Consider the following 123,420-nt stretch of genomic DNA (forward strand, 5'->3'; position numbering starts at 1 on the left):
AATCCCAGACGCATTGCTAAAGGATTGCCAATCAGCATTGGCCTATGAGAGGCAGATATCAGCTCAGATACCTTTAAATATGTGAATAATCTCTAATTCAGCATTCCTTTGATGCATTAAATTCTGGCAACTACTTGGGAAAAACCTCTGTGCAATGATTTGAGGTGTTTCAAGACTTCCAGGAGTGAAACCTAAGGAGACTTAGACTCTTAAATCATGTTGTGGCTTCTGAAGACATCACAGCCATGCTGGGAACCAGCACTACAAAATTAGTGGGAAATCACTACATCACTTTTTGTGGTGTACAAAGACTGAGCCTTGTGGCTGCACACCAGCAATTCCTGCCATTTGCTGAACCTGTCCTTCAGATATGGGTCTGTGCTGTTCCAGTGGGGATCAGGATTTTGGCCTTCTGTCCACAGGTACATATGGGTTAAAAGGCAACCATGGAATACAAATCTGTTGCCAACAGGCTGAAATCCACTGTGCAAGGATTGGCATCTCAGCTGGAGGTCATCAGCATGTACCTTGCTACCCATAATCAGTGCCTTCATAGACTCACAAAGGCATTGTATCAGAGAACATCTGCATGAAACCTTGGCACTGCTAAAGCCAACAAGAGCTTTGACTGTGATTTTCAGCGTCTTTATCTGAAATACTGCTTCATTTTTTGAAGGTCAGCTGAAAGGGCTGGGTAGTTTTATGCTTACATGGTAACATGAAAAGAATGACAGGGCTGAAAAGCTTAATGATAGTTAATTTAGGGGCACTATTAAGGCTGAGTAAAAGTCAGTATTTAGAGATAAAAGTGGATGAATTCATTTCTTAAAAAAGGTAGAATTACTGTAGTATCAGAATAAGTGTACTTTATAATAGTTTTTCAGAAAATGTCAGTTCTGGGACTGAAAGAAAATTCCTATGTTGTTTTTAAGCTTTCACATATATTATAAAACTGCTCTCCACATTAATTTTCTTGCAATTACATTTAGCAGCTTCTCTTTTTTTTTATCATTCAAAATAAACCCTGCCAATACTCTTCATACTTTCCCTGGACATAAGGACACAGTTTTGCTGTCTGTGGCTGAGTAAATAGTTTTTTCAATGCCCCTTGCTTGGTGACTGGTGTCCCGTTTTACAAAAGGATTGCGAGCTAGGATTTATCATCCCAGGCATTTCCTTTGCAGAGCAAATGGAAATTACTGAGTTTTCTGGCATTCAGCAGGGACTGCAGAGATGTGTATGCATGTATGACCTACTTTTGTGTGCACAACCTGCATTTAAGGAGAGGAGATGCACAAGTTGCCAGCTCTGGTGAAGCTGTGAAAAGGGCACCACCAGAGTCAGACTGTAAGTCCTGAGTCTTCAGACTTTATGTAACAACTACAATATAACCAGCCCCTAGCCATGGACTGTATTTCTCTGGACAGATGTAGCAATTTGAAATAATTACATGAAGTGTCTAAAGACCACAATCATGTCGGGTTAAACAGAGACAAATGCAGACTCACTTTGTTGGGAGGACTCTGTGTCTGTGCTACTGGAGGATACTTCTCTCACAGCATTGCACCTTTTGCTGAGATACAGCTCCTGAATCGATTCAGCTGAGTGTTATATATAAAAAGACATGTGATTTTGGCTTAGCTTGCTAGCTGCAAGAACAGTGTCACCAACCATAATAAACAAACTGTCTTGCCCAGCTTAGAGATGCCATTGTATTCTGCTGTTGAGAGCAGAAGGAAAGAGGAAGGCCTGAAGTCTGGAAAGGCACAGAGGCAGCAAGAAGAATAAGTCTCTAGAGGTAAATGAGCAGTGTAAATTACACCTTTTCAGTTTATTAAGTACTAATTAAGGCTTGCAAGCCTGGTATTCTTTTACCAGACGTGCGGTGCCAGGAAAGCAGCCACCCGTGTGTTCGGAGGTCGACTGCTATCCTGTGATTATACAGAATCCAAGCGTGGCTTTTGCTTTTTTGGGCATTGCAGCCATTTGAATAATATATCCCCAGCATGCCTGGCTGGGGTGATCCATTATTCACAGGCAGTTATTGTCCAAGAGGGCTGTGACTGCTTCAGGGAGCTCATGTGATGCCCAGGCAGCCTGTCCGTACGCTGGGAGCCTCCTGAAGGTCTGAGCGACCTCAGGAGATGGAAGAAAGATTCCCTGGACATCCCTCAGAAGCAGTGAGAATGAGCTGATCCCTGGTATCTTCAGGCAGGGCATTCATGACTCTGAATGGAGCCATTGCTACTAAATATACTATAAATCTCCATGTAGCTCCAGGTAAAAAATACATGTTCCCTGAAGCCCTTCTCTGTGAGGAATGTTTCATTTGCAGAAGGTTTGTTCTGGCTTTTTTCCGCAGAGAGGTGAGGAACCCCAGAACATTTGCAACATGGCTGCCACCAAGTCTGCTGCTGCTATCAAAGCCAGGCAGAGGGTGAAGGAAGGGACCACAAAAGGATGACAAGGTAGATCCAGGGGAGGTTATAGGGAACATCCTTCAAGCAGGAAAATGCACACAAAGAGCCTGGTTTGAAAATTAGTGGCAAAGGTTAAGAGGAAACAGAGGATCCCCTCCTGATACCTAAGGGGAAAGGAAAATTTGTCAGGGAGTGAAGGAGCGGTAGAGTAGGGAAGTGGAATAACCACTGGGAAGCTACACCAGGGAGCGCAAGACCCTGTGCTGTAGGAGAGGGAGGAAAGGGAGGTGCTGTTGAGGAGAGCAGCAAGGAGAGTGCTGTGTGCAGCCCTGCTCTGCCAAGGCCAAACAGGAGCCTTCCATGAAACCTCAGGGTCAGGGTACCAGTCATTGGTTTCTCTGGGTCTGCACTGAAGGCACTTGAGACGGTAGTTCATGTTCAGACTCAGGTGTTTATTGTTTCTTATCAGTAAAACAGTCTCACTATTGAGAGTTTGGCAGCTTTTCATTAGAAGGCACAAAATGGCTAACAGTCTCTTCTTACAAGGTCTTTTAAACCTAAACTATCCAATTAAGAACTGACACCTAGATTATTTTCCCTTTTAACCCAATAACTGATTCCAAAGAGCTGCAATGTGGACTTTTCTGCCCAAATACAAAATGCCACCCAAACCCATGAAGAAGAAGGAAGAAGAAGCATGAAGAAGAAACCCAGGACGACACCCTGTGCCCTCCATCTTGCTTCAATCCACAACATACTAAAAATCCCAAAACCTAAATTTCTCACCAAGTGATACACCTACACTGCTCTCTGTAATCCATTTCAAACTTTTGCGGATTCCAGTCTGTCTTGAAGTCTAGGAAACTTTCTCCATGAATGAGGGTCAAAGTCAGTGCTCCCCTGGGGGTCAGGGCATCCCAGAGCAGACAGAGAAATATTCCCAGTTCTCTAGGTTTCCACACCTCAGCTTTGAGATGATGAGAACCCAAACAGGACCTTCGTCCAAGAGTCCAGCTTAGCTGTCTGGAGCTAGTTTAATCATGCCCTAAAGTGGTTTTTTCCCACATTCCAGAAGCAAACAATAGTAACTCACCAAAGACTTTTAGTGGCAGTGAAGCCAATGTGAGATCAAGGGTGGCTAGTTTGGTCATGCACAACATGATCTGCCGGCTTTAAACAAGGAGCTCACTTACTCTGGGCTGTTCTCACCTGCCTTTCTTTGTACAGTGGCTTTGCGTTGCTCTACAAAGGCATCTCAGTCTAAGCTATATTTTGCCCATACTTTGTGAATGTTTACAGTGAGCTTCTCCCAGACAGGAAACAAAGCATGATGGATGTTCCTGCTAAATCCCATACCAGCTAAACCCCAGCTCTCTGAACATCTTCAGCATAATTCCAAATAATCCACTTGGTGAATACAGATAAATAGAAGAAGGGTTAGGCGAGATTAGGTTACTGGTTTTCTTTCAATGTTTTAGATGTTTTGCTTTCCTTCCCTTAAGTTGCACTGCTAAAATTATTTCTTCTTTCATGACTTAAGGCAACTGTGATATGACAGGTTTTTCAGTTTACTGACAAAACTATTCAAAAAAATACAGGAACTCCCCCAATCCTGTTCGTTTTAAAGATGTTTTTAATACTGTTTTTCCTTTCTTACAAAGCTGAAAGCATTTGGAAAAAAAAAGTTTGAGGACAGATGAAACTGGATTTTAGTTTAATGCTTGCATAGTAATAACAGAACAGTTAGGCTGAAAAGCTTAACAACAGTTAATTTAGGATAATTATTTAGTCAAAATAGAAGATAGTATTTAGAGATAAAAGAAGATAGAAGTTTTCCAAAAAAGTATGTTCTGGGAAAAAAAAAAACTAGGAAATGCAAAACCTCAGCATGCACTTCCCTTGACAGTTGAATGACAAAAATTCATCTCAGGACATTGCAGACCCCAAGGCAGCACGTGCATGCCCCTATTTTGGCTTCATACTTAACCAAGAATTAGTGGGGGATATCAGCATAAAACTGTTATTTGGGTTGACTACATGTAAGCTATTGTGAGTAAAACTGTATTGTGAGGCAGAAACAGGAGAGAGTGCAAGTTCAGAGCAATCCCTCCCCAGGTGGCATTTCTTAATATTGCAACCACTTTGCTTAATTATGCAAATGCCACTGAGAGTATTAAAGGAAAAGGCTGGAATCTTTAATTGTGTGGACCTCCTTGTCTATATTTTGGATACATCCAACTGTTAAGCTGCAATACTTTTAGGACTGTTTGTAGTAATGACTTTGTGCTAACTGTATTCTGCACAGAGGAATTACTGAGATTTTTCTAATTTTGGAAGAGACTCCTCCATTTTTGGCAATCATACTTTGAATTATAAAGTAATTAGTTGATAGAAATGTTTTACTCTAATGAGACATTAGTTCTACAATGATTTCTGGTAAAATGTATCAAAACAAGACTTCAAATTTTGACTTAAAAATAGTAGAAATGAAATGAACACATGGACCAAATAAATTTTTTTCATAGATTTCCACCTCAGTTTACAAAAATGCAGCCAAATAAATAATGTCAAGGTAACAATTCCCAGTCTTACATTCTTGTTAGGATAGCTATAATTGTAAAGAACACCAAACATTGTAAAAGTTGTCTTTGCATCTCACACCTGTGGGGTAGATGGCTTACCTGGAATACAACAATACATAAGCAACATCAGTTTAAGTCTGGATTATTTTAAGCTGTTCAAGAGGAGAAGTTGATCCAAATCCACCTTCCATCATCACACATGATTGAATGTAAGAAAGATTTACTCATCTAAGTGAAAACAGGGAGAAAGTCACTCCATAGGATTTTCAAAGGCTCCTCTTGTGATGTGTCTGCATTGTTCATATTTTTGTCTAATGTATCAACATACCATGAGATACAGAAACTAATTACATCATCTCTAAACAGACTTTTATCAACTGGATGATTATATATTTACCTTATTCAATAAGGGATTATTCTGGGATAGTATTTGAACCTCCACTGTCTTTTGCACCTTGCATCAGAAGGAGAAAAAGATGAGATCAGGAGAAAGCCCCAGAGAAGCTGCTGAGGGCAGCAAAAGTGGCTGGAGAAATTTGAGTTAAATTGCAGTGAATCAGTTCCTCAGCAAGAAAGGGGATTAATTACTGTGCACATGTATGCAGTCAGTAATGGCGGATAATTTGGAATGAAGATTAATTGTTTCCTTAATATGTGATGTTTGCTAGCCAGACTCTGCTTGCCCACTGCCACAGCCTTGTGGGAGCCCTGCCAAAGAGTCTCTTAGGAGCATATGAAAAGAAGGAGGGATTATCCCTTCATGTGCCCTTTATGGTGATTTCCAAATATTTCAGTTTAGACTGTGCTCATGTCACTGCATCAAGCTAAAATTGCCCCTGAGGCTGACTCATGCTGTGAAGCTCTCCATTTCCCCAGGCAGAAAGCCTTCAGATTGGAGAGGTCTGGGAAAATGGAAGAGCTGGCAAAAAAAAAAGAAAAAAAGAAAATAAATATGATGTCTAGAGAAGACCAGTATTCATTCTGTAAGGATCACTTCTCTTTAAGGAGACATGCCTCCACCTCAGCAGGGTCCTGACCTGAGCCTACTGGAGGATGTGTGGCATCAGGGAGGCAACTTTCAGGCTCACATTTGTCACAATGAACACTAAAAATTACTCCTCTGCAGGGCCTTGGCTTCTGTGCTTACTTACAGCTGTCCTGCACTTACAGCTCTCTTCTAACTCCAGAGAAGCTACTTGCCATCTTTATGGTGAGCCTAGAGGAAAGGAGAATGAGGCCATGTGTCTATCCTATAAAAACATTGTTATCCTGCAGCTAGTGGCACTTGCTATGGTGGAAATTGCCATTACAGGACTAGGAGCTGACTTTTAGAAAAATGAAGAGTCTTCTCAAAGGTGTATCAGAGCCTGAAGCATCCGTTAGACAGATCACCAATGATAGTTTCTATTTAAAGTACCACAGCAAGAAAGTTGAAATTCCACAATATTAAGCACTTGGAAACTTTTCATTAATATATGAAGAGGGTTTCTCACAATCTGGATGTCTTGAGGATCTCAGGTATTTACAGACTCATTCAGCTCTCTGCAGGCAGTAGACTGAAATTCACCCAGGTCTTTATTAATTGGTGCTTGCAAGTGACTCTGCTCCTGGCAGCATAATTCCCCAGGAACATTTCGACGCATCACAAAAATGACCAAGAACTACAACCTTGTCTGTAATCCCAGTTATAGGACTAAGTAGTAAATGGATGTGTAGCCTGAATTATCCCTGTCCTTTTGGAGGCAGTTCTTGCAGTTAAGGAACACCTTGGAGGAAGAGGGCTTGAGATCCCTGTTCAGGTGTCAAATTTACATGCAATAAGCACTGCATTATTTTTCACAGCACAAGAGTTGAAATCCTGCTCTTGCACTGAAAATGTAAATACCAAAGCAAAACAAAAAGTGGCAGTGAAGATGGCCTTGAAAGGATGGAGCTCCATAAACACTCGTGTTGCTTTATAGGCCCTTGGTAATCCAGTATTTCTGTGTTTCACTGGACTACAGGAATGTATGAAGAATTACTGAATTAATGCATGATATCCATAAAAATAGGAATTTTTATGAATGCCATGTATTAATCCCTCTGATCTAGTCGCACGGTTGAAGCATATAATTAGCAGCTCTATCAGCAGGAGTCAACATTTGTCAAATTATCATTACATTAAAATATGCTTTACATGCACCTCTTGTGCAATCACAGAAGCCAAGTTCTTGCATATTCTCAAACAAAAAACCCAGCCTTCCTGTAGAGTGGTCCCACTGACTCCATTAACATGCTCCAAGAGTTAAGGTGATATAGACCACCTGGTTAGGGTTACATAAGCATCTGGCCCTAAGCACTCTGTAGTGCTCTCAGTTGCCTAGATAAAATGGAAGAGAGTGAAAGCACATTGATGAAATGCTGATGTAAAGCCCTTCTTAGCCCAAATTGGGCTAAAGGTCTCCTCAGAAGATCTAGGAGAGAAAACTGTAAGGGTAAGGGGGCTAGAATGAGAAAGGAGCCACATGGCACTGGAGGTAAGTAATCTATAGTTCTTAGAGCTTTTTCAGGTACATAAAATATTATTTTAATTTTAAGCAAGGAATAGACAAATTGTGGATAAGGATTGGTTTTAATTATGACTTCCTGTGAATTAGGACTTGTAAACTGGAGCTTCTAACTGTGCTACTTGCAGAGCTGTTTGATCTGTATCCAAATGTACTGCTGCTGCACCAAGACATGGCCTTTCACTGCAGCGAGTGGTCTAATAGCTTCACTAAGTGCAATGTTGCAACAAAAGCTCACTGCTTTTTAGTCTCATTTGTTACTCATGATTATTAATGAATCCTATATTAGTAAGACTATCTATACTTAGCAGTCCTTGTACAACAATATCATAAACCTTTCCCTTGCAGTGGTAAAGATATTTGACTTCAACATGTAATTTAATTAGCATTTTAAGTACTGTGAGGTTTCCTGCTGCATGAATTTGGGTGCCTTTCTCATGGTTTGATACCATACCCATGCAGAGCCAAGCCCTGCTCTCGTGTGTATGACTGCAGGCTCACTGGTGCAAACTGCATCTTGTTGCAATGAGACATCTGCTGAAGTGAAGCATGTATTCACCTTGATTTCCTTAACAGCTGGTGCAGAAATTTTCAGTGGACTAATAAGCCAACAGGAAGATGCCTATGTCCCTTACTGATGATTGAACATGCCCAGACACTGAAATAGGTGAGATGAATCTGAGCCACTGAACTAAGAGATCCTTAATATTTTGAACTGTTCACTGAAGAATATGCAGATAATCAACAAATTAGTTTACAGAATTGTCAAAAAACCAGTCTCTTTCTTGAGGAAAAAAACCCCCAATTATGAAAGTTAGCATTTATTTTTTCTCATATTACTCTCCACACTGGTAGTGTATACAGATACATCTTTCTTCTTTTTACTTACTTCTTATGAATTTAAATTACAAATTAAAATAATTTGTGGAGTCTTAATCTCATTTGAGGAGAATGGGAAGTATTTTATCTCAGAAAGCAATGTCAGGAACTAGGTCTTAATGTAGAAAACTTGAGTGTGGTCCTTCAAGGCCACACCACATCAAAGGTCACTTAATACTGCATCTAAAAGTAACATTTTAGACCTAAGTCTGATGGACAGGAAAATCAATAAACTCAGCTAGTGTTGAAATCTTGCATCAAAAGCAAGCACTACATAAAGGATGATATTGCAGGCAAAAATATTAGTCTTTAACTGATTGGCAAACAGGACTTAGACACTGCATGGATGTAGCACTGTGGTGCTCTCTGCTTCTTGTCCTCTCTTGTGACTGATAGGATATCAATTAATCCATCACGAGGTTTGTGTGTTCTGTGGTGAAGAGTCAGACTGAAGTTGCCAGCAGGAACTTCAGTTACCATTTTCCAAGTGTCTTTTCTACATTTCATCTCTGGGGGATGCTATGTTTGGTAGCCAGGAGTGAACAGAACTACAATAGCCTAAAATCTCTAAATAAATTACTCTCAGGTTTTCAGTGAAGTTGGCTCCTATGGCTGAGCCTCTGTTAAGAATTTCCTAACTTGCAGTGATTCATTGCAAAGCCCTCAAAAGTTTCTGAGTATTGAATGCCGTATTTCTCTCACTTAAAGCATAGGTGAAATTAAAAAAATTTACAGTGCCATTTGCAGAGGTCAGCTCCCTCTTCTCCTCACAAAAGAAATACATGCAAAAATCTCCAAATATGAAAATCAGTGAAAATAGCATCAATAAAACATGTATCCCAAAACCTCTTGGTAAATTCAAACAAGGAAAGCAGAGTTTACTCTAAGCTAAATTTAAAAAGCCACTATTTGATTTTCAAAGTTACATGAAAAAGAAGAAGTCAGTTTCTGTGGGTATACAGAAAATACATTCACTAAATATTTCTTATTTTCAAGAAGTCTCCTAACAGCATTGAGTAACATGTGAGAAGAATCTTTATCTTTGTTTTTAACTTTGTATTTTTGTTGTTATATATCCCTATCTCAAATAATTTCAAAGGTGTTTTACAAACAGGTAGAAAAAGCAAAGTGTTGGGAAAATGGTTTAAAAGTTGGAGGATACATATGTGCAGATGAAAAGGTAATATTTTTTCTTTCCATGGTACTTGTCTATCCAGCTACATTGAAAATACTGCCATGTGTATCTACTGTTACTAGAGAATGACAAGAATAAAAAAATTAAGATACTGGAGATGGCAGAAGGAAATAGAAATTGCCTCGTTAAAATACCAACTTACACCTGGACCACTCTCATGTTTTTGTCTTTTAACCAAAAGTATTTTCTTTCCTTCTGACCATATTAATGGTATATGTGGATCTGTTACATTTACAAAAAAACCCCAAAACCATCTATATTTTTGCTGGCATGCATACACACATTTTCATGCTTTTTAATGGAACAGTCTGCTATATGGAAATGTATTGATTGCTGTCAATATGAGCTACATTTATAGATCCTAAAAAATGTAACATCTTCACCTTCAGAATACATAAAAGTAAGGCTCACTTCCTTTACCAAAGTTGAGAGACCACAGCATTCTCCTGGACAAATGAATCACAATGGACTGACTCATAAATGCATAAGCAAGCAAAAGTTTGTCCTAGAAGGAAGATGCATGCACACAGCTGATGCAGAAGGACAGGGCAGTACTTCTCCTAATATGGACTTCCAGCATCTGGCAGCATCTGCATTTTTCTTGGAGCAGCTCCTCGCCATGACGTATCGGGTTACTTGCAACAGCTGGAATCAACTAGCATACATGGCATGTTAACCAGCACTTAAAATGCCATATATGTTGGCCAGTGTTATGAAAAGTTTTACAGCAGGAACTGCTGCATTCTTTTCCTGTAGCATTAAATTTCTATTTCAGGCACTAGCGTGAAGGCGATCAGATAATGTCTTTGTACAGGCTGGACTTTGATCCTGGGAACTCCCTGCAACAACACAGCATTCCAAGAAGATAAACTGGTGTACAGGCGTCACAACATAGAAACTATTATATTTATTAATGGTGTCAGGATAGTTTCAATTATAATAATAAACCTCTATATATAAACTTGAGAAATAATTCTGTATGCGAACTTTCTCTCCTTTTTAAAAGGGAGATTTGTGAAGACAAACTCACAGGAGATGAGGTAGTTTCTTACAATAGGAAAAATCAACATAGAGCATGTCAGAGATTAAAACTCTGAAATGCAAAGCTTATATTTGTTTTTGGCTTATGACAATGATGCAAAGAAGTAGGTGTAAAGAAGCTGTTGGACATGTGTGATCTGTACATTGCCTGGGCTAGTCTAGGATAGGCTTTGCCTTATCCATTTTAAAGTTTGCAACAAGATGCTGGAAAACATACCTCTCTTTAGCCTCCAGCTGTTCCTGTAGCTCTGCTCCCTGACTTCCCCCTTGCACCCCCTGCACCCAGCTTCCTACCACTGCCTGCATCCACCCTGCTCCCTGGCAGGTCTCCCAGTCCTTGTGCCACCATGGCTCCACTGCAGGCTCACCATGAAGTGCGTGGAAACTTCCACACCTCCTCCTCGAGGCAAATGGCAGCACAACAGGCTTTGGGCAGGCTGCCAGGGCAGCACCCTTGCACTCCTCACACAGGGTGTATTGATGGGCAAAGCTGGCTGTCAGAGCCTCAAACTGGCCATGAGAACAAAATGTCATTTGGAAAAGTGTATGTGTTGATCAAACTGCTTGTAGAGACAAACTCTCAGGGTTGAACACAACTCTTTCCCCTGTGCTTAGTTCTTAGGCTGGCCTGCAGAAGTCAGGGATCCTGGCATCCTTTACTCATTAATACTCAATTAATGCTGGAGCCTGGAGAAGCACAGCTTCAGTCTTGCCCAGGCACGTCTGCAGGCTGGAGCTAAGTTAACCCATGCACATGACAGAAAGTTCATGTTTCCAGCCTGGCTGTGGGAACACAAGCATTACCTGACCTGATAGAAACTAAAAGTAGCAAAGAGAGACAATGCATGATCAAACATAAATGCTGTTGATGCAAAGTCTAATCACTACTATTTTTGAGAAAAGTTGAATAATGAGTGTGTAATGGAGGATACATACTGTTGCTCAGTGTGGTTTTGATCTGGCCCCAGGAGCCTGACCAGCACCCTTATTGCACAGTCCAGCATGAGATTTGCTTGCAAAGGTTGCCCATCCCAAAGATCAGGCAGCTCAGAAAGGGAGAGCAGCCAAAATATAGGAACACTGAATAGTCTCAGAAACAGTCACACTTTAAATCTGCTCGATGTTCCTGCTGTCAGTTATACAAAGCAGCATTAGTGTGGTGGGATAGACTATTTTCAGACAGACAGAGTCAGATTTCAACATTCACTTAGATTCTTAGTTTTGCCATTGCATGTGTTAGGGGTTTTTTGTTGGTTTGGTTTTTCACCCCCGCCTGAAATGGCTCAATTAGACCTAATGCCTAGCACATATTCCCTGGGGTGAGCTGTCAAGCTGAACTGTGACTTATGCTTATTATTTAAGGCTCTTCTACTGTTACTTGGAGTGATTTTGGTTACACCAGTACTGCTCATGCTCTTCCAAAACAAATTAATCAGATGAGGTCTGTGATCCTCCACAATTTTTAAGAGTCATGCTGCAGAGATGTGGGTAAAGGAAACTATGATCACCTGCTCAAAATCTTTTCAGCTGTTCAATTTATTTAAGATCCCTCCTTGGTAAAATAGGGGAACCAAGGAAAAAACCTTTGATAAAGCAAGTTAAAGTCCATGGACAAAAGTACCAGAGAAAAATGTTTAGGTGTTGTAAGACTTAACTCTTAATGAAGAATTTTCTTCCTTCCCAGAGAGATTGCTGTGCCACCCCACTTAGATTGCAATCATTATTTTTCTCTCCAGTACTTTCTTGCATTTGACATGTTTTTTACTATTTCTGAGAGTAGAAAAGACCTTACAGTGACCTCTTTACAAGGATATTAATAATTTAAACTCCCTGAGAATGAAACTCCTTTTGTCACTTATCCTCAGCTCACATAAAGGACTTTCTTAGGATATGCAATTTGATCTCCCATTAGTCTCTTCTTGTGGCCTGAATTTCCTCTTTCATGTCCTCTCTTGCATTTTAACACTGTGGAGATTGTTTGAAGCCAGCAGCAAGCTACAGAAGTTTTTCACTGCTAGAATTTCTTTTTCAAAGAAGCCTTGCTATGGCCACTGCAGTCTCCATTAGCAGAGAAGGCCTTTGAAATGCATGAGGCTCCACAGCATGGTCATAGTAATGATGAGCACACACACACACACACATAAAACCCCAAACAAAAACCAAACACACACTTAAAAAAGGAGCTGTTTGTTTTCACTGTTGGTAGCCACCATATAATTAAGGTGATGAGAAGGTCTGGAGTCTGTTTGTCTTTTAAAGGAAGGTTACTCACATACTGGTTTCTGCTTTGCTACAGGTTGGGTAAACTACAGCCCTGCGACTCATGCTGTGACTGCCTTGTTATTTATGGTTTCCCAGATGGATTTGGTTCCTGCATCTTGTCACAGCCTCAGTGTTTCCCTGCTAAGCTGTGACTGTCTCCTGCACTGTAAAGGTGAGGGTATCCATGCAGGGCAATACCTGCCAGAGCAGCTGCAGGATGTCTGCACTGGGGGCTGCTCACTGACCTGAGGGTGTGACAGACACAGGACACACCCAGAGATGGCCTGGCCCTGGCCCCAAGGGGGTTTCTGTCCTTCAGCAAAGCAGGTGCAAGCTGCAAATACCCCTTGGGAGCTCAGAAGGCACGCAATGGGCCCACAGTGAGGAGGGCAAGGGCCCCAGTGTGTGGGCAAGGTCCTGGAGAAGTGTTTCTCTTCTTGGCCCGGTATCCTGCCAGTGCCCACTGCACCCTGTGCTGGTGCTGGCAGCAAGGGGCTGGCTGGAGATGTAGCTAGGACGTGTTTGTTTGCTTGTTTTGATGAGCCTTCAGCTACTGGACCTGGCTGGCAAACCCCTCCAGGGTGAGACCTCACCACAGCCTCAAGCCAACAGTGAAGACCGTAGGTGTAAGCCCTGTGAGAAGTAATTCCTGACAAAGTAATGCAAGGAGAGCAAAGAAGACAGTCAATCTGTTTCATCCTATCTGTAAGCACACAAAAGTACTCAGTGACTCTGCCAGGTAATCCTGGCCTGCATAGAATTGTTAGTCCCTTTGGTGAAGCAGCATTAGCTAAAATGAGAGCGCATTATATTCAATCTATCAAGCTAATCTGCTGTGCTAATGCAATAATCTTGAAAAGACAATTTGTGGGAGACCTCTAGGAAGCTGGGGGTTACTTTTGTTTTTCTTTTTGCCATTTCTGTGAGAGTTCAAAGCTAAATCAATGAAACATCCAACTACTGAGAAGGTATTGGAGCTAAAAAGGATTAGTAGAAAACAATATAGCTCCATCCATGTAAGGATAAATTACTTCATCATTGCAAAATAAGCATTTTGTTACCACCACCACTTCTTTATAATCCATTTCAGATTGTAGCCATGAAGGATTAGACAAATATACTAATAAGAGAGCAAAACATGACATTTTACATTACTGTAGAAGAAAAAAAGCAATGTGGATTAAACAAACACCCCATTGCTTGCTGATGCAGGTTAGCCTCTCCACAGCATCTGCTCTGTCCTGCCATTCCTATGAACCTTAACAGAAGAGGGCAAAGCTCACATTTGGAGGTGTCAGGCTTTTAACTTTGTGGAGTTAGGATCAGGAGGGTCACAGGGCACAAAATGACCTTAACAGAACACTGAGGCATTCTAGAGTTTAATGATATCTGGAGAGAATCCCTTCCATGACAAAATAAGCCAAGGTGACATGGGTACCTCACTGATCAGTCTTTGTCACACACAGGCAAACACTGTGATTCACTTGGCAAACTCAATGTCTCACCAATTTCCTCTCATGACTGGGTGACCTGCAGCTAACACCCACAGCAGTGTCACCCCTGTTAGCCTGCCCCTTAATTCTTACCCATAAGCTCTTGACTCATTCTTCATCCACACCTAGGCAGTGCTCCACACATTCCATTTGCTCTCTCACATAAGGAATAGCTCCACCATTCTGTCTTGCTGTCCTGTCTCACCCACAAATTCTGTAGCCATCCGTGACAGCACTCCCATGCTGGGAGCTGTGCTACCATGTCCCTGTAACTGCAGTGAGGTCGTGGCACTGCAAGCACATGGAGGTCTCTATTCCTGCTTATTCCCTGGGCTGTGTGTGTTGGTGGACAGGCATTTCAGAGAGGGAATCAAGCATCCAGACTTGCCAGGAGGGGGGCAAGAGGGTCCACCACAGCTATATACACCCCTGAGGTGGTTCACCTTCTGGCTCTCCTCTGAGGAGATAGCTAAGGAATGTTTGTTCCTGCTCTGGCTGGCCTGGTTATTCCTCAGAAGTCACTTTGGGTTATTCCCCAGAAATTCCTCAAAGCCATTTTGGTAATGTTGGGCCTCTGTCAGACCACTTAAGCTGGTGTATCCCTATTGAAAGGGGCATCTCCAGTATAACATGCTGGGCATTGTATGTGGGGGGCTGGAAGACCTGTCAGTGCTGTAATCACCTGGAATTCAACAACAGTGTACCTGCAGGTGCTCTGTACATGTAGCTTATGGCTTTCATGAATCCAGCTAGATGGATATGTGAAAATACTTGTATTTTATTCACCAGTGGTATCTGGAACTTGTTGAAATTTTTATTTTCATTAAACATGCAAGACCACTATGTACTGTGGTGTGATTTGAATGTATAATTTAGAGGGAAAATTATTTCTTTATATTTTATGAGGGTTGTTTGCTGCTGTTTCTGCCTAGAGTTTATTAAATCAGATTTCTTTTGTAAAACCAGTTACATATAAGGTAATAGAGGACGCAGCACTGCATCTACAGAGTCTTTTGCCAAAAGCAATACTAATTATATACTTAAAAACTTTAAAAATTATTTTTGTCAGTCCTTATGAACTAGATAAAATCTGTGTTTTTTAATGAAAATAATCTACAGAGTATGAAATGTTGACAAGTAATTCCCTGTATAATGCATTCACCAGGTCAAAGTAATTATAATAAAAACTGATTGATTGGCCAGGTTTCAGAAGACAAAATCTATGAGTCACTTCTGTCTTTAAAACTGCAAAGGTTATTTGGTTGGATCCCACACTTTTAGTCTCCCCATTAATCTGAACTTGGAGCACTGTTCCATTGCTATTTTCTACTATGAAATCCAGCAGAAAATTTCCTAGGCTTTTATTGGTTTTGATACAATCCCATCAGCTGCACTCAATCACATATTACTCCAGACATTCTAGAAAGCCTATACTCCTGTACACAAATTTTATCAGGTCACTCATAGTAAAGTTTACTTTAAGATGAACATGTTCACCATGGAGATACCAGATTATGAATATTAATTTTACTGTATATAATTGCAGTGTTTAGTGTGAAATTCAAATACAGATACAGATTTGCACCATAAAGCTCTTGCTTCCACAAAGTCCACTGAAGGAGAAAATAATTTTGAAGCTGAGCAAGACATGATCAAATAAAATCCCTTGATTGATACTCTGGAAGCTTGAGTTTTATGTGCCTTAGTCAAGTAATTTTCTACAGTTTACAAAATACTAACAACAACACAGCTGAAAAATGTGATCCAGTATTTTAAAGGTCTTTCAGATTTTCAGGAAAATACATTACCATGTCATATCTGTTACAATGCATAAACATTGCTGACTACTTTGTTTTTTTTGTGGGATGAACTACTTTATCTGAACTACATTACAATAGCAGAATTGCTACTCTCTTCATGGAGAACTTCAGAAACATTTAGAGGTTGGTTAAATATTGATTGCAAAAATTTTTACTAGGAAAAAATAGGACTTAAGTTGGAGAGGAGGGGAAAAATACCCCTCTATTTTCTTTCAAATTCTGCTTGATAAAGATAGAAAAAGACAGAATAAAGTGAAAGTAGTGGGAAGGCAAAAAGCTTAGTTATATATATTTGCTGGAAATGCTAAGTGTATCAGCATGAAGTGCTTGAAGCATTTGCTTTTACAAACCTTAATGGGAAAAAAACTTCTCTGTTTAGTGTGCAGAGCTGCAGAGGCAATGCACAGCTTGACTTGGCCTGCGCCATGCAAGTGATTAACTGTGGATGTTTTTTTCTCTTGGAGGACCAGGGAGGGTATCCTAGGCCAGAGGTGGATGGACGTTTTGTCCCAGGACTCAGCACAGTATGCTCAGCACAAGCACCTGGACCTAGTGTGGTCAGGCAGCAGCAGGCAGGGAAGGCAGTGTCCATGAATATCCTCTGGTGTCCTCCCAGGATGTCATACTCAGTCAGCCATGCTCCATGTTCTCACTTGGCAATTAGACCCTTAAATCTGACATGACAGATGACATTTTCCATTTTCAAATTTTTAAACTCTGCTCCGTCTTTGTTGAACCTTCACTGATGCCCTGAATGTGGGCTCATTAAAGGTTTTCTGTGATATCACCAAGGTGTTGCCACCAAGCTCTATTGTGCCTATCTATTGTGCCAGGGACAATAGATTGTCCCTGTCTATCTATTGGGCCAGGGACAGCCAAATTTAGCCATGTTTATCAAGTGATGCATGATGAGGTGTGTGCATTTGTCATTCCCATGCTTTAACATGTGCTCTCATGGCATTAGCAGAACGAAGATTTATTTTGTAGTAACTTCCATGAGGAGGCACTGTAAGTGATCCATGTGATGGGATGCAAAGTGCTGGCAGCATGCCTGAAATTATCTCACTAATACATCCCATTATAATGTGGTAGTCACAGGGGACCAGGATTATTTATAAACAATTGGGTAGGGAGTCTCAGAAATTGTTTTACACACATGGGGAAAAGTATTCAGGCAGTTTCTAGATTCAGGATGCCCAAGGAACAGGAAAAAGAGCCAATCATTTGGCCAGAAATGATTAAGGACAGACAAATGAGTAGTTTTGAGGCAGTTGACATGATTCAGCAGGTAGAAGCCGTAGTCATGTTGGTTCAAACTTAGAACCAAGCTGGAAAGCCCAAAAGCCACCCTGGTTTTCCCTTGTACCTCCAGCCTCATCTCCTGCTATCACCAAAGCGTGTCCCTCCCACCTTCCTCCTGGAGGGAAAGCAGCGTGAAAGGAGGCAGCGAGGCCACCGGGATGCCTGCTCAGCACGGGTGCCCACCATGATTTGAGGAAGAACGTGCCCTTAGCTGCTGCCAGACCGGGAACCCGTGGAGGACAGCAGTAGCGGTGATGGGCACACAGCATCGGGCTGTGCGCCCTGCCAGCTGCCGGGAGGGATGCCCAGGGAAGCACCAGCAGCGCGGGTGCCGTGTCGCACACAAGAAGGACACAGACACCAGCCCAGCTCGCTGCGAGAAGCCGTCTGAGCGCTCGGACGGCATCGCTGGCGGCCAGCGCGACACCGAGAGGGCCGCTAGAGGGCTCGGACACTGCGGGCATCCAAACCCGCAGGATTGCCGCGCTCTGCGGCGCAGCCATCGCTGCCGCGCTCCTCCGTGAGATTCACCGCGCTCTGCACCTCCCTGACCGCCACCGGGGATAAATGGCATCTGCAAAACACCTTCTGTGCCTCTGACACATCAGCTCTTTACTCCGTGATGCGTGTCAGCATCAGCGAGTCCTTCTGCAAGTGCAGGGCACTGATTGTTATTGGAACGGAGTCCTCAGAAGTTGAAAGCAATTACTTAAGGAGTGAATGAAGTCCAAATTGCCACCTATAGGGGATTTCCCATTTTGGAAAAATTTTTACTTTCATCTTACTGAAAAAAAAGAGATATAATTTACTGAATACTTCAAAGGTAATACAACAGGGAATTATGTCACAGTTTCAGGTTATATTGTGTGCAGCTTATCTATGTTTCTTGAATAAAAAGGCAAGCTGTTCCTCATGCTGAAATTGCTGATTTCTGCAATTTTTTTTTTTTTTTTTTTTTTTTTTTTTTTTTTTTTTGCATAGCCTGTGAAAGCTGTTCAAAAGCATTTTGGCTGAACTGTATTCTGTCTTAAAAATATAAATATTTTTCAGGAGTGTTCCAATTTAAACAAAATAAGAGATGAAATAAAAGTCTTAAATAAGATTTCATCATGTAATTTTTTTTTTTAATATTGATTACTAGCTCACTGACTGTACCAGAATATCTCCATTGAATAGCTGAAACTAACTGCTTTTTCTGAGATTTTTCATGGGCCCTAATCTGCTGAGTTCAGACACATAGCAATGTGAAGTAATACACCTTTAAACATCTTTCACATAAGGAAACTGCATTACCTGATGTACTCCTAATAATTCTCACTATTTAAGACATAAGTTTAAAGCACAGAGCTCACAGTTCATGTTCTTATTGTCACCTATCCACCTACAAAACAAAGCATTGTCTAAGCATCATCAAATTCCTGCTTAATTCTGCAGAGAGGATGCTCGTGTTTACTTTCATTTTAAATATAGTACAGTGAATTTTATCATGAAGACATCATGACATAGTTAAAGAATGTCAAGAAAGACAAGTTTATCAGTGTAAGCCATGTAATCTTATTTTATTGCCCTTAAAATAAAGTAAACAATGAGATGTGCAATGGCTTCCATTTCACTTCTTACTATGAAGTGTGTAGGTAGGCATAACACATTTATCAAATTAGCTGAATTAAATGAACATACTGTCAGACAAACAGCTCTTATCTCACTCTAACAATATTTTATATAAAAAACCAGATTTCTAGCCTGGGGTTTTTGACCCCTTTTTGCCAGAGCTGATGGAGATACTGTGGGCTTAAAAGTTCATCCTAGTTTTTGCAGATATTTAACAAAAATATCACCTCTTTCTGCAAGCATTTCCTTGTACCAGACTTTGGAGCATCATGCTTAAAACACTACTATGATAGGTATTTACCAAAACACTGATTTTTTTTGTTGCCTGACAAAATTTTCTTTAAATATTAATTTAAATATATATTTTTGTGCATCATTGAGTATTTTTGGTTGGCTACCAGTAAATATCCATTTCAGTGCTTATATCATCAAAGAAATGTACTGTGGAATTTTAATTTTTTAGACCTGGGAAGATTGTTCTTGTGTACAGAGGTCTGAGTTACAGCCCTCTTTTGTTCATACCAGTGAATTGCACTGCCCTTGCCATTATTAAATATTTCACAGATATATTTAGTTATATTATATCTATGACATAATATAACTAAATGTCACAGCTTCAATACTGAAAAAACTCGGAGCAATTCTCAGCAGATGCCAGGATTTCATCCTGGTGGAAGGCGCCTGCTGCATATCCCCAGGTTATTGCACAATGGGTGTTGACTGCAGGAGCCTGCTGTGGGCTGCCAGCACCAGAGACCCCCAGGGACCAAAGCACAGTGCAGAGAACAAAGACACTCTGTTCTGAGAGGGGTGCTCCTGTCAGAGAGAAATTTTGCAATTCCCCTCTGTTTTCTCTCTTGGTCAGCCAGTGAGTGCTGAAGAACCTCACTGTCAACAAGAGACTTTTTGTTGGTTGCAGGAGACGAGACAGCCCCTGTTGGTGCTCTCAGCATCCTGACAGGGCATTGATTCTGCAGTGACTCAGAAGGAAATGTGTCACGTAATGAGTCACCTGCACTGCTGCTCACAGCACCTCTGCTCCAGCAATTTAGGTCTCCCATGCAAGCTGACAGTGACCTCATCTCACTGCTGATTCCTTGGGACAGTGGAAGCAAGAGATGTCATCACCATGAGGGAAAATTATCATGGAGACTGCTCAGCTGTTACTCTGGAGTTTGACATCTGTAGTCCTTTTTACTCTTCTTCCTTTTTTTTTTTTTGTTCTTTTTGATAAGGATGAGCAACTTCTCAGGTTCTCAAGCAATGAAAGCCCAGGACAGCATTTTCAGTACGCTGCAGCCACTATCAGTATAATTATAAATATTACTTATGATAAATCATCGTACACTTTAGACTATGGGTATCTAACTATGATCCACAGCTGGACAAAAACTGTAAAATGTTTCCTTTTCTTTTTCCTTTTTTTTTTTTTAATCTATTAAAGGATTACTACAAGGAAGAATTGGTTCACTTACAAAGTAAACTGGAAATTAAAAAGGCCAAGCCCTTACAGGAAGCAAAACATGCCCCAAAGAAGCTGTTCCTAAATAATAAACACTCCTTCAGGGGAGGACCTAACACAACAAACAATCTCACATTTTTCCATTCAGCTAAAGGTTTTGAGTTTTACTTTTTTACTTTTTAAATGTTACTTTTAAATGTAATGTTTCATTTATCTTTTTAAACAATTTAAATTAATTTTTAATATAAGTGGGTGATTTGTTTCCTGTGCTAGTGTGTTTAACAATTGCCCCACCCTCTCTAGTCTGGCTACTCAGAAAACACAAGATACAGTAGCACACTGTTAAGGGAAAGATGCTTCTCTAAAAGCTGGTATTTCTAGTAGTAACATACTATAAAAGTTTTTGCTTCTGCATCTCCTACCAGACGTGGATCATGTTCTCCTGAAGATCTTAAATCTCCTTGTTTGAAAAGGCACCAAACCCTTTAAGGGCCCTGAAAAACGAGAGCCTGCCATGAGGTGCTGTGTGACCTTGGCCTTGTGCCTCCAAACCCCGTCCTGGGTGCACAGGGCAGTGACCCCCGATGTCCAAAGGAGTCACAGAGCGTGGCCAGAGGTGCTGCTGTGCTGGCATCAGGCTTCCCTGCAGAATTTCGTCTCCTGATTAAAAACACCCTGCATAATCAACGAATTGCACTATATGAGACAGAATTCCTGAAACATCAGCAGTTTGGTGGTGTGCTTTAATGAGACCTGCCATCAACCAATATGCATATAAAGGCTTTTGATTTCCTAATCAAAAGGATGAATTTATCTTGATTCCCCATATGCTAAGTGAGATTGATTAGTGAAAGATATAATATATTAAAACTTCAGCTGATTAAAACTAAATTATTCATTGCAAATCAGTTATCTGACAAGCTGGCCATTATCATGTTTCTGAACCAATCAAAAACCAATCTAACGTTCTCAAGCTCTATTTTGCAAGTTCTTTCCAAGTACTGACAACACAGGATAAAAACATTTCAGAAAACAAACAAGAAAACAAACATGGGTACTTAGGTTAATTGTCCACCAATGCAAGATGGATAAGTCTGGGTCACTTGGACTGCTCTTAACAGTTTTACTGAATGTCTGAAAAAATGTACAGATACATCTTATGCATCTTCCAGTACAACACTCTTACGTATGAATTTTCTGTATCTTGCTAGAAGATACAGAAGATATTTAGAAGATATTTAGTTGTTAAAGAGCTTGTTTGCTGTTAGAGGAGGGACACAGTGAAGCATTTACTAGTGTGTTTTTATGTTTCTGAAGAGGTGGGTCTGAACAGCTGCAGGATGCACAATGGTGGTCAAGACCTTATGGTCTTTCTCAGGTTTTTCATGGACTGCAAGGCTACAATAACCCCCTTCTCTTTTATAAAACCAGCTTTACACACAGCAATAGTGCTTTTTCTACCTATAACATCTCAAAGCTTCCCGCTGCTTTCAAAGGATCAATGTAGCAAACGCTCCTGTATTTCACACCGGCGGGTTCCTAAGGAAGCAGTGTAACATACCAGCCTGCCACGTTGCCCTGTGGTGGCATCAGGCCTTGGCACACCAGTGGGATGTGGCCCTGGCTCCAGTGGCTGCCACCTGCAGAGCTGGGACCAGTGCCCTCCCAGCTGCTGCCCTCAGTAGCAGCTAGCTAGGTAACAGTGCAGGAAAGCAGCCCAGCAGGGTGAGCAAAGGCTTTTGAAACCCCAAAGCTGCTGTTTGTGCTGGGGTACCAGGCATCCTGCAATCCTGTGTGCCCAAACAGCCCCATGGCCCAGCTGCCTGGATGCAGCGATGGGGACAGAGTTATCCACGCCCACATTGTGGCACTGGTCGGTGGCTAAGGCTGGCACAAGCCCTTGCCAGTGGGCTGGATGCCACAAGAACAGCTGAAAAGCAGCACAGCCATGCCAGGATCTGGCTGACTTCACCCCAGGAGCAGCAGCACCAGGGTCAGCAGCATCACACCTGCAAGTTGTTGGTGCCAATGAGCTTGGCTAAAGGTTTTAGACTGAGGTTAGTAATGGGTTGACAGAGGAGCATGTTTCTGTCACTCCAGGCCAGAAGAAGATTATCCCAAAAAATTTAAATAGGAGTTTAATGGCTGCATGTGAGAAGCGGCTGGACTGAGTTTTTAAATGAACAAAGAGGAAACAATTATTTGCAAGGAGGGTTTGGGCAGGGGTTTTGTTTGTGGGAGGGTTTTCAGGCTGTAAGATTATTTGCATTTTAGAAGCATCAGATTAGAAATCCTGTTTGAATTCTTCACACTAGAAGATGACTAGCATCTGAATTTTGATCAGGTTTTTGAACATTTTTCTTTCAAACCAAAATATCTGCATAAAGACATCTTTCAAGGAAAAATGTCACCCATTTTTTTTCGTAATTAGAAGGATGTTTCAGGAAAGCAAAAGCTTTTATCTACCTTTTAAACATGAATGTTATATTTCCATCTGACTAGGAGGGTCACTAGAAACTGAGGTGTATAAAATGCATTTCCAGGAAAAAACTGCTATGTTATTGAACAAGGCTGCAGTTACTTAGACCCAATACTTCTGTCACAGTCCTTTCAGACAGAAAGAAGTAAAGGAGCCACCTACTGTGGATTATGTCTTTATTATTCTGTCTTTCCCCAGTCTCCTTTTGCAAGAGGAGTGGCTAAAGGGGTGAATAATTTGCAGAGAATTGTGCTCCTCTAAGTATTGCACGTCCTGGGCTGCCAGACTTTTGTGTGTGTGGCTACTAACAGCAATGCCAGACTTTTTTCTAGTCCAAGCACTTTTTTAGCTGCAATCCTTCTCACTTCTATGGTGCAATTTCACGTGTGACACCAAGGCATGACTGCATTGAGGCCAAGGCTGGGGAGAGCTGGAGGGCATGACAGCAGCACCCGGGGGCCTGGAGCTGCACTCTGGCCATCGCTGCCTTCCACAGGGAGAGGTTTCATGGTCAACAGCCATGGCTGCCACATCCTTGGCCTTGGAGGTGATCCTCCATGATGTGCCATTGTTGGAAAAAGCACGTGACTCCAAGGTGGGGTTCCCAGATGCCAAAGCTTGTTTTGGCATGGTGGGGGACGAGTACAATCCCTGACGTATCGGTGTGCTCTGATGGCACTGAAGAAATCTGTGTACTACACCTTCCCTCTGACAGCAGCAGCCTAAAGGCCTATAAAAATTCTGTCATGAAAAAGAGTAAATAGGAGCTAAAAAGGTCATTCAGACTTCACACTGAGAAGAGAAGGGGGATGCTAAAGAAAGTGCTGGATGGAGGCAAGTATAGAATGCAGAATATACCAAGTAGGGAACACAAAACAAAGGTCCAAAAAAGCAACCAGGCTAGCAAAGTGCTTGCCAAAATCTGAAACATTGAGAACAGTCTAAAAGAGAGAGGTTTATGGGCAAGAATGCCCTTTTCCACTGATGAGCCAAATGGAGCTGAAGAAATCGTCAAAAGCCAGAGGGAGAGAGAAAGAAAGAGTCCCTGATGAGATAAAGAGAGTAACCTAGAAGGGAATCCCAGAATGAGGGGGAGGAGGTATGACAAATGATGTCATGAACAATAAAAATTTACTGACCTAAATCCCAAATAACACTAAAATGCAGTGGGGAAATCAAGCAGAGATTTATATGCTAAATTTCTGATGCTGCTTAAAATGAAATTCAGTTGAACATATTTAATTCAGAATTAGTGTATCTGCAAGATTTGGATTCGGGGACAACACAAACCAAACTAAGAGGGATGTATTCAGTGCTTATCACTGCTCCAGTGCTGCTTACCACAGCTACATCCCACTCACAGTTAGGAGATCATGATATTGAGATGGATATATCATAGACCTTTGCTATCCACACTGACACAGGCATCCAGAGAGGGGCCTGAAGGGACAGTGGCACTGCTGTGGGCTCCCCAGCCCAGGAAGGGACAGTGGCACTGCTGTGGGCTCCCCAGCCCAGGAAGGGACAGTGGCACTGCTGTGGAATCCCCAGCCCAGGAAGGGACAGTGGCACTGCTGTGGAATCCCCAGCCCAGGAAGGGACAGTGGCACTGCTGTGGAATCCCCAGCCCAGGAAGGGACAGTGGCACTGCTGTGGAATCCCCAGCCCAGGAAGGGACAGTGGCAGTGCTGTGGAATCCCCAGCCCAGGAAGGGACAATGGCACTGCTGTGGAATCCCCAGCCCAGGAGAGGCTGGCAGCCACACAGGTCAGTGCTGGCTCACAGCACCCAGGCACACACAGTGGATGTCCAGCGTGGACTTTTGTGCCAGCTTATGACACTCTGCAGGCATTTCATGCAAGATCAGAATTTCATTTTGAAAGGTAGGTTTGGAATAACTCCATGTTGAATGTATGATTTAGAGAGTACCAACAGATGAAAAATGTTTCTTTTATAAGATGTGAAAAGAAAATCACTTCGGGTCACTCCTTTGAGGAGGTAAACAAGAAAATATTTTTATATGTAAGCTATAAACAAAATATCAATATATCTACAGTAGAACTGATATAGGGAGGTGAATATCTCTGACATTTTTGTTGTGTTATGGCACTTTGCTTCCTTCTGTATGTGAAATGAATTTCATTTTTATGGCAATTTTAGTTTGGTGTAGAAGTAGTGTTTCAATTCTTCCACCACTGACATACAATAATCAGGGTATATCCCCTCTGGAAAAGTTCACAGTCTAAAATAAACAAGAATTGCACTTAGAAAGTATGTCTGTTGGCCAATGAGTGCAAATGCCAGCTATATCTTGCAGACAAGAGAAATCAGAATGCATTTTAATAATATTTTGATTTTACCAATTTTTCCAGTTAATTGTTATACCAGAATTTCAGGGAGGGAATGTTTGTGTGGAAATTATAACTAAGCATCTCTTTGTCTCAAGAAACCCAAAAGAAAAAGAAAGTAATGTGATATGCAGCATCAAGGACGACTAGTGAGCTTTTATTTCCATCCCAGGAGATGGGTTTAGAAAGTAGGATCCACAAATTCTTTGTTTCTCTCCAGAGAACTGTAACAGTACAGTATTCACACACACAACACACATGCATGTGACACAGCCTTAACACATAATTCTTAGTTATCTATCTTCCTTTCTGTGGGTGGGTAAAACCTCAGTGCTCTTATAAAGAAGTGAAAGACTGTTTGCCCAGTTTGGAGAATACAAATGAGGAATTATTCTAAAGTAATTCAATAGCTTTTCTTTTCCCCAAACTGTGATAAAATGCAAAATATACGACAACATTGCAAACAAAAGCATCACTGTTTGCACTTTTCTAGATTAATTTGTACAAATTATAACTATATTATACCACGGGGATTTTAATTATATGTTACAAATGATAAATTTTTAATGCATTAGACATGATTAAACTTATGAAAATGGTCAGCAGTGGTAAGAAAAATGTAAAGATACATCTTTATGACTAGGGTTAATTCCTTCCTCCAACATAATTTTATCTATAGTATCAGGAACATCTTCTACAGAAACTACTGTGAGGCCAAGACACAGAAGTCACTTGACACAAGACTCAAGATATTTATTTGCTGATAACCACTGACAATTTCATTGAATCACGCGTTTATTTTATTTGCAATGGCAACAGATGATGGATGGAAAAGTTGAGGATGGACACTTGCAACAGAGCAACCATGTGGAGAAAGAGAGAGAACAGGCTGCTTCTGGGGACAGGTTGCAAGTGGTCTGCCCCAGGCTTTGCTGAAAAATGATAACCCTGGCTCCACAGCAGCTGAGAGCTGTCCAGGGAACCTTTCAGGGCAGGTCCTGAGCTAACACACTGCAACCTGGGCTCCGTTAAACACAAATCTTCCACAGGTAATTAGCAACTGTAACAGTGAGCATACCTATGATAATATTGAATCTTGTCTTCCCAAATCCTGTTTATGAAGGGGAATTGCAAGGGTGTCTATAAAACTCCTTAGGTAAATGTGAATTCACTCATGAAGAGATAGGCCAGCAGAGATTAATGCCTAGCAATCCGTGATTAAATTTCAGTTCAGATCCAGACAATTGGTATGAATGTCCCACAATTCACTCCCTTTTATTGCTTTGTTGGTTCAACAACTGGAAGTGATGGCTCCAGATACTGCTTGAGTGGCGATGGGACAGCAAACTCCACATCTGCACCAGAGGAGAGAGCAATGCCCCCTCAAGTAGCCCAGGGGTTGCTATGATGGCTGACTCATGCGTTTCACCCAGGAAAAGGGGGAAGAAGCACAAAGGCCAAATTTCCTGGTGCCTCCCTGCCCAGCAGAGCAATGCAAGGCAGTGCTCTCAGGATACCTCCAGTTGATGTTTTGCAGACAGATGTGAGGCGTCTCCCACAGCTCATCCTCCCTGAAAACAACACAACTTTGTTAGATGAGCACAGAGATCTGATTATCAGGGCTCCTGGGCTGAGCAGCCTTTTGTCAGTTTGCAATGTGACTAGCTGTGGGATGAAAAAAGCAACCCAAGACATGGCTATCTACCCTCAGGCTGTGATACCATGATGCTCACACTGGATCTACACATGGCTGGATCACTGCACACTCTGGTGCCCCCAGAAAGGGCTTGCTGACCCACACAGAGTCACTTCTAAGCTTTTCCTGATTTTATGTCAATGGCTGAAGGATGAACAGTACATGGCCTGGCATGAAGCTGGGCTCTTGATTTGGCACAAAGCCTGCTGCCACAAAATTATTCCATTTACATTTTTCTAAGCAAATGTAAACCAACAGAAGAAAGACAACTTTCTTTGAGAAACAATATTGGGAATGATGAAGTCAGATTTATTTTCTGACCACACCTCAATTGTTTTCAGGGCTCAGAGTACCAACTATCCTTTTACTGGTTGAGCATGAGAAATATCCATAAATGTCCTCAATAAAGAAACATTGGAGGCTGAGTGGGGAATATGGCATAGGGCCAGATTATATCTGGGCCTCCGAAGTTATCTCAGATTATCTCATATTTGTACACTTAAAAAAAAATAAATCATACTCATCAGCCTTTGGCTAGTAGTTTACCTGGGTGCTAGTACAGATTGCTAACAAGGATGTGGCAACCATAACTATTCCTCACAAAATCTTTTTGTATCTTTTGCCATTCTAAAAATAATAAAATTCTTGCTCATCGTATTCCATGTTTGAATATAACTGTGATTTGTCACACTGTCTTTATCCCAAGGGAACACTTGAACTGGAAAGGCCGAGCTAACTGTAGGGTAATCCAGTCCATTTAAAGTCCCAGTGAGCAGCTTTACCTCCTCATTGGAGCTTGATAGAGGATATTGTTACATGACGTTTAGCAAGCCACTTCAGTCCTTTTTCATCATCTCCATTTCTCTCTTGTCTGTTTTGACAGTAAGCACTCAGGAAAGATTGTCCAGCTAGGTATTTATAACACTAGAACCTTGATCTCTGGAGCTTGTAATTTAAAATAAATTTGCCTTCATACTAAAAAACCAGACATAACTGAATCAATATGAAAACAGTGGTTGTTAGAGTTGATGCCTACATCTTAAGAAGTTAATAACAATTTCATGTTAAGAAATTGTTTTCCTGCAGTTGAGTTGAATTTTCCAGCCCTGAAAATGGCAGGATCCTTTTGAGGTTTTTTTTTTTTTTTTTTTTTTTTTTTTTTTTTTTTTTTTTTTTTTTTTTAGGAATACATATCAGGATTACATTATTTTATATCTAGGATCTTTCTACTAAATTCAATCATTTCTGATTTTCTTATGCCAATATAATATTTCACCATACATTTTACCATGTTTACAAAAGAGAGACCTTTGTGCATACCTTCCTAACACAGGCCTGAGCAACAGATCTTTATATTTGTGCACAAATTTATTTTTCAGGAAACACTTCCTGAGTACACAGAAAAAGTAATATTTAGGCTTTTAATTTGAGGAAATGGACTGTACAATTTCTCCCAGCTAGCACCAGCCATCCAAGTGCCACAGGTCCCACCTATGCCAGATCACAGGAGGGACACCCACCCTCAGGAGGCAGCATAAGGAGTAAAAATTTCCCTCTCTCCCCACTGACTTGCAGGAAGACTGGATTAATGGCTTGGATCAGGCACTTCCTTCTCAGACAGCTAAAGGTGGTGAGATGAAGTGTGTCCCTAGCTTTCAAGTTCACCTGACTTAACATCAAAAGAAAATTTAAAAAGTAAAATATGTTTGTGTGTATGAGCTGCATGGCTCCTGCCAGGACGTGACACTGTGATACTCTGTCCCTTCAGTCACCAGTGGGAACCAGCCTTGCTCCATTGCTTGGTCAGAAGGGAAGGCATGTGTGCCTGTCCCTGTGCCCAGGCAGGCACCACCTGAGAAGCTGCTGCAGAAATGGGGCTTTGGTGTTTCCATTTCTAGCTGTCACAATCCACAGTGAGGCAGGAAACATCCTGGGTGCAGATATCATAGCCATAAGTTTTACACAATATGAGACACGTGTTTCAGGCCTGCACCAAATTCTGTAGGGGTCCCCAACAGGCACAGCAGTTTGTTTGCACAAGAGTCACAGCTGGAGTGAGGTCAGTCTCTTGAACTAGAAGGATTTGCTGCTTAGTGCAGGAATATTTATATCACTGTGCATGTGATCTCTAAGAGACAGCAAGATGAGAGAAAGAAATAAATTGAGAGAGAGAGAAAGAGAAGGAGAGGAGGAGAGACAAAGGGAGAAAGAGAAGATCTCTTTGGATCTTCATCTCTGAAGATGCTGCCACTTTCTTCAGTGCCAATCCAAGCAAGAAGCAGAGCTAGGCAAGGAGCATGGCTGCAATATGAACCCTGGGCTCTGCTGGTGGTGATGGGAGCATGGCAGGCCACTGAATTTAAAATTCTGCTTACTTCTCCTGAGACATGTCTGACTGAGGAAGCAGAAAACTGCCTTCATCAGTTGATCTCCATGTGCAGAGCAACTCCTTTGCTCTCAGATGTGAGCAGTTCTTCCACTAAGACTACTGAAAATGATGAGCAGGATTGGAATGAGAAGAAGTGTGAGAGGTTCAAATATTTGTGCATGCAATGTTTACATCTGAATTTCTGTATTACGAGACTTCACAAATTTCTTGGGTTCATGGTAAATGAAAGTCTGAATTTATGGTCCTGAATGGGACTAGAATAGGGAATCACGCTGGTATCCAAGGTATCTGGGACAGATTTATAAAACACCAGCACCCAATCAACTGCAGCAAAACTCAGACCTAGGAAACTTTTGGAAGGTTCTGAAATGCGATGTGCACATATTTATATATCTTGTTGGGCAGTGTAACAAAGGTGAATAAGAGGTCAAAGGTAGCTGCTGTTGCTCCATTAGAGAACACTATAATCCATGATGCAGTGGTGTTGCCCAGCTGGAAAGGCTCATTACCTGTGATGGTAATGGCTACTGGAGTTTCCCAGAGATGCCAGGGTTTGGGTTTATGTAAGCCAGAATAGAACATAATACAATTCCATGTGCTGGCTGCAGACAGAGATCAGCTTTGATGCAGGAAATTCCCTCTCTCATCAGCCTAGCAAGATGTTGCTGGTTGAATTGGCTAAGGAGGTAAGCAACAGCTCTGAACTCAGGATCTGGATTTCAGCCCTCATGGATATGAACGTAAGATACCCCAGACCCTCTGCTGATGTTCATTCAGAGCCATCCCATGTGATGATCAGCATCCCATCAAAGCTTTCAACAGGGCAGGGGTCATGGGCTCATCGTGCTGCCCAGTGGGACAGTGATACTGGAGTCCTCAGGCTTCTGGTGGGATGGCAGACTATCATCAGCTGGTGTAGTGAGAGTTCATTTGTTATGCTCATTAACACTTATTCAGAGGAGAGCACATTTTTGGAAATAGGCCTGACTGTCAATCTTGAAAAACTGTCAAAAAGCAAGAAGGAGAATTCAGCACTTTCCAGCCCCCCAGGCTGTTCCCTTCCCCAGTCAAGACCTGTCATAAGGGAAACGAATCATTCTTTTGCCTTATATACTGTGATGGCTTTCCTCAGGCTGCTGGCTATATATTTGCCCATCATTTTTGAAAAAAATGTGGCAGTAACTCTTTATTCCCAGCTTAACTTTTAATTATAACCATCTTAAACACTTAAGTTTATGTTTCTTTCAATAGACAATGCAGTTTGATGGAGAGAATGACCTATGTGGGTCACACTCATTGTAACTACAACAGTTAGTCATGTGGAAGAGTCATGCCAAGGAGACCCCAACACCTGAAATAAAACATTGCCTGTCTTTTGACATGATCACAAGTGATGTCCTTTAGGCCTCAGTACTGGAGCCAGTTCTGTTTAACATCTTTATTAATGATCTGTAGGAGGGAATTGAATGTACTTGCAGTTAGTTTACAGAGGACACTAAGTTGGGTGGGAGAGTTGATCTGCTGGAAGGTAGGAAGGCTCTGCAGAGGATTTCGACAAGCTGGATCAATGGGCCAAGGCCAATTGTAGGAGGTTCAACAAGGCAAAGTGCCAGGTTCTGCACAACAAGTCCATGCAGTGCTACGGGCTGGGAGCAGAGAGGCTGGAAAACTGGTCATCAGAAAAGGTCCTGGATCAACAGCTGGCTGAACATGAGCCAGTGTGTGCCTGGGTGGCCAAGAAGGCCAGTGGCATCCTGGCCTGCATCAGCAATAGTGAGGCCAGCAGGACCCCGGCAGTGACTGTCCCCTGTACTTGGCACTGGTGGAGACACACCCTGAATCCTGTGCTCAGTTCTGGGCCCCTCACTGCAAGAAGAACCTTAAGGGTCTAGAGCATGTCTAGAGAAGGGCAACAGAGCTGGGAGAGGGTTTGAAGACAAAACTGCTGATAAGCAGCAGTTGATAGAGCTTGGGTTGTTTAAGCTGGATAAACAACCTGGCAGCTTAAGGGAGACCTCACTCCTCTCTACAACTGCCTGGAAGGAGTTTGTAGCCAGACGGGGATTGGTCTCTTCTCCCAGGTAACATGCACCAGCACAAGAGATAATGGTCTTGAGTTGCAACAAGGGAGGTTTAGATGGGGTGTTATGAAAAATTTCTTTGCTGAAAATCGGGTGAGGCATTGGAACAGGCTGCCCAGGGAAAATTATGGCATTACTGTCCATGGAAGTGTTCAAAGAATGTGAGAAGGTGGCACTTGGGGACACAGGTTAGAGATGAATCTGGAAGTACTGGGTTAACAATTAGATTTTCTGATCTTAAAGGTGTTTTCCAACTTAAGCAATTCTATGATTCCATGATCCAATTGTTTCAAAAGAGAAAGAGCACTTCTGACCAGGCAGCTCTCCAATGACCACCAGCTGACTGCAATCTTGAGAACTAACATACGAAGGGTTTCTCTTTCCCCACTGCCATAACTCCCATCTATTTGGGGATAATGTTGTTCAGGAATGTCAGTCAGCACCTACTCTGGCACTGACTTGTGTCTCTAATGCTTCTCTCCCGTGGAAAACATATTTCCATCTGCATCATTATTCTTCTCTTTGTCTGAACAGACACTTGAAACTGCTATCTCTAACTCTTGATTTATCCTCTCATTTACTAGCACTCTGGCAGACTTCTTAGTTGCTATATTGCAATATGAAGCATCTTATTTTGGGAAAATGCTACACTTTATCTCCACTTTGGGGTCATTTTACTTTCCAGAATTGGCAGACTTCTTTTTAAATTTGGTATTTTTTTCCCCCTGATACTCTGTTATAATTAGCACTAAATCAGACACTGAAGGCACTGGAGCAGAAGGCTGAGAAAGGGTTCCCTGGTAGTAAAAATATGAAAGACTGAGATAAAGATACTTCTGCTCCCAATATTCCCTCCTGGAAACTACAAATCCAGCAGATGAGAAGCCATCTGTGTGGATACCTTGTGATGCATTTTAACGCTAAAATAGTAATTGAGCTGCACTTCTAGGGCTTCCCTTGCCAGCAGCCATCCCTGGAAATCCCCTGTAGGAGTGAAAGGATAGATAAGGACAGTGCCATGGAAACAACTGATCCTTCCCTTACCTTTCCTAAATACACTAGCAACCGGAAACTAATTGCAAAAGTCAAACTAACTAACCTAGTATGCACAAATCTAAATATTTTGTGCTCAATTTCAGTGTAATAGTTGAGAACTATGAGTAAATACACTAAGAAAATGTGAGGTCTCAGTACTTTTATTATTGAAAAAAAAAGTGTTGTCAACACCTCTCTGTGGTGAGATCTCTAACATTAGATTTGGTGTACATTTTGACATACCTTTATCCTTCTGTTATAGAAATATTTAAAAAAAATCAAATAGGCTATACTAATGAAAAAAATCTGCCATGTTCTTCTAGGGCAATGATTAATGCAGTGCAGTGCTGTAACTCTACAACCTTCCAAAGGAAGCGAAGGGGAGACTTTTGAGCATCATTAAGTAAGAAAGACATTAGGGAGAAGCTGCAGCTTCAAAGTCATGAGTCTCACACTCACATTTGTAAGCCCAGCAGGAAAGAGAGATCTCTGCTTTCTGCCAAAGCAGTATTTCACTGTTTTAGCTGATCAAAGACACTTTGCAATTCAAGTTGTTTCTTCCAAGGGACTTAATCTGTAATCTGGGAAAGAAAAATACAACCTTGTTTCACCACTGCTGAAAAGCTGCCAACTCTTGCTCTAGGTGATTGCACTGTATTTGTTTTTCCTGAAGAATACGGTGACAATACATGGGCAGGAGAAAGAAAGACCCCTGCTGCATTCCAATTAACTTTTTTGTTCTATTTAAAAATTGCTTATAAGGTTGCTAATTTACCATGTTCTGCCTCCACTCATAACTGAGGATGTGACCTTACTATGATTAATTTAATTTCATGTTTTGGAGAAGTGGAACAGCCTAACCCTGCCCTACACATACTCTGGGCAATTTCTCCCACTTCTGTGACTGCATTGCCCACATCTGTTGGTGATACTTTTGAGTCACTGAGCACTGACAAACTCTCTGCAGCTAAGCCTCATAAAAACTGCAGAGAATTCCCAATGAACACTGAGATCCATAAAGCATTTGGGCATTCTAAGCACACCTGACTCTCTTGTTGACCAACTTGCCAGCCAAGTGCTGTAGGCTTTTAGCCTCCTGTAGGTATTAGCAGAAGCATTGGCCAAGAAGTGCACAGGGCTGGCAGACAAGTGTTGTGAATGCTTCAGAACATGCACATTCAGGGCCCTGCTCTCAGGAACTTCAGGTGGAAGGCTGTGTCAGTGGCACCATGAGGATTATTGACTGCAGGACAGGTTTTCTGTAATCCTGCTTTCTAGCTCCTTCACCTGTGCTGCTACAGACAAAAGTTTTCAGATTGACTCCTACAGGCATTCTTACACTGATTGAAGATGGATGTGTATCAGCCTAGCCTGTGAAATAAGTCAATAGTAAGAGACCATTGATTAAATGAGAATAAAAATAACAGATGCATATCAGTTGGTAGACAAAGACTTAAAAAATGAGGTAAAACTGTACCATACATGGTTCAAAATGGATTAGGACTGTCCACACAAATTAGCAGTCCTTTTGTTACATCAGCTCAGGGCACTTCTTTAATTAAGCAGATGCAACTATGGGAAACAGGCCTCACCTTTGTAGCAAAATGTACTGAGTCAAGACTAAAAGCAGCAAATATGTGAACACATGCCTGGCAATACACCTTTGTTGGTGGCCCTGGATGTTGTTTTAACACGTTAAAACGCTAAATGCTTTCACTTTCTTTAAGAAAAAAAAAGAGGAAGTAGAATACACAGCTGCTGCAGCTTGAGTAATGAACTTCCTCAACAAAACACAGACTTAGGCAGAAGGATTAGATTAGGTTAGATTTTTTCAATTAACAGAATTTAAATCAAAATTTACACATATTGTGAGTGCTGGTTAGGTTGTTTATACTAAGCTAACCAGTCTAACACAAGATAACACACTTTATTCCCCATTACTAGCTCTGTTAAGCTATTCAAGCTTCTTGTCCTATAAATGCTAATTTTGTAATGAACAGAGAGATCAGACCATGCAGATGCAATGACAATATCAGGTTCTTAGTTTACTTGCATCATATTGTTGGGAATTGTCTTAAATGACTTCTCTTTGGGAAAATGGAATGAAAATTAGCTTTAAAAAATAAACTCAGATCACTAAAGTGTGAAATGAAATATAATGAAGCAAAATGTTTATAAACAGATATAAAAGAATCAGAGTATCTAAACACTTATTTAATAACACTGAAGGTTAATTACATTGATTGCATTTTTCAGTCTAAAAGTACTGCTCCTATATTTGATTTGTGGTAAAAGAGGAAATGTTTGATTTTTCAGACTGAACAACAAAAGTGGTCCAGAAGTTCATACTATGAATAGCATGTCACTTTAGGTACTGTCTAATGGTTTGATTCTAGCAAATGCATGAATTTGTCACAAAGGAATGGTTTATGATTAAATAATAAAATGCAGTGCTTTCCTGCATGGTGTATACACACATTCACTTCAATGACACAGCAACCATGCTCATCACACAACTAAAGCTGGTGGCATTAAGAAAATGGCCTCCTGGCTTAAAAGGAAGACTGCTCTTTTATCTTCAAAACATATTTATGTTGGCAGACATGTTACTGTAGTACCTTTATCTATAAAATATTAGTGTTGTGTAACCTGCTGAATTCTTCAGTAATTCTAAAATCAATTTGGAGGTTCAAAATCAAACCTGAGAAGAAAGCACACATGTGAAACTATTCAAAGAAACATTCTATTTCTGCTCATCTCTTTGCTTGAAATTTTAAACTTTATGATGATTTCACAACCAAACTAAGGTGTCAGTGCCATTGGGGTTTTTATTGATGGGGAAGAGCAGCCAGTTCACAATGATGTTGGCCATCATCCTGTAAACACTTGTGCACAGGCTTAGCTTTTGTACCACTGACAGTTTCATTGAATTCAAAGGGATTATTTGCATGAGTGTTTTGTGCAGCAGCGCTTGCTGTATTCAAGCCACTGCTATAACACACAGGTTTTGAGGGTCGAGAAATAAAAAATCCACATGGGTCATCTTGTAAATGCTTTTCCACTTTATTAACACACCCAGTGGATAGCTGGACCTGTCTATCCAGTGCTATCACACTGCAGAGAAAACAGGAACCTTGACCCAATTTACCCCATCGTCGGGTCGTTCCTGACCTAAAACTCCCCAGGATAACAGAGAGGCCAGGCCGTTCCTTCTGCCCTCTGCAATCCAAAGGGAGCTGTCAGAGCAGGGCCACGGGGGATGGGACGCCCCCTCTGGAAGCTGGGGCGCTTCCCACGGGAGCGCGTCCGCCCGGGCTGGGTCTGCAGCGGCCCCGGCAGCCCGAGGGTGCGGGGCGAGGGAGGATCGGGAGCCCCGCTGCGCCCCGACCCCGCTCAGCCCCACGGCCCGGCGCTGCAGGCCTGCGTGCGGCCCTCTCCCCTCAGAGAACGGCATCTGGGCCGGGCGCGCCCCCGGCCAGCAGCGTCTCGGCGGGGCCGGCGGAGCGCGGTAGCATCCGGCAGCCCCGCGGCCTGCGGGCCCTGCCCCCAGCACTGGGCCGCGAATCCCGCGGGAGGCGGAGGGAGCGCAGCCGAGGGAGCCTCGCTGCTCCTTCCTCCTCCCCTCCCTCCGGTCCCGCTCAGCCCCTCCGCAGGGCCGGGCCGTTGCGGGCGGTGCGGCGGCGCTGCCCCCGCCCCTCGGCGCTGGCGGCCGGGACGAGCGGCGGCGGGGTCACGGCGGCGGCCGGGTCAGAGGGTAAAGGTTGCTCCCCCAGCATCCTCCGTGCTGGATACTCAGCCATCTTGGATTCGCGGGACAAGAAAATTCATGCGGTGAGTCCGGCCCCGGCCGCCCCTCCCCGGCCCCGCCACCGACCCGGGCCTCGCCGCCGTCTCGGCCGCGGCCCGATGTGGGAGGCCCGGGCGGCGGCGCGGCCCTCGGCGGGGCTCGGTGGACCTGGGGCCGCCCCACCGGGTTTCCGTTTGCTTTTGTCTCCGAGGGGGAGCGGGGGGGACGCGCGGCGCCCGAGCCGGGGGCGCAGCCGCAGGCCCGGCCCGGCCCGCCGTCCCCTTCCCTCCTTCGCGGCCGCGGGCGGCGGCGGCTCCCGGGCGCCGCTCCGGGGCCGGGCGAGGCCACGGCCCGGCGGTGTTTGGGCCCCGCATCCCTGCGGCCGCCGTTGGCAGCTCGCCCTGCGGCCCGCTCGGCCCGCCCGGCCCGCCCGAACGGCTTCTTCCCGCCGCCGCCCCGCCGGCTGCTCCCAGGCCTCCTCCGTCCCTCCGAGCCCGGCCCCGCGGGGCCGCACGGCCGCCCGGCCCTCGCCCGCCGCCTTGCCCGGGCCCGGCGCCGGGGCAGCGGAACCTGCCGCCCACGGCCGGGGCTGCGGCGGCCCCGCGCTCCGCCGAGCGGCCGTGCGGCCTGCACCGCGGGCCCCGGGCGCAGAAAGGGGGTGAGACGGGGGTGCTGCTGGCTGGCTTTCGGGTGAAAAATTATTTTCTTTTTTCTTTTCTTTTTTTTTTTTTTTTCTTGCGCCTGTTTCACTCTCCTCCTGGCGGTGGTTAAGGCGGTGTGTAAACAGGTTCTGGCTTTCCCTCGGACGTGTTTGTAAAACAAACTTGAAAGGGATAGAGCGCGGTCGCCGGAGGAAGGAATCAGCCTTCCCCTGCCCGCCTGGGCGGCGATGACAGGCTCTGGCGTGAACCTGACCCGTGCTGGGAGAGGAGGTGGCACTGGGTGACAGGTTAGGGATAAGAGAGGGACAGTAGGGCGGTGGGGAGAGATGCAAGCGTCAGAGTTAGCAGTTTGGTTAGCGTATGTATGCTCCTGGTGAAAACAAGATACCAGCTAGTGGGTATTCTCGGTTTTAGGGTGGGTTTTTGTTGGTGAAGTTACAAGTAACTTTGTTTTGGAGGCTCTGTAGTGTGGGAAAATGAAAATATGCTTGTGTAAGGTGGTATTTGCTTCTGCTGCCTATTCAAACCTCACACAAGCATGTTTAATTTCTGCTGTCTCTTTTGTCAGGGAAAAAGTTGTTTCCAACTTTGCACTGTTTTATCCCCAGGGGAGGAGAAGAACTTTCTGTGTATCTTTCTTAAATATATATGTTTGTGTGACTTGAATGTGTGAAGGAGACACTCCTGTGTGCCCGAACACCAGCAGCATCTGGTGCTGGTGACTGGCTGCTACTCTTAACTCTTCTGCTGGAGAAAAATAGATGATCAAACCTGCTGTCATATCTGTTATTGGAAAACTTTATGTTTTGGGAAACTTGGATTTGTTTCAAACTGTTAAGACTTGTGAAGACCTGCAAGAGCAAAGTAATTGTAGAAGTTTATATTGCAAAGGTGTCTTCCTTTGATCTGGAAGAATTGTTGTGTATGTGTTGATGTACTTTAAGCTCTCTTAAAATGACACATTAGTAGAACATGGCTCACGGGATCAAGTTTTGTGAACTTGAACATGATGTATCTGTCCCATACCTTGTTTTCCTCTTCTTTTTGTCCCCCACTTCCAGTGTTCTTTATGTTGAGTATTCAGCTGGTATGCTAAACTTCAAGGTGTTGACTGCTTCTGATTTTAGAAAGGGATTTGAATACTCACTTATCAGGAGCTGACTGACTTGACTTGCGAGTGTATTTCCGTTTCATTTTCAGGAAGCTGTTGATAAAGTCAAGAGCGTAGTCATAGATAAACCTTGTCTACACATCTCCTCTAGAAACTTAATATTGCTGTCAAAGTAGTCATTGTTATTGCAACCTGTTTGTGTGTCAGTTCTATCAAGAAATGAAAGAAAAGCCCTTGGCTAAAATGAAAAATAAAGAAACACCAGAAATTTATATTAAAAAAAAGATTTGAATTCTCTTTAACGGAATCTAGTTCTAGATAATTGTCATTTAGTGAAAAAAATAGGACAGTTAGTGTGTCCTGAAGTTTGATGCTAAAAAATTTTCCCATAAGTGTCTGTTTCCACCTGAAAATTTTGGTCTTTACCTCAGTCACTTCATATGAGAATTCTGTGTGCCTGCAGCGGACCAATACATCTCAGAAAGTATTTCTGGTTAATTTTTATATTTCTAAGTGCATTTTTATTTGGATAGAGATTAGCTTTGAAATCAGGAACATTATTGCTTTTTAAGTCTTTGTTGTAGCTTTCTTAAAAATTACCCAAATATTCACGTTAATGCAAGGTCTGTAGTGTTGTAATTGCTAAGTTGTAACCTCATTATGGTTTTAAAGGGGCCTTGTATCATAACTTTGTTTATTCAAACATATCTTCTTCCACCTTCATCTTTTTACGAACTCAGGAAGTGAATAGAACTTAAAAATGCACCATAAATGAATTAAAGTAGAGCTTTCTGTCACCTGGGTTTCTGACTTTATCTGGAAGCTAAAGCAAAATATTGAATGGCTTGTTTTCCTATGAGGTAGTATAGAAAATGCACCAAGTATAGAATTTTATTCAAAAGGAAGTAGACCCATGTATCTAACTTTTAAAGTGATGTCTTGTCTTGAAGCTATAATTTGCTTGAATAAAAGGCGCCTTAAAAATGTGTTATTAAAAGAAAAAAAGGAAAAATTCCTAAATTCATGGCAGAGTATTTGCCACATTTCTTGTACATCTTTATAAATGTTAGCTTAAATAGAAAGCCCTTTACCAGTTTCTATAGAAGTACAGTACCTTAGGAAGTCAAATCAGTATTTTTACAACAGATTTAAATGATTGCTCTGTAAATGATCCAGTTTTTCTCATTTAAAATTACTCTTAATACAGTGTGTATGTAAATTTCAAGGATTGGCAAAAGCATAGAAGTTGAAGTTAGGTTAAATTTGCTTTATCTGAGCTTTTGAGACATAAATAAGTAAGAAAAAAAGTATGTGAGCATTCTGCTATAAGCAGCAATCTGCTAATATATTTGCTTTAAATTTATGTCTCAGTTGTGCTGCACTGAACAATTCAATATAACTTGTTTCAGTTGTCTTTCCTGAGTAGAATTGGCCTTTTTTTCCCTCTTTTTTTTTGTTTTCTTTTTTCTTTCCAGATATGCTTTAGTACATAGGTGCTCTGTTTGTGTGTGTCCTGTTGGTCTCCTGACCCAAGTTCCTGGAAAAGAACACCTGAGCCTATGAACACCTGAAATTTGTGTGTAGTCTCCTTGACTCAAAAGCACCTCCTTACATGCTGATGGTGAACTTTGTGCATGAGTTTTCAGGATGGATGGTGTATTTTGACAGCTAACTATGCTTTTATTGAGCATTATAATAGCATAGCAAGAATTGTGTCAAATGAAAATACTGCACAGTAGGATATTTTAAATTGTCCTTGTGGAATTATTTTGGTTTTTGGAGCAGGTGTGTATATACCAAGCATGGTCTGTGCTCATCAGCAAGAGATTCTTACGTAGGATTGAAAATATTTTTGTGTTTTTGTGCAAAAATGAAGAAAAAACCTAAAAAACCCCCAAAACCCCAGCCATAAAATGTTCATATTGCTTATAATATATATTTTATCTTTCATTTTTAATACTCAAATAAAATAGAATATTTTTGTTGTGGTGGTGTGCACTAGCTCATCTGCTCTGGTTGTGTAATGGGCTCCAAGTCAAGGTGTGAGTGGTTCTTGTCCAAAGGGGTTACTGAGAACCCTTAATGTGTCTTGCTGTAGCACTGGTTATCAGTAACATTACAGAAAAGTGTGCATTATTTTTCCCCCTGTCTTGGTTACTCTGCCATCTGATTGCTTTTTGCAGTGCTAGTACGTATAATTTCACAACTCTACATTTCCTAGGAGGATTCCTTTCAAATTATGCTGGTAGGTTAAATTTTTATTATAATGAAGACTTTTTTTCAGACACATCTCTCTCTTGTTAAATTGAAGTGTAAGAGTTGTTAATCAGAAATTCAGTAATAAGTAAACCATTGTTTCTTCCTGTTTCCCTTTTGATTTGGGATAATTTATGGGGTGATATTTTTTAAGTATTAGGTTTCACCCCATGTCATTTGGGATTTTTTTCCTTTTTTTTTTTTTTTTTTTTGGTTTATTGAACTTCAGAAGCATTTTCAAAATCCTGCTTTCAGATTTTTTATGTGCTTGAGATCGATCAGTTATGTTTGAAAATAGTTTGCTGTGGTCAAGTTATTCATCAAAAGATGTAGTTCATTAAACTGAAAACTGGTATAAAAGGCTGCTGTATTTGTGGTACATGAAATGGAAACTCTTACTTTGCATTGCTGTTGCTGAGCAGACAGTAATCCAGTGGGCTGAGTTGGACCATGCTTTCTGTGAGAGTTACCTGCTGCAGTGGGTTACTGTGGGTAAGTCATTTAACCAGTTCATAGCCAAGGTCTGTCTGCAGTAAGAGGATAATGGTTCCTGTGTTTCACTTGCCTGGTTCAGGACTCCTGTGGAGCCACGTGCCAGTAGCAGTTAGTACATATGGTTAGCAAAAACAATGTTAGCCCCCCAAAATGGCCCCATACCAAGTTCAGTAGGTCTGGTCTGTCCTTACGTGTTTCAGAATGGCATTGCCATTTGCATTGAATCTAAATATGTGTGCATTTGGAAACAATAGGAGAGGGGTTTTATGCACCAAAAAGAGGCAGTTGGACTTGTTATGGCCAACTATTTTTAATTTTAAAATGTTAACATTTAGATTTGTAGGCAATGTCTTGGCAAGCTTGTTTTTCTAAAGCTGTCTTTGTAACACAGACATTGATAATGTAATATCATATATTATCTTTTCTGTAAAAGGGTTGTCAGAAAATGCCTGTCAGGGTGTAAAATGAGCAACTAATGCTTGTGTCAGTGAACTCTACTTGTCTTACTGTCTACATGACTGTGAGTTTTTGCTTTGAGCTTCACTGGAATAGTATTTTTCCCCTTCCAGCTTATGAAAACCTTGCATTGTTTGGGGCAGAATGACTATTCCTTGTAAGCATTTTTTATTTGAATCATGAAAACTATTCTTGCAAAGGAAATGTTGCCAGAGAATTATAATGGTGGAAAAAACGTCTGCCAGTCTTCCTTCTGTTGCTCTGCTGTGTAGGGGACTTGTTTGGGTATATGCTTGAAGTCTTTTACCATTCAATAGTGATGAGGTTTGTGAGAAAGTACTTGTTGCATATAAATAATTATTTTTTGAAAAAGTTATAAAACAGGAAAATAACCGTGAAGCGCGTATTTCATGTAATGACCAAGTAAGCTAAAAAACGTACAGAAAAATGTAATCTCTTGAATATTTGTACCATGTATTGTTATGTGGAGAAGTGGGAATCTGAAAGGTTTTCAAATAGAAATCAGCTGTAAGCAATGTCAACTTTTGAAAGACTGACAAGATGATGAGCAATTCTGAATGTTAAAGTACCTTGTAATACTGTGTCCATCTGTAAAACTGCTTGACTCAAAAAATCTTTCTAATGAGATGTTTGATTATTTATTGCAGTGCTGGTACTGGTCTTGATACATTTCCTAACATGTCAAAAGCACTATCATAAAGTAGAAAGGTACCTTATGTTGAAATCTTAATTTGTTGACTTATTTTCTGGATGTGGATGCACATTTCCAGTGAGATGAAATTGATCAAGATCAGCATTACACATGAGAGTAAGTCAGTATCACTTTTTATTTCATGGTGGAAGTCAAAGTAAATTCCGGAATTCAGGTTCCTTTGCTACTGTGGTATGGAGTTAATTTTTTTTTTTTTTTTGCTTGTTTGGGGCTTTTTGAGTTTTCTCTTTTGGAAATTTCAGGATGATATGTTTTGGACAATAAATATATGTTTTGTTTCCCCCAATCTCCTGGAAGTTTAATTAGGCAAGAACATAAATGTTGTGAGACATCTATGATGGAACAGGGACTTACAAAATTTCTTGCAAGGATAAATTTAGTTTTCAGAAGTTTGGTGCTCTTTTGAGCTAAGCTTAGGTCAGTGTATGTTGTGAATACTGGCAGTATATGGTTGATGGCAAGTAGAATTTTCATTGGGATTAGTATTTTAATTAGGAATTGCAAACTCTCAATATTAGCTGTGATCCTAATCTTTTATTGTCTCTGAAAGACATATAACTTGTTTAAATGATTTTTTTAAAGCAACTGGCAGTTCTTTTACAGTCCACAGGGTAGATTCAATTTTACACTAGTCTGAATTAGATTTTATAGCAAGAGTTTAGCAAGTCTTGCAAACTGGGATGGCCAAGTGTAGGTTGGTAACCAGGAGTGACTCACTAAGAGCAGCATCTTTAACTTCCCTTTAACAATGTACTCCAGTGTCCAGCTGCTGGCCTTTTCTATACTAATGAATACCTGCATCTGCTGAGTCAGTTATTAAAGCAAAACCATTTTGAGCAGTGTATTTTAAAACTTAGTGGACTAAAGGTACTTCACAGGCCCTTGTGTTAATGTACTTAGGAGAGGGCCTGGAGAGGAGTGACAGAGGCTGCAAACGAGTAAACTGTTGGTGGTAGTAAATGAATAAACTGTTGATAGTAGAATGTGCTTCATGGATTAATTTATGTTTGTAAGAAACATAAAAATATAAAATTAGTCATATATAGATAGATAATCCAACTTTGGGTTAACTCAAAAGTTAAGCATTTAACTGAATTTATATAAATATGCTTCTATGTGGAAACAGAACTCAGAAGGAGAAATTAAGATTGGAAATATGGTCCTACAGACCTCATAAAATTGTGTCTAGGTGAAGGAAGGAATTTCAGATTAGTGTAACTTCTTGTAAAAGAAATAGACATGACTTACAGGTATGTATTTGCTAGGATGGCAGCTGGTTAAGCATCCTGTAAATAAACACAGGCAGACTTTGAGTGACCACACTACAACTCTTTTCCCTGAAGTGGGGGGAAAGTCACAAAGAGATGTGGAAAAGAAGGAAGTTGAGGGTTATCGTGGTTCAAGTATTAAGAAGCAGAACAAATCTTTAAGAAACTAATTTTTATTAATTCTTCTACTCATAACATACTCTTTATGATTAGTAGGGCTTTTGTGTTTTGGTTTGTTTTTTGTTTATCTACTGAATGTAAGTTAAACTTTATAGTCTCAAATGGTTCAGTATTTTTGGGACTGTCAGGAGAGAGCTTCAGTCTGAATCGAACCTAATATTCAGCTCCAGCTGAGCAGTTGTTCTTTGTGCCTATTGATGCAACTGTCCATGGCTCTGCAACAAATTCCAGTGCAGTACTTAATTTTGTAATGTGCTTCTAAAAATAAGTGCATAGTCTTATGTAACACATCTTGTATTGTTAGCACCTAGAGGCTTCATCCCCACTGGTATGAAGTGGAACACATCCTACATGATTTTTGATTGTGGGTATTTACGTCTGAAACACTTTCTCTGTCAGTGTCTATGGGCAAAGAGTAGCTTTGTTTTAGGAATGACTGGTAGTTTTAGGAATATCAGGTACCTTGTTTGCATGGTGAAGTATGTTTCTCCTCTGCACAATTGAGCAAAACAACAGTTGGACAGGTACTACATAGTTCAGTAGACATTTGTTTCCCTAAAGAAGCTCTGTGGATTCCTGCTCATGGGTATGTGCACCTTCTCAGAGCTCTCACTTCATTTGGCTCTGCACTGCAACTGTAAGAGTTCTGAAAGTCTGTGGATGCTGCAGACATGAAAATGAGATGTTAATCATATTAATGCAGCTTTGAGGGCAAACTCAGAATCTTGAAAAGAGGGGTGACATTTATGATCAAATTACACTATTCTGTTAGACTTTGTACAACTCTTGCTGTAGTCTTAGCAATGTTTTGATCTCTTTAATGTGGCTTTTCTCCTGCTTTTTGAATTCAGGCTGCAAATAACATATTAACTTAAATGATAAAATGCATCATGTCTTGCTGATAGGATGACACCTGTACAGAGCAAACTTGTCATATGTAAATAAGGGACAGAAATCAAATTTATCAAGAGTTACAGCTTTATCTGAGTAACTTGGTTCTCATTTTTCACCACTGCTTGAAGCAGATGCTATGCTTTTATGTTAGAGGCCCAGCTGAAATTTCAGAGTAGAGGATTGAAAGTTCATCTCAAAGTCTGAGGCCAAAACAGGGGCAACCATTCTTTATTCTCTTAGTGTCCCTCTAGAAGTTAATTTTCTATAGTGCTGTTTACAGACATCCCAAGTGCTTCACTGTACAAAATCTCTCTTTCCCTGAGAGATCTGGTACTTCAGTGAAGAATGAATTCAAAGGGATCTGAAGAAATAGATATTTGTAAAACTAAACAAACAGGTAATCTCTTGATTAGGTTGCATCTTTAACAATAAGTGAGATGTTTGTAGATGCTTTTAATAATTGTTTTATCTGAACAATTCAAATTATTTAATTTTCTAGCAATATCTAGGCCATAACTTTGGTGCTGGGAAGCACTGTCAGCCCTCAGACTTCCTTTTGTCAACCATGGAGGTAAAATCTGGCAAGACTGAAAATGTAAAGCTTGATGTTTATGACACCAGAAGCCCAAGCTTCAGTGTTACGGTTACCCTTGGCAAAGTATGGGTTGCCTTTGTCTATCCTAACAAAGGCAAACAGCACACGTACAGGTAGTTAGAAGTGTGCCATTTCTACATGTGTGGGTTTTGTTCTTTGTTTGGAAAGGCTGAGACTGTGGGCCCCGCTGGAGCAGGCTCGCCCCTCTGATAGGCAGGGAGAAGGTGGGCAAGGGAGGGAGGAGCCTCTGGTGTGCCCCAGACCTAGCCTGTCATTAACACTGTGCTTGTAGAGAAGAAGTAGCAAATCTGTTCTGTCTGGTATTATTTCCTCTTTTTCTTGAGTAGGTATCCAGGGAGCCAAATGCAAGAATAATGCATTGGTTGTGTATTTCAGCATTTTTGTGCCAGTCCTTTTTTTTTTATTTTTTAAAAGCGTGTATCCCAGAGCTTGCTCACCACAGCTGTTTGTCATCTGTTTGTTCACTGGTAAGAGAAGACTGCTAACATGAAGTAGGTCCTGCACTGAGCCTTCTTGGCCTGATTTGAGTGTCAGGAAAATATTGGTTTCACCAGGTTCATAGGGGGTTGTTGAGTGAGAGGAGTTTAATGAAAAGAATGTGCCATTTATTTTGGTGTGGAGAATCAGTACACACTTTACTTTAAACAGTAAAGTTTTACTTAATTGTCCTGTTAATATAAATTCTATTTGTGAAATTAGTGTGTCTATCCCTCACTCATCATGTAACTTACTATTTATTAAAAGCTTCAGAGTTTTATGGAAGATGGCATAACTTCCCTTTCCTGTCTAATTAAGCAAAACTTTATAGTTTTATGTGAGGTTTATTCAATATCTACCTTTTTGACTTTCAGCTTATAGAGTGAATGGATGGTCTATTTTATTGATTAATACAGGGTCAGAATGAGCTCACATCCCTGTAATGTTGCTCTTGCCATGGCATGCTATAAAATTGTGTGGGTATGTTTTGATCCTTCTGAGATATGAATATTTTGGCAGTGAACATGTTTTCTGTGAAAACTCGTAGTCACTAATAATTGTAGTGACACTCTAAAGTATCTGTGACTGTTTTTACTGGGAAAAAAGTGCATAAGACCACAGAGAATGACAGATTTTGCTTAGAAGGTAAGCTTCTGAAATTGTTATGCATGAAGACCATTCAAAATAATTCAGTTGCCGGTGTTAAACTAATACTGAAACAAGGAAAAAAGTGAAAATGGTCTTGCTTAATCCGTTGCCCTCATACTTTGTAGCGTCAAACCCAGAAGACATCAAATTTTGCCTTGGTTTGCAATACAAAGTTCCCTTTCGTGGTGTGTTTCTTCTCTATGAGTGCAACTGCCACGGTTCTGCCCACTGCATAATTCTTTCTTTTCTTTCTTTCGCTTCTCTGTTTTCCTCTCAGAGGTGAGATTCCAGTGGTGGTAGGGATATGGACAGTAAGAGTGCTATCTTAAAACAAGATAGACAGCTGCTAATAGAATGGGTTCCACAGCAAGGCCTTGTCATTCCTGGGAAATGTTGCCAGGTCCTGCTCCTGACAGCAGTGTGACTTCTGTGGAAACTGCCAAACTGGTCAAGTAAAATGGGCAAAAAATCAGAATTATAGATGTCAAGATTACTAATGAAAATGTGTCCCTTGAGTAAGAGTGGGACTCCTAGTGATACCTTGTAATTACACATCTGTTATGAGAATCTAATCTAAATTTGAGGTTTGAAGTGATAGAAATCTATGCAGCACTGCTGATGTGATCATATTCTTCACTTATTGGTTCTTTAATATAGAATATGCTTTAAAATCTTAACTATTAGAAGTTTAAAATTGTTTTCATTAAGTGTTTAAGAGAAGCTTTGAGTTGGGTTAGCACATAAACCTGGAGAGGAGCAGCTCTGTTCCATCAAGTCATGAAGGCTTTCCAGTGTTAATATAGGCATGTTATTCTGAGAACTAAAGTTTTGCCTGAAGACAGGGATTTAGGTAAGTGCAAGACACTCCAGGTAGCCTTTTCTTATCTCCTGTACTCCCAGAATGCCTCTCTTTTTTTTTTGGCTTAGGTATTCTTATGGTTTGTTGGTTTGTTTTTGTTTGGGGTTGTTTTGTGCTTTTCTTACTCTTTCATCAGTTCCTTTTTGCTGTGTTTCATTTCTTCTCCTGCAATTTAAGATTGAAAAGTGATGTTTTGGGTCACCTCATTGTTCTTCCTGATGCTTAGTTTTTGCCTTGCAGTGTCAGACTTGTGTAATTTTCAGTTCGTAAACTGAGAGGGATATAGGTCGCTGTTTAAATGAGCGTTTGAAGTTTTCTTGCAAACAAACCCCTCCCTCAGTACATAAAACCCTGCTTCAGTGGCCATTAAAATTGCAAACTCAAGGGAGTCTGAATTCAAGGAATGCTGGAATGAAGGCTTTCTTTCCCATCTAAACTCAGGTTCCATATACATGTCACTGTTACAAAGTTTTTTTGATCAAATAATATTTTCCCCAGAGCACTCTGGTCTCATTGGTCAGAGAGGTTTCATGGTGTTCTCACACTGAGGTTTTTCTTTTTTAATCCTGTTTTTCAGATCATGCTATCCAAAATTATAGGCAAATACAGGATTAATGTTTTCTCTCCAATTTCTTCATTATAGTTTCATGGAAGTGCTTTATAATATGTTTTTGAAAAATTACATTTTTATATTGCTTCACTGAAATGACAGCGATGCATTACAAATAGAGAAACTGAGACACTGGCTTAGGATTTCATAACATAAATACCTTCATTTAATTTGCAGCTGTGAATAGTTAATGCTTCTCCATAGACTCATGAAATATTTCCAGCAGAAGGCACTTGTAAAAATCTGTGTGTGGCTCCCTCAGCATTGTTAAAAAATAAAAGAAAATACAAACATTTATGGACAGACATAAAATTAGTTTACATATATGGTATTTAAACATCTTAGCTAGACATGTTTTCTCTCTATAGTTTCTGTGTCATTAATTAGAAGAGGATAGAAGGAGATCTTGAGGGTGGTTCCTGGTCCATTGAACAGAAGAATGGGAAAATCCAGAAGGGATGGGTCCAGGATCTGAGGCTCTGCATGCTGTAGTGTCTGAGTCTTTGGGGCTCTCTACCTACCCATCAGCACCTTACACATCTGTCTTTTTCTTTCTGCAATTTCTTTTTCTGTTCCTGTTCTGAACTCCAATTCCTCTTCTGGTTTCCTCCTCCCCTGTGTTCTAGCTGTTCTCCTGCTAGCACCCAACTGCTATTTAAGACAATGCCAAGCATTCCTCAGTCGAGGATGGCAGCTCCTTAGCTATCTCGTGGCTGAGCTTGCACCCCCAGCAGGCCCAGCAGTCCTGTGCACGAAGGGGAAATGTGATGTAGATCCGAGAGAGCCTGCACGGTGTCAGTGCAGCCCGTGAGCGCGGCCGTGCAGAGCTTGCAGCTGAGGTGGATTCAGCAGCTCTGCATGGTGGTGCTACACAGTGGTTTCCCAAGACAAGGCACTGTTACACAGCATTAAAGTACTAGAGCATCCCAACAGAATAGATTTTTAAAATGGTTTCAGCTGGAGGGGGGTGTTTTTCTGTTGAAAAACGCTGAACTATCTTAGCTGCTCTAAAAAAGAATAAATTTGATCAGTTTTGCCCGAAAGATGGGTAAAGGTTGTGTTTGGTTCCAAAAGGCTTATGCATTCTGTAGTTTGGGCAAGTGAAAGAATATGGGGTCTTAATGACTGCTGCTATACAATACAATAGTACTGCCTGTGCTTTCTGTAACAATTTAAGTTGGTTTTAATTTAATAAGATTGCATCAGTATGTTTTCATAGCTTTTTCTTCTTCCAGAGTAGTGCATTTGAAGGCATTTTTAAACAAGGCCCAGATTAAAGTGCATTTCATGTGCATGCAATTTATTGTGCTGTTCTGAACATGAAGTATAAGAAGAACTGTAGAAAATGTTTTGAAAATTCCTTAGTTTCGAAATGTTGGCTTAAACTTCAAATTACAGGATTTTGTTCAGAAATCCCAACTTTAAAATACAGAATTTTCAAAGGAGACTATCTGCCGAAGATTTCTTTCGAAAATGGCTCAGGAGTTAAATGCTTAGAAAAAGTATTTTTGTGCTCTTGATTTTTTTTAAATTTTCTTTTCTGAAATAAAGTGTCACTTTAGGAGATAAGTTGTGTCTGTAGGAAGATTATTGATATTTTTAGAAATTGATTGGAAAGCAGTTAGCTGTAACTTCATGGTTAAGAAATGACTACCGCTGTATTGTAAATGAAGATACTTTGTGTGTAAGGATATAGGAGAGTAATGTCGTGAGAAATAGGGTCAAGCAATTAAAAGTGAAACTGTTACAAGAGGAGTGGATGTTTTCAGGTGAGGTGAAGATTTTAGTTTTATTTGGTGTGTTCACCTGCATTAAAACTATTGTGAAAATACTAAAGATGTTTATTTAAGGAATATATGAGTCATTTTTTCCACTTTGTGTTTTACAAGTGAGACTGAATACCCAGACTCAGCTGTAAATCTTTGAGTGTCAGCTATAAGATCCAGATTTATCCCACATATCTTTCTTCACTTTGTTTTATTGCTATTGAGTCTTCTGACTTCAGCTGGCTAATATGTAGGCATGTAGGCCTCTGCAAGTCCAGGTAAAGATGTGCAAGAGCTTGAGTGTCCTTGACAGTGCATGCATACAGCAGAAGTGGGCATTTGCTCTGGGATGGAATGTGCATATCTGAAAGAGTACCTGTGCTAGGGCAATGTGTGTAACAGGTCACAGGGACACTGTAAATGTTGCTGTACCCTTGTCCTCTTCAGACTGTCCTTGTGGCAATACACTTACAGCCAGGCTTTATGTTGTGCAGATATGCTGCAAATAATAACTGGGGATTCAGTAGGATGGACTTAAATGTGTGAGTTGCTGACCTGGTGAGTTGCTGAACTTCTTTTTATGCTTCAATTTCCAGATAGGGATGTTTTTTCCTTATTATGCAGGTCTTGTTTTCTGTGTGTAACCCAAGGTTTTAGTAAAAATCTTCCCATATAAATAGGGAGTAGAACTGCTAGACCTGTGCTAAGGCATAAGAACCATAATAAACCTGGTATCAGTGTAGCAATTGCAGTATAATAATGATTGAAAAACCTTTGAATAATTAAAAAAAACCCACAAAAACCCAAAACCAAACCCCATGCAACAGTGTACAGTCAGTAGGATCCCTGTGGGATTATGCATGTTTTGAAGACTGCCTCTATGTGCCTGTGTGAGTAGTGATTATCAAGATTTCAAATGGGATTATGGTTAGCATATTGTCCTGTTAGGGATCAGTTCTGGACTCACATTTTCTTCTCTGCCACTTTGTCCTCCCTGTGTTGTGGTCCTTGTCCTTCTTGGTGAGGGGCCTGTATTGAATTATGGTTTGTTTGCTGGCTCTTCACAGACTGCTTACTGCCTGCTTTTTAGGCACAGTGCCCATGGAATCTTTCCTTTTCAAACTTCTTTGTCTGACAAAGTCAGAGTTTGTACTTCAGAAAATTTATTAAGATTCTTTTGGTTGAGAGATGTGATAATTTTTTTGATGTATAATTTTATAAGGACGTGCGGTGTTGCTTTTGCTGTCTCAGTGTGTGCTTCTCCCTTCAGATGCAAGTATTAATGATTACTAGTTCTGATTAAAAAATGTGTTTAAGTTACGGTTTCATGTGGATTTTTTTCTTTTTAATGAATCGGAACAGTATAAATTGGATTAGGAGTAGAACATTCATAATAAAAAGTTTGCAATATGTAATTTTTGCTCAACGGCTCAGTGTCCTCTCTAATTGTGCACTTCTCTTGAGATCTATTATGAAAAGATCCCTACTGGGCCACCATGCTGACAGTATGAAGTTAACTCAAGGTACTGACTTTGGTTGTAAAAACCTCCTTAAAATGTGAGCTGTAGTACTTGCCACCAGTCTGTCCTAACAAAGTTCAAAATCAGACTAAATTTTTCTCCAGCTTTTTCATTGCTTTTTTATTGTATTTGTTTTCAAGTATGTAATGTACTCAAGAATCATTGAGTTTTAACAGTGTTAATTTATCTTTCTGGTGTTTTTGTTCTTTAAAATGTCTGTTAGGCTTTCTAGCTGTAAAAATACACTTGATACTGATGGGCCTACATAAACTGGTGGACTTGCTTATAAACAATTACTTTAATTTTTTTTTTTAAGAGTTCTGGATAATTAAGAAATGCAATGGAAAAATAAGTTTTTCTATAAAGAGACAGATACATAAATGGTTAAGGGAGCATCCATGAGGGCAGCAGACATACACTGCTCCCATGTACATCATGTAACTGACACATGTTAATTGTGGTGTGCTTCAAATGAGTAAAACACTGACACAATTTCTTTCATTTGGGCTTTTACCTAACTAAACCAATTAGAAAAGATCATGACACTCTTTCATACTTCATTTAAAACTTAGGTTTCACGTGGTTTTGAAAATTCTCAAAGGGTCTGTTCTTTTAAAAGGTGAATTTCCTGTTTTATTTAGTGTCAGCCTTGCTGGATTTCATGTCCAGCATTAAAACCAATAGTTTCTTGATATTGTAGTTAATAAATTTAGTTGTGAAGATTCCTTGTGTGTCTGTTTATATGTGTCTTCATCCTTCTTATCCAGAACTCTTGAGATTTCTGGATATTTTTTTTCTATTTTTGCTAATTCTTTAGTGAAGAGTTTATATGTTTACTCTTAATTTGCAAATATGAGTTGCAAGCTCTAAACTGATATACCATCAGGTATATATTCCAAAATTGGACAGTTTAGATTTTTACATATAGATTAGTTTTGAGGGATAATATAACTTGAGATTGTGGATATGGTACAATTTTTTTTTTTGCATAATTAAGTGAGCAATTCTCAGTGAACGTCTTCCTTATAGAACCTTCTTATGGGAAATGCACCAAAATTAAAAGCATGATATCCATTTAAAAATATCTTTAGCTTGTGTCCAGATAGGAGACAGAGAGTACTGTCTTCTATTTGTTTCAAAGTAGGCCTTTGTTAAGTGAACACTTTGGATTATTTGGATGTTTAAAATGACCTGATGGGCATTCTAAATAAGGCCTTGTCTCTAATGTCTCTGTTAGCCCATTAAGTAAATAAGGTCTCTGTTAAGGGTTAACAGAGACATTACTTAGGCGTTAAGTCTAGCTTTCCTCACTTAACTCCAAGGAACTTGCCATAGGGTTGTTGTGAAAAGTAAATGTCCAGATATTCCTGTGCTGCAGCCCAATTAGGAGCGGGAGAACACATTCAGAATCTTTTGGCTTTCAGTGTCCTGGAAGGTACAAGTAGTTGATAAACAGATGCCATTAAAGACTGTAAGGAGGGTGCCCCTTGGAAGCTGTTTTAGGGCTTATAAAGTAGAAGTTATTATTGTTAAGCTATTCTTCATTTTTGTGGTTGCTCTGATTCCTTGCAGCTGGTCTTGCAGCTCACCAAGGGCCAAGAGGAATAAGTTGTGTCGGTTAGAATTATTTTTACTTATCTGTCATATCTTGAGAATGCTGGTGTTAATCATTCATGGCCTGCAAAAGGTGTTTTCTGCAGGCAGTTGTAGTGGGTTTGGCTGAAATGAATTAATTTTCCCACAGCAGCCCTCACAGTGCTGTGCTTTGCATCAGTGGCTGGAAAGGGATTGATAACACACCACTGTTTTGGCTACAGCTGAGCAGCTCTGGCACAGCATCAGAGCTCTATCTCCAACATTTCCCCCACATCAGTAGGCTGGGGGTGGGCAAAATCCTGGGAGGGGACACAACTGGGCCAGCTGACCCAAAATAACCAAAGGACGTTCTATAGCATATGAAATCAGCTGTGATGTAAAAGCTAAGACAAAGAGGAGGAAGGGGGGTGGTATTTGTTATTTTACAAAGTTTGCCTTCTGCAGCAGTTGCTACAGGTGCCGAGGCCCTCCTTCCTGGGAAGTGGCTTGCTGAGGGAAGTGGAGAGTTAACCTCTTGTTTTCCTCTTTACTTCTGCATGTGCAGACTTCTGGTTTTGGTTTAGTAAGTAGACTTAACTCTGGAGTTGTTTTCTGGCTTTCTTTCCCCTGTGCATGTGGGAGGGGAGAGGGATAGAGCAGCTTGGTGGGCACCTGGTATCCAGCCAAGGTCAACCCATCACAGAAGCAGAAAACATTAGATGGAGAGATTTTAGAAAAATTGTGGAAATTGAGTTTTTGGACAATGTGGACTGTTCAGAACAGTGTCACATTTTCTCTTTTGGAAGCAAGACACAGAAACCATTTATGCAAGATGTTGCTTTCCCCTAGACAGAGATCATGGAAGAACAATATAAACATATTCTGTGGTGTCAGCCTTCTGAGTGAAATATCAGGTGCAGAGCAATGGCTCTGATACAGCCATGTCTGAGCAAGCTATTTATGATCATTACCTGCACAAAAAGCTTTGTGCTTCCTTTTTTCTCTGCATTCATAAATGCTTCCGGGCAAACAATGGCCTGCCAGCACAGGTACCTGTATGAGAGGGAAGTGAGCAACTAAACAAACCCAAGAGATCTGGCCAGTCAGTAAACTGGCTAGAAAGTTGCTGTGAGAACCAATGCAGAAGTTGGTTGGCAGAGCCTCCTCTGATAAATGAGGAAAGTAATTTTTAACTGTTCCTTGCTAGACCAGCTTGCAAGCCCTGCCTTAGGCTCTAACAATTATCTCTGATTTCCAGCAATGCAGCTGAATTAAAGAGAGCTGCTACATCCGGAAAAGATGAACAAGTTTCTAAAGAGATATTTCAGGTAGTTTGCTGTGTTTTTCTCCAGATTAAGCATGATCTAGGAAGCTGTTACTGTTCTTGGAGGTTCTCACAGAATGAGGTTTTGGAGGTCACAGATGGGAGTATTTCATAGATGGAGCAATATCTTGGCAATTAATTTAAATGTGTCATTGAACTAAGATTTTTTGGTCTGCTCATGGTGTGATATTTCACGGAGTATCCCCTGGAAATTGGCTGAGTTGAGGTGAAATCCGAAATTCTTTCTGTGTAGGATGGCTTTTTCTGTTTGAGCATCCATACTTCTTTTGCACACCATTTTCAGAATAAGTTCAGCTTTTTACAAATATCACTTAGTAAGCTACTAAGCCAAAATAGAACAGTTCTATGAATGTTGGGATGAATTTGAAAAATGAGTTATGGCAAAATTAAGCTATGTGGAGGAAAATTTTCAAATCTGCCATCTTACATGCCTCTCTGTTTTATTTTGGGTTTTTTTTTAGTTTGGTTTTGTTCAGATTTTAGCTCTATGCCTGTCTTATCCAAAGGTAGTTTTCTGATACTTTCCCAACAATCAAATTTCCTTTTGTCTTCAAGTGTGTCTGTTTCCAGGAGCCAGACTTCTGTAGTAGCAAGTCCTAAGTCATGCTCTTGGCTGCTGTAGGCTGAGTATCCCTTACAGTAAACTTACAGAATTTATTTTACTAAGAATAGCAGTTTTTATAGTAAGTTCTGTTTGTCTCACTTCTCAAACTTTAAATGGAGACAGAAGCTGCATTCTTTGCATTCTATCCATAGTGAGGGAATGAAGGAGGGAACTCGTGCTTTTCAGTAAAGAGTATAAACCTGGGATTTGCTCTTCTGCATAGTTGCAAAATATGCTAACAATTCCCTGTAACTTTGTTTGTGTTACTATACTCAATTGATTAAGGTCTGTCCAGTGCTAAAAATAAATTCAGTGCAGAATTTTAGCTTTAGAGATTCTTCAATAATATGCAAAGGAAGAAAAAATAACTCTTATCATGTTAATTCTCTTTCCCAGTCTTAGGGACAATGGGGCTTACAGTATTAGCAATCTGTTGCTCTCAGTGTTTAAATGGTACCGTCTGAGACCTTTGGGGTTTTTTCCCTGGCCTCAGTTTCTGTTTATGTTCTTGTCAAAATGAGCAAAAATTTATAGATTTTTATATACATATAATATATATATATATATAATATAATATGTATATAATATAGATGTACATGTTCAAGCCAACTAAAAGCAAACTCAAGAAGAGACCTATTGTTTGATCATATTCTTTATTAAACATTAACTGTTATGTTTTGCTTTTTTCAAATCTTTCAATTTGTTCTGTTATTCTTTTTTGTTTGAAGAGTGTGCTGAACTTTCAAAAATGTTTTGCATATTGATATTGTAACTCAGAACATACTCAGACTCCTGATACGTATAAGAACAGAGATTATACCAGCATTATTTTTTAATTGATTTGCCATGGAATGGTTTTGAATACTTGTTTTGTTATTGTATTGTTACAGAGGTTTTTTTTAAGGGACAGACGGTGTCAAATAGGTAGCAAGAAGTATTGGAATGTGAAGTAGCTGGCAATTAAACTATTGGGAAAACTTCCTAAAAATACTATGTATTTTTATATTTAAATCTATGTAACTATCATGATCACTAACCTTGACTTCGGAGCATTTTTGGGTACTTTTGGATGATACATATCTTTTAATTGTGTATAATCAAGATAATCTCTGGGTGCGCATTTCCAGATGCTTAATACTGCAGAAGAAGGATTTAGCATACATAGTAACATTTGTAATAATGATATTTGACTTAGTCTTAAATGTTCCAGTGTATCTTACTTTTAAGGAATGATTTGTAATATATTGTAAAATAAAGGAGTGCTCAGTTTTGCTGCATTTATGAGTGCCTGTGTAGTGACACATTTCTAATTACAAGCTCATTGTGCTTTCAGATGTATCTGTGCTTACATTAAAGAGATTTTTTTTTCTTTAGCTGCCATCTGAATGTTACTAGTGCCTTACGAACTAGTGAGTGCAATTACTGTTCTGGTCCATCAAGAAATTGAGAGTGGGGTAGCATAGGCAATACTGAAACAATCAATAATTAGATCCAAAGAGTTTTAGCTATTCCAATTTAAAGAGCAAAAGGCTGAATCATTTACTGACTTGAGAACTGAGCAGGTTTATGAGAGACGAAATGAATAAACTTCATGTTTTTTTCTAGGTACTTTGGCTTTACCAATCAGGAATAGAAAGGTGTTTTCTAATCAAAAGCAAAATAACCTGGACACTAATCAGCTGCAAGAGATGTGCAGTTTGCTTAATTGTCAGTACTATCTTGCTCCATCTTATTAAATGAGTGTAAAACCTGGATGGGCCCTGGAAGGAGTAATTATAGGCTTACTTTCAGTGTTAAATGCAGCTAGATTTTTGTAATTTTGATTGAGAAGTACACGTGCTCTGCAAAGAATAAATTGTTTTATCTGTTAACCATGTCTAAATATAAGCAGTCGAGTCTAAATTGTTAGTGTACTTGGCCAAAGACGGTTTTCAGTTAAACATTCAGTTATAAGAGATGGTGCTGGGATATTTAATGTGTAACCTAACTTTTTCTGTAATTCCCATATTAAGGATATGTTATTATGGGGTAGATATATATACTGGTGTGCTTTTTTTATCTCTTTCTCCTTGAATTTTTCTCCCTTGCTGTCTGTTGAAAGCAAGAGGAGGGTAAAACAAAGGGAAAGGTGAAAGTCTCTTCTACAACCCTCTTTCCCTCCTTACAAAAAGGAATATGGATACAGCTTTATTTTCAGACCCTAATTTAAAATGGTCTGTGCCCTATTGGTATCAGTAAAATTCCCTGGGTGTAAAAGCACTTGCTTTGGGGAAGGGATTGACTCCAATCCCTAACTAAACATAGCTTGATTTAACTCATGAGTTTCTGATTTGACTTCAGTGAGGCTCGTTGTGTATATGGCATTTCCACTTAAAGAGTGTGTTGTGTAAAAATAAAGTAAAAGAGTGATTGAAAGGGCACTGCTAATTTGTTTTAAGTTGAGCTTTTCCAGTAACGTATTTTGAATACTTTACCATGAGGCCTTTTTTATTTATTCAAATACACTTATTTTTCCCCTGCATATCACTTGCTGATCTACAATTTGCTGCAGAAACATTTGCTAGTCAGCAAAGGTATCTTGCTGCTCTGTTCTTCTGGAGCACCTTGTGCTGTCTGCTGTCTCTCCAGGGCCAGGGTTGTTGCCCTTGAACACTGGTTGGTCTGGGCAGATGGGAGTGCATGAGCAGAGCACAGCGTCCACGGATGCACCACAAAGGGGCTGTAAGAAGGAAACCAGTGATCTGCAAAGTGCTCTCAAGCCAAACAAGCAAAAAGGCTAATGATATTTTGAATTAACTTTCCTCAGTGCTTTGGTATTTGTTTGCCAGCAGGGCTGACAAGAGCATAAACCACTGTTTCATGGTTTAATAAAGTTCACGAGGGGTATTTGGTGAAGTCATGTGTTCTTGATTCTCTACAGAGTATGTGTATATTGAGGGTGAAGGCATATCTCCTTACCTTTTGTATTCCTGAGTCCTACTTAGGAGATATGTAGCTGTTTATCATGAAATGCAATTTTATTTTGCTCTGATATTGTTACTGCATTACTGTAAAGTTACTCTACTGACAATCTAAAAATAAGGGCATTTGGAGTTATCTTAATACCCACTTAACCATCAGTGGATAAAATTCTTGAACCATGCATGGGGTAATGTACTGTGGTGTTGAGTTAAATGGAGCAATTGGAGAAAAAAGATACAGCCATGTCTGGGCTGTGTTGTTTGAATAAATTAAACAAAATGGATCTGCATAAGTACCTGACTGGATTAGACTAGCCCAGATGTGCGCTTATAGCTCCACATAAATAAATGATGTTTGAGGAATTAAGTGGGAGAAAACTTGGAGAATTATTAGATGAAATAGAGTGAAATTCAGTTTCAGTGTATGAATTGGTTTAGCTGCAATGGTGTATACTGACCAATTTCAAACCAAAAAACAGGAATATTGCAGATGTGCTCAGATGAGTGCTGTTGGTGTGTGCTGAACTCGCAGTGTCCAGGGGCTGGGTTGTTGCTGTTGGGACTGTCTCGGCTCTGTTTCTGCACACGTTGTGCCAAAGGCTGCATGTGCTCTAAAGCTGCAGCTTAGATCCTGCATAAAACAGTTGGACAAATACTTAGTTACCCTGTTAACTTATTTGCCCAAACATCTAATTGAATGTAATACTCCTTTAACTATACTAAACAAACAAAAATTTATTTTTGCAGGTTTTTAACGGATGTGAAGATTCCTTTACCTTTGAGGTATGAGTCATGTAGGTGTTCACACAGAGATCCTTGTATGCTCACAGCTATTTGAATTAGAGACTTCTTCTATTTGTAAGTGGTATTTAGCTGGAGTATTCTTGGTGCCCTCCCCTGTTTAATGACAACACTTGGCTGTTTTTGTTTTTCCCTGAGCTGTGCGGTTTTTTACTTGGAGTTTGTGGCCTTTAAATCTACTTGCCCTACTTGTCATTGGCATTTGTGTTAGTGACTTTGTGATCTTTTCAAGCTCTGTGTATTGTAGGACAGGGCCAAAAGATGGTGGCAAGGTGAAAAAACTTCTCAACAGCAGATGAGATGGATGCTTGCTTATTTAACTTGTCTGAGCATGTGCTCCAGGCTGCGGATTTGTGGGGCATGATGCTGGATCTCTCTTTCCCACATCATCTGGGAATGAAGTAACTTCATAATACAATGCAGGTCTGCAGTCATCTTTGTCTGTCAGAGAGAGCACAACCCCTAGGTGTTAGTAGGGTAATGGCTTTGCTTCCAGGATTTAGCTGAAGGCACGGCAATGGCCTGTGTACTAGAAGCAGAAAAGGGAAGGGATGCGTCCTGCGACCTCACAGATGCTATGCGGTAGCTAGATTGTTCTTACCTGCAGGTATGGCTGAAGCCCAGCTCTGCTTCACTGTTGATTTCTGTTTTCTTGGCTGTAGGAAAGAAATGTCAGGAGTTCTAGCATTCTAGGGGGATATTCTTGGTGTTGCCTTCATGTCTGGCTCTCTTGACACAGAGAAATTTTAATAGTTAGAGTTTAGGGATAGGCAGGAATGTATTTTGCCAAAGCACTTGTATCTGTTGTAGAGGATCTGCCCGCCTTGTTTGACCTGAAAACAGATGGTCTCATGTTGACAGGTTTTCTAGCTGACAGCATCCTTTCTATTCCCTCTTTTATTTTTTTGGGGCTTTTTTTTCCCAAATAAGGTGACTTTTACACTTCTTGGAGACCTTGGCTTCAGCTTTTCCTCACTTTCTTTTCAGACATGAAGAAAAATAGTCACAGTTGAAGGCTTTATAAGCTTCACCTCTAGCTCTAATGACCCATTTGTATTCACTCTGTTTGCTGTGACTGTAGGTGTCCCAGCAGGTTCATACTGCCCATTTTGTCCACCCTGCCAGCAGTTTTCTTTCTCTGAAGTGAAAAAAACCCAGAGAACCAACCAGACAACCAAGCCAAACCCACAACAAACTCTCTTTCTCCTGTTCTTGATGCACTTAGCCACGAGTCCTACCATTCATACATGTCCTACAGTTTGTCACTACCTTTATCTTTCTCTGGAATTTTGTTATATAAAATTTTATTGCCCCACAGAGAGAGAGAATTTTTTATTGCCTGTTTTTCTAATATCAGAAAGGAGGAGAAAGATGAAATAATTTTATTCTGAACCGTTCGTCTTCTCCTCCCTTTTCCTTCAGTCTTTGTGACTGGCCATTCCCTTGGCCACTTGGGAAATTAATTGGTGTCTCTCTTGATTTCAAGACACTGCAATGGAAATATGGAAGTGAGCATCACAGAGGAAGTATCTGTATTTTTTTAGTGATGCAGATCTGCTAAGAGTAAAATACCTGATTGATTGGCTTCTTTGTGGTGCTAAGGTATGGTGATGATGTCTCCTTGTTGACTTGAAGCACCTTTTTTTTTTTTTCCCTTTTCTTCTCGATAGAAGACTAAACTTTAGACTCAGTGCCCAGAAATTTTGCCTATGGCCTGTTAAGTTGGATACAGCTGACTGGAGTAATTTGTCCTGCTACCTGGATTAAGGTCCTTAGGGTTGTTTTTAAAACAACTTTCTCCATCCAATGTGAAGTGTAATTAGTGTTAGTTTTACTTAATCTACTATGGGATTCACAGGTCCTGCACTTAGAGTTGTCCATTCCAGAGAAACAGAAATGTTACGTCATTTTTCTATAGCTGGTAAGTGAAATGGAAGGACTAAGAAGTTGCTGTCTTTGGGTGACAGTGATGATATATATCACTACAGTATAGCAGTATTGAAGAAAATGCTGTAAAGTCACATGATGTTCATCAAGACAAAATAATTTAACATGTCAGGGATTGACTTTCCTTTTCGTTGTACTCTGGATGTTTTGAGTACCTTAGCAGCAGCCTCAGTCACTTCATGACTTGGATCCTGAGTGGGAGGTTTGGACCTGTGAGGTAGACATCCACAGATAGAGCTGTTCTCTCTCTTATGCATTCAGAGAATAGTTCTTGAAATATCAATTTCAGTTTATGATTGTGCTGAAATGGTGTGTGTTGTGATTTGAGCACCTTAGCACAGCAGGGTCAAGGTTTGCCTTAGACCAGTGAGAGTTTCTTGCTCTTTTGAATAATATCCATGCTCCTGTTTGGACTTGCTTCCACCTGTTGTTGAAAGCCTGAGGATATTTTCTCATTTTCATTTTTCCAGCAGTTAATGTCTTCCGGATTTAGGATAATTTTGGTCTAATATTTCTTTAATTAAAATTTGGGATTTAAATAGTACAATGGATATTGTGAAATATCCTTCTTGAGAAGAAAAACACTATAAAACAGCATAATGGTTTGGGTAGCTGTAATTTCCAAGTCACAGAAGAGAGACAAGACCATAAATGCAGGTAGTATCAACAGAAAATTGTGTTGTTTCATTGACATTGTAAACACTTACTTATGTTGGCCCAAACCAGAGTTACTACTTTTTTTTCTTTTTAAATTTTTTTTACCATTCCCATGTGAAGTTGCTTTCATCTGCGTGTTTATTCTCATTTTGGGTTATTTAAGCACTGGAAATGGCTCAGTATTACAGTGATGTCAATTAGCTACTTTCCATGCTTTTCCCTGTACAATACATTAAGATTTTCTTGCTAGTGTATTGTCTAAGAAGACTACTGGTGTTCATTTTTACCACTCCTCCTTGTAAGGAAGCTCTGTTGCATCTGTGCAGTGTGGACCAAGTCAGTGTCTTTGCAGTGCTGTATTTTTATGAGTTTTTGTGGTGACATCTACTTGCCCCTTTTTATCCATTTAGCAGACTGAAATCTAATTAAATGAATGTTTCATAATTTTTTAGTCATCTTTATTAAAAATAAGTAGTCTTTCCATTGGAAATTCACTCCCCGGATGAAATCTTCAGTGTATATGCTCTCCCAAGTACAGAGAAAGCCATGAGTGTGTGCACAGATAAGAGATGTTGATTTTAGTTATCTTGTCAGAGGTCTAATATGTGGAGGAATTAAAAGTGGAAGATCAAAAGGAGTTGTCAAGTCATACAGGCTACTGAAGAATTTTGAAGGAAGCAGTTGAGAAATGCAATTGAATGGGAATATGGTTTGCCAGAAACTGAATATTATCTTAGGTTTTATGAATTTGAATACTCTTCCATTGCTCTTTGTGATCTTTTCAGGACAGGAGGAATAAAAGAAAGCTTACATTATAAGAGTTTTATATTTAATTTTTTTTAAAATCCTGCCAGTTAGTAAAGCTTTTGACATCTGTAGTTGGTTGGGAGATCTTTTTATTGAGATCTGTATGTACACACACGTGTGTATGTGTTGTTTATATCTTGATCTATGGATTGTTATTCCCCTGTCCCCTAAGTCTGGTGAAGTGAGAGTGTCTGTTCTGCTGGGATTGTTGGGTTGTCTCTGTGATGTAAGTGAACTAGAATGTGGTTGTAAGGTAAGGTACCAAGTAGAGAGGGTTCATTTTTGTTTACAAGGATACTTGACAGAAAAGTATATAGACATGTGCATGTTTTAGGATTATCTCTCCATTAATATGTCAGAGCTAGTAATTCATAATCCTGCATTATTTTTCTTCATAATTATCAGATGATGACTCTTTCTGAATGGAAACCGTTCTTGTAATTTGAATTTACTATGCAAAGAAAAGACAACAGTGATTTTATTTCATGAAGTGGTTAAAGGGGAAACTGATGCTAGGACAAACTCCAAGTTCTTTCTCTGTACTTAATTTTACCTGCATAGTTAGAAGATTAACTTGGATATTTCTGTGCATTTCTACTTACTAAGTTGAGTCTAGGAGGTGAACTTGTCTGCAAAGTCGTGGTGGTTCTGCTTTGAGAGCTGTCTCCCACTTAATAGTGGTCGTGTCTGTAGTAAAAGATCATTCAGAATTACTGGTCCTTTGTGCTTAATATTTGTTTTCTGTTAACTGTCTTTTGTGTAGTTATTTTGTGCTCTTGCCAAAACTCTGCACATTTTAGCAATTTATAAATAGTTTTTGATTGTCCTAAGAGCAGTTGATTGATGCCTGTTCTACTTCAGGCTTCAGGTGCTGCATCCTGAGATACTAATGCCAATGTAGGGCTGTCTTAGGCGAGTGTAAGATGCAGTTGAAATAGAATATGGGAAAGAATAAGTAAATGAGCTCCAAATAAATATAATAAGTGGTAAACTCTGTTTTAGTTTGTTGTGTGTGGCTGTTCAGTTACTCATTTTAGATGCTAGTTGCGTATTTGTGTGACAGATAAAATGATCATATTCTCTTTAGCATGAGCCATTAGAATTCTGGTGTGACAAATTTAGCATTACTGGCTTTGTTCCAACCAGTAAGATCAGAGGAAATGTGAAGTATGTATGCTCCAGTAGATGCAGTGACTAGGTCTGCCTCCCCTATGCTTTACTGCTTCTGACAAGTCTGAAGTCTGATTCACCTGCCTGGTCAGAAATCTGCTATAGGCAGTGGCTTGAGGTCGCTGCAGGAGCGATTCTGTCCCTGACGCTTCTCTTGTCTGTTAGACCTCGGTGTTGCCTTTGAAAGCACAGTTCTTAATGCAGCTGTTTCTGAGTTCTTCAGTTACTGGCAGAGAACCTGTACTGCAGACTTGGTTGGTTTGGTGGAGCATACAAAAGGGCCTTATTACCTAGAGAAACCTCTTTTTTCTTTTTTTTTGTTTTATTTATGCATTAGTAGACAGAGGAGGACAGTGCTATTTCTCTGTAAGTAAAAAAAAAAAAAATCTCTGGACAGTTTGTTCCTGAAAAAGACCTGAAGTAGTTGGGATTAGGATCACTGATCAGATGAAGGTTTTCAGATGTGTAAAGTCAAAGCAGTGTAAGAATATTTGAATGTAAAGAACAGTGCTGTAATAAAATTAATATTCAACTATGGCAGATGCAAATCAAAATTAAAAATAATGAAATTGTCCATCAAGACAATTGAGTCTGAGGCTACAGAGAAAACATCTTTCAAAGTAATTCTTCTACAGGGAAAAATGCAGGCAGTATTCAAAATACAAATATTAAATTTATATATCTCAAATAGAAGCAGACTGTAAGAAGCTGTGTCTGAGTTTAACACAGAGGAAATTTTGCAAAATGACATGCATATTTTAATGTGCTTCAGTATAAACACTGTTTTGACTGGATTTTTTGCTGGAATTTCAAAATTAAATAATGAAATCTTTCCTGTAGTGAAATACTTCCTGTTGTCTTTGCTCTGTGTAACCTAAGGTTTTCATGTCAGAAGCATCTTTGGTTTAGCTTTGCATTAATCTGTATTAAAGTTTGGAATGCTTGAAGAAATGCTTTTCAGTTTTTCTGGCCCATATTGTGTGTGTTTTGGTATATTTTTTTAACTGAGATTTCTTGTATTGAGACAGTTGTCCAAATTGTATGGTCTGAGGTTCAAAGTGGGACTTGCCAATGTGAATACTGCATAGTTTTTCTGAAAATCAAATGGGGGAGGGAGGAAGAGAAGCTGTTCTTTAAGAAAATATTTTATTTTCCTTTTTTCTCTCAAATCTAATATGAATAGCCATTTTTTCTTTTTATTTTTCACAGATTTTTATTTATTTTCTGTGAGCTCTACTCTGTCTTACTTTCTTCTTAAATAATATTGTTTCTTTTTTTTTTGGGGGGGGGGGGGTTGTAATGTTATTGTTGAGATTTTTAAACCCCTAGCAGTATTTTTTCTCAGCCTTGTTAAAATGGAGGGTGAGTGACTTTGCTGGGGTTTGTAAAGCAAAAGCCTAAACTTAGGTTGCAGATGGAGTCTGATTGGGTGTTCCTCTTGAAGCTTATTTTGAAAGGTTTTGTACAAAACCAAACTGTGCTGAAACAACCATGTGTTCTCCAGTGGTGGAGCAGGATATTTGAGTAGAGAAGCAATCCATCCTGTGTATTTCAACACTGTTACAGTCTACATAGCTTAGTTAAGAAGGTGTGTCAAAGACTGAAGCTTCTGTAAGTTGTTTGGAAAACTGTACTATGAAAATTTCACTGTGAAATTGTAGAAAATTTCAGGTTTCATATGCATTTTCTTGAGACTAGTACTTGACACTACTTTTCCTGAATTATTGACAGATAGAATAGAAAGTAAATGTACACACTTTGCATAAAAAGGCAAATACAGAAATGCCAAACAGTACAAACATATGATGAGGAGAACTGCTCAGTTAGCAGGAAAGGAGTAGTGCTTGCACTGAGCAGTAAGTCATTCAAACCTGCAGTATGCTGTTGAGGGAAAGAGGGAAACTGACAGTGTTGGGATGTATTCATAGGAGTGCCTGTGTCCAAACACTAGTGAAATACTCCGGCTGTGTTCAACAATGTTAGGAGCTCACATGGAACACTGTACTTAAAGAAGTATATTAACTGTTACAAGGACTAAAAAGGAATGGTTCTAGCCATTTGGACCAGAAATGCAGACAAAAAGAACTGGAGCTGTGCAACAGGAAAGTGAGAGGGAAATGGAATTGACAATATTGTTATAAAGCTTTGAATAAAAGGGTTTTTAGGAAGCTGGAGAGTATTGGGATCGGTGTGGTCAGATGCTGGGGCTAGGTTCCTCAGGGAGATTGTATGAGGACTCTCATGAGTTTGAGAGCCATTTAATGGTGTTGTTATCCAGTATACACTGGCTCCTACCTTCTGGAGAACTGAAAGCCAGAAACTACCATGCAGGATATGGCAGCAACTGCTCCTCTTCAGTGTGAGGTATCTCTTTGCTACATTTCCTGCAAAATTTTTAATCAACTTAAGATCTAATTTGGAAGGGAAGAATACTGTTTGTTGCACAGCCTTTGGGCTGAAGAATTCTCATTTCCTATAAAACACAGAAAATTAGGTGAAATTAGGGTGATTTTAATGAGAACAGAGTTTGTGTTCATAGAGGTGAAATAGACTATTTGGATAAGCATGTTCTCTTCTTAATATAACATTATTTACATATGTAACAAAACAATGAAGATTGGCATTTTCTCATTGAAAAGGTTACTTCCAATTTGGTTTGGCTATAGTGCTCTCAAGTCTTACCTGTTTTGGTACTTGAGTACTTGAGTGTCCCACTCATGCTTTATCAATCCCTATCTTAGGGATGATGAGACTGGAGTGTTGTGGAATTTCAGCAATACTGTTTTAATAGTTCTGGTAAAGTTCACATTGTAATGGTGTGAGATGTCTTTCTTCCATTGGAACTAAACAAAAGGCTGCTTTTGTGTCGTTTGATGCTGTAAAGAGAGGAGAAGGAGGAGCTGAGTGAAACCCAGCTTCCACTGTGACACTGCCTAGAGAGGCTTTGCAACCCAAGCCCTTTCCCTTTTTGCAAGGCAAAGGAGCAATCTAGTCTTGTGTTGGAATTATGACACTTTAGGGATTATACCCTGATACCAATTGCCTGTGCTGTGATTAAGTTTGTCATATCTGATCAGGAAAGAATATAACCCTTTCTCTCCAATTTCTCTTATGACTTCATTATTACTTGCATGCCAGCAATGTGCATGCTTCCATCAGTAGGTTTATAAGACTTGTTGACAGAAGCCATTCCATGTAGAGCAAGTCTGAACTTAATGTAATAAATAAATGTAGTAGCCTTCGTGACTACAGTGTTAGAAGAAGCACTTAGTACTTAGGGATGCTAGAATCAAAATTGTAACGTTTTAAGGCAAGTAAAGAAAGCAGCATTAGGGAGTGTGAGGTGAATATAGAATCTACCCAGAAGGGAGTTGAGCAAGCTGTGAAGTTTTGTCCTACACGTTGAAGCTCCTGAAAGATCCAGTCCCTTTCCAGGCAGGATTGTTTCTGTAAGGCTTAGGTGGTGTAATTCGTACTTTTTATAGCCAAAGAAGTTATTATAGAAATCTCTTCCTCAAAAAAAGAAGCCTATGGGTTTCCACAGTATTTGATACCACCTCCATTTTGTCAGATGAAGAGCCAGCTGTCAGACACATCCTTGTATCCAGCAGTGCCAAGTCCTGCTTGCTTTGGGCAGCAGTACTGCCCTTTGCTGCTGCAGGTGCAGGGAGAGTCTCTGGATTATCTGGTTATGCAACTTGGGAGACCAGGTTCATTTTGCAGAAACTTTCTGCTGGCTTTTTGGTGGTGTATGTTGACTTTGCAACCTTTTTAAGTGGAAGGAGGAAGACAGCAGCTTGCCTACTATCCTCTGTGTCTTTGCTGGATGTGAAGAGGCTGAGTGTGCTGTACAGTGTGTGCAGACACTGGAGACAGCAGCCTGCCCTGCTTTCCTTCCTCCCATTGCCCCACCATTGCCAAACTGGGTTGTGTTGCATGGTGCACTGGACCTGGGGCTGTGCCTCAGTTGCTCAGGGACCACAAGGCTGACTGCTGTGGACCTGGGCAGCTTGGTTTCTTTTTTCAGGCTTTCTTCTAGGCTGTGTTTGGTGGTAGCCTCCATGAAGAGGTCCCCTACAGTGTCAGTGCTTCGGGAATGGTTTCACTGAAGGCTTTTGGTTGAATGGCTTAAAAATTTTTGCAGAATAAGTATGTCCAAATTAGTTAGCAAATGTAGTTTGAAATGTTGCCACTTTTCTGAGGTAAGGAACTGTAGGAAAGTGTTGGGAGAAGGGATGATGCAAAACATTTGCTGGAGTTCTACCATGCAGCTGCAGGATCCACACCTGGTTGTGTTATGCCTCTTCTGGGCATCACTCTTACAGTGTGGATGTGCTCTTTGGCTTTCTGGTGAAAAACAAATTACAACTTTGTGATTGTGTGCAACAGCAGGCTCCTTCTCTAGACCCTGAAAGGTCACCATCTGCTTTCCCAATTGCTTTTTGGTGATCTTTTGTTTTCTGTTTGTTTTTAATTTTTTTTTCTTTATATTTATTTTCTCAATAAACTAAGTTTTCTGTTGGGGGTGGTTTTGCTGCTTCTTATTTTTCTCCTTTGGATTTGGAAATGGGGAATTTGTGCTTTCAGCTTCTGGTTTTGTTTTTCCAGTCATCTCTGAAAACTATTAGTTCATGAATTTGAACTTGATCTTTTGCTGTCCCAAGCATTGGGTTTGGAAGCATTTCTGTCTTTTTGTAAGGAGGAAAAGTTCCCTGTAAGGTAGATAATAGAAAGAGTTGTCAGTATTCAAGCTCTGTTGAGGTTAACAGAGAATAAATTACACACAGTTAAAAATAATTTCAGGGCCATTTGTGATTTCTTACGTGGTATTCTTATAAGGCAAATCTGTATTACTAGAATAACTTGTCTGTACAGGGTAAAGGCATTTATGGCTTGGTGTTTAGAGAAGGGGTCTCTAGATACTATAGATCTAGATCTCTGCAGCCTTTAATTTTTTTTTTCCCTCTGGGAAAAAAGACCCCAGCACTTACTGCTGATCCATCTTTTTCCTAAATCTTTAAGTGAGTAATAGTTTGGTTTTAAAAATGAAATTCCTCTAGTTAATGGGTCCTGCTTTAGTTTGAGTGTGATTGTTGCTTTTTTATGGCATTTGGATTTTGCTTTAAAACTACTCAGAACCTTTTTAGTTTATTTTCATTTATTTTCAGTGTATAAAATGTTTTCAAATGAATTTTTTTTTCCTGTTTATGGAACAACAGGACTTGTAAGAAGGTTGGAAGATAGCAGTATATTTTACTAATAATGTTTTATTAATCTACTTCATTTACAGGAAGTGATCACTGGTCAAAATTTGCTTACCTGAGCAGACACAAAAAGTTAATGGGCAAAAATACAGTGTGTAGGTACATTGTGATTTTCAGTGTGCTTGAGGTTCTTTGAGGAGAATCTTATTCTAAAGGAATGGGATTGGGTCTCAAAATGTAAGATTTCAGGTTTTAAAGTATTTAGGTAGTAGATTCAACAATGATGTGTTGAAAGAACTGGCTTTGAAGTATATAATGTGTTCCCTACCTTTTTCAGTTTTTATTAAAAAGTGACAAGGAATGTTGATGCATTTGAATTGTCAAGAGAAATTTTTAAAAGTCTACCTGTACTTTAAAAATTTTTGCAACTACTTTTCTTTAAGGTTTGTAAACATAGTGTTCCCAAAAGTGATAGTCTTCCCAAATTTGAAAATTACTAATTTATAAAGTGTTTTAGCACCTTTAGTTTTTGTTGGATAGGGTTTTACTACACTGAGTACATTGAAGCATAGTGCAATAGTTGTTACACTTCAGTATCATTTACTGCAGTCTGTAATCATAATGAAAGTTAGTCAGGGTTCTGTGATTGTAAATTTGCAGCAGCTTTACCACACAGAGAGTGGTTGAGTTCTGCATTTTGGAATATGAATAAGAAACATGTTTTATTTATCCCCTTAAAAAAAAAATCCTTCATATTAACAGTCTGCTTTACACATAAACATTCTTTGGAAGCCCTAGAGTTCCTTCAGCTGAAATGGCAAAGGCTAAAAAGATCTATGAAAAACCCCTTTGGTCTTGCTTATACAGAAATGTATATTGTTAATAACGATATGAAATACTTTAAGATAGCATTGCATTTAATTCAATAAAATCGTCTTTGAAGATGAAAGGTTCAATTTCAGGACTGTTTTTTATTTTAACATCAATAAGTAGAATTTCAGTGGCTGTGTTTTTTATTGCAAGTCTCAAACTGTGGTGCTATGCAGTGTAGCCAGTTTTGATATTTATGGCCTAAACATAGAGTAGGAAGGAGGTGACGTTTCTAAATTGGGTATTATGCCATTTTAAATGTAAAATTTGTTACATTCTTGTGAATTAGGGAGGAATTTGGTGGAATGGACTCCGGGGGTTAGTAAAAGCTGACAAATTACTGGGAAAAAAAGTGAATGTGATAAAGCATGAAGTTAAAACCAGATGAGTTAGTTTTGGGATTTTGCCAAATTGCATTTGAAAGTAGCATGGTCACGTTCCCAGGAACATGTCATGACATGCTGAGGATTCATTAAGCTAAGATGAGCAGAAGAGTCAAAACCTCAAGAATAGCTTGCTTTTGTGATTACTGTGTTTTACATTTTGGCAATATGTGTTTGATTTTAATGATACACGCTGGAAAGTCCCAGAAGTGATTTTGAAGAAGTTTTCCTTTCTGTTGTCGTGTGTTGTTTGTTATGCCCAGTTGGCACAGGTTAGTTTCTTGTTCCTCAGGGTAATTTATCAGTGTGTTCCTTTTGCATCCAAGATAGTCTCCAGATTGTTTTGGCTTTCTTAGAGCGAGGCTGGGTAGGTAGTTTACCATTAGGAACTGTGGCTTTCACCAGTAGTTTCTAAAAATTATTTTTGTGGCAGTTGGTGTCTCCTAAGTTTCTCATGCAGTGCTTAGGCTGAGAGCAGAGAATCCTGTGGCGAGGAATTGCAGTTCCCTATGCAGGTGAGAGCTATGCAGCAATGATATGTGCATGCTGGTCACCAGGAGTTTGAGAAGTTGTAGTTCCAGATATCCTTGGTATCAGGATGACTGAAGTTGTCATGACTGACTTAGTTGCTGTGATAAGGAAGGCAGATGAGTGTTCTTGTTCATGAATTTATATATTCTGAACCAGGCAGTAGGATCCCTTCTTAAAGCCAGTAGTGCTTGACACGCATGCAGGTACCAGGGTGGGGGGAATAAGGACTGGCAGAGCTTGAGAGCCCCATGGGATATGATTCAGCTTATTTAAATTTGGACTAGATCTGATACTTCATGAAGCAGTACCAGACAGACCTGTTTTGAAAAACTGGATCCACAGATGAAAAGTCATTCATTTATTGAGCGTGATCTTCAGCTTTGTTCTTTCTAAAGCATTTTAATGAGTTTGCCTTGTAAAAGAAACCTTCTTTGGTTGAGTACTTCTCTATCCATGTTGTCTCTCATTTCCAGTCTAGCACTTCTTATACCAAGGAATTTTACAGAAGCCTGTTATCCAAGACTGAATGCTTTGCTTCCTTTAAAAGTAGGTACTTTAGAACACAGCTTAGAATTGAGGGATGCTTTTGTAAGAACATTTTCAGATGTAGATTTTTGTTAGTATTAAATCCTTTATTGATTTGAACAGGAATGAGAAAGTTGTATTTCAGAGCCCCTGATTCAGAGATACGTTTGTCCCTATGAACATATATGGGAAAGAGGAAGCAAAGTGTAAAGTTCTACTTTATGTTAAAGTGCAAGGCCACTTATAAAATTTAGTAATGTTTATGTAAAAGGATTGGAAAATTGCTGTAGAGAACCGCATGCATACTTTGCTCTTGATGAGAAGAAATTCAGAAACATCAATACAGAGTAGAAGATCAGATAAGTATTAGAAGTCATAAAGTTCCCAGAGGGGTTCCTGTCTTTCTCCTAACTAGGCTAAGTCACAGCTTTTCTTCCTTGTTTGTTGGATCACTTTAAATAATTGATATTTGAAATAATTTTTCCTCTGAAATTTACCTACATGTTAAGAAAGAAGGCTGTTAAACTGGAAAACAGTAACAAAAGGAGAAAATTAGAACTAACCAAGGATGCACTTTCTAGAAAACAAAAAGTTTTTCATTTCAGTCTTTTGTCAATTAATCTGACTATAGACTTCACAGGAATCCCAGAGAAATGAATACACAAAGGATTCAGAGAATACTTTCAAAGTGCATAAAGCCATAGTATAGAGGAAGTCTTCATAGAATTAATTTTTCATGAATAACCTGAAATGTAGAAACTTTTTAAAAGACAGTAAAAATGTAAGTCCTTTTTAAAAGAAAATTTATAGCTCCTTAATTTTATCTGCTTAACTAGGGCTATGCATGCCCAAACTATCTATCTAAGCATTTAATCTAAAGTTTAGCAAATTTATCTTTATTAACAAAAAAAGGCTCTTCAGATCATGCATCTTTTCTCTGTATGCTCTTCATGGCTTGCTGACAGATTGTTTTCCTTTAGTGTTTTTGAATCACTAATTAACAGGCATTGGTCAATATTTTGTTCTTTTCAATTGAAAATTTAGTCTGGGGGTTAATGTTTGATGTTATGTGAGAAGCATACAGGTGACAATAGTTCAGATCTTCTAGTACCCATGGATTTATTAGGGTTTTGTTGTAATTTTTTCCCAGTGAAAAGGCAGTTGAGCAAATAAAGAAAAGCATGCCCAGGTGCTGGGTGCTGACTGACACCCTGTGCTGGAGAAATGGAGTGGTGCTTGTGCTTGTTCCCCTCATCTGTGCTCTTGCTCCTGTCCCAGAGGTTTCTGTACTTGCTGTAGGGGTGGTTGGACAAGGTATTGTAGCAAAGCCTGTGTGAAATTCTGTGTAACCTACCAGAAGTAAATCGGTGGTACTTGAGTTGCTACTTGTGTTTGCAGCTTGTCAGCAGCAGCCCTTGTGGAGCAGGCATGAAGGAGAAATTTAGGATAGCAACTTCATTGGTCACCCTAGTTCAATTCACCATCACAGACGATCTTGCTTAATAGTGTTTTCCATCATACAAAAATTCATCCTTTTGATAAAGTGAATATGGACAACAGAGTGCTTGCCTTGATCTTCTGATACAGTTTCTTGGCTGTTAAGATACTGTAAATTGAGGCTGTGGCTATTACATTGTCCCACTGCTATGGCATAGTGTAACCCTGGCTGTAACCACAGCTGGGCCAAGAACACAGCTGGCTGAAAACTTAAGGAGCCAGCCAGGAGCAGGACTGTGACAGTAGACTTCACTGCTGTGAAACTATGCCTTGTGAAAATTCTGCTCTGTGGTGATTCCCACTGTAGTAAATCTTCCATTATGAAACACAAAATTTTTGTATTCAAAGCCTTAGTATAAAAATTATATTCTTAATGTAAGAATTGTCCACTGAATGTATAGAAGGTTTCTCTCTGTCACTTCAAAATCCAAAAAGCTTGCTTATCATTAAAATTTTGTAGTTGCAGCCTGTAGTAGATGGTGGTTATGTGTTTGTATTCCACCTTCCCTGTAACTGATGTATTGTCACCTTTTAACTAATTTTAAAGTATCCTAAATAACCTTATTCTCAAAAAATGCTTTGAGAGTTAAGTGAACGGCGTTCTACCAGCTATCTGTAGTATATCTGGTTTTCCTTGTTCTGCTTTTAAAGCTTTTGTTAGGTATTTAATTTATTGAATCATCTAGACTTTTCTTTGTAGTTGCTTAAAATAATTCATGTTAGTACTTTAGAAGTACTTTCCAGCAATCTCCAGTATTGGAGGCAACTGGTTTGTGTGCCTTAGAATTTGTTAGATAGCTGTTTAAGTTCAGATTCTTTTTAAAAAATCATGTGTTTTTGACTGATTCTTTTTCTGCATTTCAGTTAGATGTGGGTGATATAGTCTGTCAAGGTTTTTTTTGTTAATTAGCAAAAAGCTTTTGATGTGTGATATATATCCAGTCACTATATGAAATAGATGGTTTTGGCTCTTTTATGCTACCTGTATATGTTAATATTATTGCCATTTCTGAACTAGTTTGAAGATAAATTCTGGTCAGAGCTAGGAAAACATGCTTTTTGTGTGTGGCTAGGTTTGGGGAGTTACAGATTGTGCACTGTGCTTGCTCTATAGGCTGTTCATTTGTGCTGCCTCTGGGAACATTATTCTTCACAGCAATAAGCATTTGGGTAAGTTCCCTTTTAAAAAGGGGGAAGGGTTAACAAAAGCTGCAAGAAATATATTTAACAGAAAAAACTTATGACACCACAGAGGTACATAAACAATTTTTTAAAAAGTGACAGTATTGAAGGAGATCAAACACAAAGAATACTTCAATATTTGTAAATGCTTTTGACATTTGCAGTTTTTGAGAGCTAGTTAGTGTACACTTCAGTCACTTAAAGAGAGCTGCAGTATCTGGGTGATATTTTGTTTAAATTAAGAATAACTATAAACTTATGCAACATGTAGCTGCCTCCAGTTATCCGGTATATTGGTCCATGATGAAATGTATCACCCTCCATATTCTTGCCAGCCTGATGCTAAGAGAAAGACATATTCATGACTTTACTGTACTCACTTAGATTATGAAAATATTGTAAAGAAATTAGTTTTTTATCTTTCGTGAACAAGATTTATATCTGGAACAATGTTTTTTTAAAATCTTCTAAGATTCTACTTCAAAATTGTGGAGGCCGGGGAGGGCAGGAAAGGGATTGTATCACTCAAGAAGCAAGAACTTCTTTTGGGACTTGGCTGACTCCGAGTATACTTCAAAGAATTTGGCATCACATCATGGTGTAGTGATTTAAATCTTCTGCTTTCTCCATCTGCAATACTGGTAAAATATGTTGAGACGAAAATTCATTTGAGTGTTTTGCTATTGCAAATTTAGATGAAAGTGAAGTAATGCTGCTGGTCAGGATAACTTGGATAACTTCTGAATTTTGTGAAATCAGAACTAGGAACTCTTGAGTAAAGTGTATACATTAGCTGAAGATTGAGAACTCACAATTAAAAGTACTCTTTTAATGGGAGTGTGACCAGAATAATGGAAAGCAGTGCCCTGTTGGTTTTAGGAGGCTGTTGAGGCACTAAATGTTGCTGTTGTGTTTTGGGGCTCTGCATACAACTGCTGTCTCAGAAACTGTGAGGAAGGTATGAGATGGAGGGGGCCATCCCACGACTGGGGCTTGGGCCAGGTCTCAGCAACATTTGCAGTCTGAGCTTAGACTGCCAATTTGAGATAGCTCTGTTTTAAAATGTTGTGGTGTAAAGTCTGTCCATTCCAAGAAGAGTTGCTTTTAATTTAAAACTGGTGTGTTATTTCAGTTTCTGATATTTGAACAAAGTTTACAGCTTAAAGCCAGATTTTTACAATATGGAAATCTGACTAAAGTCCATGTGCTTAGAGAGGGTGCATAGCTAGTCTGATTCAATTTTTGACAGCTTTAGTGGACTACAGAGTGATTGGAGAGGTTGAAATTAAACATGTGCAAAATTAGTACAGTGGAAAGGCATGATAGGTGCATTTACCACTTCCTTAATTCTACTTGTTGATTGCATTTGTGATAGTGTCATAGGGAGCTCAGTCTATGTATGATTTATCTTTTCCACTGTGGAGTAGTATCAAATAAAAATTATGAGGAATTGCAGTTCAGAAACTTGAAGTCTTAAATAATTCCGGTACCTTCCCATTATCTTTTTTAAAAGATCAGCAAATTCTTTTTAAGACTGGTTTGGCCTTGTACTTCAGATATGTTGTGAAAACATTCGAAGTTGTTTTGTCATGCTTTATTTTGTGTCTGAACCTGGTATAGCTGTAATCACAACATAGCCTGGCTGTGTAATCAGACGGTTGCAAGAAACAGGCCCTGGAATATTTAGGAAGCATCTGAAGAGTTTCATTTAATAAAAAGCACAGTAAATAAATAACCAGAGGGGTAAAAGTTTGTAATTTTGACTTGGATTTTTTCATTTGACCTGAAAAGTCACAGACTTGTACGTATGTTTTAGGAAGACACTCCAAAAACCCATAAATGAATTTAACTTCAACATATCTGTGCTCCTGGGAAGTGTTTCTGCTTTTGCAGACCATAACATTAGTCTGGAGAAGGAGAGTCACTGAGAGGCAAGTATGCTGCCAGGAGGTTGTGGCAGCTCATAAATACTTCTTTTCCTTCAAGTATTCAATATATTAAACACACTTAATGTTTTGAATTTTCCAGTTGTATTTTAATGTAAGACAAGATGTTTGATGTGCTGTGTGTGCAGAATAAATTTTTTGGCCAGAAATATTCTCAGCTATTTCTATTTTTAAAATACCTCCAGGAGGAAAAAAAAAAGTGCAAACCAAAGGGAGGCCTGTATTTCTTAAAATTCAACTTAAATTAAAAGTACTGTTATTACCTCTTTCCTGAGGTGCTTCAAAGAAATGGTTAGCAGCTTACATTAAAACCTGTATGTACGAATGTACTGATAGAAGGTAAAAAAGTAGTGGCTCTCTTATTCAGTTAAGATTTATCTACCTTGTGCTCCCTGTACGAGAAGCCCTCCCACACCCAAAGCCACCAACAATACACTTTCCCCCACCCCTCACCTTGGCGGAAGCTGGAGTAGAAATGGGTCTGTAGTAGTACTGATTTATTTAATGTCAACAAACTCCATCAGAGTAACGAAAGAAAAAAATACTCCGTTCTTACTCTGTTAATCATGCTGCACATCTCACTGTACAGTGCTTGACTGCAGGAAATGCCCAGGAAACCAGGGCTTATTTAAAATACAGTATTTTAGATTAACCAAACATGAAAGTTTTGCCTCTATCCAGGAAGAAAAAGGAAGGCAGTGCGGCTGTTGTAAAAAGTTAGTGGAATTGGTGCTGTGCCAAAAAAAAAAAAAAAGATAACTGCAATATTCCTGGAAAGAAGAAAATTTTTGTGGAAATGTCCCAGCTGGAGCAATGGTTGCCCTTTTAGCTGAAGCACAGATGCAGAAATCTAGCCTCCTGGCTGAGAGTATCAGCTGAAAGCAAATAAAAAGTCAAAGGAGCCCTGTTGTTTAATTTTTAATCTTTTATTCTTCTCATATAGTAAATGAGATTTGACATGATGAAAACACCTAAATCATGCGATTATGAACCAAAATTGAATTAACACTTCAGAGTTTGTTTTTTCCATTTGGTTTACAGGCTTTCATCTGCATGTGTGATATATAGTACAAAAGTTTTTAAACAGTAAATTAACCAACAGAAAACGGAGTTCAGTGAACAGATGCAGCATACTTAATAGATAGTGTGACAAACACCATCTAATAAGACTTATTATTTTGTAGGAATACAGATCTAGAAAGCTGATTTGGGTGTGTAGGAAGTGTTAAATACTGCTTGAACAGTATGTAAAGCAGTGACTACAGAGATAGCTGGAGGCACTTAGCAGATGAAACTCTTGTCAGCTTAGCTTAGGTGTCCTGTAAGGGACCTCAGCAAGGTTAAGAGAAATGGGAAAAAGCACTCTTGCAGCAATAGAGCAGGCGTGTGGTAATGGTGATGGGGTGAAATACTTGCTCACTGACCAGCGTATCAACCATGCCCTTGTAACCATCTCCCCTTGCCTGTGAGGCCCAGCTGACCTTCATGTTTCCAGCTCATCCACTCCCATCCCGTGCTGCCACCTCCTGCCCTGGCAGTGTCCTTGATGCAGGCCATTTTCACTTTTGATCCCCTGGAGGGATACAGCCTCCCTAAAATCTGGGAGTGCTGTGTCCTCTTTCCTCACCACTAGCTTACTAGCTTTCCTTGTAAACGTTTCTGATTTGGCAGATTCTGATTTCAGTGTAAGTGTTTGTGTGTTGCTCCACCAGGGGTTTTCTTTTATTTTGATAGCTTCTTAGAGGATTCATCAACATAAAAGGTTTTTGAGCTGCTCCTTGTAATGGAACCTTTGTATCATTTCTTTGATACTGGGAGCAGTTACCTCTGCTTCTGAAGTCAGACTATAGTGCTGGCTTGGAGTAGATGAGGACCTGGTTTGTTTTCCAGTTTAAGCTGTGTTGGTCCATTTTTGCATTGTCTGAGTTGTCTGTTTGTGGAAAATATTTTTGAGCAGCTGTGAGTGATACAAAGCATCAGAGGTGGCAAAGTGTGTCATGCTGATATCAAAGCTGTAACAGTTGATAGAGAAAAAATACTTCAGCAGTGCAGCTCTCTTAATTGTGAAACTGGACTCCAAAGTATTTAATCTTACTTAGTTAACTTCTGTTATAATTGCTATTAAGAAGTCTTTTTTTTAAAATACATGATGACTGTAAAATACCAGTGATGAAGGAAAAGTCTTTAAAGTGTTTTTCTTCTCTCAGAACTGTTCTGAGCTTTTTATCAGAAGTCATCCTGTATTTCTCTTCGTATTTTTGAACATATTTGACCTGTCTGGGGATTCAGTGAATTAAGATGCTGGAATTCCAAACTTGGCTTATGGCCTGTCTGATTATCACTTAACCTGCTTAGCTCCCTTCACAGGAGTGCATTTATGTCCCTTAAGAATCTTTGCTCCGCTGCGTGCCCATACACGTGTCACAAAACATGTATTGAGCAAGTGCCCTGTCCTAGTGCATTCTAGCAGAGGGGCACTGCTTACCTGAAGAGAGGACCACTGCTCTCAGGTCAGAATGCTATGTCCCTGTGAAAATCCATTTTCTATTGCCAGTATAAGATGGAGCAACTTTTTTGAGACACAAGCTTCTTACTCCCTCTATATGCTTTGCCTCATCTGGCATCCCTGTTTGAATTTTCAGCTGAAATTACTTATAACCAGTTCTATGACTTACTTCATAGAGATATGAGTTTTTAGAGTAGGAAGTGCAAACTTCTTTGAACTATTGGCTTTGGTCACAATTTTCTTTTTTGCTTCCATGAGAAATTTATAGAATCAGTTACATTTCTAAGTAATTCAGAACAATGTGCATGTGCTTAGTGTAATTTTACTTTATGGGTTCATTTCTGCAGTTACCTTAATCCTTTCAGCTTTCAGACTGCACATGCATCATGTGAGTTTGGCCATATGCACAGTTGGCTGCAACAGAATTTTGCTGAACACAGAAGTTGCATGTTTATCAGTTTGCTCTGAGGATCACAGTGTTTAAGAAAATTCCACATTCCAACTTCTTTCTCTGGGGCCTGGAGGAAATAGTAGGATTTTGTTATATCTGAAGAACTTAATGTATTAGGGATTTTCTGATCTTCTAAAGCCAGGCTTTACGATTGTATATGCACTATTAAGGAAGTCTCCAGAGGGTATCTGAGTAGATCTAGAATTTCTGATTGGATAAATTGTCTTTTAATTTCATTTTTAAAAGAATGTGCCACAAAGCAACAAAAAAAGGCAAGCCCAGGTATGAAACTGGAAATAAAATTCAAATAGATGAACTTGCTGAATAAGAGGTTATCTTATTCTGATTTGTTACAAAAGGAAAACTGCTGAAAAACAACTAAACTTGTTGGGTCAACGGTGAAATACTTAAAAGCACTAATGCAGCTCATATGGCAAACTGCAATTTTTTCAATCACAAAATCAATTTTTAGTTCAAACTGCAAGTAGTTTTCAACCATTGTGTTTCTGAATTACATAATGGGATGAGTCAAAGGTTATCAAGCAAAAGAAGGTAGGAAGGTGCCATTCTGATACCTGCCAATGTCATTTTTTATTATGGCTGAGATGTAAAATAGTGATTGAGAGGATCTCACAAAATAAATTTCTGAGGAGCCAGGAAAAGTGTCACTGCAGTAATAAGCTTGTTATAAGGGTATTTGAAGACATTTCATTATCTTTCTGAAATGGAATTTTGAGGTTTTTTGGTTATTTATCTACCGACTTTACAGCTGAATTTCTTCTGAGATTCACCCATTCCTACATTAAACAAGTACCAGTTTTTGTAGGAAAGGTTTATTTTTATAATAATATCAGACAAGTAGTCATTGTTCCCAATGGACAATATTCCTTAAACCATGGCCTTGACAAGAAAATCCAGCTGTGTATTTTACATGTGTGTGTGTGTGCAGATGTGTGCAGTAGTCAGGACTTGTGATTTCATTGCCATGTCTGCAGAGGACACACGTTCCTCCTTCTCAGCTCCTGTCATTGACTACGGTGGAATGCATGTGGCATCATCCTGATTTCTCCCCAGACTGCTCTGGATGGAGTGCGAGTTTGTTTGCCCTTGTCACTTTTGCAAATCTGTTGCTGCCTTTCCTGTATTTGAAACTGCAAGAAAGGCAGCAGCAGATTTGCAGAAGTGTATGTGTTTTATGTGTTTGGATTTCGTTTGAATGGTCTATGAGAAGATTCTTTTCCCTATGAGTATAACTCATTGATCAAACTCATTAAAGGCATCCAGCTTGAAGAGCAGTCATATCCCAAACTACTGTTGTTTGCTAATATATTTCAAGTGTTGTGTCTGTACCAGGAGGAGAACCTGCAAGACTTTTTCCCAGGATGGACTTTGTCTTGTAACATGGTTGACACCAAGTAGAGTTTCTTCTACTCACAATTTTCCAGTTCAGCTTTAGTAATTTCAGTGTTGGGTTATTCTTATTTTAATGTAGGATAATTTTTCCTATTCCTCCCGTGCTATTTCAGGAGTGTTTTAAAATGTTAATTTTGTAAGAGTTAAAGATGATTAACAGCAGTTAGCATGTTGTTCTTGTTCAGGAGAATTTCTGTGGCTTGTTTGATGTTAGGGACTGCCATTTCTTGGATATAGTTTGTATGCAGCATAGATTCGCAGTTGTAGTGTAGCTTTTGAAAGAAATATAGTGAAATACTCGGTTTGCCATGATGATGTTCTTTTGGTACTACAGACTTGTTGTTTGTTATCATAGCATTATCATACAGTGTTCTGGTAGAGGTTATCATTCACCTTGAAGAAGTAGACAAACTGCAATTATGAAATGAGAAAACAGAGGATCTCCACTCTGGTTTTGTTTTGTCTCTCATGTAGAAAATGAAATCTATTTCTATCAGTGTACTTTTCATATATTTTTTAAATAGCTTTAACTTATCGCTCAAAGTTTAGGATTTGAAAGGTTTTTTGCATTTAGCAACTTGGTAATATATATTCTATTGTATATCAGTTCCACTTTAAGTTAAATAGGAATTATCTTTGGTGAGAAATAGGACCATAAACTGTAGTAGTTTTTACTATAAATTTGATTTATGTTAGCAAACCAACTGATGGAATTCCAGCTTCTATATTTTGACTTAAATTGCAGGCTCATTTTGTGTTTCATGTGATTTTTGATAGACATTTTGAGAGACTCTTACTTCTCACTAAAATGCTCATTAAGGGTCACTTTTGTAGATCCTTCCCATGTGTAAATATGTCATCTTCTGTGAAAACAGTGATTTGTGACAGACAAGAAATACAGTAAATTATTGCCTTTGCTTGTTAATACCTAGGCAGCAACATCAGCAGCAATAGTAGATAATTGGGTAGAAGCTCTGTAACATCAAACTGAGATTACAACTTTTAATTGCTTCCATGTAATGATAGTGTGCCTGTTGACAAACACTGTAGTCACTGGAGAGGCAGGAAAGGGAAGATACTGCTAGAATTCCTAAAAGGGTTTCTCCTTTTTTTCCCAGTTTGTATTACTGTGTATAGTTTTAATCTCATGAAGATGATGAGTTTCATCAGTTGTAATTCAATGTTGGTTTTTCTACTCTATGGAAAATTAAAAGTATTCATTCTCCTCTGAGATTTTATAGTATCATCTTAGTTTAGATTTGGCTATGTTAATGGCATGAGTGAGCGCTCTGTAGGCACTGCCTATGGCAATATGGCAAAACAAAAAATATAATTAGTTTTCATTTTTTAATAATTTGATTCAGGATGTTAAGCTAACATTGATACACAATCATAGAACCACTTTATAAGTGAATTTTTAAGATTTTCTTGCAGCTTAAGACAAAAGTTATTGGTGAGACATTTTTGCGTGCTGAATTATGCTATACTGCAGTATTCCTTCCAATTTAAAATATTTTAAAGAAAATATAAAGAAAAATAAGTACTGACTGTTGTTTTGGGTTATTTTCTCAGCTGAAGTATAAAGGTCAAAGACCACAGCAAACTGGTTATTAGATCCTTCAAGTTCATAAGATTTGTACAGTGCTTCTAGTTCTCCTGTTGTTGGGAAATGTTCCACAGAAGAATTTAAAGGTCTTACCAGGTTTCTGACTGCATTTTGCTTGATGAACATTAGCTTGAAGTTGTGAGTTCTAAACATAAAATCATAGAATGGCCTAGACTGGAAAGGGCCTTAAAGATAATCTGTTTCCAGACCCCTGCCGTGGCAGAGATACTTTCCAGTAGACCAGGTTGCTCACAGCCCCATCCAGCCTGAAAACTGGGCATGGGGCATCCACAACTTCTCTGGGCAGCCTGTGCCAGTGCCTCATTACCCTCATAGTAAGGAATTTCTTCATAACATTAACTTAAACCTACTTGCTGTCAGCTTAAAATAATTTCCTTCTTCTCCTGTCAGTACATGATCCATATTTTGTGTAGGCTCCCTTCAGGTACTGGAAGGCCACAATTAAAATACCCTCAAAACTTCTCTTTTCCAAGCTAAATAATCTCATTTCTCTCTACCTTTCCTCATAGGAGAGGTGCTCCATGCCTGCAGTCATCTTGGTGGCCCTTCTGTGGATTCATTCTGTTAGGGCGATGTCCTTCCCATGCTGGGAACCCCAGAGCTGATGCAGCTCTCCAGGTGGGGTCTCACCAGAGCAGAGCAGAGGGACAGAATCCCCTCCCTCGCCCTGCTGGCCACACTGCTTTGGATTGCCAAGATCCAGTTGGTGTTCTGGTCTTTGATGCCACATGTCCAGCCTCTCATTCACCAACACACCCAAGCCCTTTTGGCAGGGCTGCTCTCAATCTCTTCATCCCCCAGCCTCTGCTGATACCAAGGGTTGCCCTGAGCCAGGTGCAGCTCGTGCTTTGAAAGAAGTGCGTGTGTTCGCTTGATCAGAAGTGGACACTGTGGTTTGTGGCCATGTATTAGGTTAGTTCTCTTAACTCCATCCTAATATGTCACTCCTTCCCTTTTTTTCATCTGTCACCTTGGATATTTTCTAATAATATTTTGCATGGCACTAGCAGTGGGAGTTGTAAGTACTTTTGCAACATTATGCTAAAGAATGAATTGACCTAAGTGCACCGTTTCTACATTTTTAATGTTACACTGCCAGTGTGTCTTGTGCAGCCGAGAACTGAGTTCCCACAGTAGAAAAGAAAGTACTTAGAGGATTGGGAGAGGGGAATCATGACATTAGTCTGAGAGACAAGAATTCTGTGTGTAATAAAATTGTCATGCAGTTGGCATACCACTTCTGTGAGATTGTGTTGGCGTGTGTATATGGGTATATATGAAAGAGGAACTGAAATATAAGGGCTGATTTCTACCTCTCTTCACCTCACCAATTTAGACCCTGTACCTGAAGGTCGAAAACCTCAGGTCACTCTTAGTTTCCAAAGGGTTTAAGATCTATTTGTAAGGGCTTCATGAACTCTGCTGTATTTACTTTCATAGCTGATTGGGCAGCGATCTGTCAGTCTGTGTGTGAGGTTTCTCGGTGGCTTCTTGTCCTAGGAAATAAGCAACTAAGTTCCATCTGCAGATCTGTCTGCATTTGGCATAGACCCAGTTATTCTCACACCTTCTTACAAAGAGTACCACAACAGTGTTTTTCCAATATCTCTGCATATGCTTGTAGCATGAGTGACTAATGAGCGTGTTAGTGAATCCTGGAATAAGTTACCATGCATTGGAAGGTGCCTGCTGCTAACCTGGCAACAGTATGACACTGTCATTGCATAAACCTGCTGTAATATAAAAGTATGCATGGGCATAAGTGCTCTGATTCAGAAGTCTGCCAGCCGTTCACTGTCACCAGTGACTATTGGGAAGTAGGTAAATTGGCTGCTGGTTTTAGCTTCAGAATGAGCACAAAGTAACCAACCTGGCTACACCAGCTGCAGCTCAAGTCTCTAATCCCAGTTCCTGCTCTTTCTGTTTCTGGTTTTTAGCAGCTTGCCTCATGCTACTGTGCTGTTAGTTTTGTGACAGGGCTGGATAGTGTTGTGAATTGTACCGCCACATTTCTCTGTGCCGTGGTTCACCCTAAGAACAGGAGACAGCTCTTTCTAGTGCAGTGGAATCATGTTAGGAGTGCCTACCATGAATCCTTTAGGTGCTTGCCAGGATGCCCTCCACTGCCTGCACCACTTCCCTCAGTGGCAGTTTGGACAGCTTGAACACTGCATGCGACTGCTTCGCTTGGCAGCTTTGAACAACACAAAATCACATACAAAAACGCTGTTGTGAGGAAGTGTCAGCAAAAAGTCTTCAAAGGTTTTCAGGATACTTGGGTGCAGTGATGCAGCTGGGTAGCAGACAGGAGCACTGCAGGCTCCTCAGCCTTCCTGAACTCTTCCCCTACAGCTGCAGCCTGCTGTGTTTTCTCTGGAGTTCATCAGCACAGTTCTGTTAAATGTCATGTAGAAATATGGATTTCCAATAAAAAAAAATATTTATCTAATTATTAGAAGTTTTCTTCATTTTCTATCTTTATAAGCATGCCCTTGTCAGACTCCATATTAGTACCATTGTACTTCATCAGTCTTCAGGGAATAGTCTTGATTAGTTTTTTGGGCCACTGTCATTTATGATTTTTCAGTATAGAAAATAATATTTTAGAAAGTTTTAATTTAGTGGGGAATTTAAAATATTTTTCAGCCTTTCAGTACAAAGACTACATTTGGACATACTTTCTTGGAGCAGCTATAGACATATTTTGAGAGGTCTGACCCACTGACTTAGAGATCTTTATAGTACATATGTAGCCAGCCACGTGTAAACCTTTGAAGAAATAAGATCAAAATCTGCTGGGTCAAAGACAATAGTTTTTTCCCCTTATATAGCTCCTGTATTGTAGCTCAGGGTTTCTTATTACTTTAGTACAGTACCACATATGCATCAGGGACTTGCTTTCTATCGCAATTCAGTTGTTATTCTGATGATGTATCACAAGAGAAGGTTATGTGACAAAAAAATAATCCTTTACTTATCCCAGGTATTGTTAAAGGAGTACCAAAGAATTCTTTGGGACTTGTGTAAAGCTGCTTTTCTGCTTCTCAGGAGCGGTAGGTTGGGTGAGACTCCAGCTTCTCTATTGCTGAAGATAGCTTTGCCAAAGCATTTCACTATCCTTTTTACTGCAGTTAAAGGCAACTGCTCATCTCTCTGCACTTTACTCAGGCAGAGCAAAGGACAAGATAATCCCCTTAGCCTGTTAAATGCTCCATCCCATCTGGTAGGTGATAATTGCATTGTAAGGGGATTAACACAGTGGGATATGCTTACAGTGTAATGAAAGCTTCACTATAAGTGTGAAAGTCAGCTGATTGCATTCTAGCACTTGGGGACCTTATATTTACACATATTTTGTAAAAAACATAAAAGACAAGTTTCATCTGGGGAAGGTATGTAGTATCTTTACATGCCATTCTTCATATATTTGTAACAGATTTTACATTTGTTGTGGAATATCAGTAGTCTGAATATCTGAAATCCTCTTGTAGGAGTAGTGCAGTAGACTCTTGCTTAGCTAAATGTTTTGAGATCATTCCGTGGAATATAGCTGTATTAAATGCATCCCAGGTGTTGACTACTGTTAATCAAAAGTACTATGACTTTGAAACCATGGGCCTTAATTGTTACCAGTCTAGGAACAGCCATGTTATTTAAATACAGCTTGGAAATCTTCATCAGTAAAGGTGAAATTTGAATAAGCCATACTGTGAGGAATATCACAGTAATTTTGTGTCAGCAGGGATTTCTGTCAAGAGGATTTCTGGCTGAAAGTAACTCTTCTTGAAGCCAACCAAAATAAATATTTTGAAATTTCAGTTTCAAGCATGAGCCTAAGGTAATGCAGACTGACTGATTTTTTTTTTTTTAAAGAAGTTTGAAATCCTGTGTTTTTAAGTTTGTCTAATGCTGTAGTGAAGATAGTAAATTTTAAGGTTCAGAGCATTTCATAAGTGGACTCTACCTTAGCTTCCTTACCTTTCGAGATGCTAAAGATCCTTGTGAAGATAAGTTCCTTAGGGCAGTAGCTCAGGGTTGATTATCACCCTGTTGCATTGCACTCTCTCCAGTCTCCCCATATGGTACAAGAAGCTGGGAAGTTGCTCTGTGCTGACCTGCATTGCCACTTGGCTGGTTGAGCATTAACCTGGGTGGTTAAAACAGGGCTTGGTTAGCACGCTGTGCTGGGCCAGAGCTCCATAGTCAGGTGATCAAATGAGAGGTAGAGACGAACACACTGTGTGCAGGAGATGCTTCAGTGACATTGTGTGACCTTGCTGCAGGATTGAATTTGCTAATGAATTAGGATTCTGTGACCAGCTGTGTGGCTGCTGTTTCTCTGGCTTCCATTTCCTGACTTAGCAGCACTGTGTGTGTGTGCGATCCTGGGAGTAAGGGTAAGATAAAACCTAGTGGGCTTTTGTGGGCTGTCTGCAGTAACTTTGCCAGTCTGGGATGAAGTTGTTGTGTGGTTAAGCTCAGCCTTCTCTTAGTTATCATGTATCCGAGTGGGGTCAAGTTGAAAGCTGGTTTTCTGGTGATGAGATATGGAAGATTTCACAGATCTTTCTTTTTTCTTCTCTCTTTTATTTTTGCTATTTCTTTTAAGGTGACTGAGTTCTAAAGAATATTCTTAATTATTTCCTTTTAGGCTGAATGTTTACCTGAGGAGAGGAAAACTAAGGAAGTTTGCTCTTTTATTTTCTGACATGTATTTTAAGTAAGCTTGAGTGTAAAATAAACGTAACAACACCCTTCCAAAAAATGAAAATGTCCCCTTTCCCCACCCCAGTTGTTTCTGGAATATGAGTTTGTCACATGAAAATCCCTCTTAAAAGCACCACTACACTGGCAATATATGGAAAGTATTTTTAAGAGGAATTTTCAGGTATTTAGAAATGGGTTTTAACCATCCTTCTATAGATATATATTTAAAATATATACCAACTATGTAACAAACCAGATAATATATGGTGTATAATACATTTTCTTCTTCTTTAGGTGACAAACAGCATGTTTGGTGCTTCAAGGAAGAAGTTTGTAGAGGGGGTTGATGGTGACTACCATGATGAGAACATGTACTACAGCCAATCATCGATGTTCCCACATCGGTCAGAAAAAGATGTAAGTTGAATAAGCTTATTTTTCTCCTTTCAGTACTGAGATAGTTTCAATATGTGAAATGTATGTGAGGAAGATCTTCATTTAGCTTTAAGCTGTACATTTCCAGCAGCAAGTGCTTTAATTTCAGTGAATTTATTCACGTAAGCTTCAGCCATATACTTGCCAATGTTGTTTTGTGGGTTTTATTTTTCATCTTGAAGCATTGTGTTTGTAACTTACATTGAGTTATTGATTACATCTTGTGCTTCTGTGCAGGGTCTTCAGGTTTTTTGTTGTGGTTTTGCGTTTTACATCTTCAGCCATTTTTAGTTTCTGATGAAAATGCTTTGGGCAATTTGTTTACTGAAGTAATCTAAGTTAGGTATTTCTCCTATTTGGAATGCTGCACAGTTACAAAAGTAGCAATTCCTAAACATTTTTTCCACTCATTAGTGTTAAATTGTATGTTAGAACTGCATTGACATTAGTGAAGCTCTGCTGCTACTTACCAAAGATAAATATATTAGGCAGTAAAGTATGTCACTTTTACATGGAGTAGCATGAAGAAATACATGGAGAACTTGAAAGTGTGGCTTGAAGTTTATGTCACCTGCAGGTCAGTAATATAGTCTCATGGTAGGTTTGTATTTGATATGTGTAGGCAACACATGCTTCCTAATTTAAAAAAAACCAATTCCATTCAAATTTTTAAGAAGGTGAAAATGCTTCAAGTCTGCCTCCAAGACTGTCTAGAGATATGGTTAATAGCAGTTGTGACCATAGTCTTGATAGACCTTGGCCTGTGTAAACAGAAGCATTTCCTACAGACTCTTAGCTGAATTTTAATTTAAATTTTCAAAGAGAAGGAAATAGGTTTAGCGAGTAGAAGGCTTTTTCAGACAAAATGAAATTAAAAAAAAAGCATAAATGCAGCTTTCCAATTCAGTTTCACAAATTGATAAGACCCAGCAAAGGATGAAAATGTAGTACAGTGTAAACAAAACGGGCTGCTCTTTTCTCTGTGTTGATTACACATGTACATGTACCACAGATGCACATAGGCACAGTGGAATATTTATAATGTGGAATTACATCCTTTCTGTGGTCACCGAGAGGTGCAGCTAGCACTCAAAAACCATAGAGAGAATTTTTCCAAAGTGATTTTGGTACATGAAATCCCTACTTTTAGATTTGATGCACTGAGGGTGAAATCATTATGGTGTAGTAAGAAAGATAAAGTGAGATAAATGCTATGCTGCACAGCACACACAGTGAAAGCTGATGGCTTGGCACATCGTTGACACAGTGAATGAATGTTTTAGTTGCCTACTTTTTCTGTAGGTAGAGTTGCAGAAGTGGATCTTAGAATGGCACTTCCAGAGGAAGAAGGTGGGTGTTCCATACACCAGGAATGACAAATGAGAAATCTTGAAGGCCTGTGGGAGAAGTGGCCAAAATGGGGCCTAGAAGCCTGTAGTTGGCAGAAGAATGATGTCATTCCAACAGGAAATAGAAGAGTGTATTTGCAAAAACTTTTTAAAATTTTATATCTAAATTATTTTAAGGTTCCCCAAGTCCTGTAGCTTAACTGTTGACCATTACAACTTTCTGAGTTTATGCTTATGAAATTTTAAACTGTTGTATGCTATTCTGACTTCTTTATAAATTTATAAAAATAAATTTATAGCAATAATATTGACTGTGCACCTTTTATCAGTCAGGTATAGCTAAATGCATACTGTGTATTACATGTTCCATTTGCTCTTTCACTTGGCTCACAGTAGATCAGGAGGGTTGGAAAGGTTGTTACATTCTCTTAAGTTTCCAACTTCTTGCGCAGCTTTGTAAACCTTTGCCTCTTGAAAATAACCATGTTTTCAAATAGTCTTTCAACTAGAATTCAGCTAAAAATGTTGTATATGAAAGTAAAATAAATATATTGACTCTGTATTGACAGGCTAAAATAAAATTGCTCAGAAGTTTTTCCAAGTAAGCTAATAAAGACTAATGTTCAAAACCTAGATCCAGTTTTATGAACACCTGGGGGAAAATTCCAGTGTTCTAGATCTTGAAGCACTTTGAATCTTTCTGTCTTCGCATCTACTAGAGTAATAAAATAAAGGCAGAAGACATATAGGGGAAAGAAGCAAATTACTCTTATATTATCTAAACAAGGTGCAATTTTACTGCAGTTTAAGTTATTCTTCCTTTTTCAACTTCAGCTCCATCTATATCTTTACTGAAAGCAGATACAATTAATGTGGTAGGCATTTGCAACTGACCTATAAAAATACTGAAATGTAATTTTCTTCTCTCCAGTGTATGATATATAGATATGAATGCAGAGTCCTTAATTTATACTTCATTTATTTTCTAGAGTTCTTCCAACTGAAATAGAATGGTTTTGGTGGAAGCTTCTGTGAATGGACTCACTAAATTCTGTTTTTCAGCAAGGGCTAAACTTTGTTTAATATTTGCCCTTATACTGGATATAGCTAGGTATTTCTTGTTTTCATTTTGTTGAAATTTTAGTGATTCTGATCTTGAAAGTTGCTGCTTTCCTAGGAACTGTTGCTGCTTGTGTGTATGTGTACTCAAAGCTGGGGAGTATAGGAATGGGGGAACATAGGGAATGGTGAAATCCTCCTAAAATTTAGAATAAAGGCTATTACTGCAAGCCTTTGTATAAACTTCAAAACTTACTTTTCACTTTATTTTTACAGTAAAGTCAAGCTAAATCCTGTCCTAAATTTCAAATATTTTTGACATGGGGAAAGAACTAGCAGCAAATAATTTTGGACACGTTACTTTTATTTCAGCCTCAGTGTAGCTAAGAGATAAAAGTTTTCTTTTAATTTACCTATTGTTTCACTAGAGGAAGCAGTTGTAAATAAACAGGACTAATATGGTAGTTGAAATGCAAAAGTTGCCTGTTACTCACATACACAAGTGCTTCCAAGATCATGCAGATACTGATTGGATAAGTTATTTTAGGCCCACAATTATGCTTCCTTAGATGAGATTACATCTTGTTCAAGCCATCTTAGGCTTTTTTTTTTACTGAATAAGTTGGTTTGACTTGAATCATCACATGCTTGCTGAGCTAAGTAGGGGAGAGAAACAGAGTATATGCATGAATGCTCTGTATCTTTCTGCACTTGGTCAGTGAATTATAAGCAGGTTAATAATCCTTTGGGAAATAAATTAGGTGTTTTACAGTACTTACAGAACAAAGAACAGGTTAAGAAAATAGCGTAACTTTTTGCTGGCAAGTGGGATCCTTTTAATATAAATTGATAAGATGATGCACTGGGCACCTGCAAAACAATTGCAGAGCTTACTTGTTGCTAATTTCACAAACTTAATTGAGCTGGCTGTGCACTCAGCAAAATAATTTTCAGGACATGGATACATGTATTTTTATTTGAATAGAGAGACGGTAGAAATTGGTAACTCATGGTTCATGTATTTCTGAAACTACAGTTGTTAAATGAACAAAACAAAAATGCAGATGAGCTTTGAGAAAAGATTGGACCAATTCAGTCTGAACTTCTTTGATTTCTCATGTATGAGAATGTAAGAAGGGTTCTACAAGGTTTGACCAATTTAGCCCAACCTACTGAAAATGTGTACTTGAGAGTGTGAGATAAGGTCACCTTCTGTTGTTTTGTAGCCATAAATGTGACAGTAGACACACATGCATTTTAATGAAGGTCTACCCAATGAGAAAACCTAGGAGATTTTTTTCAATTAATATTTTTTTCAAATCTTGGCCCAGACCTTCACTGTTCATTTTCTTTTCCAGTTGCTCAACAGATAGTAGGTAGTAAATAGGTAGTAGGTAGTAAATAGGTAGTATATATAGGTAGTAAATACTTCTGATTTGTGTTTTTAATTGTAGCAGGTGAGATTTAGCTTGAAGATTAGATTTGTCTCATTGCAATTGTTTGTGTAACTCCCTAGCACTAGGAAGTCTCCAGATTTGGGTATTGTGTACAGAAAAATGGGTTGTTGATTCTGGGAGCCTGCTTTCCAGAGGTTTCTTCCATCTTGAGCTGAAGCATGTATGTGGTGGATGAAATTCAGGGGTTCCTCTGTCATGAGACAGTTGCATGAAGGCAGATTTCAGTGATGCTGATACAACAAAGGGTGGTCAAAGGCCTCTTACTGTGATTCTATTAAACTCATAGAACCTTTACTTTTACTGTGTTTTGAAATACTTGGCCTTACAAGGAGGTGGTACTTTTACAAGAGAGAAAACCCTGAAGGTTTAGCTTGCCATTATGATTGAGATCCAGAATCTTGCTAAGTTTTGGAAACTAAGTGTGTAAGTGTTTAGTCAGTTTTCTGGAGACAGCTTTGACTTTAAGGCTGCTGAACCTCATTGATCCAGATGAATTGCTGACTTTTTAACGCTATTATTTCAGGATTCTGAGGAACCTATGGTATCATGTTTCCTAAGGTATCTTTCTTGCCTTAGTCATAATTTTACATCAGATGCTTCATATGGACTTGTATGTATTTAAGAATTCCCATGAAACCCCCTTGTGTCAGGAGCAGTTGTAGCATTCACACTGATGCTGCTTGGCTGAATAGAGATACTGTACATTAGCCTAACTTGTAATTGTCTGAATAGTTAAGATCCATTTGTGGAGGGAGAAAAAACCCTCAAGTTTATTTTGAGAAATAAATAGATTAATGTCTTAATTATAAATGGCAAATGAATATTTTCACATGCGTTACTTTGCATGTAAGCATTCTTGTAGATTTGTCTGAATAGTGAGTTGGTTTGCCCTGCTTGCTTTGTGAAACATATGACTTAGGCTTCACTCTTTGAAGTTTGAGCTACAAAGCAATAAGAGTTACTTTTCACCTTTCAGAAGAGTGATTAAACATTCCTTGCATGTATTACTGAGTACACAATAATGTTTTTAAAAAAAACAAAACACCCTAACAACCAACAAAAGGAAAAAAAACCAAGAGCAAACAAATGAAAACCCTATTGGAAACAAACTTTAAATGTATGGAAATTGCAATGCAATTGATAGTGGCAAAAGTGGAAAAATACTTGGAAGGATTGGCAGGGAATGAGATTAGTAACAATTTCAGGAGCTTTGTGTTTTAATGCAGTTCTCTTTCAGAGCCTATCATCATTCTGCCTAGAGTGTGCATTTTCATAAGAAAGTTATACAGTATGCTGAAAGAACAAAAAGTTTCAAATACAAAATGTACCCTTTACTGTGTCACCGATGAATTTGCACATGAACGGATTTATCAAATAAGACAATACATCATAAATTAATTTTGCTTAGATACAAAAGTGTGTTTTTATACTGTTTCACACAGTGTGCAAATATGTGTCTGAAAAATATGTCCAAATGTAAGTTAGTTTACATCCCTTTACAATTTGGAATTATGTCACAAAGAAATTAATTTTACTGTTGATGACTGTAGTATAATTTTCATTATCATTCTGTTTGTATTTAGGCTTTTTATAGAATAATTGAATGACTGTGGTAGGTGTTCTATACTTTCCTGATTTTCATCTTAGCTTCATCTAGAAGCTTTATTTTACTGCATCTCCACTTCACAATGTATAATAATTTTTATATGTCAGCTCTAGCTTTTGAAATGAGGCCTTTAACTAGATTAATTCCATGCATAAAATCATGTGCATTTTCTAGAAGGGGAGGGTTATGGTTTCTTACCCAATAACTCATTTCATTGAACATGCTGTTTTGTAATATTGCTGGTTTATGAGCTCAGTGGTGGGCATTTTGGTTTTGTTTTTTTTGTATGCAGCTGGTTATTTAATTGGTGTAAAATATTTGCTTTGTTGTCCTAGTTCTCAATTTCTTTGGCTTTTTTTATAGCATCTTTCAGTGAGCTTTCAGTAGTCATTTGGCTCAGTGATAAACTTTACTATCAGACAATTTAATGTCTCTGCACAGGGAGAATTTGTTTTTACTTGGGTAGCCATGTTAACCTCACAGTAATAATGTCATTGTCATGCAAAAGTAACATCTTGTCTCTAAGATATTGAGATATTGCTGCCATCAGAAGTGTGGTCCTACCTCCTTGTGCTCTCCAAGGGCTGCTGGAGGCAAAAGATCACAACCAATCAGAAATTATGAAATATGAAAGACTGAATAAATTTTCATTTATTTTGCAGTATTGTATTTGAGTTTATATTTCAAAAATTATTTACATCAGTAATAATTTTCACTGGCAGATAATGACCTGTATTTATATATGTATACAAGGTTTTCATTGTTTTATGATATTGAGATTTGGAAATACTGTCTTGTAATATGGGACTGTTGTGAGTGCTGTATTAGAAGGTGGTGTAACGAGGAAGACTAATAACACTACTAAAAAACTGCCAGAGTCTAGTATTTCTATCTGTTAATTTCTTGACTTGTTTTACTACTGGTTTTTACGTCAGTATAACACTTACTTCTTTCGAGGCTGTGTGGGTCAGAAGTTGTTAATAACTAGTGCAGCACAGATGGCAGATACCAGAAATAAAGTAGTGTAAATACAAAATTATGCTGATGTTTGCATCTGTGAGAATCCCATCATTTATCAGGCCAGATACTTCTCACAAACTTGCTTATTCTAACACATTTTGCTTCTAGGAGTTGACTTTGTAGTGCTTAATCAATATATTTTAGCTAGGCTTGCTTCATGTTTAAGAAAGTTATAGCTTTGGGCTATAACTATGTAACGAAGCAGCCTTCACAGAATTGTTTTCTGAGTTTTCTGGGTGCCACCCTGCTGACCTGTGCTGCCGTGGCAGTGCTGGCCCAGGCAGCTGCCCCAGGCTGAGCTGGGGCTTTGCTTGGGGGCGGCAGGAGCGCGTTCAGCCAGCGCTGCTGCGGGGCCTCCTCCCACCGCCCTCTGCTCCTGTGTTCTGCGCCCTCCCGAGAGGCTTGTAACGTGCAGTGTTTTCTTCACACTTCTGGCAAATTTAAGCATTTCTTGGTGCTGGTTTTTTATAGATTTGTTTACAATCTTAGATGAATTTCCTGCAGTAAACTGGTCAAGAGTAATGTAAGTAGTTACAGAAAAATCTCTCAGCACTAAGGGTAGGGAATTGTCTGAGAGCCCCTTGCAGCTTATTGGTGCTTGGTGTGGACCAGTTGAGCAAAATTGGGCAGGATTGACAATTTGGATCATCGGTTGGTTTGAGTTTAGGTGCATAATCTTCCACAATCAAAATTGCAATCACTGTTTGAGATGCGTGAGTAAAATTATGTCCATGTCTTGAGTGTCATCGGCCTGCCAGTACTGAGTGTTGGTCTTTCCTGTATCCTGCAAAATAAAGTGCAGCCTTCATGCTACACAAGGTCTTTTTGCTCAGTAGTCCCCCTGTCCCATGGGAGAGGCAAGTCATAGGCCTCCTCTGTCTTGTAATAGCAACATTGGGAAAGCTAATAGAAAAAAAAAATCTGCCTAGTTCAGTGACACAACTTTGGAATAGAAGCAGAAATCCCATCCTGGGTTTTGCGTCTGTTAACCACTTACAAACTGATCTAGGTTGTTGCAAATATTATTCTGAGTGGTTTTTCCCTAAGATTGTAACATAATTGGGTAAAGCTTAATAGGTCTTAGCAACTGGAAGAGGCTTTAGTCACCTTGAGGCTTAGTCTGCTTTGGTTTTTATTAAGGTTATGATTTTTGGCCATTGTAGACAAAAAGAAATTCAAGTGACTACCAGTCACAGTTGCCAGTATGCTCTTGGAGAGTTGTTATATATTCTGTGTGGCATAATAATAATATATATATTATGTGTGGCAAGTCAGATGAAATAATTATTGCAAAGTGCCAGAAGAAATGTTTTTAGTACTGCTAATACCATTCCTCTTGAATCTTCATTATCTTTGCTGGACCAAGCTTGAGTAGACTATAAGAGTGACTCAGAGGCTTTGAATGCAAGTCTAGGTTCTGGTAATAGAGGTTAAGGTTTTGCTGAATTTAATTTTGGTTGCTGATCTAAATTGTATGGAAATAATAAAAAACCAAGACAATTTTAAACTGATCCTTACTTAGATATGACAGAAAAAGATGTTTAATAAAGTAGAGATGAAATGAGATATCCATGCAGCATATTCTGGTCCATAAGATTTGAGAAATGCTGCATTTAATTTGCCTGGAACAGATCCACTGGATTTTTTATTTCTTGAGGTTTGTTATCTTTGATGTTCTAAGTATGTTATGAAATTAAATTATCAGACTTACTGAATTCAACACTTGGCCTTTATTATGATTTTCTATAAAGATTTCTCTACAAGTCATTTTGCAATTAGCTTTTCATGTAAAAGTGGCACAATAGATGTGACCTACTTTGCAATGTTTCAAAAGAAAATCCTCTTTCTAATAAGCAATGTTCAATATAAATATTATTTACTGCTGCTTTTAATTGGATTTTGAAAATCAAGTAGTACTCATTGTAAAAGAGGATTCTTTTTTCTCTCTTTAAAGTAATCTATTGCCTCTTAGGGGTTTTCTAATTATTGGGGTTTTTACCCCAAGTTAACATTATAAATAAAAGACTTTATGCTGAGGTTAGTACCATGTTCTGCTTATTACATCATATGCCACCACAGCAATTTTTTAATTCCCTGAGCAGCTGTGCTTATGGGATATTCCTTTTTGGCTTAACTGTTTTGCTTATCTGTCCCAAAGCTGGTAGTACTTTTGGATTGATGTTTCTAGCTCAGTGTCTGGTGTGTTGACTTTTATTTTTTAACTCATGTGCCTTTATCATTGTCTCAGAAGGTGTCTTATGACTTTCTGCCTCTCAATTTTCCCACAGAATAACAATTTTTCACACCTTGCAACATGTTGCTAGGATTTTCCAACTTGTCAAACTTGAATGTTGTTTTTTGAACCTCAGCATTTCACTTTGTCTTTCTTAAAAACTACTTTGTCAGCTTGTTTTATCAGTGTTTAATGAATATCAGTTTGTTAGTTTGGGGTGGTGGGGAAAGTGTGCTTTTGAAATCTTGTCTCCCAAGTGTCCCTACTTCAGCATTCTCTGGTTCGTGTTGTAAAGCATTATTAAGTGTGAGTGAATTTTATTCCTTCTGAATGAAAATGGTTTGGAAGAGATGCTGCAGCCCTGCACTAGACATGTGCCACTCACTAATGGACATCTAGTCCATGGCATCAAGTGGTTTAGTTTAAGAAAGCATACAGCAGCTGGTAGGCCCCCAGAACCAACTTTTTTTTTTTTTTTTTTTTTTTTACAAATGTATTTGCCTCTGTCTGCATCACTTGCTGATGCAGATATGACCTGTGAGCCTGGTTATATGAATGCTGAGCTGAAGCTGCTGGGTGTTACTCAAAGTGGGTTTTTGTTCACAGTGACTTCTTCACTGAGAAAGATCCTGCTTGTCTTGCTTATTTCAAACTTCTTTGTATGTGTGGATGGTTGTTCCTGTAGTTGCTTACTGTCAAATACCTGCACTTTGTTCTCAATATGTGTAAAATGTATGCTGAGTTAGGTTCTGATATATTTTCTGATGGTCCATGGTAATTGCCTGCTGTAATTTCCTTTATCATGTCTTCTGTATATATACAAAAACCCCCATAAATACTTTGTGACTTACAGATATGAATGCTACTTTTGATACTTAGTGACTTACCCTGCCTGTCTTCTTTCTCATTTCTACTATCTGGATTTGGCCCTGGTATAGACAACTAGCAGACTTGGTTTATAAGTTTATTTGTTAGAATTTTACATCTGCCTAGATGATATAAACAAAGCAATTTGCTGTTATCACAGTAAAGTTATTTTGATTTGAATTCTTTACTCTTAAGCTGAAAACCCTTGAAGTTGCCTTATGTCTAAGAATCCAGACATTTTTTTCCTTGAAACCATCCTGAAATTTAGTCCAAGTCCAGACTAATTCACTAAACAAGCAGCTATTTGCCCTTGTGTTATTAAGTAGAAATATATGTTCTGTTGTGGATGGAGGGATTAGGTCAGCTAATAACTTCTTGCTGCAGGGGGACAGTCAGCTGTACCTAGTGTTGGTGAACAGCTGATCAGCAAAAGCAGGAATGGATGTTCCAATATTTAACTTCCCTTAAGATTACGAAGGGGTTTTTTCCCAAGTGTTTAAGTATATGTCCTGTTTCTCAAAGTTATGAAAACCTTACATTTCTTTGGAAGCATGGAGAACAGCTTATTCTTTTCCTCTCAGAACAAAGGCTGGAAATGTAGTGTCAAGTGCCTACATTAGTTGCCTTCTTCCTCGGTAGTACATGATTTCTCTAAAGTGGGCATGGTAGAGCAGGAAATATTGCTTCTGACATTTGTAAGTCCTGTTCATATCTGTGTACAAGCATGAAGCCAGCTCTTAGGGCAATATATTATAATTTTAAAATTAGAATCTTACCTGAAGTTCATATCTGTTTGTGTATACCTGCTGCTACCTAGCCATTCGTACTGTGAATGACAATATGAAGCACCCTTTGTTGAGCAGGAAAGGATATGGTTGTATGAGGCGTGTTTTGCAGTGGAAAAAGACCTCTGATTTAAGTAAATGAGTATTTCTTTTTTCTGTAACGATGGGTCTTCTGGATGCATGGGTAGAAAACCTGAAAGCTTTTAGATCTTCTGTGGTCTTTTTTGCAAGTAAAATGTGTGTTTTTACAGGTAAAGTCACACATTTTTATTGGTGTGTAATATACTGCTACAGGTGTTACTGTGCAGATATTTTGGGGAGATTCTAAAATTTTTCATGACTCTGAACAAGTTTTCGGTTGTTTTGGTTTTCTTGGCGTAACATGGTGTTGTCAACTTCCAGAACAAGATAGCACAATATCTTTGTCTTTAATAACCTCTTACTCTTCTTGCATTTTAGATGCTGGCATCACCATCAACATCAGGTCAGCTGTCTCAGTTTGGGGCAAGTTTATACGGGCAACAAAGTAAGAATTCTTTTTGTTAATAATACGTTTATTTTATGCTAAATATATTACAGTTTGACACTCAGGAACATGCAGATGGCTTTGTTTTCTGGTGATTGTGTAAAAATGACAGTATGTCTCCTTACATACAATTATTTTAAGATATATTTTTGCTTTGCTTCATATGCATTTTTTGCAGTGTTTAGTGTGCAAAATATTATATTGTCACTTTATAACTGCTAAATATCCACATACAATCATATTATAAAAAATTTCTGTGACTTAACAGACTCTCTGAAGGAAAGCATAACGAAAGCTGAGCTAAAATGAGCCTAGTTCAGAAAACTATGTAAGGAAAAGAAGGAAATTATACATTAAAAATAGCTGATATTTCATGCTCTACAGGAGCACAGTAAATCTTGTGCACATGTTTGGCATCTTGCATTTGGCAAAGAGCTATGCCATTAAGATTATTGCTTCCTTGACAATGTCATGTGTCTGCCACTCCCATAGACACTGTTGTAATAGAAGAGCTATAGAGTGACAGTCCCAGTGTAATGCTCCCTCAAGGACCACCTAACTTAGGGCCAGCATTGAGAACTGAACCTCCTGGTAACTGAGAGGTGCACTCAGGCAGTGTCCCAGAATACCTGAGTTAGATACTGTTCCACAAGTAAAACTGGTTGTGAATGTCATCTCTCCTGTGTCACTACAGTGCTTTTAAATGTTTTCTGCTGTCTTGCTAAGTGCATCTGACTCAGAATCCAAGAAAAAGTGCCTTCAGAGTACTTTAGAGAGTCTGAACTTTTTTATCTAGTCAAACTAAAAGCTTTGTTTGCTAGATGCATGGCCTTCCAACTTCTTTTGGCTTTCTTCAAATGGTTTAAAAAACACAGTGGTGTTTTGGGGTGGTTTTTTTGTTTGTTTTTGGTAGCATTGGTTTTTTGGAAGGTTTTTTTCCCTGTCTCAGTGGTTGTTGAAGAGTGACCCTGTAATATAAACTGCCATTTTATTATGCTACTGAGATTTATATGAGCAGCTTCTAGCCTTTCTTACAGTCATGTTTGGCTCTTGTCTTATATTATAGGTGCTGATTTTGGCACTTTCGGACTTTACTGTATACAGATACTGAAAAAGTATATTCATTCTGCTTGTCACAGTCATTTGTTGTTTATTTTTTAAGGTCATCATTTTAATCAACTTGGCTTTTCATTCAGTTGGTTGCTGTGCCTAGGATGTAATCTCTGTAACATGGAGACATACATGCCTACAACCTTGAAAGTAAATATTATCAGGTGTCAGTTTCTACCAGATCTTGAGAAAAAGGGGCAAGAGACTTTTTTGTTGAAGTCATAGTTAACAATTAAAATACTCTTTAGGAAAAACAAAGCTGATAGTGCCTATGCACTTTTAAGGATTGGTAGCTGTCAGTCATTAAGCAAGATGTCATATTACAGCATCAATGTAGCCTTGACCAGTAAACTTGATCAGAAGGAAGGAAATCTGCCATTTCATTGGTCTGCCTTCAACATAACCCATATAGATCTTGTCTCAGTTAGAAAACTGGAAAAAGAAAGTGTAAGAAAAGAGGGTTTGGGGTTTTTTTTCTTCTTACAGTGAGTATTTCAACTGCCTCTCCTTGCTGGCAGTATGGTTCTACTTCACTGTAACAACCCTCATCAGTAAAAAAATCTAGTTTAAAGAAAGCCAATAAGAAGAAATAACCATCAGTCTAAAAGTGGCTTTGCTAAAACAAATGCTTGCACAAAATTAGGTTGAATATCCTTATTGTGGTTTTTTTTGGTGTGCTGTATCTAGTTTGGAAGCGTATGTATTTTTTGTATACCATTTTATTTTTAAAATCCCATGTAATTTTTAATCAACATGAATTATTATTTATAATACATATTTATGCTCATTGAAATTATTCTGATGCAGGAAATTGCCAAAATATTTACAGTGAACACTGATGCAATCAACATTTAATGAAATGTTAGGATGCTTCTTATAGCAAGTCACACTACCTCTTAATCTGAATATATAGAGATAAATCTGTGTGTTATATACTTGAGTTTTATTGCAAACTCCCTGGATTTTCAAATTGTAGGGTAGGACACAGACTGCAGTTCTTATAGTGTAAAAATTGAATGACTGGGACATTTCTTCAGACTTTGTCCACGATGATATTTTGAGCATATGCTGTATCTGTTCTTTGCATTCTTAGTATTTAACCACATTATGCATTGTCATATTCAGCTCTTCTGCTGGGGTGTCTACCATGGGAGAGTGCTGATCTGTCAGAATTTTCTTTTGTTTGGTCTGCAAGATAAGAGTTTGAGTTCTGTCAGTCTGCCTCAGCAGCCTTATGCCAAAGCAGTAGGAACTGTCACAACCATCATTTTTTATATGCTTTGTTATTATTGCCATCTTGCACTAAATGAATTTTCTTGTCTTTGAACATAATTCTGAAACTACTTAACACAGAAAAGTGGCATGAGAATGATGAAAAACTTTTGGACATTTTGAAACAGGGCAGTAATTGGTTATTTTCTGCTGTTCTCAGTTGTACCTCACTGAAGTGCTTGCTTTATTCAGTCACACACGATTGTTTGGTTTTAACAATGGGATCAATAGTATTTTCTATACATTCTGTATGTTTTTAAATGCTGAAAGAGGGCTGTTAAAATTCTGCTTGCTTTCTGATAAGGTCAAACTTGATCACAGACACTGAAGTACTGTTGCCATAAAGAAGCAACTTTATGTAAAGAGAGAATTGGCCTCAAGTGTTGCTTTTGTTGTCCTAAAAACAGTGTTATTGGTAGTTAAAGATCCTTCACTTTCATTTTTTTATCAGAGATATGCTAATTTTTAGCAAGACGAATCAGTGTTCTAAATACTCTTCAAAACATACTTATTTATTCAAGAGTAATTAGCATATTTAAGTACCGTTACTGATTTTCCTAAAATGCTGCCGCCTTCTGAGATAAATTGTAGAATTTCATGTCCTTATTGAAAAACTCAAAATTCAATCCTTCATCTACAGTATATGTCTCAAAGAAAACAAAGTTTTGTAAGTGACTTCAGAGAAATTCCTCAAAGAGCCATTCCAAAGTTAAACAGATATAGGCCTAAATTTGATAGTTGAGTTTCTTCTATCCAAACAAGGGCTTAGTTTTTACACTGCACTTTCCTTCAGTCTTTACACTCTTTTTGTACGTTGTCAGCATAAATTGTTTCCATCTATACCTGATGGAGAAGACCTTGTTCCTGATTGCTCTGTATCTCCACCCCTCTGAATTTTTTTTCAATAGGTGCACTAGGCCTTCCAATGAGGGGGATGAGCAACAATACCCCTCAGTTAAATCGCAGCTTATCACAAGGCACTCAGTTACCGAGCCACGTAACGCCAACAACAGGGGTACCAACAATGTCACTTCACACGCCTCCATCTCCGAGCAGGTATTTATCAATAGCTGATATTTCTGCCATTGTGTCTTTCTGCAGAGCTCTTGTTAAATGTTCTGCATATTTTGCCTCATACTTTACAGTCTGATAAATTAAAAAAGAAGAAAAGTAGTGTCTGTGTACCACTTACTTTGTTAGGGAAATAATACCATTAAAAAAGTAAGGGTTTACTGTAAGACAGTATTTTATTTTTGTATGTAAAGGACAAATTGCTGACAAATTCTGCTTCAAAATGTAAGAGATAGTTATTTGATTGTGCAGTTAAAACCTTGCTATGGTGTCATACACTGCATGAGAATATAAATATAGTAGGTCTGAAGTGCTCATTAGAAAAGAGCTGTAGCACCTTTTCATATGTATAATACTTAAGTATTTATCTAAACCTGATGAAGGACTTGATTAGCATGTAATAGGTCATTTGGTATTTCTGAAGAAATCCAGAACTGCATTAATTATAGAGAATAATCCAAACACAGTGTTTGGTCACTAAGCACAAATTAAATTGCAGCAGCTTGGAGTCCATCCTGCGTTAGTAATGTAAATGAGTAGCCAAATAATGTTGTACAGATTCATCTCTGTGGATGGTTTTTCTTTTTCAGGGGGATATTGCCTATGAATCCTAGGAATATGATGAACCACTCCCAGGTTGGTCAGGGCATTGGAATTCCCAGCAGGACAAACAGCATGAGCAGTTCAGGGTTAGGCAGCCCTAACAGAAGCTCTCCAAGCATAATATGTATGCCAAAGCAGCAACCCTCTCGACAACCTTTTACTGTGAACAGGTAAGGCTCTTTAATTGGACCATCCCTGTACAGCCAGAGACATGCTGCTCTGTAAATGTAATTTTTATCCATTAGAATGAATCTTGAAACCTGTGTCATGTACTCATGTCTGGGCAATAAACTTTGAAGCTCCTTGTAATATTCTTGTAAGCTCTTTGAGGCCTTTAAGCTAAGTTCTCTTTCTGACTATTGAACTTCTGCTGCATCCGCTTTAAAGTATGTGATGTTTCTCATGTATTCCCAAGGTTATTTTTGAAACATACCTTAAATTTTCAGCATATGGGTGTGTTTTAAAATTGTTCATCTGGGACTTTGGGAAGAAGTAAGGCAGAATTTAAAAATATGATAGTTATTCTAGAAGGGAAGTAAACTGATTAGGACACAGTAAGGATCTGGTATTTCTTTAAATTCTTAAATAATGCAGAAAATAGTGGATTGCCATTCACTTAAGGATTTAGTGCTCATTTGGATGCCAGAAGTTTCTCAATAGCTTTTTCTCTTTTTCTAACTTGGGGCAGGGTACTAACATCACAAATCATTAGGCTTTTTAACAGTGTTTCAATCCTCTGTTTATGCTTCGTTCATATTGATAAACTTGTAGTAAGCACTGACTTAGTTCTAATTATTTAATGTGCGTAGTCACAGCTTAGCATGGCTGGCTGCTTTTAAAGCTCAGTTCCATTACCTCATGATCTCTGTGCTCCCAGTGAAGTCCTTTTTCTTCCTTCAGGCCCTTCCTTAGAGGAGTGACTGTTAGATGGAGCATAAAGCTCATGGTGGTCAGGTGCCACCTCTAACCCAATCTCATATTTTACAAAATAGATAAAGGAAAGTGAAGACAAACGTCACAGTTATCTGATATTTAATCAGATTTTTTCATTTTGTAGTTTCGCATTGATATAGACATATAACAGATACTGTTCTCAAGCACAGCAAATAGTGATCCCCTAATAGCAGTTTGTGGTCATGAAGCATGAAAAGACTTTGTATCTTGCCTCTCATTACAGTAAATTTGCCTTTTCTGTCCTGTCTAGTGGCAAGTAGAGCTGATAATTTTAAAAGATAATATACTTTAAAGTATTTTTGAAATTTTAGATCACAAGCAGATGAAATAGTAATATACTTAAAAATTATGTGCAGAGGACAATGATATTGGATATTGATACATGTATAGAAAGTACTGTTCGAATAGTATTCAGCTGTAAGGTAGATAATGAAATCCCTGTGTGTAGGAAGTTTTGAATTAAAAGGCTCATCTTTTACTCCTTGCATTGCTCACTTTCAATAAGCTACACGTTTTACAAATTAAGAAGGAAATGTCTCTGAAACAATGACTGGCTCTTACTCCACAGTTTATTAACTTGTGGAAGTATTGTAGTATACATGTCCAATGGCTAATTAAGGTGTTTTAACAAAATTTTGAAATTACTCTTGGGGAAAAGAATTTATGGCATTTGCTTGTCAGGTGCATGAACTATGTGACTTTCAAAGAAGCATTTTCTAAATAGTTGTTTAGTTGGAGCAATGAAAGTTTTTAGGCTAGATTTTTGAATGTGAAACTTTTGAAGGTGTTTCAAATTAGAGTTAAATGCTTCAGATTTGTAACTGTAAAAAGTTTGCATAGGTAAAATTTCCACTAGGGAACCTTTTCATATTTTTATTTATGGAAACTTCCAAAATATCAGCTTCTATCCTGTTTCAGGGAGAAGTGGATGTTGTGATTTTCCACAGGGCAGACATTCAGACTTTCACTCAGCTGGGGGCCTAACTTTGGGCTTCTCAACAGGATAAAATGGATTATTTGTGGAGCTGTCTGCACAACCACAGTAGTCCTACATGATACTTAAATGTTTTCAAACATTTTTGCTTGACCTTATGAACCTTTAGCTCATGTCCTTGTATGACAGAGACCATCCCTCTGCTCACAGTAATGTCATGTGTACATGGTCATGATTGCACACCATAACTGTTCAGCTTATAAATGAGTTGTGACAAACTTGGTGTTTTTCATGACCCAGCTTCCCACCTGCCCGAGTATGGATTGCAGCCTGACTTTTAACTACTGCATTTAATGTGGCTTCATTTTTGAGTATGAAATTATTGAGTAATGATCATGTTAGTCATAACTTGTTTGTTGAGAGATGTCTTAGTACACAATGGCTATTAAAAACCTAAGCTATTTTGAAGTCATTCCAGTTGACCTGATTGAGCAGTGCCTGATGCTGCTCTCATTGTTTTCAGAAAATAATTAAAAATCAAGTTTAGGCTAATATGGTTTGCTTAGACTTGAAATAATTTCAATTTTTTTCTCCCCTTAATGTCTTCCATTAGAAATACAAGTATATATATCCTTTTGTCTGACTTTCTGGATTTTTTTCACAGTATGTCTGGATTTGGGATGAACAGAAATCAGGCATTTGGAATGAATAACTCCTTATCAAGTAACATTTTTAATGGAACGGGTGAGTTTGCTCTCTTTAATGTTGACCTTAAACTACAGCAGAGTTTTTTTTAAAATAAGTCTGATTAATAATATTTTGTTCTGTTGCAGTGCAACTTTCTAACAATTTTCAGATGTTCCATAGAAACCCTGCTCCAAAAGCAGTGCTAGATAACTGGTACTGCTTTATAGCAGTGGATTTTAATACTTTCGAAGACAAAGTGAAAGTAGTTCTGTAGTATATTTGCTGTATGTCACCTCCCTATAGATTGTACTTATTCAGTTAGAAATACAAAACAGCTCTTGAACTTAAAAAGGGTATTGGAGAAGATTTTTCCATATTCTATGGAAACATTAGGCATGTAAAAGCAGTGTGAAAGCATTTTTTTTTAATCTCAAACTCCTTTAGAGCAGCTGAATTGTCATGTTATCCTTTCAGTTAGTTGTTTAAGTTGTGATTTCTCTCTGGGAATTACTTCTTCATCTGAATTTAATGAACTAGAGAGGGGAAAATATCTTTGTCCGTAAATGATTTAGGTTCATGTGGGCTGTTGTTTCTGTATGTGGCTGCATATATGAAGCAACCTGAGGTGCTGGTGATGTCACAAGAGTGGAATGGTTTGGGCATTCCGTAGGACATTGTGACATTTTTATAGAGCTGCAGCTCTGGCCTCACCTCTGTAGCATTTCCTGCTGCAAATCAAAAAGTGTTCCCATGTAACTTGCACTGCATTGGCTTGTCAGCTGCTTCAGCTTTGTCTTACCTTATCTAAGGACAATAGAGCTCTTTGATGCTGCTGCTAATATGGGTTATTCTCAAATTTCTTCTTGATAACTCTTCAAACTTAAAACAGATTTAAAACAAATTTCAATACCTATTATAGAACTGGAATTTTGGTAGTTTGCCTGTATTCTGCGTGGTACAGACTTTAATTCAAGTGGAGTAGGCTTTACTAAATGCTACTTGTCTGTCATTTGAAAGCAAACTTCAAACATACTGATGCTCTTTAGGGTCATCTTGTAACGCAAAGGCTGTAGTTATATGTAATAATTACTGAATGAGAAAAAAGATCAACTTGAAAGAAAATACTTCTTCCTACATTTATCTTGCTCATAATGAAGTCTCTGACAAAAATACATAAGGGAATTAAGAATACCTGTTTTTATTGTAGATGGAAGTGAAAATGTTACAGGACTGGACCTCTCAGATTTTCCAGCACTAGCAGACAGAAACAGAAGGGAAGGAAGTGGCAATCCAACTCCATTAATAAACCCTTTAGCTGGAAGGGCACCCTACGGTAAGACCAAACTTTTGAAAGCTCTCTGAATGAAATGAAATTTGCTTGATTCATCTGTTGCTGTTCATAAGATTATAGACAGTCTTTTCAAAAATACCAGACATGTGAGCTGCTAAGACTCATTTTTAAAAATGAATAATTGATACCTGTGATTGGAGACTCCCTTTCATAAGTACTAGAACACGTGTGTTCTAGTTTTACTGTCAATAGGGATTGTTGGGGTTTTTGGTTTGTATAGTATGATTGCTCTGAGGCTGCTCACTCTAGAAATTTCTTAGGCAATAGGTTTTATTCAAATTACATATAGACAAGAGCTGTTGATGTCTGAGCAGCAAATTGCAGGAATAGTGTTTTATTAGTAGAGGTGTTACTGTGTAAAGAGTCGTAAGCTGTAAACGTACTGTAGACTTTCACTGTTTATTTGATAGTATTTGCTGTTGTACTGTTCAGTGTCACCCTTATGATGAGTATCAGATTTCAAAAAATAACCTGTAAGCATCAATTATTATCACTCAGATTCCAAGTATGTGTCATATAATTCTTGCTGTACAGGTTAAAAAAATAATAAAAGGAAAAACCTTTAGGTGGATACAAATCTTACTATTTGGGTCTTGAAAAAATTCAGGTAAGCTTAGCGTGAGGTACAAAACCTTCTTTTTGTTACTGCTTTAGTAGATTTTGTTACGCATGTTGCATCAGCTCTTGTGAAAAGTTGCTTTTATAACCATAAGTTATTTTTGTGACACTTGTCAAATTTTGAACCAAAAATAACTTAGTGTTTTCCAGCTATAAAACATTAGTGTTCTTCAGAGATAGCTCCAACTTCAATTGGACAAAAGAGATACCACATTATCAAGAGAAAGTAGCTGCATGGATTTGGCATAACCAGGGCCCTCTGCATAAGATAGCTGTGAGAAAGAGTTAAACAAGTTAAACTGAATTGTTAAACATGGGGAAAAAGTGACTTCCCCACATAATGACACTCAAAAGCATGAATGGAGACTTAGTACAGCTTGAGGCTTATTTATGATTTTGTCCAACATAAAATGGCTTGAATGGGAAGTAGCCCTAAGGACAATCTAGTTCCAGCTCTGGAAAAAGAAGACAGTATGTGAAAAACTGGTAGAAGATAGGAGGGAGATCCACACAGATGCACTTCCAGCAGGGAGTTTGAATTCAGTATTAAACAGCACTGCAGCATAAAAATGTCTGCAATTGTTCTTTTGCTTACACCATTTCCCCATTTTGGTGCTAGCATAGCTATTTGCATGGCTGCATGATAAACCACAAAATAAAGTTCTCCAAAGAGCTACCCTGAGCATCTGCTTAGTGCAGCAGTTGAGTATGGAGGTAGAAACAGTCAAAAAATGAAAATGCGAAATACTTTGAATGTTGTCTTCCAGCACAAAATATGGACAGCACTTCTGGTTGTGGACAAGAAAGAGCAAGCTCAAAACAGAGCAGAGACCTACTTTCCTCATGCTTAATTATTCAGCAAAATTGTACTTCAAATAGCTTTTAGATGGAATAAGAATATCCATTAAAGTTAATTCATTATCAATTTTATTCATCCAGTGGAAGAAATTGTAATAACTCTGGATGAAAAGGCTGAACAGCAGAAACAAGATTAACTCAATGTTGGTTTATTTCCTTAAATAAAGAAACATTGATCTCTAATTCCAGAACACTGAAGAAAGTCATGTGTTGTCATCTATGGAACCATTTTAGTCCTGTCCATCTACTAAGAATCTTCAAAAACCAGCACCTAGACTTCCTTCTGTCTTCTGTTCTTCTGTTCTTCTAGTGCAGTGTCCTTTGCAACCAAATCACTGAATTATGTCTCAGCAAAGTATAGTCACCCTTGGATGTGTGATGTGGTGACTTGTTTGGTTTGGTTTGAACTGGCATTAAAAACAAGTTCCTGTTCAGTTGTCAGAATCCATGTTCCTATGTGACTGGGCTGCTTTTTTAAAGTTAGGATCAGAGCACTGAGAGTTACAGGCTAAATGTTTTCAGTTTTTATACTGAAAGTAGGAGTCACCTTCATGTCACAGGCAAGTATTTAATTGTTAACATATGCTGCTGCAAGTTAGCTGGTTGTCCTTTGAGAATACATGCTTGTGAAGAGATTATGCAAAAAAATTCTTCATGCACTTTGGGGATGGAGAAAAAATGTGTTATACTTCTAAAAGCAGTACATCCTTATCAGTGAATTTACCCAAACACAGCTTTAACAATGCCTGTAAAGATTATTTGATTATTTAGATGTGCGAAACAGGTGCAGTGGATATGCCTATGAACTTAACCCGGAGTGTGTCTCAGCTCACACTTAAATAAGAGGCTTTAGTCTAATATGTGTGGATGTTTTGAATGAATATGCTTTGTTTTGCTTTACCTGTTCCTTAAGTCATCGCTGTACAGCTTGCGCGTAATGAAAATGGACAGTAAGCAGGATCAGCAGAAGAAAGCGTTTTTACTTAGCAGTCATTTAATATTATTCTTGCTTTCATTTTGATGATAGTTGGGATGGTAACAAAACCAGCAAGTGAGCAGTCCCAGGACTTTTCAATACACAATGAAGATTTTCCAGCATTACCAGGCTCCAGCTACAAAGATCCAACATCGAGTAATGATGACAATAAATCTGTAAGCAAACCTTAAATCTTCTCTTACTTTCAGTTTTCATACTTCTTTTGGTGATTATATTTTAAAATGGTCAGTGATTATATTTGCAATAAGAGATTTTCAGTTTTTCCCTTCTAAATTAATGAGAGATTTTGTATAAGCAGCATTTAAAATGTAATTATGTAAATGGAATTTCTCAGTAAGGTTTTTGGTCCAAACAGTCGCCCTGCTTGGACACGTCAAAACTTATTTTTGAGAATTGGTAATATCTTTTAAGTTTATAATTTGTAATTTTTTTTCTATCAATTGTAGCTCATCTTTTTGCTACTGATGCTTCTCATCAGTAGTAGTTATCTACACATTTGAAGATTTTTCTTCAAAGTTGTCCAGTCCTTTAAAAGTTAGGTGGTACAATATCTCTTTAAGGTGAAATGCTTAATGGAGATGTGGAATCAGAGGGAACAAACTCTTAATAGAGAGCATTGATGACTATATTGTAGACTAGTGAGGTACATTATATCTTAAGTATTGGCATAATTACTGTCCATTAGATATATAGCTGAGAGCATAAGATTATGGCTGTTCTTCATTGTTTACTCTGAAAACTTTGTAATAAAAAAAGTTATTATATGCAGTGAACTAGTTTCTAGTTACTGATTGGTTTATTATTTCTAATTGCAAAAAATATGGTAATGACAGTGCCATAAATACTGAATAAGTAGTAGACATGACTACAAACTCATGTAAGAACTGAAAAATGAACTGCTCAAAAAGAGAGACATGAGGAAGTCTGGCCCCGCCCCAAGTGTTGTGGGCAGTTTTATCATGAGGAAAATGTTCTGATAGGATTAGTACTGTGTACAGTAAGGAGAGGGAGAGTAAATGTGATTAATTCTATTACTGTAGACTTGTTATAAAGACTATGAAAGAGTTATAGAAATTATACATATGGCAAATATATTTTGTCAGTAGATAGATTCCTGGAGCATAGTCTATTTTCTTGCCAGACGCAGTGTGTCTGGCATAGTGTTATATCAGATATAATGTTTATATGTCTTTCCTGATAGCTGTAAATGTGCCAGCTGTATGTTACTTGCACCTGAAATTGGCTTGAGTATTATCTGTTACTGTGTCATGGAGTGTTATTCAGGAGCAGGACTATGGGGAATATCCATGATGTGGTGAGCCAAGGAACCTCTAGTCACAGGCACTTGGGATATCCACTCTCGAGTGTAAAATAATTTATTCTTGTAGACTGCAAACTTTTAGCCTATTAATAGTAGTTCTGTATGACAGGTATACTTTGGAAAATTATTCAATAGTACATAAGGTTTGTCAGCAAAACTCAGGGGCTTCAGCTTGATGCCATTTATTGAAGTGACTTGATATACTGGCTTAGAGTGCTTGACTGAAAAGATACGGGAAATAAGTATTTCCATTTTGGTTTTTTTTCATCATACCAACTCTGCAAATTATCTTTAATAGAATTTGAGTACATCAGGCAAAACATCATCCAGCACAGATGGGCCCAAGTTTCCTGGAGATAAAAGTTCAACTACGCAAAACAACAACCAGCAGAAAAAAGGGATCCAGGTGTTACCTGATGGTATGTGTCATTCCACTTTTGCTGCTTTAAAAGTTTTGACAGTCATTTAGATTACCTTGTTGATTCCTCTGCTTCTTAAAAAGAGAAAATTAATTTGTTGTTCTTTCGCAGGTCGGGTTACCAACATTCCTCAAGGGATGGTGACGGACCAGTTTGGAATGATTGGCTTGTTAACATTCATCAGGGCAGCAGAGACAGATCCAGGAATGGTACATCTTGCATTAGGAAGTGATTTAACAACACTAGGTCTCAATCTCAACTCTCCTGAGTAAGTTTCTGGGATTTAATCCTGCCTTCATGTTTGGTTTTATTATGCTGTCATTCATAGTGCATTCACTTAGTCCATTCAGCTGTTAAACCTGCAAGCTGGTTTGCCAAACAAAATTTAAAAATGTAATGACAATAAAATAAAATTTTCATAACAAAGGGAATTGTGCTTCAGGGCAAGCTTTCAATAAATCTTGTGGCTTTGTTTATTCTCCTAACTTATTTAGGACTTTTTTCAAGGAATTGACAGTATATTGTTTTAAAATGTAATGTATACATTCCTTTTCTAATAATAACATTCCATGGGGATATTTACACTTAATTCTCAGCAGTTTGGGGATAAATTAAATTTATATAGTGTAATGATGAACAGAACACCTGCAGTGTTAGGTTGCACTGAAGATTAGTTTAAATGAAAGTAGTTGACTTCCAGTGACTCAGTTCACCTAAATAAACTAGTTTAGTCATCTAGGTTTGATATAGAGGCAGTGGGGAGAAAAGTAGTCAGTGACTGCACAAATGCTTTAGACTTAGGGGAGATGAGTAACCAGCCAACTCAGGGTGCCTTTATTTTTGCACTAATTACTGAAGGAACTCAGATCACTTTAGACAAAACTAGTGTCTTTCGGATGACTGCAGTTGTGAAAAAAAAATTAATTTCTGGTGCTTTTTCAGATGAAAATCTCACACCTTTTTGTTTTATCACAGATTTATATAGTGTTAGCCTTATAGACAGAGTACTATATATATTTTAAGGTCTGCACATACTATATTAAAAAAAACAAAATCCAGACACCGTACACACATAGTTTCCATCTTTCATAAATTTTTATGGAGCTGCATGTAATCAGGGAAGCTTGATGAATGTGGATATCAAGCACAGGAAAAATGGCTCCTTATTATTCTGCTTTTCTTAGCAGCTATGCTGTAAATAACTGTATTTTTAGTATTTAATTACCGTACATAGTGTATTTAGATTCTTGGATGGAGAGGATAGGAGCTAACATTTGATGCAGACAGTTTATATACTATAAAGCTGGTTTTACTTCATGCTGCAAAAAAGCTTTGCAAGCAGCCCATGCAGACCTCAGTGTCTGGCCTGCCATCTCTCCTTATGTTAAATGTTCTTCCCTTGCTCTGTGGATTGTTGTTGGAAAAACTAAAACTATGTCACATATGAAAAGGCAAATGTTTCTGCCCTATGTGGTAGCTTGGTTGGTAAAAATACCAATGTGACATAAAAACTTAGAAACTAATGTTCTTTTAGAAACAAAATTTTAGAATTTTGTATTTATTGCTAGTGGCTTAAATTATCCTTTCTAACTCCTGTTTTGAAGAAGAGTAAAACCTTTACTGGTTAGTTTTAAATAGCAACCTGCCAGTACAAATTTTTCCTCCCCTTTTACATCGTAGGCTAATAAATCAGAACCCACCAGGGTTGTGACAACTGTTCCTAGTTAAGTTGAAACCCTGCATAATAACATTGGATACCTGAAAAAGGTTGGGACATCTGGCACCTAACCTGAAGGAAAGATAGATTTAAAAGAAAATTTTGACCCTGTAGTTTCCAATGGCAGTTTAAATGCAGCATTGCTCTGCATATTAAAAAGAAAAATAATAAATGTGACTGCTTTAGGAAAGTTTCCTTTTATCTTCTCACCCCATCTAGGGATTTGGTTGTCTGATATAGCTCTTAGGTTTGCGAAATTGATTATGGAGGGGTTGGCTGGTTGGTTGGCTGGTTGGTTTGGAGGTTAATTTTTATAAATTTATGCTTTTCTTTTTTCTTCAGAAATCTTTATCCCAAATTTGCATCCCCGTGGGCATCATCACCTTGTCGACCTCAAGACATAGGTAAGAGAGAAATAACTATTAAATTCAGTATTAATATTTGCAAATTATATTCATTTACATGTCTTAATAGTTGCATCAATTCCGATTCTTTTTTAGACTTCCATGTTCCATCTGAATACTTAACTAACATTCACATTAGGGATAAGGTGAGTACGTGTGTGTGTGTGAGTGCATTTTTTGTCAATTTATTACCAGTAATTTTCTAAATTTTCTTTCAGATAGATGTTTAAAGTCAGTCCATTTTGTGCATGTTCTCAATCTTTCTAGAAGCAGTGTTGAGTTAACAGGCTGATGTGACACATCAGGCACCCATATAATTATATCCTACAAAAAGAGAATGGACATGCAAAAGAATAGCTAAAAAGCGCAATGTGTGTTTAAGAGTTTGCCCTTCATGTGACGTTGAATTGTTTTGTGATAGAGTTCAAATGGCGAATTAAATTGAGATATTTCTTCTTGAGATAAGATCAGAATTGTGTTCTCATTTATCTGTTGCATTCCATATCTACATGGAAAGGGATTTTTTGAGATATATTTTCTTTCAGTTGTTTGAAGGGATCATTGAAAAATAGCATAAGAAATTTTAGTAGTGTTACTTAATAGGGTGTGAAGGCAACAAATACATGCAGAAGTTGTGGTTTTGGGTTTTTGGAAATAAAATATGTAGATGGGAATGCACAATTAACAGGGAGAAAATTCTGTCTTGCTCATTTGTTACATCTGTATTTTTCTATGGTATCCTTTAACTTGGAAAGGCTAACTCAAAGTGGAGAAAAATTAATTGTTTTAATAATTATTACTCCTGTTGTATTAGAATATCATTTTCAACACACTTAGAATAGAAGGATGGAAGTTCTGGATGTATTATTCTTACGTTATTTAAGTGGGGTAGTGTGTTTTAAAACATTTATCTATTGTGATTTTTCATCCTCATTTTCTTCAATCTTTTGCAGCTGGCTGCAATAAAACTTGGCCGATATGGAGAAGATCTCCTGTTTTATCTCTATTACATGAATGGAGGAGATGTATTACAGCTATTAGCAGCAGTAGAGCTGTACGTTCAAATTATTTTGTCAGTCTTATATGAGTTAAGCTATTGCAATAATGAAATGGCAGATGTTAAAAAAAAAAAAAAAAAAAAAGCCAAAACAAAAACCAGAACACCCAAACAAGTTAGACATTGAAAGCAGGAAGCTTAGTAAATCTGGAACGGTAAAGCTTTTTTAACATACCTCCTCCAACCTTGGTGTCATTTTGTACAGAGTTTTTTACATTTGTATAGTGGAAATCCAAAGCCCATCTCATGTATTTTGCATTATGAAGCACTGTGGAAAAAATGGCAGGTGCCAGTCCTTATTGAATGTGTAACTTGCCTGTCATCAACCAAATCAGAACCAAGTAAATACTCATAAAAAGAGTTTGCTGGTAGAACCTACCAGACTTGAAGTTTCTTGTGTATTTTAGTTTGAGGTATAAGAACTGTATGGAAGAGGTATGAAATCACAGGTTTAGCCATGTCGTAGAAATTTTGTTTAGGATTTGAATGCATTGTACAGTAAAGATGGAAACCCTCAAAGTTAGTTTATTAAGTCAGTTTCAGTAACTTACACTAAGAATTATTTTTCCTTTCTGTTGCAAATGAAAGATTTAACCGGGATTGGAGATACCACAAAGAAGAACGAGTATGGATCACCAGGGCACCCGGCATGGAGCCAACAATGAAAACCAATACGTACGAGAGGGGAACATATTACTTCTTTGACTGTCTTAACTGGAGGAAAGTAGCTAAGGTATCTCTTTTCCTTTGTGTAGATACTTTAAATACACTGTTGGCCATGTATTTTTACAACAACAAGAGTAAAACACAAAAATCTTCACAAAAATATCTGACTTTTTCTTCTCCTGTTATATAGGTTCATTACCTTAATTTCTGATGTCTGAGAGAAATAAGGTTGTCTAAAACACTGCCTTGCTTGTGGAAAATAAGGAGCTGTCTCTCTTATTTCCAGATTTCTTTGGGAGGTAGAAGGACATAGGACTTCTTTTAGGAGTTTTGTTAAAATTGAAAGCTCTTCTCACAGCATAGAGTCGAGTGGAAAGCATTATTTGGCATTTTAGAAATTGCACTTGCAAACATTTTATTACTTTGTTTTAGAAAATTAAATAGGATGCTACCACACCTCACTTGGGAATTTAAAATGGATGTTGGATGGGCGCAGGGAACGCTTTTTTGGTTTTTGGGTACAATCTCTCCTTAACCATACTTAGGAATTCCATGCTCTGTTGTTTGAAAATAGAGTTCTTTGAAATAAATAACTTATTCTAAGGAGGAGGCATATTTCCATGATACTTGTTTTCTATCCTGTAGACCAAGAGGCATTAAAGAATCAGAAAGCTATAGCTTTTCCCCTCCCCAGCTGTCATAATCTGTTGGTCCCATTCTGTCCATTAATACTGTCAATAATGTTCTATGTCAGACCATCTGTAGATACTGTAATATGGTATCACACTCTTCTTTTCTCTAAAAAACAACAGATCAAATCAGATTACCTTGAAGCCTTGAACTCAATGGAAGTGATTCCAGCATGTTGTAACTGTATTTTGTGGTTCCACAGGCTTAGGTATTTCATAGAATAAGAAATCTTTTCACCTGCAGCCCAACTTATGAATTGTTCGCTGAAAAGGCATTTCATTTGGAGATTAGGGAACATTGCATGAAATAGTTGCATGTCTGTTGATGTGTTTATAAACACCTATTTTAAAGAGAATAAAGTTCAGTGTCCTCCTCTGTCTACACAGCCATTTGGCATCTAGACATGAACTAGATACATGATATTTTTATTTCTTCCCCACTCCACCCAGTAATTTTGCATAGTTTGTGCAAAGTCCCCTCAAGAATTAACATTCCAGTTGCCCTGAAGGGTACGGCAGGTTCTTTATCCAGTTGTATGTGTGACTCCTTGCTTCTCCTGACTTTCTACTGCTGCAGGAAAACCCAGAAATCTGTAACTGACAGGTTTAATGGTGAGCCCTGCTATTAAAGTTTTTCCTAAGTGCAAGGTAATTCCAAAACTTCTAAACAAAAGTGCCACGCCTCAAAAAGAAAACACAAACAGAAGGAAACCATTTGTTTCTACTTGAAATACTCACTTGCTGCATGGTATACTTCCTTGGGTTCCTTAAGATGCTGTTTAAAGCTATTTTATTATTGCCTAAGATCATCAGAGGGGATGTAATTACCTTTAGAAAGGATAGATTTCTTTTCTGGAGTCAAATGAATGTGTTCTGTTTATTTACAAGCAACAAGCCTCGTGTAGTTTCACATGTCAATGGAATTGCGGTTTCAGTTTGTGTGGACACACAGCATTTCTTTTTACTAGGAGGAAAAAGATAATACTCATTGTATAAGGATAATAATAACCTCTTCAGTGTCTCCTTTTTCTACCTGTGGTAAATGTATGCAGCTGCTATTTGATGCTTAGCGTTACTTTAGGACAGTATTGTCTCCGTTTGGAATCTTGAGTGCTATTCTGAAACTCAGGATCCAGTGCTTGAGTGATGTACACTCCATCCTCCTGGTGGGCATTCCTGAGATATGGAGAGACAGGAGCACTACTGTTCTCTGAATGGTTTTTCTGAAGGTCTGCATAGATTCTCTTCTTTTTATTTGCATGCTGAAAGTAATTCCCCAGCATTAAGAACCAGTTGATAGCTAGTAAGGAGAGAGATAGTATTTTCTAAAGTTTTGTACTTGTAGTGGTATTGCAACAATGAATGTGATTATTTTATTTATTCTCCCCCAATGTCCATAAGAAGCAATAATATTTTTTCTTCTAGGCTTGTGTATTCCATAATGTAAAAAATTGAACTGGAATATTATTTGGAAATTTTTATTTAACTTTGAGCAGGCAAATTGAGCATTGGTCACAGGAAGCTAGAGAATGATTTTGGGGAAAACTGAGATTTTTGTTGCATAGAAAATGAGTTGCATACTAGAATTAATTCTGTGACATTTTCACCTTTAATAAATAAATAGGAACTTAGGTACATGTCATATGATCTTAGCATTCCATGGTAATGTTACCTGTGGTATTAATTTCTGTAGTGCACATTTCCTCTGAGGAAGACTAATACAGACTCACCCTAACAAGAGCAGCAATATTTGGTAACACCGTGTTGCTTTGGATGCAAAGAAAAGTACAGCAAAGTAGTTGTTTTTCCAACAAATGCAGAAGGAATTCATAAATATTTCAGGAAATTAGACCTATAAGGAGCTGGAAAAGAAAGAATTCTGATAAATTGCAATCTCTTATTGTAATAGTGGATGCTGGGAATGTCAGTGCCTTAGAAGGCCACAATAATAATCACTGCTGAACAGTTTCACTAGTCCTTCATTGAAGCTGGTGTACAGGAATACTTGCTCATACATTACTGTCTCATATATGCATATTCAATTATTTGTCAAGGTGCTTTATAAATTTGGTTCTTGTTCTAGTGTAGATGCTCAAATATAGGGCAGTACATACCCTAATGTGCTGTGCTTTGCAGACACAGTGTATTTTGCATTATGAGCTTATGTATTTTTTGTCCCTATTTTAAATTACACTGCAGTGTGAAATATTGCTGCACTGAAATACAGCAGTTTACTTTAGGTAGCACAACTAAATCTTAAAACTTACATTTTTAAAAACATAAACCAGTTGTGATTTAGTAGATTTAGTGTTCTGGATTGGTTATAACAAAAGCAAAGAAAGCAAAGAATAACTTCTTTCAAGAAAAATTAAGTAATATTTTTATCTTTTTTATTAAACTCTAGGCTCTACTTTTATATTCTTAATGTATAATAGAAGCAAAGTAGTAGAGTAATGAGAACTCCTGAACTACTAGGAAATAAAATTAATTCTGATTTGATGCATGGTAGTAAAAAGGTAAAAAAAAATATGAATGATAAACTTCAAATTCACCTTAAATGCAAAATAAAAAGCAGAAAAATTCTGATTACACGTGTTTGTTATATGGTTTTTCATCGTAGGGCATGTGGAAAGTATGCTGAGGTTAAAAACACTGATTTATTTTTTTTATTACTGAGATTTTGGCTATAGTTTGCTGCTGTTGAGGAGACATGAGAGAGGAGGGGAAGTAGCTCTGACACCCAAAGTGCTTTCTACAATTGCACACTTACTGAAATCCTGACTTGAGTTGTCTGAAGTAAGCGGCTTGAATTTTCTTCTTACTTTTCAGTAAGGAGAATTAATTTAGAGTACATGATTGAAAAACCTTTTTACATTGATGATGTAGTTCTAAAACATGGAATTCTTCATGGGAGAGGAAATTAAATTTGTGTTTATTTGCTTGTCAGGGTTGTTGTCTAGACTAAATTATTCCCTATCCTGTCAAGATCAGTATTAATTGAAATAATAATTTCTGTTATAATTACTAGAAAGTTAAATTTATTATTCCAGTAAAGATGTGGCATAGTATTTTAGTTCAGCCCCTAAAGTGGGTCTTTGCATCCATCTTTAAGTCAGTATAAATGCTACTTTTAAGTCCCATTGGGAATTTTTAAGCTAGCCATGGAATTTCTACTCTGCTCTCATGGACTTAAACAATCCAGAATATTTTGTCCTCAGGCCTATTCTGCTAACTTTTTTTGTTTAGTTTTGCTCTATAACTGCTATGGATCATCCTTAGCAATCCTCTCCTACCTTAAGTATCCTTGCCTGTTACTGTTTGTACATGTACAGACTCATGTACTTTGCTATCAAATAAGTTTTCAGGATGACATGAGAGGTGATAATTTTGTTTGCATAGAACAATTTATTTAGTGTCACACATGCTGTAAGTTTTCACACACATTCAGTACTCATTATTTCGGGTTAATAAAGGGTATTTAAGTTTTAATTCTTACCTCCATGTGGAAAAGAAAGCAATTTAGCACATTTATCAATGGATAAGTGGGATTTTTTAGGTTTTTTTTTATATCTGTTTATGTTAAATAATACCACTGCTGCTGTTGACATCCTAAACTACAGTGGCAAAAGCAAAAACATAAAGTATACCTGTAAGTATTTTCCCCCATGTAATAAATAATTGGCTTTTAGTTTCCAGAAATACTGGTCAGTGAAGTCTTTTTTAGGTATTGTCAGGCAGAGCTTCAAGCGTTCCTACGTGCTACTGAATATTGAATTTGAGCTTTACTGACACTGGGATGCAAATCAAGGCTGTTTTCAGCCTATTTTAACAGTCAATGACAGTTTGAAATATGAACTCACGTACTTGTAGAGAAAATTTGGTAGGGAAACATACTCCTTCTGAAGGAGGGACTTCCAGTTTGTGGGACACAAAGGATTGCTCAGCCCCCTGAGCTTTTTTACAGACACCTTATTAGCAGCTCCCACTGCCAGTAGAGGCTCACAACAACCTTAACTTTGGAAAACCTTTTTTTAGGATACTGATACCCTCTGGTTTCTGATACTTACTGTATCTTACTGGTTTAATTAGCAATTTGCCAAGGGTCATTTTGAAGGCATTTCAGAGCTTGTGGAAGCTCAGTTAACTGATTGGAGCTGACCACAGATGGACAGTATCTACTGGCCCTTCCATGGTTATGTGAAAGAAAGAAACTTTGACAGCCATGAAAGGCAGAGAAAGCTTGAGTGGTACCTTTTCTATTATAAAATGACTGCAGAATTACTGGAGATCATTGAATCATAGAATGATTTGGTTGGAAAAACATTAAAGACCATCTAGTTAAATCCCTGTACCATGGACAAGAACACCTTCCACTAGACCAGATTGCTCAAAGCCCCATCCAACCTGGTCTTAAACACTTCCAGGGATGGGGTAGCCGCAGCTTCTCTGGGTAGCCTGTTCCAGTGCCTTGCCACCCTCATAGTGAAGAATTTATTTCTAGTACTCAGTCTAAATGCTGCCCTTCTTCAGCTTAAAGCCACTTCCCTTTGTCCTGTGCCCTTGCAAAGAGTTCCTCTCTACCCTTCCTTGTAGGCCCTCTGAGATCCACTCAACCTAATGCAGCCTTTGACACCAAAGTACACGTATGGACTTGTACCCCTTGATCTTGCTTCTTACCCAGTCTCTTCAGTCTCAGCATTGTGTATCTGCCCAAAAAGAGAGCATACACCAACTGGCATGCAGTTTTTATTAGGAATGCCAGAAGCAATTCACTTGTGTATATATGACCTAAAATAGGCCAAACAAACAAAACACCTAAATAAATAAAGGAAGAACCCCCAAAAACCAACCAACCAAACAAAACCCAACAACAAAAAACCTTTGGTTGGACTAGAGAGCTGGGAACTAGAAATGAAGCAGTTGTGCAGCGTTTCAGTACAGATGGCTGTAACTTCACATAGGTTTTGCTAGGGTTTTCCAGTTTTAGGGATAGCATTCTCAGGGGAGTGCACAATGCTTTGCATTTTCCTCTACTTTGTTTCTTTGCCATGCTGAATGTTCTTTTTATGCTAAATGAACCTTGTTTTGCCTTGAAAGAAGAGAGTTATAAGAGTTGGATTTCCTAGATTTTATTTCTGTTCTTGCATTAATTTAGTGCAGATTTACATGTACTGAAGTATTATACTATTTAATCACTTTAGAGAGTGTTCTAAAATAATCTCTTCATTGCTCATGTGTTTTCATCTCTGTGTGAAAATAGTGGGCTAAGTTTGCTTTGCAGATACAGATGTTGTTCTGCTGAGGTTCTCCACCACGTTAGATAAAATAATTTGCAGTGCATGTCCAAAGTTGTTGTTGTTGAATTACCAAGAAGTACCCCTAAAAAACAGTTCTGAAACTTCTGGTTACCCTGTTTCTTGAATGAAGATTAAATGGAATGACACAATTAAACTGCTTAAAGGGTCTGAAGAATATAAAATTTCAGGTTTGGTGGGTCTAGGGTTGTAAATATGAGTATGAAATATGGAGGAATATTTCTATGAATTTTGGCTTAAGTGGGTCTCAGTACTTTGTACCTGGACATTTTCACAGAATCATTTAGGTTAGAAGAGACCTCTAAGATCAAATCCAGCCTTTGATTGATCACCACCATGTCAAACAGACCTTAGCACTAAATCCAGTTGTTTCTGGAACACCTCCTTCGTGTCCATCCTGAACCTCCCCTGGTGCTTCATGAAGCTATTTGGTCTGGTGGTATGACACAAAAACATTCCCAAACTTTAGTTCATCCAGAATAAGCCTCTGTACTCTGACTCTTTGCAAGACAGCTTTTGTGTATAATTCAGCTCATGCTGTGACTGTGTATTTGTGTTTTGTGTATGTGCATATATAAAATTGTTTGAAATTATAATAGGGGTTCTGAGAGTCATGTAGCATTCAAAAGAATGGGAGAGTCTGCATGTTGTGGGTGTAAAGGCTTAGGATTGTTGTAATATATACTTTTTTCTTCTTAAAATATGGAATTCAAGGTAGCAAAGTCATGTGGTTTTGCCTCAGGATAAGTTAGTACTTGATCTCCTCTGCATTTGTGCTTTTCAAGTATGGCTGGTATACCAGGTGTTCACAGGTAAATGATACATTGTTTTATTTGTGTTTGTCTTTTTTTTCTTTTTTTTAATTGTAGGAGTTCCACCTGGAATATGACAAATTAGAAGAAAGGCCTCATCTGCCATCAACCTTCAACTACAACCCTGCTCAGCAAGCCTTCTAAAGACTTCCCTTTTCTTGGGGTATGGCTGTCTCAGCACAATACTCAACATAACTGCAGAACTGATGTGGCTCAGGCATCCTGGTTTTAATTCCTTGAGGATCTGGCAATTGGCTCATGCGAAGGGTCACCATTTGAGGTCCTGCCTTACTAATTATGTGCTGCCCAACAACTAAATTTGTAATTGTTTTTCTTTAGTTTGAGCAGGGTCTGAATTTTTGTTTTTGTTTCCTTTTTTGCCAGCAGACAAGCTTGGGTCTGTAAAGACAAGCGAGTACACTGACAAAAGTTTACCACTTAGTTTTCCAAAATGTAAAAACAAAAAAAAAGAAAAAAGACAAAAAATTAGACAACAAAATTTGCATTGTTCATTGTAGCACTATTGGTAATAAAAAATGTTTGTGCATTTTTATGTGAAGATCCTTCTCGTATTTCATTTGGAAAGATGAGCAAGGTTTGCTTCCTTCATTTTACTTCCCCTTCTGTCTTTGAAAGGCAGTTTTCGCCAAGCTTAATGCAAGAATATCTGACTGTTTAGAAGAAAGATATTGCCACAGTCTCTGGTTAGTTTCCAGGGTTGTGTATTACTGAGCTTCATCTTTCCAGAATGAGCAAAACACTGTCCAGTCTTTGTTACGATTTTGTAATAAATGTGTACATTTTTTTTAAATTTTTGGACATCACATGAATAAAGGTATGTATGTACGAATGTGTATATATTATATATATGACATCTATTTTGGAAAATGTTTGCCCTGCTGTACCTCATTTTTAGGAGGTGTGCATGGATGCAATATATGAAAACGGGACATTCTGGAACTGCTGGTCAGGGGACTACTTTGTCGCCCTGTGCACTAAAGGGCCAGATTTTCAGCAGCCAAGGACATCCATACCCAAGTGAATGTGATGGGACTTAAAGAAGTGAACTGAGACAATTCACTCTGGCTGTTTGAACAGCAGCGTTTCATAGGAAGAGAAAAAAAAAAGATCAATCTTGTATTTTCTGACCACATAAAGGCTTCTTCTCTTTGTAATAAAGTAGAAAAGCTCTCCTCACTGCAGTGTTGACTTTGATTTGAGATTGTGAAATTATTTCTTCAACAATGAAAAATGGAAAAAAAATTGAAGTATTAAAACTATCGAGCTGTACAGTGGTTAAGACACTTGAAGAGTCTTTTTGCTGCTGACAAGTAAATTTATGAGAATTTCCTATTCTTTTCCACAGTAAAGTTTCCACAGCTAAAAACTTTGGTTAACCTTGGTTTCAGATCCCCTCTTTATAATAGCAAATAATTTTTAGAAAGATGGGTGGGTACCATGTCAAATAATAGGAAGATGCTTCAAGAATTCATCACTTGGGAGAAGCTTGGGTTAGAGCTGATCACAGTTTATTTCCATATTGGTGTTTTCCCACTTAAAACAAAAATACATTTCATTTGGTGATTGCTATTACTTGAACTTCCAGATGCAAATAAACATGAGCATAGGCTGTTTCTGAAAACTGTAACTGTTCTGAGCGGAGAAAGAAAAATCTGAACTGTTGGGATGGTTTTCTTTTTCTAGATATGATTGCCACTGCTCATCGAGTTGCCTCTGGTGATGCAGATCATTGAAAAATACCTGAAATTACCAAAGCAAGACATGTTAGTGAATCCTGGAAATTTTTTTTCCATTTTAACCTATTTTTCTATGTAGTGCAAAAGCAGCTTGTTTGCATGTATTTGAATTATGCTTGGAAATTGGACCATTAGTGACCTTGCTGTGGTTCTGTATCAGGTGTATGGCGAATCTTAAATTCTGAATTTTTTAATATCTATTTTAAGATGGTAAACATAAAAATATTATTCTGTTGATTATATTTTTTTCTATTATTAAAGCAAAGTTTTCCCAGCTTGAAAGAAGAGAATGGTTATAATCCATATAATTAACACAGCTGAAAAAGATTGTGGCTTGTTCTGTTTCTCAAACCAGAGCAGATTCAAACATATATTTGATTATCCAAATATAAATTTATAGATTTTCAGAATTATAATTTTCCAAAAGCATATTGTTCCCACTACAATTAATGTTACATTTTTTTACTGTCAGGTTCGTTATGACCTGAGTTTTTAGGTTGGTTTTTTGCTGGGATTTTTGGGATTTTTTTTTGCTAAGGATTCCTGAAGTGATATTTCCCTCTTCAAATCAAATGTCATTATTCCTTATGTTTATGGAAATTAACAACATATGGTAGAGGGAGTAAGATCAACTACATTAAAATACTAAATAACTATGACACTTCTAAAAACAGTTAAGCTGAAATTGGGAACCTAAGTTCTCCCAAAAAATACTTGATGTTACAGTTGTTTTCAACTGCCCAGTGTTCCAGAAATCTGAAATGCCTGAGTTTTGGGAAACTTCTCACCGGTGAGCACAGAACTGGTACTTTGCTACTTCCAGGTGGGAGAACAGTATGGCTCTTGTTTATCAGTTAAATAAGTATGTATGGAGACTTTAAAATCTGTGACTTAATTTCATATTACACTGTGGGTTGAAGCAAGAGAAACAGATATAAAGAGAAAACAAGGTGTAAGGTTGAAGCGATTCCTTAACTGATACCATATTAATTTTAAAAACTGAAAAAAAGAACATACTGCTTTTTTTACTGAAAGGAAGAGCACCTCAGCCCTCATCTACATACTCATGTGGCAAATGGGTGACTGAATTTCCCTGCGGATTTTCAGACTGACAATTAAGGTCTGAGGCTTATTTAATATGTTTTTACATCACACTAACAGTATAAATAGGAATATACTAGAAGCCTGTTTTTAAATTTGAAGTGGGTGTTTTTCCCCATAATGGGTTTTGTACAACAATGTGCAAGGTAAGTTCTGGGTAGAAAACCCAGTGTTCTTGGAAAAAAGAAGAATTCCTATTTCTGGCCTGTCCAACATGCTCTCATAGTCCTTGTTGCATGTTGTTTAGAAATCTTCATTGAATAGTTATCTCCACTTTCTCTGCAAATCCACTACCTTCAACTCCCAGGGTTTAACATCAGTTTCACTGATCAGATTACACCCACTATTGCAGAAGATACTTCGTATTTCAACAATTGTTACTCAAACCACCCTGCTTGTGGAAAGATCAAGGGTACCAGAGTGTCACAAAGGAAAGGGATAAGGATGCTCCACTGAGCTGTGTAGAAATAAACAAACAAAAACCACCCTGCACTCCATCTCCTCCACCTTAGTGGTCTGGTGCCACAAATACATGAGCACCTGAGAACCTTCATGGGCTTGATTCATCTCATTGAAGACCCAAGTAATCCAGGGAAGCCTGCAGATACTCACATGGGTAAAAATATTTTTCACGTGACTGTGACCTTCTGTGAAGTGTCAGCTGCACCTGTGTCGGGATTGAC

At 38.6% G+C, this 123,420-nt stretch overlaps 1 protein-coding gene across 8 annotated transcripts; it reads left to right on the forward strand.

Annotated features, from left to right (window-relative positions):
- Positions 1-36,332: 36,332 nt before the first annotated feature.
- Positions 36,333-121,088, forward strand: CNOT2 (CCR4-NOT transcription complex subunit 2). Of its 8 annotated transcripts, none has more exons than XM_064701931.1 (16): positions 36,333-36,472; positions 85,982-86,104; positions 87,425-87,472; positions 96,958-97,024; positions 100,315-100,462; positions 101,068-101,250; positions 103,633-103,712; positions 104,863-104,988; positions 107,510-107,634; positions 109,099-109,219; positions 109,331-109,487; positions 111,279-111,340; positions 111,437-111,486; positions 112,294-112,394; positions 112,986-113,130; positions 119,937-121,088. In XM_064701931.1, exons 2-16 carry the CDS (start codon positions 85,994-85,996, stop codon positions 120,021-120,023), a joined length of 1,611 nt encoding a protein of 536 aa, XP_064558001.1. In that variant the 5' UTR covers positions 36,333-36,472; positions 85,982-85,993; the 3' UTR covers positions 120,024-121,088. The 8 variants fall into 8 exon arrangements, with proteins under 8 accessions (XP_064558001.1, XP_064558005.1, XP_064558002.1 ...); XM_064701932.1 differs by lacking the exon at positions 36,333-36,472 and adding an exon at positions 37,099-37,118; XM_064701933.1 differs by lacking the exon at positions 36,333-36,472 and adding an exon at positions 58,230-58,246.
- Positions 121,089-123,420: the final 2,332 nt, after the last annotated feature.

The sequence above is a fragment of the Zonotrichia leucophrys genome, chromosome 1A (genome assembly GCF_028769735.1).
Source record: "Zonotrichia leucophrys gambelii isolate GWCS_2022_RI chromosome 1A, RI_Zleu_2.0, whole genome shotgun sequence".
In the NCBI taxonomy this organism is placed as follows: domain Eukaryota; kingdom Metazoa; phylum Chordata; class Aves; order Passeriformes; family Passerellidae; genus Zonotrichia; species Zonotrichia leucophrys.

Bases quoted from the DNA above. Each gene is read 5' to 3' on its own strand.
- CNOT2 (XM_064701930.1), top strand. The intron at 86,105-87,424 runs GTAAGTTGAATA...CTTTTTCTGTAG, and splicing joins CACATCGGTCAGAAAAAGAT to GTAGAGTTGCAGAAGTGGAT. The intron at 112,395-112,985 runs GTACGTTCAAAT...TGCAAATGAAAG, and splicing joins CTATTAGCAGCAGTAGAGCT to ATTTAACCGGGATTGGAGAT.